Source organism: Hevea brasiliensis, chromosome 10, assembly GCF_030052815.1.
Source record: "Hevea brasiliensis isolate MT/VB/25A 57/8 chromosome 10, ASM3005281v1, whole genome shotgun sequence".
NCBI classification, from domain to species: Eukaryota; Viridiplantae; Streptophyta; class Magnoliopsida; order Malpighiales; family Euphorbiaceae; genus Hevea; species Hevea brasiliensis.
Window position 1 is genome coordinate 94,679,316 of NC_079502.1, and position 132,233 is coordinate 94,811,548.

At 33.9% G+C, this 132,233-nt stretch overlaps 9 protein-coding genes, 2 long non-coding RNA genes and 2 pseudogenes across 16 annotated transcripts; 7 read left to right on the forward strand and 6 right to left on the reverse strand.

Moving 5' to 3' along the window:
* The first annotated feature begins 32,648 nt into the window (after window positions 1-32,648).
* Window positions 32,649-35,960, forward strand: LOC110637107 (probable LRR receptor-like serine/threonine-protein kinase At4g37250). Its single transcript, XM_058154466.1, has 2 exons — window positions 32,649-34,519; window positions 35,099-35,960. Exons 1-2 carry the CDS (start codon window positions 32,896-32,898, stop codon window positions 35,782-35,784), a joined length of 2,310 nt encoding a protein of 769 aa, XP_058010449.1. The 5' UTR covers window positions 32,649-32,895; the 3' UTR covers window positions 35,785-35,960.
* Window positions 35,961-37,527: 1,567 nt separating this feature from the next.
* Window positions 37,528-40,170, forward strand: LOC110637086 (microtubule-associated protein RP/EB family member 1C). The gene is made up of 6 exons (XM_021787028.2): window positions 37,528-37,761; window positions 37,879-38,034; window positions 38,182-38,285; window positions 39,144-39,363; window positions 39,435-39,548; window positions 39,636-40,170. Exons 1-6 carry the CDS (start codon window positions 37,654-37,656, stop codon window positions 39,909-39,911), a joined length of 978 nt encoding a protein of 325 aa, XP_021642720.2. The 5' UTR covers window positions 37,528-37,653; the 3' UTR covers window positions 39,912-40,170.
* A 740-nt stretch (window positions 40,171-40,910) lies between these two features.
* On the reverse strand, window positions 40,911-42,024 carry LOC110637088 (uncharacterized). The gene is made up of 2 exons (XR_002491463.2): window positions 41,822-42,024; window positions 40,911-41,435 (listed from the first exon to the last, which is right to left on the reverse strand). It is a non-coding gene; the product is annotated as an uncharacterized LOC110637088 (long non-coding RNA).
* Window positions 42,025-42,061: 37 nt separating this feature from the next.
* LOC110637087 (ADP-ribosylation factor 1) lies at window positions 42,062-43,991 on the forward strand. Its single transcript, XM_021787029.2, has 7 exons — window positions 42,062-42,195; window positions 42,294-42,449; window positions 42,638-42,708; window positions 42,902-43,021; window positions 43,242-43,360; window positions 43,566-43,647; window positions 43,753-43,991. Exons 2-7 carry the CDS (start codon window positions 42,302-42,304, stop codon window positions 43,756-43,758), a joined length of 546 nt encoding a protein of 181 aa, XP_021642721.1. The 5' UTR covers window positions 42,062-42,195; window positions 42,294-42,301; the 3' UTR covers window positions 43,759-43,991.
* Window positions 43,992-48,933: 4,942 nt separating this feature from the next.
* On the reverse strand, window positions 48,934-50,781 carry LOC110637081 (cyclin-D3-2). The gene is made up of 4 exons (XM_021787023.2): window positions 50,101-50,781; window positions 49,794-49,995; window positions 49,519-49,649; window positions 48,934-49,402 (listed from the first exon to the last, which is right to left on the reverse strand). Exons 1-4 carry the CDS (start codon window positions 50,590-50,592, stop codon window positions 49,130-49,132), a joined length of 1,098 nt encoding a protein of 365 aa, XP_021642715.2. The 5' UTR covers window positions 50,593-50,781; the 3' UTR covers window positions 48,934-49,129.
* A 2,020-nt stretch (window positions 50,782-52,801) lies between these two features.
* On the forward strand, window positions 52,802-53,251 carry LOC110637082 (calmodulin-7-like). The gene has a single exon (XM_021787024.2). The coding sequence runs from the start codon at window positions 52,802-52,804 to the stop codon at window positions 53,249-53,251; it is 450 nt and encodes a 149-aa protein (XP_021642716.2).
* Window positions 53,252-55,164: 1,913 nt separating this feature from the next.
* Window positions 55,165-55,548, forward strand: LOC110644130 (calmodulin-2/4-like; annotated as a pseudogene).
* A 22,743-nt stretch (window positions 55,549-78,291) lies between these two features.
* LOC131183816 (uncharacterized) lies at window positions 78,292-82,220 on the reverse strand. 3 transcript variants are annotated; one of them, XR_009151829.1, is made up of 3 exons: window positions 82,189-82,220; window positions 79,156-79,313; window positions 78,292-78,707 (listed from the first exon to the last, which is right to left on the reverse strand). It is a non-coding gene; the product is annotated as an uncharacterized LOC131183816 (long non-coding RNA). The 3 variants fall into 3 exon arrangements; XR_009151827.1 differs by lacking the exon at window positions 82,189-82,220 and adding an exon at window positions 79,416-79,572; XR_009151828.1 differs by lacking the exon at window positions 82,189-82,220 and adding an exon at window positions 79,392-79,410.
* Window positions 82,221-83,752: 1,532 nt separating this feature from the next.
* On the forward strand, window positions 83,753-85,669 carry LOC110644780 (F-box protein SKIP2). Its single transcript, XM_021797724.2, has one exon. It carries the CDS (start codon window positions 83,917-83,919, stop codon window positions 85,498-85,500), a length of 1,584 nt encoding a protein of 527 aa, XP_021653416.2. The 5' UTR covers window positions 83,753-83,916; the 3' UTR covers window positions 85,501-85,669.
* LOC110644789 (phosphatidylinositol 3,4,5-trisphosphate 3-phosphatase and protein-tyrosine-phosphatase PTEN2A-like) lies at window positions 85,617-90,849 on the reverse strand (annotated as a pseudogene).
* Window positions 90,850-91,736: 887 nt separating this feature from the next.
* Window positions 91,737-95,914, forward strand: LOC110644763 (protein RER1A). Of its 4 annotated transcripts, none has more exons than XM_021797695.2 (4): window positions 91,737-92,289; window positions 93,151-93,331; window positions 93,838-93,903; window positions 93,990-94,500. In XM_021797695.2, the coding sequence occupies exons 1-3, from the start codon at window positions 91,913-91,915 to the stop codon at window positions 93,892-93,894; spliced, it is 615 nt and encodes a 204-aa protein (XP_021653387.2). In that variant the 5' UTR covers window positions 91,737-91,912; the 3' UTR covers window positions 93,895-93,903; window positions 93,990-94,500. The 4 variants fall into 4 exon arrangements, with proteins under 4 accessions (XP_021653387.2, XP_021653405.2, XP_058010450.1 ...); XM_021797713.2 differs by lacking the exon at window positions 93,990-94,500 and adding an exon at window positions 94,727-95,914 and having other exon boundaries at window positions 91,786-92,289; XM_058154467.1 differs by lacking the exon at window positions 93,990-94,500 and adding an exon at window positions 94,732-95,914 and having other exon boundaries at window positions 91,786-92,289.
* A 1,978-nt stretch (window positions 95,915-97,892) lies between these two features.
* Window positions 97,893-100,529, reverse strand: LOC110644754 (cysteine proteinase mucunain). The gene is made up of 4 exons (XM_021797683.2): window positions 99,865-100,529; window positions 98,735-98,970; window positions 98,487-98,627; window positions 97,893-98,415 (listed from the first exon to the last, which is right to left on the reverse strand). The coding sequence occupies exons 1-4, from the start codon at window positions 100,337-100,339 to the stop codon at window positions 98,146-98,148; spliced, it is 1,122 nt and encodes a 373-aa protein (XP_021653375.2). The 5' UTR covers window positions 100,340-100,529; the 3' UTR covers window positions 97,893-98,145.
* A 427-nt stretch (window positions 100,530-100,956) lies between these two features.
* Window positions 100,957-108,555, reverse strand: LOC110644745 (beta-1,4-xylosyltransferase IRX14-like). The gene is made up of 3 exons (XM_058154468.1): window positions 107,556-108,555; window positions 106,805-107,350; window positions 100,957-101,627 (listed from the first exon to the last, which is right to left on the reverse strand). Exons 1-3 carry the CDS (start codon window positions 108,287-108,289, stop codon window positions 101,399-101,401), a joined length of 1,509 nt encoding a protein of 502 aa, XP_058010451.1. The 5' UTR covers window positions 108,290-108,555; the 3' UTR covers window positions 100,957-101,398.
* Between the last annotated feature and the right edge of the window lie 23,678 nt (window positions 108,556-132,233).

Consider the following 132,233-nt stretch of genomic DNA (forward strand, 5'->3'; position numbering starts at 1 on the left):
ATTCAGTATCTATATAAAAATCTTAAACCTTAAAGTTATTAATTTACACATTTCTATCGTATCAGTCCTAATTTGAACATCGAATGATCTTCGTTAGGGCATCCCGATGGACCTCTTACCTATTATTCTCTATTGCAATACTTGCTAATCCAAAAAATGAAACCAAAGGTTTGATAATTAGCAAAAGAAGAAAACAAAATGCAGTAAGGCATCATGTAGTTGAATTGTGCAGCATTGATAAAAAGCAATTGGCAATTGGTGACAAAAAGAAATAATAATTTACCTAACACTTGAATGGAGGGGTGAGGAATTCTTGTCGCCTTAGTGCCAGTAGCAAAATCCCTTAGGGACGGCTCCTAACATGTAACGACAATTTTATCATTAGACAAGAGACCCATTTGTCTCACTCTTCCCTTAATTTACATAAGCATTTTCCTTGCAACTTGATAATCATATCTTCATAAAATAATAATAATAACAAATCCATAAGAAAATGATGTTATGAGATCATTTTGCAGACAAGTCATATCTCATTCCACTTTGTGAAACTATGGGCACGATTTTATGTCATATTTTATATCATATTTGATATAATATAATTAAAATTATAATATAATCATAATTATATTACATATTTAATTACGTTATTTAATAATATAAAAAAATTTAACATAATAAAATAATAGTTACATAATATAATTAATTATATTTAAATAATTATGATTATTCATTTTAATTTTTTTATTTATTATCAATATTAATATCACCGTTGCTACTACTATAATTATCCATAACCTGTCACCACCACCACCACTATTATTACCATTTAGTCATCGTCACCTCTACACCACTTGGCCAGTATCACCATACTAACTCATTTTACCACTGCCACCATCGTCTGATTATCATTATCACTTCCACCACCACCACCACTTATCTACTATCACCTATTATTAACACTATAAATAAATTAAATATTAAAATAAAAATTATCGTTACATTATACTATTTATTTTTTTATTTTGTAACTAAATATAAAAATATAATAATAATTATATTATAAAATATTATAATTTTAATTATATTATATAATTGATTATATTACATTATATTACGCTGTATTAAACATTACCGTATTTCATTTTATCAAAATATTTCAAATAGACAATCAAAAGTTTATAAAAACTCGCCTTGCTAGCCCAGGTTGGGGCCAAACTTGGCCACAACCTCACAGGTTTATCGAAAATGGAGGGCTCAGGCCCAAAATTATCCAAATTGGGCTGAGGTTCTAGTCTTCAAGATTTAAAAACATATCTTGATTACTATACACGTGTCAGCTATTTATGTTGTTTTGACACAAAGCTAGACTGTTATGGGAAGGCCGAAATACAGTGTAATCTTGGAGCCTTTCCCGGTGCCATAACGCCCCATGCACCGCTTCTGAGTTATTATGTGGGGAAAGAAGGCCCATGTACCCATAAGTCTATCCTCGCCCACTTGGTAAAGAAAATTTTTATTTATTTATTTAGGCATCCTTTGCAGTTGAAAGATTATATATATATATATATTTTAAAATGTTATTTTAGATACTATTAAAAAATATAATTTAACAAAAATTGTCCAATTATTTTGAGTTCTTATCATTATAATATATTAAATTTAATAAATTAATTTTTAATACCATTTAATTAACATATTTAAAATGGTATTTATTAATAGCTATGATAATAATACCAAACAAATCCTTAAATACTTGAATTAGAGATGAATTATTAAAAAATTAAATATCACATCTATTAATCAAAATAACTAAATTTAATTAATTATTTAAAATTAAATTTTCAACATTCATTTGGTTATTTTATAAACAAATTATCAAAAAATACTAAAAAAATAAACAAAAAATATTTATTTTCATAAATTGTTTAAACAATTTTAATAAAATTTAAAATTATTTTACAATATAAGAAACAATCAATTAATTTACTAATAAGAAAAATAAAATAAAATAAAATAAAAATAATTTTACTATATTTATATATGATAATTTATTTCGAATAAAATAATTTTGTAAGAAATTTGTAATAAAATAATTTTAATAGAATAAGAGATATATTTTTTGAAATAAAAATATAAAACAATTGGTTATAATTTCATAAGTCCTCTCATAAGATTTTTGGGTTTAAATTTCCTTACCAACATTTAAGAAAAAAAAAATCTTAATTGATCACATGATTCAGTGAAATCCATCAAATCACTCTTTTTTTTTTAGATCAATTTTTTATTTTATTCAATTATAAACTTAAATTGATTTAATTTCTAAATTACTAATTTAATTGACCAAAATTTAATAATAATGCCTCATAATCTAATATAAGTAAACATTTATTTTATTTTAATTCAATTGAAATTTAATGGAACATGAATTCGAAATTTTATGGTGCAAATATTATATAGGTTCCATTTGATATTGAATTCATTAGTAAAAAAGGTTTTTTTTTTTTTAAATATCATTTAGGTTTGGTTGAAAAAAAATAATTTTTAATATTTTTTAATTAATAAATTTTAAAATATATTTTTTTAAATAGAAAATTAAGAAAGTGGAGAGTCCATCTTGAATTTGTCGAACAAATGATATGCTAAAATATATACAATTTTTTAAACAGCAATTGCAATTCCAAACAAACTTATATTAGTTTCAATCAAACTCATTGGTTAGGAAATTTTGACCTTTAAAATGCTCTGAATCGTGACAGGTGGTCAATTCGATTGTTAGGGAGCTGTACTTCAAATTTAGTGGAATGTGATCGGAGGTGGAGGTGCCAGAGGAGATAATGGGTGACCCACGGTGGATAAAGGTGCTAAAGAGGGTAGCTACTTGCTAGGACTGTTTCTAGCCATTTAGAGGAAGAGGAGGCATGACAAAAGGCAGAGCAAGCATGCTTCTTGCCGTGCACCGATGATGGTATCCCTGCAATTGAGGAGATTCCAGGGGTGCAGGGCTGTCTTGTGGCCACATAACATAGCTGTTGGGGTATTTAATGGTTTTGCTACTAGGGCTGCAATGGCTGAGCTTGTGCAAGGTAAATGGAAAATCTATCATTGTCCTGCCAGATTTGTTGGGCTTATTATAAAGAGGCAGATATAAATATGATTATATATAATAAAGAATTATAATAACTAGATTGATGTATTACAGTATTAGCAAATAATTAAAGATTTGTTTATCTTTTATGTAATACTATATTCCATCAGAAATCCTCAAATCTTGGTAAGCAAAGTGTATGATCACTATCCTAGCTCCTTTGCTACCAATAAAGTTATCCAAATTTGCCAAGATTTCAGAGAATATCAATGCCAGTTGGGACTTTGGACATATTACTGTCACAATGTTTTCTTTTTTTATTCTCTGCGGGCTGGACATTTGTTCCCTGGAAGCACTGAAGAATAGATTCTCTAATATTGTGTTGCATGCATGGCATTCACATGCTGCCTCAAGAAACTTGGAAGCGCTTGATCCTATGCAGTGTATTTTTAAGGGTTTTCCAGTTATGTAATCAAGTCAGTGTCTTCTTGTTTCACGGGGTCGACTCCATTAATCAAAGCATCAAATATTTCCTGCTCTTTTTCTTGGTCTTGCACTTCACAAGCCTACGTGAGCTATCTGAAAAGATTCAAGCATCTTTTTCTTTAATGTTTGAGATAAAGTGGGGCTGGATTAGGTTTTTTTTTTTCCTCCTCCTCAAGATGTAGGATTTCATTTATATAATTTGAGTACATGTGGGAAAAAAAAACCTATAATAAAGAATATCAAACTGCTCCTGCACTTCATAAAAAAATATATCTCTTATAAAGATTTTGAGAATAAAGAAACAGATATTTTTCATCTACCTTTATAAATATAGATGCTATAGACGAGTGAGAAATACGTTGATATCCAAATAGATTAGTATAAATGTTTTTTTACTATATGCAAATTGGCATCACATAAAATCATCTTGATATTTGCTTTAAAATTATTTTGTCCTCCACATTTTAAAATATAGTCATTAAATGTATTGTTGTACCAAAATAGTTCAAGAAGGGGGTGAATTGGACTTAAACAATTTTTTAGCCATTGTTTGTAGCCTCATGAAAAATTGTGGCTTTATTCAATTAGGTGCTCCTTTATATATAGTGAAAGTGATATGTGTTTTAAGAATATGTCCCTAAATTACAATTCAAGTTTCAATCAATATTTATAGCAATTTTTGACATAACATGCATCACAAAATATTCAACTAATTTCTCAACTTACTCAATATATCTTCAAGTGTATTGTATCAACTCAATCTATTCAATCAACATTCAATATCATGCATAGAAATTAAATTACATAAAGGTAAAGAGATTAAGGTTAGAGAAGTCAAACACAATGAGTTCTATAGTGATTCGGCTTAACTAGCCTACATCTACTATCTCAAAGAACCCTCTTTGAGTCTTCTCTCCGCTATTTGGTCTTTTAAAGGCAAGAGACCAAAAGCCTTTTACACATTTTTCAACACTAAGCTTTTACCAAGGTAGCTTGAACCCTTAACAAGTGCTATCTCAAGCACTCACACTCACAAGCTTCAATAGGTGCTTGTATAACTTCTCTTAAATGCAATTTAATGTTTTAACACTCACTCTCACTCAATACAAATCAAACTATAAAGAAGAGATGAGTTGATTTGCCAATGGTAGTTCAAACACTTTAAAGCTCTTGAATGAAAGCAATAAATGAAAAATCAAGATTTGAATGCAATTGTAAGCTTTCATCAATTGTAAAATAAAGTAAAGAAAGTGTATTTATAGTCCTAAATCATTTTAAACTGTTTGAAATCTTTTTGGAACGTTATACACTCTGTTCTAGGCAAAATAGCCATTATTTTATCTTTTTATATGAAGTAGAGCAACTCTGATCATTTAGCAAACTAATGAAATTTTTAGCGACAGTAGTAAATTAGTTAGCAAACTATAATTTCAGCAAATATATTAGCAAACTAATATTTTAGTAAACAAGTTAGCAAACTAATTTACCTATCTGCCTGTTTCAAATTGTCATTTTTAAAAATCTAATTTAGACCTTAAGAAAAATATACATTTCAATAGCAATATCCAAGGTCATGATGAGAGAAAATTTTATAAAGTAATTGAAAGAAAAATTAATTTTGAGCTCCATGTAACTAAAACTTTCATCTATTCTTTTTACACAAGCCCTAAGACTCAATTCTCAACTCTATGACTTTCATATCTTTATTTCGAGTTTTAGCTTTCATAATCTTGTTCTTTTTCAACTTGGATTCATCTTTGAGATGCCTGTGAGTGCCCTTCTTCCTTAGATGCAACCTTAAAGATTCTTCATGAATAAGAGAAAAAATCTATACATCACTTAAAATTGAGTTAGATAGATTCTAGTTGAGTTTTATTATCATCAAAATCAATACTCATTTTGAGCTACACGGGGTCAACAATCTCCCCCTTTTTGATGATGATAAAACTCAATTGAATCATCAACCAAGAATAAATAAAAGTGTGCGTAAATTTATATATAACCAAGCATGTTAGTATGCGGGAATTGCTCCCTCTAAATGTATGCACACAAGTTTAAAAAATAAAAGTATTAATAGCTATACAAAACTCCCCCTGAATTTATGCTACAAAAAATATTCATAAGATATCCACAATTTCAATATGCAAAATGTTAAACTTAATGGTTTGCACACATAAGCCATAATAGTTTGCATACATACTTTTATATCATAAGCATACATCCATTTTCAAAATATAAATACACAGCCATTCTCCAAAACAAAAGCACACAAAGCACACATCCATTCTCCCCCTTTTTGTCATCATCCAAAAAGGAAACAGGAAATATTATTCCAAAAAGAACCAAATAAGCACAAACTGAAAAACAGTAAGGTAAACAGTAGCAAACTGAAAAATCATTCAACAACAGTAGTAAACATATTAGGAAACTAAAAAAGAAGATCATTTTCTAAACATTAAGTCTTTTGCTCCTTCGAGTAGCTTTGGAAGGCCTTTTCTTCTTCTTAGAGGGTTTGGCAGCAGGTGGCTGAGAAACTTGGTCAGCCAAAGAATCATGCTCCTGTGATTCATCCTCATCAGATGGGCTTTGAAGAGCAGTAGCCAGAGTCTGATATGGATTGCACACTATAGACTTAACTTTTTTCTTGCTCTTCTTAGCCTGAGAAGCTTTAGCTGCAGAAGGTTTAGGTGCAACACTCTCCTGCTGATCCTTTAGAGAATCTTCCTTCTTCTGTGTGGACTCAACTATAGGTTCTACAATTTGTTCACTCTCAAGTTCAACAGTAGGCTCAACTACAGGTTCTACAACCTATTCACTATCATGCTCAACAACAGGTTCAACTGCAGGTTTTGTAACCTGTTCACTTTCATGTTCTACAGCAGCAGTAGACTCACCAAGTCCAGTGCCTCTATACTCAACATTACCATGATCAAATGCACTACCATCATGAGAAGAAGGATTATCTGCATGTGCATCAGTCTCAACTCTGGTTGCAGAATCAGTTACCTGTGCCTGCTTAAGATCTGCAATTTGTTTCTTTAACTCCTCATTTTGAGTAAGTAAATGACTTACTTTGTAATCAACAATATCCACAAATTGTCTCAGAAGTTCAATAGACTGATTTGATGTACTGAATTTCTCATTAATAAATGTTCTTAGCCCTTGAAGTTCACTCACAATCTCACTATTGTAATATGAATCAACTTTAGCTTTAGAAGATCCACCTTTTTCAAAAAGTTTCTTTCTGCCATCAGTATCATAATGAATTTCTCTAAGCACAATTAAATCTGCCCTAGAACTCTCCTTAAAGACATTTATATCCAATTCTCTAAACAAGGCAGTTAAGAGGTGTGCATAGGGTAATTTACCAATCCCATAAGCTTTACACATATTCTTCAAAATCAGATAGGCTAAATTAATTCTCACTTTATTAAAAATATGCCACATGATGCACATATCCAAATAGCTCAAATATCCATAGCTACCAGATTTAGGATAAAATATATAATTCACCATACTGTGAATAATCTTAATGTGTTGAAAGGCTTTAGTGCTGGTGGATTTTTCACTAGTGGCAGTGTTAGCAGGAAAAACTTACTTTCAAATTTAGTCAAATTAAAACCTGGAACTCTAGCAACATCTCTATGAGCAGAGATTCTATTTCCATCATTCGGCAATTTTAAGGCTTTAGCAATCAACTCAACAGAAACCTCATAGGCCCTGTCATTTAAAGAAACCTTAAATCTGTCTTCTTCATCGACAATTTTTAAAGTTCTATAAAATTCTTGGACTAGTCTAGGATAATAAACATCAGTGCATTCACACACAGTCAACCATTCTTGAAATTCAAAGAGTTCCTTAAATTGAAAATCAACCTGATCAAAATTGTTCCATTTTATGAACTTACAGTCTAGAAGTGCTTTGTCAACAAGAGAGCCCGATGATTTTGAAGCACCCTTTTCGCGCTGAATGTCAATCCCTTCCTTTCCTCTTTTCTTTTTTGGTGCCGTCACCGCAGGTTCGACTTCTGAAGGTATCGGGAAAAATGGGTTTCGACGCAATGAGAAATGAGTGAGGAATTAGAGAGTGAGAGAGGCGCTCGAAGTAGATGGGTCGGTATAATGAAGAAAGATTTGATAAAAAAAGGGTAAGATTGGTACCGAGAACCGATAAGAAGGTGAGACAGGAGTCGAGTATGGCGAGAAAAAAGAAAAAAAAAAGTAATTGAAGGGCTGAGGTTTCGTGTAGCAGTGGATGAAAATTTGATTTTTCTTAAGTCCCGCGCTTTCCCTCTTCTAGTTTACTTTATTTGAATTTTATTTTTATTTTAATGTATATATATATATCAAAAAAAATGTAAATGAGTAAGTACATTGATTGGCGTTCAGAAAGTTTAAAGCACAAACACTTTTTGGGCTTAAAATTTAAACAGTACACGATACAACAAACTAATTTTAGGCACGCAACAATAGCATACAACTTAGTAAACTAATTTTCATGATTTCAAAAATAAGTTAGCTACTATTATATAGAGTTTTCTTAGCAAATTAATATCACAGCAAATTACTCAGACATTAGATAATATGCAAATATATTGAATCTATATGAATTGAATTTCAAGCAAATGGTTCACTCATGCTAATTTCCCTTCTAATTTTGCAAAAGGTTTTCTCATTGAGTGGTTTTGTAAAAATATCTGCAAGTTGATTTTCAGAAGCAACAAATTCAATTTTGATATCTCCATTTTGAACCTGATCTCTAATAAAATGATATCTGATCTCAATATGTTTTGTTCTTGAATGTTGGACTGGATTTTTGATCAAGTTTTATGGCACTTGTGTTGTCACACCTAATTGGAACAAGATTATATTTTAAACCAAAATCTTTCAATTGTTGTTTCATCCATAAAATTTGAGCAACACAACTACCAGCAGCTATATATTCAGCCTCAGCTGTAGACAGAGCCACTGAAGTTTGTTTCTTACTGTGTCAAGAAACTAGTGCAAAACCAAGAAATTAATAAGTACTTGAAGTACTTTTTCTATCCAATCTACTTCTAGCAAAATCTGAATCACTATAATCAACAAGATCGAATGATTCACATTTTGGATACCATAAACCAATAGAGTGTGTGCCAATGAGGTATTTGAAGATTCTTTTAACTGCACTTAGATGGGATTCTTTTAGACATGATTAAAATCTTGCACACAAGCAAACACTAAAATGTATGTCTGGTCTATATGCAATAAGATACAAAAGAGGGCCAATCATACCTCTATAAAACTTTGTATCTACTTTTTTACCTTTTTCATCATTGTCCATTTTAATTGTTGAACTCATAGGAGTGCCCATGCTCTTCAAATCTTCCATTTAAAATTTCTTCAACATATCCTTGATGTACTTTGATTGATTTATGAAGATGCCATCTTTCATTTGCTTAATTTGAAGTCCAAGGAAGAATGTGAGCTCCCCCATCATGCTCATCTCAAATTCATTATGCATAATCTTAGAAAATTTCTTGCAAAGAGATTCTTTAGTAGCACCAAAAATTATATCATCAATATATATTTGCATAATGAGCATATCATTATGATGCTTTTTAACAAAAAGTGTTGTGTTCACTTTGCCTCTTTGGAAATCATTTTGTAAAAGAAATTTACTAATCCTTTCATACCATACTCTGGGAGCTTATTTTAAACCATATAAGGCTTTAGTAAGTTTATAAACATAATTTGGATGCTCATGATTTTCAAAGCCTGGAGGTTGCGCAACATACACTTCCTCATTAACATAACCATTTAAAAATGCACTCTTGACATACATTTGATAAAGCATAAAATCTTTGTAACATGCAAAGGCACACAACATTCTAATAGCTTCAATTCTAGCAACTGGAGCAAAGGTTTCATCAAAATCAATACCTTCCTCTTGGTTATAGCCTTGAGCCACTAATCTAGTTTTGTTTCTAACAACATTGCCTTTTTCATCCATTTTGTTTCTAAAAACCCATTTAGTACCAATAATTGAATGATTTTTAGGTTTAGGAACCAAATTCCAAACTTTGTTTCTCTCAAATTGATTGAGTTCTTCTTGCATGGCAAGAATCCAACTTTCATCAATTTGAGCTTCTTCAAAACATTTAGGTTCAATTTGTGAAATAAAGGTAACATTACCAAAATATTTCCTCAATTGTGCTCTAGTCATCATCCTTTGAGATGGATCATCAATGATGTCTTCTTAGGGGTGATTTCTATGGAATCTCCATTCTTTAGGTAAATCTTCATGTTGGGGTTTATTCACTTGTAATTCTTTCAAATTTGGAATTTCTTCATTGATTTGATCATTGTTGGCATTATGGACATCTATTGTGGTATCTCCTTGAGTTTCTTCATCTTTGTCATGAATTTGTTCCATTTTTTGACTTGATTTTACATTATCTTTTCCAAACACCTACTCATTATTGTCATAAAAAGCATCTTTCCTTCTAATAGAAGGGTTAGCCTCATCAAACAAAACATGAATAGTTTCCTCAATAACTAATGTTCTTCTATTAAACACTCTATATGCTTTACTCTTTGTTGAGTACCCTAGAAAGATTCCTTCATCGGATTTAGCATTAAATTTCTTCAAGTTATCTTCTTGTTATTTAAGATATAGCACTTACATCCAAATGCTCTGAAATATGAAATATTTGGTTTTCTTCCTTTCCAAAGCTCATAGGGGGTCTTTTTCAAAATTGTTCTAATCAAAATTCTATTCAACACATAGCAACAAGTATTAATAGCTTCAACCCAAAAATACTTTGGAAAATTATTTTCATTCAACATGGTTCTAGTCATTTCTTGCAAAGTCCTATTTTCCCTTTCTACAACCCCATTTTGTTGTAGAGTTCTAGGAGCTGAAAAGTTATGGTTGATTCCATGTTTATCACAATATTTCTCAAATAAATGATTTTCAAATTCAGTTCCATGATCACTCCTTATAGATGTGATGTAAAAACCTTTTTCATTTTGAACCATTTCAATAAAAGAGGTGAATTTCTCAAAAGTTTCATCTTTATGAGCAAGGAAGAATGTCCATGTATATCTTGAATAGTCATTAATAATAACTAAAGCATATGTCTTCCCACCAAGACTAGCAGGAGACACGAGTCCAAACAAATCAAGATGAAGCAATTCTAATGGCCTGGTAGTAGAAACAATATTTTTAAATTTAAAAGATGCTCTAGTATGTTTTCCTAGTGCACATGCCCTACATTGAAATTCATTTTCATAGTTAATCTTAGGAAGACCTTTAACAAGTTCTTTCTTAGACAATTTTGAGAGTGTATGCATGCTTGCATATCCTAGTCTTCTATGCCATAAATAACTAAAATTATCAAAAGAACTAGACATACCATGATTAATTTCAAAGTTGTTCATGTCAAGCAAGTAAACATTATTAGATCTATTGGCAATGAACAATCTGTCATTATCTAAGTTATTGATTGTACAATGAGAAGAAGTGAACTTTACCTCAAAACCTTTATCACAAAGTTGGCTTACACTTAGCAAGTTGTATTTCAAACCTTCAATAAGTGACACATCTTTAATGTAAAGTTTGGTTCTAATTGTGTCATTTCCAATTATTTTTCCTTTTCCTTTATCTCCAAATTTCACATATCCTCCATCTACCATTGTGATTTTTGAAAACTTGTCCTTTTCACCAGTCATGTGTTTTTAACAACCACTATCTATATACCATTTTTCACTTTCCTTCATCCCTTTGAAACAAAACAAAAATTTAATCATTTAGCTTTAGGTACCTAAGCAACTTTGGGTCCTTGGGGGTTAATGACTTTAGGTAAGGTTCCCTTTGGCACCCATACCTTCTTTACCTTAGGGAAACCCTTCCTAAGTGCACAAGAACTAATCATATGACCTCTTTTATTGCAATAATAACATGTGACATTAGGCAAGGAGGATGTAGATGCTTTAATGAAATGATTCATGTATTTACCATAGTTCATGAAATCGTCAAAACCAATTCTATATTTTTCATTTGAAATTGTTTGGTTTCCAAGAAGTACATCTAGAGTTTCTTTTCCTTTTTGTAAATTTTGTCAAATCATTTATCAAAGATTCTATTTTGGCTTCAAGAACCTTATTTTCCTCAATGAGCTTTTCACAAGTTTCTTTTGAGTTTTTCAACTCTAAATCTAACTCTTTAAACAAAACAATTTGTCTTTTATAAAATTCATTTTCTTTATACACATTGGACATAGCAATATTTTGTGATCTCAATTATTCAATTTCTAAATTCATTTTAGTGCACTTTCTCCTATGGTTTCTATACTCATCATATACTTTAGCAAATGCAAGTTCAAGTTCCTCTAAATTAGGGGGTTCAAGTATCACTTTCTTCTTCCTTTCTTGAACTTTCGACTTTCTCTTCAAATGCCATCATACAAAGATGAGCAGTCTCTTTGTCACTTGATTCATCATTTGAAAATTCCTTACTGTTGCTCCATACAACTTTTAGAAATTTCTTGCTCTTGTCTTCTTTTCCTTTCTTCTTTTTGAGCAATGGGCATTTAGGCTTGATATGTCCTAGTTTGTGACACTCATAACATATAATTTCTACTTTTGATTCCTTGAAACATTTATCCTTGGGAGTATACTTTTTCAAGAATTTCTTGTATTTACTTCCTCCCTTCTTGAAAGCTCTTTTGAATTTCCTTGCAAGCATAGCCATTTCATCATCATCATCACTTGAAGCACTTGAGTTGTCACTTGAGTCAACTTTAAGTATAACTCATTTCTTCTTTTATTCATCCTTATTTGACTTGAGAGCAATGCTTTTCTTCTTCTTTTGCTCATTTTCAACTTCATCTTTCTTATATATCATCTCATGTACAATAAGAGATCCGATAAGCTCATCATAGGTGAATGTTTTAAAATCCTTGGTATCTTGGATAACTGTAGTCTTTGCTTTCTAAGATTTTGGAAGTGATCTACGGATTTTCTTCATAAGTTTGGCTTCCTCAAATCTTTTACCAAGTGCTTTGAGAAGATTGACAAGATTCGTAAACCTTGTACTCATATCTGCAATTGATTCACCTGGTTTCATCTCAAATAGCTCATAAAGGAGGTTTGCTTTGGATTCCTTGACGACATTCATTCCTTCATAGGTGACCTCAAGCTTATCCCAAATTTCCTTAGCAGTTTAACATTCTGAAACACGATTATATTCATTAAGGTCAAGTGAACAATGCAAAATATTAATAGCTTTAGCATTTACAGAAATTTTCTTCTAATTATTGTCATCATATTCATCTTCATTTTTAAGAACTTTAGTATTTCCTTGACCATTTTTTTAAGGAACATATGGACCATTTTTAATAATTCTCCATGCATTAATATCCACAGATTGTATGAAATTTCTTATTCTAACTTTCCAAAATGAGTAATTAGTGCCATTGAAGAGTGGTGATCTAGTAATTGAGTAGCCTTCAGCTAGTGGTGCGGGTATACCGGCAGTGTTGCTAGATGAACCAGCCATTGGGGATCACTCCAAAGTTGTGACACCTTAAGCAAGAGAGACAAGCTCTGATACCAATTTGTTGTCCCAAAATAGTCCAAGAGGAAGGAGGGGGGGGGGGGGGGGGTGAATTCGACTTAAATAATTTTTCGGCCCTTGCTTGTAGCCTCATGAAAAATTGTGGCTTTGTTCAACTAGGTGCTCCTTTATATATAGTGAAAGTGATATGTGTTTCAAGAATGTGTCCCTAAATTGCAATTCAAGCTCCAATCAATATTTCTAGCAATTTTTGACATAACATGCATCATAAAATATTCAACTAATTTCTCAACCTACTCAATATATCTTCAAGTGTATCAACTCAATCTATTCAATTAACATTCAATATCATGCATAGAAATTAAATTACACAAAAGTAAAAAAATTAAGGTTAGAGAAGTCAAACACAATGATTTTTATAGTGGTTCGGCTTAACTAGCCTACATCCACTCTCTCAACGAATCTTCTTTGAGTCTTCTCTCCACTATTTGCTCTTTTAAAGGCAAGAGACCAAAAGCCTTTTACAAATTCTTCAACACTAAGCTTTTACCAAGGTAGCTTGAACCCTTAACAAATGCTATCTCAAGTACTCACACTCACAAGCTTCAATAGGTGCTTGTACAACCTCTCTTAAATGCAATTTAATTTTCTAACACTCACTCTCACTCAATACAAATCAAACTATAAAGAAGAGATGAGTTGATTTGCCAATGGTAATTCAAACACTTTAAAGCTCTTGAATAAAAGCAATAAATGAAAAATCAAGATTGGAGTGCAATTGTAAGCTTTCATCAAGTGTAAAATGAAGTAAAGAAAGTGTATTTATAGTTCCAAATCATTTTAAATTGTTTAAAACCTTTTTAGAACGTTATACACTCTGTTTTAGGTAAAATAGCCGTTATTTTGTCTTTTTGTACGAAGTAGAACAACTCTAATCATTTAGCAAACTAATGAAATTTTTGGTGACAGTAGTAAACTAGTTAGCAAACTAATTTACCAGATACCTGTTTCAAATTGTAATCTTTAAAAATCTAATTTAGACCTTAAGAAAAATAGATATTCCAATAACAATATTCAAGGTCATGATGAGAGAAAATTTTATAAAATAATTGAAAGAAAAATTAATTTTGAGCTCAATTTGACTAAAACTCTCATCTATTTTTTTTTTACACAAGTCCTAAGACTCAATTCCTAACTCTATGACTTTCATATCTTTATTTCGAGTCTTAGGTTTTATAATCTTGTTCTTTTTCAACTTAGATTCATCTTTGAGATGCCTGTGAGTGCCCTTCCTCCTTAGATGCAACCTCAAAGATTTTTCATAAATAAGAGAAAGAATCTACACATCTGTAACACCCCAAATTTTATTATTTATGAGTATTTTTGATATTTTAATTTTATTTAAATTTTAGGAATTTTTTTGAGATTTTTCGGATTTTAAAAATCGGGTTCGATTTTCCGAAAATATAAACTTTGATGATTTTTAAAAATTAATTTAAAGACCACGTGGCAAAACTAAAAATATATTTGGAGTCTACGTATTTTTCAGTTTTACTGAAATTTTTTCGAATTTTGGACCTCGTTTTGGTCCCGGGCGAGTAAAAATTCAAAATTTTGTATTCGAATCGAGCCGAATCGAACCGGACCGGATCGGACCGGTCGAATCGAACCGGCTCCCTTTCCTTTTTCTTCTCCGCGTCGTCCCTCTCTTTTCTCTTTCTTTTCTCTCTCCTCCTCCCTGCGCTGCCGCTCCGATTTCTCGGCCAAATCCGATCCGCCACCGATTGGACCGGGTCTTGTGTCTAAAATCATCTACTCGAGAGCTTTCCATAGACACTAAGAACGCCAAATCCATCGAGCGGTTTGTCCGATTTTTGCTCGGGAAGATTTTAGCCCATTTCGACTTTTGGGCTAGATTTCTAACCGTGAATCCCACGAGGAAACCGAGGCCACCCGCTCCATTCGTCGAGAGCTTAACGACATAAATTTCGAATTTTTCAGACACCGTTTTTGGTGGGTCCCACTAACTTCGCAGATAATTTCGAGCATTAAATGAGCTTAGAAAATTCTGAAAAATTTATGTGCTAACCCCGTGTTATGGGCTTCGTAGGTATCCTCGATTCGCGGAAATTCGACGATTGACCGCAAATTTCGGGCGACGGACCGTGGCGAAAAGTCTCGAATTGGGCCGAGGTTTTGGCTAGCCCCATTGTCGAGCGTCGAGCGTCCCGAAGTCGGAATCGGCAAAGGTAAAACCGAACCTTGTTTTTACGTAATTTTCTAATGCTTAAATAGGATTAAAAATCCATAAAATATTCGTGGTAGCTTAGAAAATTACGATTCTTTTGCAATAGCTTAGTAATATTGCTAAGGACCGGCAAAGTTTTATAATTTTTAGAGCTTGTTTGGCTTTTGCAAAAATGATCAATAATAAGGATTAAATTGAAATTTTGCGTATTGTGATGGATGATTGATTTGATGGGCGGGAGGGTGTGTGATATGATTGAACTGTTGATGTATGGATTGTGAGTATAGAAGTGCGTTTTTAGCCCTTTTGCGGGTTGGGTAGGTCCTAGGTATAGGGGACTCGATTTTCTAACGACTTAGGGCGTATTGGTCTTTTCTTTGTTTGTATTGAGTCAGTTGTATTAAATAAATGTAATATGATTGTCGTGAGCCTTCTTCCTCCGCCGCCACAATTTGTCGTCAAGTCCGTGAGTAAAATATTAATTTTAATTGTAATTTCGATATTATTATATGTTCGAGATGCCCATGCATCACTTATATGCATATATTTATTTAGTTAAACTCTAGGCACGAATTATGTTGCATTCATAACTGTTAATGTGCCATGAACGTTGTTGTGGTAATTTGGAGCAGTGTGCGTGCGTGTGATGTGGTGTGGACTATGGATAGGACGGGGCAGTCACGGCTTGAGTAATTGGGACCGTTCCTTGAGGGTAGTCACGGCTTGAGTAATTGGACCCTCGATTTGGTTATTAAGTGGAAGTCCGAGCTTGAGTAATTGCACCAAAGTTGGATTTAAGAGAGCTGTATAGGGGATCAACTCCCATATGTTATGATTGATACTACAGGGTGTGTGAGTGCTCCAAATTACCTTTTTGATGTTATGATGTGAAAATGTTGTGTATGTTGCATTTCACTCTACAAAGTTGCATTAGTTTGAGATAGTTATAGAGATTATAGTTAAGATTGATATTTTACTCTCTGAGTCGACGCTCACTCCTGTTCAAAAATTTTTACAGCCACGGGAGGATATTTTGTTGCAGGTTAACTTGCCTTTTTACCTCGCAGTTGTTTATCAATATTGTGTAATTTTAATTACTCCTAGAATTTCCGCATGTGTTAGCAGAATTATTTGAAATTGGTCCGTAATATTATAATTCATGTTGGACTGTAAACTTAATATTTTAAGTCTGTTTGATGGATTGGATGAGGAGCCGAGCTCCCATTTATTATTATGTTGATGAGTATGTGGAGGGTGGTGAGCTCCCCAATGGATTGTTTATTGTGTTTACAGTCGGGTGAGTCGAAAACTCCCGTTGGAAAGTCCATTTTATGGCGGACTCTGTCGCTTGTTTTCTTGATATTGGGCCCAAATGGGCCTTAGAGTTAATGAATAGTTAAGGCTTACTACGGGCCTCGGGGCTTTAGGGCCTGTGTCCTAGTCCCATAGGTTGGGTCGTGACAAATGTGGTATCGAGCTTAGGCTCCAGTTCTAGGAAAAGTTGTCTAAAGCGTTGGGAAGAGTCTAATAGGAGTCACATGCGGAAAAATAGGGTCCATATTCGTCTTGCATTGTCGTCTTTGCTTCTAGTTTCGCTTCATATATTGTGTGTAAATATGAGTCTATAGAGTGTGCAATGTGCAATTTTGAATTTTGTGGGCTAATGTCAATTTCGAAAATGCGTTGTGCCCGACGAGGTGTCGACAGATGAGGCGCCGCCCCGGAGGCGGGTAGGAGGCCTCAAGTAGAGGAGCAGTCCTTTATGGCACAGGTCCCATGGACCCCATGGCATTCTCTGCAGAGAACCATCGACATGATGGCGCGGATATGGTCCACCCTCCACCCACCGCACCAAGAGGGGAACCTTACAACAGATCATAAATTTTAAGAAGTTGGTGCTACCTATGATGTGTCGACGATGCATATCGGTTTTGGATTCTGATAGAAGATTGATAGAATGTATGCAGCACGTCATGGGGCCCATGCCTAGGCAATGGATGAATGACTACGTGTTACCCCGGATGGAGTGTTTGACATGGGCTCGGTTGTGGAACTTTTATCAATCGGTTTGTGCGAGCTTGATCGAAGCGGTGGGCCTTTGAGGCCTTAAGACAGAATGGCAGTGCAGAGATGAATATGCTATTTCTAGAATTGAGCAGATATGCCCCTAAACTATGAAGGTGAAGAGGTTCCTAAAGGGGCTTGACAGAGGTATGCGAACGCCATGATGTCTTTTGATGTGGTGGTTGATCGAGCATTGAGATTAGTTATGTTGTAGATGACAAGAGCAAAGAAAACAGAAGCAGGTTCCTCGGTGTCCCTTCTATGGGTACTCCGGATAATGGTGGCCAGGGTAATTACAGAGGCAAGGGTAGGAGCAAGAGAAGTGGTTTGACCACGAGGATTAGATCCTCCTTGGCACCTTGTGCACAAGTGGAAGAGGACATTGTGACCTTGTTTGATGGGATCAGAGTATGCTTGTGTGGCCAACCGGTCACTTTGCTAGAGAATGCCCCATGTTGAGCCACGATGGGGTCACATGTTCCTCGATTGTATCCGGTGCTTCCAACATGGCGAGGACAAGGGGGCGTGGATTTGGAGGCGGTCGAGGTAGAAGTCGATGTCGGCCACTCGGGGTAGGGTCAAGCTCGAGTTTTCACCACGACCCACCGGGATGCTCAATCTTCAAAGTATTCTTCCGGTTTGTTCTTATGAGGCTCGTGTTTTGATAGATCCGCACTCATTTGTCTCCCTGTGTTTGCCATGAGGTTGGGTAGAAACCCTACAACCTTAGAATGCCCTTTGTGGTAGCTACCCCACTTAGTGACAACATAGATGTAGATATGGTTTTTCCGGTGGTAGTGGATGGAAAGATCCTCCCACTTGGTTCCTCTACCATGGATTTCGATGTAATCTTGGGAATGGATTGGTTGGCAACTCATTATGCCACCTTAGAATGCAGGAACAAAAAGGTATACTTCCACATACCTGGTGTGGAAGAGTTTAGCTTTGATGGTGACAGGAGCGTGGCTCCATATAATTTGGTGTCAGCAATTAGTGCGTAAAAATGTTGAGGCGTGGATGCCAAGGGTATTTGGCATTGGTGAGAGATACATCTGTAGAAGGTGTCGGCATGGAAAATGTTCTGTTGTCGGAGAATTCATGGATGTCTTCCTGAAGAGCTTCGTTGCCACGGAATAGAGTTACGCATTGATGTTATTCCGGTACAAACCCCATATCCATGCCACCTTACGAGGATGGCACTGAAAGAGTGAAGGAGCAACTACAGGAGCTCTTGGACAAGGGTTTCATACGTCCGAGCACTTCACCGTGCTCTGTCTATTTGTGAGAAAGAAGGATGGGTCATTGAGGTTGTGTATCGACTTGAACAAGGTGAAGAACAAGTATCCACTTCCTCGGATCAATGATTTGTTTGATCGGCTCAAGGAGCTAGATTCTTTTCAAGATAGACTGGTCGCTACCATCAATTGATAATCATTAATGATGACGTCTCCAAAACGGCGACAAGATATGGTCATTATGAGTTCTTGGTGATGTCTTTTGGACTCACTAATGCACCCTTCATGGACTTGATGAGCAGGTGTTCAAGCCATTTTGGACCGTTTGTCATCGTATTCATAGATGACATTCTATACTCTCGGACCGAGGAAGAACACGTGTGGCACTTGAGGATGGTGTTGCGGACTTTGAGGAGCACTATACGCCAAATTTTCGAAATGTGAATTTTGGCTAGAAAGCATCTCATTCTTGGGACACGTGGTTTCAAGTGACGGTATTCAAGTGGATCCCAAGAAAATTGATTGGCTTAGGCCTGGTGCGAAGTTTTAGGTTTAGGCGTTTTGTACAAGATTTCTCCGAATAGCGGCTCCCTAACTAAGTTGACCGGGAAGAATGTTCCATTCATTTGGACAGATTGAGATGAGTTTCGAAGCTCAAGGAGTGTCTAACCATGTTGACACTAAGTGGTAAAGGATACGCTGTCTTACGTGACGCCTCGAGTTGGCCTAGGGTGTGTTTTGATGCGTAATGGAAAGGTAGTGGCTTATGCTTCAAGGCACCAAGAGGCATGGCGAACTACCCCACCCATGATTTGGAAATGGCGGTGTAGTCTTTGCACTTAAAAGAGACACTACATGCGGTGAAGTGTGCGAGATATACACCACCACAAGAGTTTAAAGTACATCTTCCAGGATTTAAACTTGAGAGGAGATGGATGGAGCTTAGACTATGATTGCACCATCGGTACCACCACAGAAGGCCAATGTTGTGGCGGATGCCTTAAAATCTTTTAGCGCATTTTTAGAAGAAAAGACCATTGATTCAAGTACATGAGTTGATGGATCAAGGTCTAATCCTAGATCTTTCGATGAGGGGTATTGTTGGCTCACTTTTCGGTGAGGCCGGACTTGAGGGACGAGTTAGAGTTTCCCAGACCAACAATTGATGAAGATCATAGAAAGAGTAGGTGAAGGTGGTGAGTTTGGATTTGCCAATGATGGCGCCCTAGTGCAAGGTTCTAGGATATGTGTGCCCGAAGTGGACAACAACATGAATGAAATCATGCAAGAGGCACACTATACACTGTACAGGAACCACCCAGGTTCCACCAAGATGTACCAGGATGTGAAAGATAGCTACTCGTGGAATGGCATGAAGAGAGACATAGCAGACTTTGTGTCCAAGTGCTTGACTTGTCGGAAGGTGAAGTTTGAACACGAAGCCGCAAGAGCTCCCTATCCCGAATGGAAGTGGGAAATGATTACTATGGATTTTGTGACCGGTTGCCTCGTACCACGCGAGGATATGACTCGATATGGGTAATTGTAGACCGCTTGACCAAATCACTCACTTCTTAAAGACTACATACTATGCGGCTCTACATTCGAGAAATAGTCGATTGCATGGAGTTTGGCTTCCATAATATCTTCACTTCTCGGTTTTGGAGAAAGTTGCGAGGCACTTGGCACTTGAACCCTTCCACCTCGAAGGGCGATCAAACATCGGAAGACATGCTTCGCATGAGTGTCTTGGATTTTGGAGGTCGGATGAGCAATAGCTCGTGGAGTTTGCCTACAACAACGATTATCACTATAGGGTTGGCACCCTATGAGGCATTATATGGAAGAAAGTGTAGGTCTCCTCTGTGTTGGACAGAAATGGGGAAGCGAAAGTGCATGATGTAGACCTAGTGCAAGACACTTTGGTAGTTCCTTTAATCAAGAGTTATGCACGGAGGGATGTGGAGTTTGCATGTATTCTGAAGGTTTCTCCAATGAAGGAGTCATGAGATTTGGAAAGAAGGGCAAGTTGGCACCTCGGTATATCGGACCTTTTGAGGTTTTGGAGCTACCACCCAACCTTTCTCACGTTCATCCGTGTTTCACATCTCCATGCTCAGAAATACATTCCCGATCCTTCTCATGATGTGATAGAGCTAAAGAGAACTTGACATTTGAGGAGCGCCATAGTGGACTACCAAGTGAGACGAGATCCAAACAGATCCCTATGGTTAAGGTTTTGTGGAGAGTCGGAAGAGTGCACTGGGAGTCGAGCGGGACATGAGTACCATACTTGTTCAATGCATAATCATGTGTTTTATTTTGTGTAAAAATTAATTTTCGGAAGAATGTAACACCCCAAATTTTATTATTTATGAGTATTTTTGATATTTTAATTTTATTTAAATTTTAGGAATTTTTGAGATTTTTGATTTTAAAAATCGGGTTCGATTTTCAAATATAAACTTTGATGATTTTAAAAATTAATTTAAAGACCACGTGGCAAAACTAAAAATATATTTGGAGTCTACGTATTTTTCTCAGTTTTACGAATTTTTCGAATTTTTGGACCTCGTTTTGGTCCGAGTAAAAATTCAAAATTTTGTATTCGAATCGAACCGAATCGAATCGGACCGATCGAATCGAACTCCCTTTCCTTTTTCTTCTCCCAGTCGTCCCTCTCTTTTCTCTTTCTTTTCTCTCTCCTCCCCTCGCTGCTTCTCCGCCAACCGGCGATCCGCCACCGATTGGACCGGGTCTTGTGTCTAAAATCATCTACTCGTGAGAGCTTTCCATAGACACCAAGAACGCCAAATCCATCGAGCGGTTTGTCCGATTTTTGCTCGGGAAGATTTTAGCCCATTTCGACTTTTGGGCTAGATTTCTCAACCGTGAATCCCACGAGAAACCGAGGCCACCAAAGACGCTCCATTCGTCGAGAGCTTCGCAACGACATAAATTTCGAATTTTTCCGACACCGTTTTTGGTGGGTCCACGAACTTCGCAGTATAATGTCGAGCATTAAATGAGCTTAGAAAAAACTGAAAAATTTATGTGCTAACACCCGAGTTATTGTCTTCGTGTAGGTATCCTCGATTCGCGGAAATTCGACGATTGGCCCAAATTTCGGCGAACGACGTGGCCGGAAAAGTCTCCGACTGGCGAGGTTTTGGCTAGCCCCATTGTCGAGCGCGTCCCGAAGTCGGCAAAGGTAAACCGAACCTAGTTTTACGTAATTTTCTAGTGCTTAAATAGGATTAAAAATCCATAAAATATTCGTGGTAGCTTAGAAAATTACGATTCTTTTTGCAATAGCTTAGTAATATTGCTAAGGACCATGGCAAAGTTTTATAATTTTTAGAGCTTGTTTGGGCGCTTTTGCAAAAATGATCAATAATAAGGACTAAATTGAAATTTTGCGTATTGTGATGGATGATTGATTTGATGGGCCCGGGAGGGGTGTGATATTATTGAACTGTTGATGTAGGGATTGTTAGTATAGAAGTGCGTTTTTAGCCCTTTTGCAGGGTGGGTAGGTCCTAGGGATAGGGGACTCTGGATTTTAAACACGACTTAGGACGTAATTGGTCTTTTCTTTGTTTGTATTGAGTCAGATTGTATTAAATAAATGTAATATGATTGTCAGGTGAGCCGGGACAGCCTTCTTCCTCCGCCCAGCCGCCACAGTAATTTGTCGTCAAGTCTGTGAGTAAAATATTAATTTTAATTGTAATTTCGATATTATTATATGTTCAGCATGCCCATGCATCACTTATATGCATATATTTATTTAGTTAAACTCTAGGCACGAATTATGTTGCATTCATAACTGTTAATGTGCCATGAATGTTGTTGTGGTAATTTGGAGCAGTGTGCGTGCGTTGGCGTGCGTGTGATGTGGTGTGGACTATGGATAGGACGGGGCAGTCACGGCTTGAGTAATTCGCTGGGACCCGATCCTTCGAGGGGTAGTCACGGCTTGAGTAATTCGCTGGGACCCTCGATTTGGTTATTAAGTGGAAGTCCGAGCTTGAGTAATTCGCTGGCACCAGGTTGGATTTAAGAGAGCTGTATAGGGGATCAGCTCCCATATGTTATGATTGATACTACAGGGTGTGTGAGTGCTCCAAATTACCTTTTTGATGTTATGATGTGAAAATGTTGTGTATGTTGCATTTCACTCTACAGGTTGCATTAGTTTCAGATAGTTATAGAGATTATAGTTAAGATTGATATTTTACTCTCTGAGTCGAACGCTCACTCCTGTTCAAAAATTTTTACAGGCCACAGGAGGATATTTTGTTCTGGGTTAACCTGCCTTTTTACCTCGCAGGTTGTTTATCAATATTGTGTAATTTTAATTACTCCTAGAATTTCCGCATGTGTTAGCAGTAATTATTTGAAATTGGTCTGTAATATTATAATTCATGTTGGACCTGTAAACTTAATATTTTAAGTCTGTTTGATGGATTGGATGAGGGAGCTGAGCTCCCATTTATTATTATGTTGATGAGTATGTGGAGGGTGAGCTGAGCTCCCCAATGGATTGTTTATTGTGTTTACAGTGGGTGAGTCAAAACTCCCCGTTGGAAAGTCCATTTTATGGCGGACTCTGTCGCTTGTTTTCTTGATATTGGGCCCAAATGGGCCTTAGAGTTGGGTTAATGAATAGTTAAGGCTTACTACGGGCCTCGGGGGCTTTAGGCTGGCCCAGGTCCTAGTGCCGGTCCGGCCCATAGGTTGGGTCGTGACAACATCACTTAAAATTGAGTTAGATAGATTCTAGTTTAGTTTTATTATTATTAAAATCAATGCTCATTTTGAGCTACACGGGGTCAACATGCATAACAGTTTTATTATAGTTATTAATTATGGTAAATCTCATATGAATTTTATCATAATCAATAGTTAAAATCTACATGTTACACATATAACGGTTATATGGAATAATTTCTTGATAAGTTGGGTTAAGGATCTTAAAAAAAATGTAGAGATAATTCTTTTTTTAAGCTTAGAAATCCCATCAAGTGGACAAAAAAAAAGTCGATTATGAAAAGCTATCTCCAAGATAAATTTTAAGAATTGTTTCTAAACTTTAACATTATAATAAATATATTCCTTATCTTAAAAACTTAATATAAAATCTCTTGAATTTTAAAATTTGGCACATTAGAATTGGTTTAAAATTTTGTACATTAAAAATTGATTTAAAATTTTAATTCTTAATAATTGATTTATAAGTAATATATTGATATGAATAATTTAAAACAGTAAAAACGTGAATAATCTCTATTTTTATCTTTATTATAATTCTTAAAATTTATGAATAATTATTAAAATTTATCTCTATTCCCATCAAAAAGGAGAAAACTATATAAATTAATGAAAAAAATTTGTGGATTTAAAACAACTATCTTTTAACTAAAAATATAGGTAAAAACTAAAGTAAAAATAGGAGTAAAGGCCATTGTTGACCAAAGAAAACATGCAGCTGTGGTACTGAATTAGGTGACCATTATGGCAACAGGGAATGGTTCCCTGAGACAAAAGTAGAATATAATGGCCCACAAAGCACAGGAAAGATACTAATTAAGCAAGCCTTTATTATGGCCTTTTGGCCTTGGGTTTCTACTTTTATAATGCTCAATCATGCACAATGTATTAGCTTAAGGCTGTGTAATCTTTGTTTTCCCTAAAAAATAATTAGTGGGGTAGTTATTGTTTCTCAAGAAAATCTTCTTAACTATTGAAAACTAAGAGATGCTAATTATAATTTTTCAAGAATATCTTTACCTTTGGTACTATTTTGTATTTTAATACCTTAAATTTCACAGGTTTTATTTTGGTGTGTTTTATTATTCTGAGTGCATTTTATTGCAAATGTTTATTGCTTGTACATTATTATAGAAAAAATTAATTATAAAGGTAGATTTTTTATTGGATCACATAAATTGATATTTACTTTTCTTTAAAAATTATTAGATTTTATTTTTTTTTTTAATTTAAAGAAATGAAATACAAAATTATTAAAATTTTCAAAAAAATAACTAACCTTAATGATTGAATTCATAAATTCTTGCCATCATGGACTCAATTCATCGCAGACTTAAGTTACAAATATATGGGATTCATGTGTTTAACAGGTGAGTTATATCATATATTTTGTGTCTTAAATTTATGATGAATCAGATCTAAATAAGAAAAATCTAATCTAATAACATTAAATTAATGCTTCTATTTTTTAAGGACTTAACGCTTATTAGTCTTTAATATTCTTTTTAATAAAGTTAAAGTTAATTATAAATGCAACTTTAATTTAATAATAACAATAATAAATGATCTTATGAGTTAATAAAAGTGAACAATTCCAAACTAAATAAGTTTTTATATTAATAAATTTAAAAAAAAAAAGGTCTTTATACTATTATATACACATATAAATAGTAACTCATTAATTATAATTTTTAAAAATAAATAAAAATAATATCTATATATAAAATTTAAAATTTTCATATTTTATATTATAAAATAAATATTCAATCATTAAATTACTAATCTCTAATTAGTTAATTACTAATATAAAATATTATTTCACACTCTTATGAAAGGTATTACTATTAATGAGTGACAACGTTTAAAACATGATAGTAAAATTAATCAAAGTGAATAACATTCATGGTATTAAAATATACTTTCTTTTAAAAAATGCCATATCAATATAACACAATAAAATTATTTAAAATGGTTCATGAAAAAGCCAAATCACGTTTAACATAGACACTAAAATACGTTAAAATGAATCAATCTCATTTATAATATGCACGAATTCACTTGATATTAAAATATACTTTCCCTCTACAATAAGCCGTAAGAATTGGGAAAAAGTTTCATTCTTAATCTATGAAAATCTTAATCGCTATGATCAGTTAATTGAAACATTCACACTTTAAAAAAAAAAAAAACATAATATTGCATTACAAGGCCTCTTAGACAAACTTTTAACTAGGGGAGAGTATTCAGTCGGTTTGTTTCGAACAAAATCGAATACCAAAAATCGAAAAATAAAATCTTTTAAAAATGTAAACCGAACTGAACCGAACCGAACCAAATAAAAAAATAACGATTCGGTTCGGTTCTGTTGTATTAAATCAAAAATATTAGAATTTTTATTCTTTGGGCTGGGCTTATGCATCATAGGCCTTCAGGGTTATGCATCTTAAGCCTTGAGGATTATGCATTTTAGGTTGAAAAATTATTTGGCCATTTTACTATTTGGTTTAATCGATTTTAACCGATGAAAAATCAAACCAAACCAAAAATTGAACATATTAAAAGTTTCAAACCGAACCAATAGAACTAAAAAACCGAACCGATTGAATCAAAATGGCTCGATTCGATTCAATTTTTCGGGTAATACCGAAAATTGCACAGGCCTACTTTTAACCACTTCTCTGGCTTCTCATTGTACTGTAATTTAGTTTTTGGGATTTGGTTAAATTTATAATTTAATTTTTGAAATTTTAAAATTAACTAATTTAATCTCAAATATTTTAATAAATTGATAAATTAATCTCTGCCATTAAATTAAACTACCATTAATTCTAAATTGATATATATATATATAATTAAAATAATTATGTCAAATAGAAATTTTATAAAATTATAAGAGCATATTTATAAATGATTATAATATTAAAAGATTAATTTTTAAAATATATAGATGATTTTGTTATTAATTAAAATTTTTAAGGGTATTAAAGTAATTAATGTATATTTTAATAGTCTTAATTTAAAATTTTTAAGTTAATAAGATTAACAATTTAAAAATATATGAAATAAATTATTAATAAAATAAAATCTCAAAGATTAAATTATTAAAAAAATAAAACATAGAATTATATTATTTTTAAATTAAAAATAATATTAAAAAAATTTTCATATTTTTATTATATTTAATGATAACTTAATTAAAATTTTAAAATTAATTTATAAATTTATTAAAATATTAAAAATTAAATTACTTAATTTTACAGTTACAAAAATTAAATTATATATTTAATTAAATTTTATGTACCCTTTAATTTAACACAATCTACTTACTCATGTTAAATTTCATATTTGAATTTATAAAAGTCTTTCCAAGAATTGATAGGGAGAAGACAAGATTAGACAGCATTAATTAAGCCAATAAATTAGAACGATGCATTCTGCATAATTGAGCTTTACTGATTGAAGCCAGGGCCACATAAAAGGGCTAATTACTCCTTTTTTTCCTTGTGCTTGTGGGGTATATATATATATATATATATATATATATTCTACTTTTTTTTCCTCCTTAGGAAACCATTTCTTCTCATTCTCATTACTCAACAGGCAGTTAAATAAGCATCTAACCAAGACCAACGCTTTACAATCTTACATATTGAAATGGAAGTTCTACATAAAATTAAGGCGTTGTTTGGTAGAGAGTAAGTTAATTTAAGAACTTAATAAATTTAACTTATTTAGTTAGCATTTTATTTTAAAAAAAAAATCACTTTTTGTCATCTTGATTTTTTTTTTTAGAGTAATGTCTATATATCCTCACTTCAATTTTTATTTCTACTCATAAATCAAAGCTTCAACCATTTCCTATCTTTACTTTAATGAGAACTCTCTTTCTTGAGTTTGGGGGGCAATTTAGAGGATGATTTTAATGGTCCCTAATCTATTTGTTTCTAGTGTTGGCTTTAGAAGAGTGCGAATAAGTGGTGGCAGAGCACGTGCCATCAAAGCCCATGTAAAATTAAGTCTTTAGGATAAGATTCCACCATCCCTTTCTTAATGTCAAAAATGAGATCATAAAGTTAGGCCTTTTTGAGGTGCCCATCCACCAAGCAAAGGAATGGGTTCCCAACCCCACCATTAATCAAAGCAAAATTACTCATAAAAAAATCTTCATAAATGTATATGGCCCTTGTTTCTCTGTTACTATTTACTACTAAACCTCAATTATGCAGCTTCTTGTATAATTATTTTATCTTATTATTAGCTCAATCCTGTCATGTCTAATCTTGTCTGCCCCACAATTCTGTAAGTAATGGGTACCACCAAGAAAACACTTGGAAAATTTCTTCACCAAACGAATTTTTAACTGTTAATGATAATTATTATATGTCAAATTATAATTTGGCAGATGGAAAAGATTGGCAAAATCAGTAAACAGAAACATCTGAATTGCAAATTATGATTTATATCATTATTTGTTGTTTCTTTATACATTCTAAGTGAAATCCATTTTGTCCATTCTTTTTATTTTTCCCCAAAGAGAGTTCATAGAAAAGGCAGAGGTTGGTGTGCATAAACACAAAACAACTGTTTTGCCAATGAATTGGCTCAGTACTAGCATGATTTTGCCCTAAAGTTACTGATTTGTGTTCCATTTTACCTTTCAAGACAATGGACACTAATCAATTTGTCAGTTGATGAATTAGAAGTTAAATTTGTTTATTCTTTTGGCTCAAATTAAACTCGAGGCTTTGTAATTATAGAGATGACTTTAATAAAGTTCTCATTGATTGAGAGTTAAAATTTCATTGCTTACAACATTAAATCTTATTTTTTATGGCGAAATATTTGTGAACAAATTATTTTGCCACTAAAAAAGCAGTAATGATCAATCGTGGGAGGTGAAATACGGTCATAAAATCAGTAACATTTGTGGGGTACGATATAAATTCGCTGAAGAAGAGAGGAGGGGACATGATTAACTCCTCTGGGGAAGAGGGAAGAATGATTAACTCCTCTGGGGAAGAGGGAAGTAGAAAGCCGCTTCATGCAAGCAACCTCTGAAATAGAGTCTATGCCTAAAATTCCCCCCCTCTCTGCACCGTTTAGATATCATTTTGTGTTTTCAGGAACAGTATACTGTGTCTCATCCGACACATGGTGCAGAAACATGCCTGTAAATAATGGCAAAATTACAGTATGAAATTGTTACTTGTATTAAAAATGTGGGTCGTTTTTAAAGTGGTTAACAATGTTGTCAAAATTCTGATGGTTGGCTCAGCCTGTTAATCCAATTTAACCCTTCCAACATTTGCTTCTTCTGGTCATCTTACATAGACTGTTGGGCCTAATTCCCACTTCTTACCTACCTGTAATAGTTGCTGTTACCAGCTTTTGACATAAAGAAAAAAGCTAAGTCTTTATTTAGAGCTTTGTTACGACATTTTCTTTTTCTTGCTTTCACTTTCAATGCAGAAAAGATGGGGATTTTAAAAGAAGCAATAAGAAAAGGAAACAGGAGCTTTTGTTATTATAATACAGATATCAGAAAGAAAGAAAGTGAGACTTTCCTAATCCTGGCACGTTCATCGAAATAAATAGCAAATTAAACTTAGATCTTTATCAGCATTAGCATTGATTAATTAATAGTCTACGTACCTTCTTAATTGATAACATGGGGACAAGCAAAGCTGCCGGCCACAGGCCATCATAAAAAGGCCTTAAAAACAGAGAAGGAAAAAAGAATGAGAGCATGATGATAGTTTCCAGACTTGAGATCATAGTGCATTACTGTGTTCGTGGTTAGATGTCTAAAATTCTAGAATTTCATGAGTAGCTAGCTCTGCAAAATCTCTATTGACCATGCAATCTTTTTTTGCAGTTTTCTTTTCCAAATACAACACCAGGACAACAAAGAAAAGTAGGAAACAACAGGGAAGCTGAGAAGAGAACGAGAAACAAGAAACCCATATTTGCAGGGACTCAAACATGCATGGCTTGGTGCTAATAAAGCCAATGGCAAAACCACAAAACTGTACTGAAATTTCTCATTTAGATCCAAAAGATTTTGAGCCAAAAAAAACAAAGATGGACAATTTTTAATGGGATCGGATATAATTTCATGCTTTTTAATTCGGTTGCTTTAGTTATAATTTCATGCCTTTTAATGGGTTCGGATATAAGCACACAATTAAGAGGTGCGTAGCTTAAGTTATGCAAATCAATTATATAAGTGACTAATACTTATAAATTAATTAAAGCTTATAATTATTCAAAATTTTAAATAGTTACGTATTTAGTTAAAGTGTTTATAAGTGACTGTTAAATAGTTAATGTGTTCGATAAAAAATAACTGTACATTTATTATTAAAATAATTAAAAAGAATATTAAATGAAATTTATGATAAAATTTTAAAAATTAAATAAAGATAATATAGTAAAATATTTGATTAAATTAACTTATAAGCATAAGACTTATAAGCACCAAACTAAAAAAAATTAAATCTCCAACTTATTTTTTTTAGCTTTTAAGTTTAATTTATAAATTCAAAAATTATTATGAACAATCAGATCAACATATTTTTAAAATTTATAAACTGATTTGATCAGTTTATAAGTTAAAATAAATATTTTTAAATTAATAAGAAATCCAAAATAATTAGAGAGTAGATTTTTTATGTCAAGTTAATTTTCATTTTAAATAATAACTATAAAAGAAAAGAAATGTTTAAAATCATTATAAATAAATAAAAAAAACCATTCATCTTTGTATTGCCTTTTTTTAGTATGGAAATTTGAAAAGTGGATAGCTAACTTAACTGTATCAAATAAGTGATATATTTCTAATCATTAAATTAAATTAAATTAAATTATTTTAAATTATCTTTAATAATTATCAGTTGTTATTAATGGGCCAATGGAATTTCCAATCTTAATTTCCTGAAAGTGAAGTATGATCTTCTTGGTTCTTAAACCCCTACTCCACCATGAATGGACAAAATGAGGTACAAAAATTTATGGAAGTAGCTGAACTAAAACCTTTGATGCCAATTTGCCCCCATCATCACTCATCAAACTACCTTAATACAATATAACACAGCATTTAATACTTTAAAGGACCAATAAAAAAAAAAAATTAAAATTCTACTTTTTTTTTAATTTCTCTATATTAGGAGGTTCATTAATTATTTGTTGGGTCACCTTACAATATCTACCATCACTGCTGATATATATGAATGTTGTTATTATAAGTTTGATTTTACGTAAAAATAAATTTAATAATTATTAAATTAAATATTAAATTTTTATAATTTAATTTAAAAAATATGATAAAAACTATATTTTGTTTTTTTATGAAAAATAAGGTGATTTTTAGATATGTTTCTACTAATAAAATAATTTTTTTACTATTAATATTTAAAAATTTTAATAATTTAAAAGATATTTAATATGACTTATAAGTCAGTCAAATCTACTTATAAGTAAAAAGTTATAAATAAATTAGCGTTAATTTGACTTATAAATTAAAAAAATACTTAAAATAAGTGATAAATCATAAAAATATTTTATTTATAACTTATCTATTATTTCTAAGATTTTTTTTAACTAAGTAAAAGATTATATTATTTTAATAATTTTTAAAAAATTAACATTATTCTCATTTTAATAACTACAAAACTTAATTACATATCCTTTATAGTAATTTTAATAAATTAAATTATTTTTAAATACCTATTAACCAAATGTTTAAATTATTTAAAAGTTATTCTTAAATAATTTTATCAAATAATTAATTAATTATTTTAATTTAACTCATAAGTTAAAAAATATATTTTAAGTTAAAAATTAAAAGTAAATAACCAATACAAACACATTTTTATTCTATCGTATTTTATTTTTTTTAATAATTTAATCTTTTTAATATTTATAATAATTTAATCCCTTAGATTTAAGCTAACTATTCCGATATTGCAATTGATTAACATTAAATTTTAACAAAATGACTATTTCATTCACAAAAATATATTTCATGTACTAATTTATTTTTTGTAAAAAATAAAAAAATAACTTGTAATTTTATCATAACTTAAAGATTAATTTGTAAAATACTCTTAAATATTTATATCTAAATTTATGTAGATACTTTAATTAAATTTATATAATTTTAATATAATTATTAAATTTAATAATTATAAAATTTATTTTTATATAAAATTAAATTTATATCAAATTGCCTAAAAAAAAAGGTCTAAATTTAAGCGTTGGAGGAGTAAATGAATACTAAAAATAATCAACACAAACAGAGTAGTCAAATTTTAAGCGGTGGAGCAATAAATGAAAATTAAAAATCATAATAGTGAACCCAATAATGATGATGTGATGCTATGACATTAGTAGTAAGGGCCCTCTACAATAAATCTGCCCCTAATTCAACAAATTAAATTGCCATTGTTAAATATTAATTCATATTTTAAAAATATGTGCCGTTAAATAATTTGTTCATCTGTTGCTACTACATTAGCTCTTTTTTCTTTTTTTTGTTAAGTCCTTTTTATTTATTTATGCCATTAATATATTTTTAATGTATTTAAATTAAAAATTTTAAAATTTCAATAATGTAAGAGAATATATTTTATATATATATATATATATATTAAACTTCAACGAGTTAGTATAAATGATAAAAGACTTCATACTCTTACGTAAAGTCAAATATTCAATATTTTTGAAAACTCATGTTACTTGTTTTAATGAATTATTGTAGGATAAAAATGTAATTTAAAAATTTTTATTTATTATAATAAATTTTTCTTACCTAAATTTAATTCATTATGAATAGAAGATATAAATATGTATTTAATAAATAAATTTTATTATATATTTTATATTTTTAATCTATAATATATTGAATTCAATTAAGAATTTTCTTATTACAATAATTATATATAACAAAATTTAGTGTCTCTTGATAACAAAATTTTTATATAAAATACATGAGAATCACGTACTTTTATTTTAAATTTATAATAAAGTAAATTGAGATAAATATTTACCAATTCACCAAGTTTCCGGGCAAAAACAAGTTACAAAAACAGTGTAATAGTGAACAAAACAGATGTGAAAGTCAATCTAACAGAAATAGTACTTACTATTACCAATATGCAGCTCCACCTAATTATGCTATTCTTTCTGGTCCCTATTTCTTGTTTCTTAAATGTGAGCACAAGCCACAAGGAAGGTGAAGTAAGAGTAAAGAGTCTAATTTATTCCTGCAGAGTTGCCCGAAAGGGCATTTTGGTGGTGAGAAATTTTGTTTGGTGAGCTGTGTATTTTTGTATCCGCTGGTCTAGTTCCTTATTTTTTTACAACTTCCATCACATGGCTTCATGAATCTCTCTCTCTCCCCGATTGTAGTTTTTCATAGGAGAGATGTGGGATTACTCTGAGAAATCATGAATTCCCAAAGGAATAGCCTCCATATATGGTGGACGATTCTTGCACTTATTCTCTTATTTCTTGCAGTCCAATCTTTTGGGCTCAACACAGATGGTATTCTCTTGTTTTCTTTCAAGTTTTCTATTCTCAGTGACCCTTTCCGTGTTCTTCAGAGCTGGAACTACTACGATGAGACTCCGTGTTCCTGGAATGGAGTGACCTGTGGAGCTCCAGGAATAGACGCTGCCTTCTCTCGTGTCACTGGCTTGTCTCTCCCAAATGCTCAGCTTCTTGGTTCAATCCCTGCTGAACTTGGTATGGTCCAATACCTCCAAAATCTTGATCTTTCCAACAATTCTCTCAATGGGTCTTTGCCTTTTGCCCTTTTCAACGCATCCCAACTTCGGTTTCTTGACTTGTCTAATAATATGATCTCTGGCGAGTTGCCAGAGACTATAGGTTCCTTACAGAATCTTGAGTTTCTTAACCTGTCTGAAAATGCCTTGGCGGGAACCTTACCCTCTAGTCTCCCTACCCTCCATAATCTAAGTGTTGTTTCTTTGAACAACAATTACTTCTGTGGTGGTCTGCCCAGTGAATTTGGAGCCGTTCAAGTTTTAGATCTTTCTTTCAATCTCATCAATGGATCTCTGCCTCAAGATTTTGGTGGTAGCAATCTCCATTACTTGAATATCTCTTATAACAAGCTCTCTGGCCAAATTCCACCAGAATTCGCTTCACAAGTCCCGGGCAATGCCACTATCGATCTCTCATTCAATAATCTGTCCGGAGAAATTCCAGATTCTAGCGTTTTCTTGAATCAGAAAGCCACTTCTTTTATTGGGAATCCTGATATCTGTGGCAAGCCATCAAGAAACCCATGTCCAATTCTTTCTTATCCGCCATCCTCTTTTCCGAATGTATCTTCCCCTACTTCTCCAGCAATCGCTGCAATTCCAAAAGCAATACCTGCAACCACCCCACCAGGTCATGCAGCAACCGGGTCTCAAGGGCTTAGGCGAGGAACCATCATAGCGATCATAGTTGGTGACATTGCAGGGGCTGCAATTCTTGGCATGCTTTTCTTCTATGTCTACCACTTAAAGAAAAGGAAGAACATCGAAACCACGCTCAAGAAAGAAACTAACAATGCAAAGGATACTTGGTCTTCCTCCTCAGAATCAAGAGGGTTCACAAGATGGTCATGTTTACGCAAAAGAGGGGACGACGAAGAAGAATCCGATTCTACAAGTTCTGACAACGACGACGACAATCCTAGAAGTCTCGAAAATCAACGGCCACAAGAGCAGGAACAACACAAAGGAGGCACATTAGTGACGTTTGACGGCGAAAAACAGCTCGAGCTCGAAACTTTACTCAAGGCATCAGCTTATATACTGGGCGCAACTGGCTCTAGCATAATGTACAAGGCCGTTCTTGAAGATGGGACTGCACTTGCGGTTCGTAGAATAGGTGAGAGCCACTTAGAGCGGTTCAGAGACTTCGAGACCCAGGTCCGTATCATAGCCAAGTTGGTGCACCCAAATCTGGTTCGAATTCGTGGGTTCTATTGGGGGGTCGATGAGAAGCTCATTATCTATGATTTCGTCCCCAATGGCAGCCTCGCCAATGCTCGTTACTGTGAGTTCTCTTCAGCTCTACTCTTCTACGCCTCCTCCTCATTTCCTGTCGGTTTTACGTGTGCGCATGTTAGTGAATTGCTACTGTTTCTACTAACGTGAACCTGGAATTGGAGTCTTTGACGGTGGAGTAGGTGCAGGTTAAACCTTTGTTTTTAATGCATGGGATGGGATGAAGTCAACTGCCTGATGTGGGCGTATTTGTTATCGTTAGCCTAACGGTGTTCGATAGCTATATACACTACCCATAGTTCTTGAACGCATCACTTTCTCAAGAAATTGTTACGTGCATTCGGTGGATTTATATTATATTTTATAATTATATAAGATTTATTTTTCTTATTATAAAGAATATTTATTTTTTTATAAAAAAAATATTTTTTAGTATTTTCAATATTTCTAATAATCAGCCTGCTTTCTCTTACAGAAAGCAATTAGCCTTTGTTATTATTATTTTTTTAAGAAAAATTGCAATTTAATTCTTATATTATAGAAAATTAAAGAATTATTTTACTTTATTTTTTTCTCTTTTAAGTTGCTAGTAATCTACCTGCTAATTTGCGCCTGGTGCATGTTTTAGGGAAAGTAGGCTCTTCACCTTGCTATCTACCATGGGAGGTCCGGCTCAAGATTTCTAAAGGAGTAGCCCGTGGGCTGTCTTTCCTCCATGACAAGAAGCACGTGCATGGAAACTTGAAGCCCAGTAATATTCTTTTGGGTTCCGATATGGAGCCTAGGATTGGAGATTTTGGGCTTGAGAGGCTCATGACTGGTGATTCAAGCCGTAAATCAGGCGGATCAACCAGAAATTTTGGTAGCAAAAGGTCCACAGCCTCTCGGGACAGCTTCCAAGACTTCTCACTTGGGCCCAGCCCGAGCCCAAGTCCGAGTTTGATAGGAGGTTTATCGCCTTACCATGCTCCGGAGTCGCTGAGAAGCCTGAAGCCCAACCCAAAGTGGGATGTGTATTCATTTGGGGTTATGTTGCTAGAGCTACTAACTGGGAAGGTTATAGTTGTGGATGAGTTAGGCCAAGGAAACAATGGCCTGTCAGTTGACGATCATAATCGGGCAATAAGGATGGCTGACGTGGCTATTCGAGCTGATGTGGAAGGCAAAGAGGAGGCCTTGCTGGCTTGCTTCAAGTTAGGGTACAGTTGTGCTTCTCCAATCCCACAAAAGAGGCCAACAATGAAAGAGGTGCTGCAAGTCCTGGAGAAAATCCCATCTTCTTCTTCATCCTCATCATACTTGTATGGTCACTAATGAGAGAAATAATTATTAATTAATTTATAACATATTTTTTAAATATAATTAGAAAAAAAAATTAATTTGGTAGAAATATGTGTCAACAGCTTTGTTTTTATTCTTAAACTGAAGCCATCTTTAGGGTTGAAATGGTCAATCACACATAAATGGAAAGACCAAAGTTGTCTATTTTACTGTGGCTTGTAAGTAAGCTTTTGATGATGCATAGAAATGCAAATAAAAGAGGCTAATCAATAAACAATAATAATAACAATAATTATTTTCTCAAGAAATAGCAATAATTAATAATTAATAAGGTGATAGTTAAACTCCGTTTATTTAATGAAAATATAAAAATTATTTTTTACTATAATTTTTTTAATAAAATATTTTTATTATTTAATATAATATTAAAATAATAATATGTATTCATCTATTACATATATATAAATATTTTTATATTTTAATAAAATTATTAAAATCTGAAAAATGACTTACTTTTTAATAACAACCAAAACTATTATACCTGGCCATGTCTTGGTTGGAATCATTGTAGCTTAAATAACTGATAATTATAAAATTATAAAATATTCTATGTTATGTAAGAAAAAAAAAAGTAGTGCCACATATTGACAAAAAATTTAAGTATTTTTTTTTAAAATATGAATAATAAATCCATTAAAAATTTTGTTTGATGGAAAGTTGTCAATTATATTGGTCAATTGAATTTTAATAATAAATTCAAGGATAATTTATAGTTTAATCTCTATGATGAAAACTATAATTTAATTTCTTTGTTTCTTATGACAAATAAATTAATTTCTGAAATATGTTTCGATTAATAGAATGATATTTCTATTAAAATTCTTTGGTAGCGAGTTGAAATCATAATAGTTTAATCCATTATATTTTAATTTTATAACAATCTAATCTCTATAATTTTAATATTTATAATAATCTAATCATTTAAATTTAAATTAACTGCTTCAATTATGATTTATTAACAATAAATTTTAATAAAGAGACTTTTATTAATAGATATATATCTTACATACTAATTTATTTCTCACAAAATTAAAAAAAATTAAATTATAATTTTTAGTATATTTTAAAAATTAAATTAAAAAAATCCTAAAATTAAATGATATGTTAGCATATATTATTTTGTCCAAAAAAATTTTTTGTTGTGAATGAGCTATAATTAATTTATAAAAAATAAAATAAAATATACGATAAGAAACAATTGTCTTTTTCTTTTTGTTTTATTAGCTCTAATGGAATGGAAGAGATTAGGACGGTAATAATTACTCATATTAATTAAATAATTATTTTTTATTTATATATAAATAAATATTTGTATTTATATTTTAAATTTATATATATTAATTTTAAAAAAATTATATTATAATTTAATAAATATTTTATATTTAAATGTAATTAAAATTTTTAGTTAAAAAAAATATTTCACATTTAAATTTAAATTAATTTTTTTAATAAAAGATTATCTACATCCTAGTTGATGCCACTATGAAAACCAAACAATGCTGAAGTATTACTTTTGGGCTTTATAGAATTGGACCCTCGAACCTTCACTTGAGGCCTTAACCCATATGGCCATGGAACCAAACGAGCCTCACGAACCCTAGCCGCATGAAAGGGGGAGGACAACGGCTAGTCGGCTAGGTCAGCGTGTCAGACCATTTTGAATTGAGAGCCAAAAAGTGCCCGCTCTTCTCCCATTTTAAATTCTCCCTCTCTCTTTATCTCTCTCTCTCTCTCTCTCTCTCTCTCTCAATCTCTCTTCCCCACTAGGAGCGTCCTCTCTCTCTCTGGAACGCAGAGATTTAGAAGCCCACACTCATAAACGGAAAACTAGGAAAATCAGATATGGCCACGACTATCGGGATGATGGATTCGGCATATTTCGTCGGTAGATCGGAGATCCTCTCGTGGATCAACACCACTCTCCAACTCAATCTCTCCAAAGTCGAAGAGGTCTACACTTATTCCTTTCTTTACAATTCAGCTCTTTCATTCTTTTTTTTTTTGGCCCTAGTTTATCAGTTTCGGCGAAGAAATTCCTCTGACTTTTTATGGATCTATCAATTTTAGGCCTGCTCCGGTGCGGTTCACTGCCAGCTAATGGACTCTGTTCATCCAGGGATCGTGCCTATGCACAAGGTCAATTTCGATGCCAAGAACGAGTACGAAATGATCCAGAATTACAAGGTCCTTCAAGATGTCTTCAACAAACTCAAGATCACTAAGGTTTGTTGCATTTTTTGCATCTATCATTCTCGGTGCGCTTCAAATTCAATTTTAGATGCATCGATTGCTTTTACGCCGGTTGATTTTTTTTGTCATTTATTTTTTGCATCCATTTGGAATTTGTTTTTTTTTTTTTTGGGACTTTAGCACATGGAAGTGAATAAGCTTATAAAAGGAAGACCGCTTGATAATTTGGAGTTCATGCAGTGGATGAAGCATTATTGCGATTCTGTTAATGGAGGCGCTCTCAAGTAATTTTCACTCTCTTTAATTTTAATAATTGTAATTTGTAATTTTATTTAGCTTTTTTTGGTTTATTATCGTTGGCTGAAGTGCGATACAAACTACAGGGTAAGATCTATTGTTCAGTTAAGTTCATCACTAAATGGCAATATTTTGAATATAACATTCCTCGTAGGACCTCGTGTTTCTGTTGTAGTTTCTTGTTCTCTGTTAAATCAAAGCGAAGTCTTTTTCAAATTGTGTAATTTTTGTTATGTGCTGTTGATTTATTGATTAATCAATTGGAAGCTCTGTTTGCAGTTTTTGATACTAGGAATTTTAAAATGCTGAATTGTGGCTTGGCATCTCTAATCCACGTTTTATAGTTAAATTGGGAACAAAACAAGAAGCCAACATTTACCAACGCTGCTGGCAATTTCTTTTCTTTTCTTTGTCTTTTATCTTAACTTGTATGTATTTTCTTTTCACCCTAATTGTTTTTGTACTTTTCAATTTTTGTGATCCGCATAGCTTTCTCACTGTATAATTTTCAATCTTACACCTTATTTTTGATATACCTAGAAGATTTTTCCGTTCTTTTGTCTTGTTAGTAGATTCATATGAGGACACGCATAATTGCTGAGAAAATATGAGTCTATGCATAATTGCTAAGAAGTTATATAAATGCCATTAAGTTTTTTCCTGTTTGCTGCTGAAAGCTGCAGAGTGCGGTATACAGATTATATATTGACTTCATTTCTTATCTTGTATTTGCAAGGGTTATCCTGACAAATAGAATAATAGCTTGCCAAATAAGTTGCCTACTTCAGTTATACTAGCATAGTCAAAATGACTGGTTGGATTTACTTGCTTACTTTCATGGTTAGTTACAATCCATTGGAAAGAAGAGAGGCATGCAAGGGAGGAAAAGAAGCAAGCAAGAAATGTGTGGCATCTCAACCTTCAGCCAAGACTTCAACTGCTGCCCCTAAAGCACAGTCCTCCCACAATGCTCGAAGGAATGATGTGTCCTCTGTGAACTCTACAAATCAATCTGTGAAGGCCTCAAAACCACCTCCTAATCCAGTGCCTGCATATGATGAACAGGTTTGAATTACTGAAGAACTCAAAGCAATTCTTTGAGGGATGTCTAGGATCTAATACTCCTTGGTATGCAGATCACAGAATTGAAGCTGTCAGTGGACAGTCTTGAGAAGGAGAGGGACTTCTACTTTGCGAAGCTGAGAGATATCGAGATTCTTTGCCAGAGTCCTGAGATTGAAAACTCAACTGTACTCCTTCATTTTTGGAAAAATTAAACATTGTTCAATTGACTATGACAAAATGCCAACCTGTGATCCAATGTTTCTTCTCTGCAGGTTGTTGCAGCAATAAAAAGAATCTTGTACGCTGTAGATGATGATCCATCTGTTGTTGCAGAAGCTCAAGCCATGGTATCCCTTCAGCAGAAAGAAGCATTAAGTCCCATTTTTGAGGCTTCATCAGAGGAAAAGATGAATTCAGATTCTCAGAAGCGAAAAAATATTGTGAACTTTGATGTTGATTCTACGGGCATCACAGCATTGTCGCCAAGGCAAAGGCTTTCAGAATCAACTGATGTCCATTGCAGTGGGTCACCTCTTATGACTTACTGATAATGTCCAATCTGAAGATGTAGTTCTAATTACATCTGCTTTACAAACGTTTGTTCAGATACCTGCATTCTCTTCTCATATTGCATAGGTAGCAAGTGATGGACGGTTTATACTTGGCCCTAGCATAGTTTGCAAAGCTCTTTCCGGCAATGTTGTCTACTTAGAAGAAATAACATTGATATTTTGCCCTTCTGCTTGACAATATTCTTCAAATGTTGTCTATATTATTCGCATATAATGAAAACCTTGATTCCTTGAATGAATATTTTGCAGGCTATCCGGCTGTTAATATAATATGTTCAGAGTTGATTTGATTAGTAATTGCGTTAACATGTGATGTACTATGAAAATTAAACAGCCGAAAATATTTTCCTGTGGTGAAATATTCCATATCTAGGAGGAAAGAAAAAATAGTTTCTTTGTTCATGTGTTTTGGGTACTAAAATGTCAGTTTCAAATTCAATTGTTTTTCTTCTAATCCAAAAAAGAAAAGGAAAAAACAGAAAATAAATCAGTTCTCCTATCTCAAACTGGGATCTTAATACTGTCCACATGCTCAGGACCGAATACTCAGAATGTGGAGAAGCTTTGAGAGGAGTGATTAAGGCCATATGAGGGCACATTATTTTATTTCAAATTAATGCGAGATCTTAACGTAGATAAATTTGACATCTACTATTACGATATCAATAGAATTTTTCCCTTATAATTTTTTTCTTTTCATGATTCTCTGTTGTTGGATCTTTTAATTCCCAGGCATACATAATTCTTTGCGGAGAAGTTTACATGAGACAAGAATCGTCTCCTGAAGACCAAGTAATGAATGGCAAGCGCTCTTGGAAACATGAAAAAATATAGAGCTATTTCCTGTTTATACATCTACTATAAACCATTTCTATTCACTTTAAGCCCATTCAAATTGATCACCGTGACCCCCAACATGAACGCACAAGCTAGAAGGGTATAGTCCTGACAAGATTCCTCTTGCATATTAATCCATTGACAAGGATATATAATTATGTTATTTTCATACAATTTGTTACATTTTCTCTTATGCCAGGAGATAGAGACTACAAATGCACAAGGTGATGTGGAGAAAAGGGTTGAAGGTGAAACAATAGATTACCTGTCATCGGCAGGGCTAGGCCAAGGAACGTGATTCACCAGTCCCATCCCAAGGAAAATTTGAACACAAGTGGCATGTTTTGTCTAAAGCTGCAGCTTCTGTGGAATCCACCATGGAGTCTGCCAAGGATGCCATTACCAGAAAATGACAGCTGCAGAATCTGTTTGTAGCTCTCTTTATTATCACTTCTTAACTGAACATTATTGGTGTCTTGATCAATCCTCCATATCAAATTTTGTTCTGTAACTGTTACTTACTTGCCATATATATGTAAAGCCATTTGTTGGGTCTTGAATGGTTTTTCACCATCATTCTGATGCATAAGTTCCTCTTTGCCTTCTATAACTATTCGGCCATCTGAATTAAGCATCTTATCTCTTCTTACTTCAGCTCTATGCCTGATTAATTGTCACAAATGAAAAAAGCAGCAGCAAAAGTAATAAGAAGATATTACTCTTGTGCAAGTTTAATGCAGCTTGTGCCACAATTGATTTATAAATCAACTTATTCAAGAATCTAAGACCCTATCGCCCACCCAGCAAATAATTATATTATGCAATAGTTGTATGTTGATTGATTATGGTGAGACTAATGTGAAACATACATGAGTAATGGTCAGAATAAAACCATTGTACACACCGAATGATTTATCAAATCAGCAAGGGCTAAAAACAAATTAATCAAATCCCAGAAATTGACACCCATATTGCTGATGAGGGCAAGCGTCAGTGTAATAATAAGATTGCTTGACCAGGAAGTCATAAATTCAAATCATAGAAATAACCTTTTCACAATGTAAGAAGACTCTGCATCAGGACTCCAGATAACAACGAGCTGCCTTTGTATCCTCAAATTGACACAAAAGGAGTGCACTGCAAGGCCTTCTTATTCACCAATGTCAATGTGGGACCCATTTACATTCTTTTCGCTGCTCAAGCTCAACTTGGAAACTGAATCACAGCCATTCCCATCCCAATAGCCCACCAGTAGCTACAACCGAAAGCAAACAAAGTTAATTCCCTTTATTCTTCTTCTACATCCTTCAAAAGAATCCTATTCCCCTTCAACTTTATGCCTTAGATGATGTCTCTAATTGCTTATAAAATATGCAGGCTAAGATCTCTTTTTCGTAATTTCTTTCTCCTTTGTGCTTGCAAGGTGCACAATTCAACTCTTCCTTTCTTTTCCACACAGAAGTTTTATTGTAGTTTTCACTCATATAATCTGTTTTTTGATCATATCTTCAATTGAACTAGGTGTAGCAATGGGTTTGGCAATATCAAGGCTCATGAAGATGCTTTTTGCAAGGAAAGAAATGAGGATTCTGATGGTGGGTTTAGATGCAGCTGGAAAAACAACCATCCTCTACAAGTTGAAGCTTGGAGAGATTGTTACTACCATACCCACTATTGGTAATCTCCAATTACTTGCTTCTTGTCTTGCGTATCAATGGCCTTTTAACACTTCTATATCAAACAAAAGTATCATTTCATCATAATTTTTTTTTTCCAAAGTTTGGAAAATTTTCTACAGGTGATGAGAGAATTTTCAAGTTCAAATGGCTAAACTGTTTTATTGATCTGTTTTACTGATGTGTCAGGGTTCAATGTCGAAACTGTTGAATACAAAAACGTTAGCTTCACTGTCTGGGATGTTGGAGGACAGGATAAGGTACCAAGCATGATCATGAGATCATTTGGTTATATAGGTCGTACACTACTGTACTGTGGACAAGCAAAAGTATTTGCCAAAAATATGCACATGATCTCATATTTTCAATTAAAACATCAGGTTGCATGCAAGTATCATGTTCTTTTTCAGTGTGTAAAGAAAAGCTTATTCTTCCTAATTCTCTGATGCATAGATTCGACCATTATGGAGACATTACTTTCAGAACACTCAGGGCCTCATATTTGTGGTGGATAGTAATGACAGGGAAAGGATTTCAGAAGCCAGAGATGAGCTTCATCGGATGCTGAGTGAGGTATGTTACATCTTTCTAAGAACTTGACCAACACTTTGGCAATTTATTGACTTATAGAGATTTTACAAAAATCCCAGAATGATCATCCTAAAGAACCAGAAATTCAATTAGCATGTATATATGGACATGTTGGAGAAATTTTCCTATGATGAATCTACTCTAATTAGTACTTAAACTCTAGGGAGGAATCCTTTATATAATCTCCCTTTCGCTATTGCAGGACGAACTGCGCGATGCAACATTGCTTGTATTTGCCAATAAGCAAGATCTTCCAAATGCAATGACTGTTTCAGAAATCACTGATAAACTTGGTCTGCACTCACTTCGCCAGCGACGATGGTAAAATATTTTACATTCAACTAATCCATAATCCTGGATCATGGTTTAACTGTTGTAACTAAACTAAAAATCAAGTTATGTGTTGCAAATTTAAGGATCAATCTCTCAATTATCAGCACCAGACAGAACTATAATTCTCTGATTTGGTTCAGTTTGTGATACACATACTACCATGATATGTGAGATTGGAAATTGGCTGGTTTAGGTACATTCAAGCTACTTGTGCTACCTCTGGCCAAGGACTCTATGAGGGTCTTGATTGGCTGTCTAGCAATATCTCTAGCAAGGTAAGTTATTCCATATTCTATAAGCTCCATTCTCCTTGTGGAAATATGAATTCAAGAATTTTATGGAAGTATTCAATAGCTGAACAATAATTGTTTGGTTTATAGGGGTAATCCAAGAAGCCGTGGAAGCCCTCAATACAGAAAGACACCTACATAAAGAAAGACTTGAAACTTTCCTATCCTAAAAGAGAAAAGCATGCGACTATAGAACTTCACATGTTATGAATTAATTGTTGTAAGCTGCTGCTGCTGCTACTACTACTACTACTAAAGCATTCTATGTAACAAATTATGGAGATTTGATGCAGTGTGATCAATACCAATATCAATTATTATCTTCAAAATAGTATTATCTTCAAAGGGCAATAAAAAATATGAATGACTCTCATTTCAGAATAATATTATCGAAGGATTTGCATCAACTGGGACCAAAGTTATACTTTGTTCAGAACAAGAAGAAGAAATAATATTTAAACTATGGTTGTGGTGTCACAAAAATTTGTAACCTGGAATCATGCTGCTTCCATGTTTCACAAAAATTTTGCCTATTTACTATTTCTTTTATCTGATTTTCTTTTTTAGTAATATGAGAGGGAGATGGTATAGATGTGAATACCCACATTCAGATAGACTCAACATTAATGACTAAACTTATAAAATTTAACCTGAAAATTTTGCATGAACAATTCGAATTACAATCCTAATTATAGCTGAATATCCGAATCTCAAAATAGCAAAATTTTTAGGAGGATTGAGGCTATTTACTGCAGCTGGTGCATATGAAGGACATCCATTAAAGGCCAGGCTATCATCACAAATTTAATACCAGAATCTAATCTATGTACTTCGGGGTCCCAAGTTATCACAGTTGAGTTCCATTGATACAGCACTTTCCTCCATTAAACTTCTGTTGGCATGTATGCAAGCTATTTATTGTATACAGCTACCAATCATAAAAGATGTGATATAATTCTAACTAGTCCCTATTTGCAGATGATTGAATGTATTTAAAATTTGTCAAGTAATTGTGTTATGAATTTCTGGTCGGAATTTGACAGAATAAATGTCATTGGTCTCTGGTAGGTAAAGTTGTTGACAAAAATGTTTTGTGCAATTGCAAAGTCATTTTGATGACCAGTGAGCTACCTAAAATTGCTTGGACCATATAGCTCTTATTAAATAGAGCTGTGTTGGCTTGTGTTGGCAAGTCTGTGTTGGCGCTTTCCTTTGGTCTAAGCGTCCTACTTCCTGGAAAGTTCACTTCCCAGGAAGTAACTTACCCCCTTGGAGGTAAGTAAGTTACTTCCTAATTAGTGAATGAAGTGGCTTCCTTGACTTGCAGGAAAGTTAAGACAAAATACCAACCAAACAAATTTAATTTATTAACTTTCCGGACCTTGAAATTCCTGAGTTAACTTACCCCATACCAAACAACACTATTTTTTGAATGGTTTCTGCATTTGAAACCTGGAATCCAGTAGGGTATTTCCTGAGATGCACAATTCCATAACATGATAAGACTACTCAACAGTTTGGTACTAAAAAACACTGGACATGGCTAAAGAAGGGAAGGGGAAATTTTGTTCCCCAAAAGGGGCTAGCATCTTCATATGTGGCTCATGAAGGGAAATTGACCGTAAAGGGTAATTTAAAAAATAAAATACTGAAATGGGTTAGATTGTTGGATATTTACGGGAAGGGGGTGAAAAAATAGCGTTTTGACGTGAGGACGCTATTTTGAATAGCATCCCCACGATCACCAGCACACCACTGGCGTCCCAGCGAGCAGGACGCTACTATAAGTAGCGTCCCAGTCCCCTCTCCGTAGCGTCCCAGTCCCTCTCCGCCATGCACCCCATGGGGAGTGGGATGAACAAAGGACGCTAATAAAAATAGCGTCCCGTTTCACTGGAGATTCGGCTACCTGCAGACGCCACGAACAAAGATGCTAATTATATTAGCGTCCGGAGCTACAAGATGCTAATATAATTAGCATCCAGAGCAAAGGACGCTAATAAAACTAGCGTTCCGCGGGTTACAGATGCGTGCTGCAATGGGACGCTATTCGTCCCAACTTCGGATGCTAATATGAATAGTGTCCGGAGTTCGGAGTTCAGGTGCCATTTTGAATAGCGTTCCAGGCGCTGACCACTGACACCCACCCCCTCTTCATAATTTTTGGATTTGTTAGCCCATTTCAGTATTTTTTGTTTCCGATTCACCCTGGTACGGTCATTCACCCGGCTCATGAAAGCATGAATGAATCTGGATTAATACCTAACCTTAGATGTTTTTCTTGGACTGTTGTACGTCGAGAGATTAGAACAGATTTTTGTCCGCTCTTTTTTACCCTCTTTTCACATGTAAATATTTTACTTTGAATAGACTTGAGGCCACTGGCAAACATTGCAGCCAATGCCTGAAATTTCTCCCACTGGTTCTGCATCTAAGAAGAAACAAGAGAGTACTAATCTTTTGACAACTTCTACCAGAATATGTCAAAGGCAAGCTTTTCTCTAGCTGTTTTCAACGACTTTTCTTTACGGTCTTGTTCATAGTTCACCCTCATGTGTACTTTACTTACCGTATTGTTTTATCCTATACATATTTTAAGCTGGAGTGGCATTTATTTACTCATTTCTATCCTATTTTTCATATTATTTTTCCTTTTTCCAAGCATACCAATACCATCTTAACGCAGGTGAAGACGAGAATTATAAAAGAAAGATACACCCATTTTTATTTCTTACAGTGATTCACTGCTCCATGTCTTTCCCTGTAGAATCTTTAAAGAAAATTTTTTGCTCAGCGGTTGTTAAAAGATTGCAATGGCTGAACCCACTTGGGAGACATGGCAGAATCATCAAAATGAGTATGGGGTTGTAATTGTTGAGCTCTGTATACGATGCATTTAGCTCTGGGCAAATTAGTATATTCAGATTATTTTTTTACAGAAAACACTATTTCTGACTCTTGAAGCCCAAGTCACGAGGCTCATAATTGTGCATGCCTGCTAGTGGAATTGGAATGTGTTTTGCCTTAAATGCTTTCATAAAGAAATAGTCATTTTGGTAATGCTCTGCCTCTGCATTCCTACATATATTTAACATAAAATTTCAGGTCTCTTATTTTATAGATATAAATCAACTAGAGATTTATCATTTCCCACAATTGTCTTTGGATCAGAAAGGCAGAAGAAATTCTAAGAAAAACGAATAAAAATTCATTTTTATTAATGACTATCTTTTTTTTCAATCAAAACCAACCAAGAACAAGGAATGGCCAAACTCCAAAATTGCTTTTCACTGGATTGTTGCAGAATCATCAACTTATTACAGTTGCCTAAAGAAATCCAAATTATGTGTAAAATCAGCTGCCTGCCCAGCCATTTAAAATTAGGGTAACTATCACATGATTCCAGAATTATCACTGGATGGGGCCAATTCCCTTAGCTGTTGCATTGATAACACTTTCCTCTCCCTTCTCTCTCTCACGAATTATGCTCACAAGGCATTATTAGCCATGTTAATGGTCAAAATACACCCAAGTTATAAAGCAAAAAAGCAAGGGAAGAAGGCAGGACCACAGGAACAAAGAAATCCTTCACAGGGCCAAGAAGCTCACTCAAGTATACTTTCAAAATCTCCACTCTTCTCCCCCATTTCTACTTTTACAGGTTTGACCAGTTCAAAATAACAGCATGCACCTGAAAATCTTTTATTTTTCCTCAACCTTTTCTTTTCTTGCACTATTTTGTATTTTCCAATATCACTTTTTGATGCAAATAATTCTTCATACAAACTTTACCACACAACCTAAACTTATTCACCACTACGAACTAAAAGCTTAGACTACTCATCTTTACTGGGGTTGCGTGTGGTGTGAGGAATCAAAGATCCACCCATAAATCAACAATTGCTCTCTTTTTTTTTCCCCTCGAGTAATGCAGATGTTCCAAAAGCTTCCACTTTAAACACATCCTTTATTTATATAGGTAAGAACACCAAAACACAAGGCATACCTTAATACTGATGAGTGACCAGACTTGTTCATATGACAGAAAATCTAATTAGGATTCCCCCTCTATGGCATAAATTGCACTAAACTAGCCGAACTACTTGAGCTTGTATGATGCGAGTTGTGTGACTTTGAAGAATAAGTAAAAATGTTTACATTTCATGAACTTTGTCATGCAATTTCTAAACCATTCTAATGAAACAACTCAAGTAATTATGCATTAGTCCTTTTCGCCTATACATCTGGAGTGGCCGCCAAGGTTTCAATCTCAACAAGAATAATCACTCCCCCCTGATACTTTAAAAAAAACAACATAACCCAATGTATGGGTAGATAAGCACAATCTCACACTTGGACAGCTCCTTATTCAATGGCTGGAATCATTTTTGTGCATACTTTGTTTGACAGAATGCTCCTAAAACCAGAATGGAAAATACAAAAGGCCAGATGACTAGTACTAACTAATGAAAAATGCTGGATCATAGTTGCTCAAGTCATGGGTTTCACCTTATTTATACATCGCTTCGAATTCAAATTTAATTTCCTTCCATACTTCACAAGCAGCAGCTAGTTTGAACCATTTATAATTTTCAGTTAGATTCACCAAATATTTGACGTAGCAAAGCAAGCCCTGCTACATACATGAAGATTAAGTTTCAGTCCTAATACATGAAGGGTTCTTACTGATTAATCATGGGGTAAAATAGACAGAAAACATTAGAAGCGCCAGCAGATAGGGAAGAATGTAAGGTTTTGATAACAAAACACTCACTCATAAAAGAGAGGGAGGGGAGGAAGAAGAAAGTAACAAAATTTCAAAGGCAGAAGTCCATTGTCTGCCTGCAGAATTGTGGTTGTTGGTTAGTTAGGACTTTTACTTCGTGGTTTGACATTGTCGCAAGACTTCCCTAATTCTGTAATAATATTTTAGATCTTAGGGGTTTTGAATTTCCTTCCCTCTATCTCTTTGATATCAACATACAAAGAAGTCAACAAGCACTTTATATCCTTTCATCTACTCTCTCAAGTCAACACTCTGTTCTTTCAAGAAAGGAAACTAAGAATACCAGTGCTCCAACTCTTTACCCATGGATTCACTACTACATTAAACCAATGAGATTGGTAAATCAACAGCAATGACACAGTACATAAATAAAGAGGCTAGAGCAATGATTGAACTTGTAGGAACAAAGACACTAAACATGCAACTCTGGAAAAAAAAAAAAAAAAAAACAAAGCCATTTCCTCATTCCACTTCAAATAAAGAGGTCACAGAACGAATTTCTCTTTTTTTTTTTTTTTTGACTGAGAATGAATTAAGTTTCAAATTTTACGCCCGAAATACATTGATAATCGGTAAAGCACAAAAAGGTTGCGCCTCAAGAACTGCATAATACAATTAATATGCAAAACAGAGAAATGTTATAATGACATGTTTTGTAGTAGACAAAAGGACAAGTAAATATTAGTGAGGACTGCCAAGCACATCTACAGACAAACGATTTAGTGAGGGCACCCGCATCTGCTGATCCTGGGTTCTATTTCTTTTGAATCGAGACACTGGTGATGATGAGGCTGTTGACGACACAGCCCACGACTCATTTGAGCTATCGCAGCTGAAGTATGCATCAATGACTCCATTTGGACTACTGGGTGTCAATGGATACTTTCTCTTGCAGCTTTGATTCTCACTGCCTGAAAGCTCCAAAATGAGCTTGTAACACTCGTTCAATTTATCCTGTTGCAATATATCAGACAAAATGTAACGTATGGGCTATACAAATTCATACATTTTTAACGCTGGAGATCCATGATCGGATTGAAACGAAGGAAGCACGTTAAAAAGGCACGGACCTCACTGATTTTGATCACAGACATAAGCTGATGCTGGTATTCCACTTGATTACAAGGCTCCGCCTCCTTAATAACATGCAGCATAGTTGCGGTGGCCAACGTAGAAGGAAGATAACTCATGAACCTTGAATCTGAAATCAAAATACAGTATTGGAAATCAAGTTAAGGAAACAAGTTGGATGGTCTAATTAAACTTTCTGTTCTTTGTAGTCAATATTAGATAATAAATAAATTCAGAGGTGGGCAACAAAATGAATAGCTGTTCAATTGCTTACCGACAATGACAGAGAGAAGTAAACGCTCACACCTCCTAAAAAATTCCCAATGCAATTGATTCTTTAGTCCAAGCCTCCTCATAATGTGATCAAAGAAGGAAATTGGAGTCACAGGATTCATCCTCCACTGAAGAGTAGAGAGCACCAGAAGCTCCATTCTCTTTATAGTCTTGGCTTCGAAAACATACTTTGATTCCTCCACCTAGAAAAAGCACAAACACAAAATTGATAACTCGAATAAATGGTTCAGTAAACAGCCAATTACGACATTTTAACGAACACCCGGATTGCAAATTTTGCAACCTACTTGCAAGTCTAAAAGAAGAGGCACTTGGGTCTCCTCCACTTTGGCAGCCAGAGACAAACAAGCCACAGCAGCAAGTTGACCCATCCAAGGCTTGTCTCTTGGAAAATTTAAACTTGAAATGAACCTATCAAAGTAGTTCACAGCAAGAACACCAGTCAAAGCAGTGAAACCATAGTGAGCTTTTACCCTCAAAACCCAATCAATAGCCTCTTTACGAACCACCATTAAGCACCCATCAGAGACTACATTATCAAAACAAAAGTGGGTATCTTTTTCTTTGGAGATTAGAGTAAGTAGCTCATCATCTTCCCAAAACAAGTCTTGTTCAAGCAAAACACCAGAAAAAGGTGACACCTTTCTCACAACCTGATCATAAACTTCACTACAATCATCAACGCAAGCATAATCTTCCTCAATGCCCTCCTCTTCACAGTATAACCCATCAAGAACCAATGCTGAGCTGGGAAGCTGTACATTCTCCTCCAGAGCCATCTTCTTCAAGAAAAAAGAAATTAATTCGTCTTCTCATTATACCATGAAAAAAATAAAATCTCAAACTCCTTCCATATCACCATAAACCTCTCTCTCACTCTCAAGAGTGCAGTGACAGACAGAGCACAGCCAGAGAAAGAGAGAGGAGAGGGATAGAGAGAGACAACAAATGGAGTAAGCAAGTGAAGAGTTTTTATCTGAGAAGTCTTCACGCCTGTCCTTTTTTTCCCTTCTCTTTTTTTTTTTTTTTTTTAATTCCTTCTTTTCTTTTGCTTTGGTAATAAATTTTTTTCTGCTTTTAATTTTATAAATAATTCATTATTATTATTTTTAACTGACCCTTTTGGCGCCACGGAAATTACACCCGACAGCAAAGGCACTGTAACCGAGATCTTTTCCTTAGAAAATGAAATCTCTATGTGTATATATATATAATAAAATTAAACTATATATATATGTAATAATGATAATAAAATAAAATTAAAATATGTAAATAAACAACTAATTTCTACAAGCAATATGTAAATATTTATTTTTATAATAATTATGTCAATATTAATAAATTTATTTTTGAAATTAATTCATTTTTTAGCAATATATTAAGAGATATAAATTTAAAATACACCATAACAAATAAGTAAACAAATGTTGTTATTGTAAGTTTTTTAATAAATATTTGACCATACACAAGTTTCATAACAAAAATTTAATCTAAAAATTATTAAAATTTGTTGGTTTATAAACTTGAAGTCATAATAATTATACTTTATGTAGAAAGGTTTTAAAACACTAATTAAAGGTAGTTAAATTATTTTAATTGCTCTCATTGTTATGCAATTTAATTGTTATGATAAAATTTTATTATAATTTAAAAATTAATTACAATTAGATGTAAGTTTTTTGTGATAAAATATTATCATAATAAATAAATTTTATAATATATATTTTTTATAAAAATGTAGATAAATTCTGATTGGAGGTTATTAATTTCTCTTAAATAAATAAAATAAAATAATAATAATAATTTACTCGCGTTAGTAGCCATGGTGAAAAGCATTGACAATGCTTAATGGAGAGTATCATGTTTGTTTTGCACCTCTCAAACAATATTGTATTGTATTTTTAGTAGCGTATATTAAATTATGATTGATAATAAATTTTGCGTAAAAATAAATTTATAAAATAATTAACCAATGGAAACTCTAAACCAACAATAAAAATTAATGTGATACAGTTCTTAAACAGTTTTTTTTTTATTTTCTTTTGTCAGCATAAGACATTATTCTCTAATATGTAATTTTTAATTTAAAATAAAAAATTTTTTAAGAAAAAACACACATCTAATTTCATGAGTTAACAAAAGCATTTTAAACAGTCCCATAAAAAAATAAAAAAGAAGCATTTTAAAAATAGTAGAGAATTATTTCAGTTAATAAATATGAATTTTATTTTTTAACTATTAGTTGATGTAAAAAATGCATTTGTCATTTAAAAAAATAGTTTTAATTAATAAAAATTGATGTGAAAATATTCTAAACATAAAAGTATTATCAAAACTTACTGCTTTGCATAAAATTATTGAGTAATTTATAATTTAGTTTAATTTTTATTTTTATGATAAATAAATTAGTTTTTGAAATATATTTTTATTATTAAAATATTTATTTTATTAAAATTCATCATTAATAAATTGAAAACCGCTACAATTTAACTCATCACATTTTATCTTTTGAAACAATTTAGTACTTGTGGTTTTAATATTTGTAAGAATTTAATTTCTTAAATTTCGATTGATAGCTTTAATTATGTTTGACTAATAGTGAATTTTAATAGAATGAATACTTTATTAATAGAAACATATACAATAGTTTTTTTTTCATTCTTCATTTATTAAATTGGAGAATACCCAAAATTATTCTAATGATATATAAAAAAAAAAAAGTTAATCCGAAAATTTTGGTGTATTTTTGAAAAAATCAAAGAGAATGCTCACATCCAAATAATATAATCAAGATGAGGGACAGGTCTGGGATCACAAATTCTAAAATGGATATCTCTAGCATCAATGAAGATGAGTTGAATTCCTTCATTTTCTCATTAGTGTTACTCCACCTCTTTATCCATGAGCTTACAATATCCAAACATCTTCCTCTAACTTCAATTTTATTATCTTGTATCCAATTTTATTATCTTAGAAAATCAATTAGAAATGGTAGATCAACTTACAAATGATCAGATCTCCGAATTCAAGGAAGCATTCAGCTTGTTTGACAAAGATGGAGATGGTTGCATTACCAAAAAGGAGCTTGGGACTGTGATGAGATCGCTGGGACAAAACCCTACTGAGGCAGAGCTACAGGATATGATTAATGAAGTTGATGCTAATGGGAATGGAACTATTGATTTCCCTGAGTTTTTAAATCTAATGGCTAGGAAGATGAAAGATACCGACTCCGAGGAAGAGCTGAAAGAGGCCTTTAGAGTTTTTGACAATTATCATAATGGTTTTATTTCTGCTGCTGAGTTACGTCATGTTATGACAAATCTCGGCAAGAATCTTATAGATGAAGAAGTTGATGAAATGATAAGGGAAGCAGATGTTGATGGTGATGGCCAAATAAATTATGAGGAATTTGTGAAGGTCATGATAGCAAAATGATCAGTTGCTCCGTCAAAAGTAAAATGGAATGATTCTTAAAAAATTAAGAAAGTTTTTCTATTTTTCTTTTTTTTTTTTTGAGCATTTTTATCTAGTGTTGAATCAAACTCATTTGTGATCTACCTATGGTGATGGAATGTTCTCAATATGATGTTTATAATGTCATTCCAAACTCATTACCTTTGGTAATATATTTTGTTTTTCTTAGTCTCTGTGAACTTGAACTTACCTTGGAAGATTCAATGCAATATGTTAGAATTTTGAATTATTAAAAAACTTATAATTTTATTTATTTTTTCACTGGCTATAATTTTTGAGAAAATATTCATTAAAAAAAGTGATGTTTCTAGTGACGGATACAATATTTAGAGGAGCCAATGACATATATAGCATTTAAACTTAATGTCTTATGTACTACACTCACAATTTGACTCTTTTTTTATTTTTTTATTATTTAAAAAAATTTAAAAATTATAGGCTATTAATTTTTTTAATCTAGTTGAAACAATAAAAAATAATCTTTAAATTATTATAATATTGGTCTAATAATTCTTTATTTAATTGAACTAATAAAAAATATCAATTAATGACAGATATAATATTTAAATATAGGAGTCAATAATGAATGCAATACTTAAACCTAATTGTCTTGTATACCTCACAATTTAACGCAATATTTAAATATATAGGCCAATGATGAATATAATTTTTAGATCTAATTATCTTGTATACCTCACTAAAAAATTAATTTTTTATTATTTAAAAGAAAATTTAAAAAATATGGGCCAATAATATTTAAATTTAGTTGGGCTAATAAAAAATAATATTTTAAATTATTAGAATATGAGTTCACTAACTATTTTTTTAATTGATTCAATAAAAAAAATTAACTTTTAAAATTTTGTTAGATGTGAGAGATTATTAAGAATATGTTCATATTTAAACTACTTTATATTAAAAATTAAAATTTTTGGAGGGCAATAGTTTCCTTTTAGCTCTCACATGAATGCAGTATTTTAATTTAAGTGTTTTGTTTATCTTACTCACAATTTAAATGTTTCATGATTTTTTTTATTACTTAAAAGAAATTATAAATTATGCACTACTAATTTTTTGTTTTAATTGGATTAAATTAAAAATAATTTTTTTAATTATTAGAATATGAGTTAATTAATTTTTTTATTAAATTGAACTAATAAAAATTTTTAGCCTTTTAAATTTTTGTTAGATTTTTTTATTTAAATGAAAAATTTTATTAAATATATTTATATATTAAAATTTTTTTAAATTAAAAACTAAAATTTTAGATAATAGTAATTATTGCTTGCTCTAATTGAGTTTGTCGATGGACGTCTCTCTTATTCAAATGCTTTGGTAGCCTTCATCTCTCACGACATGATATATCCTACCAACCTAAGGTTTTTATAATGACTTGGTCTCCTAACTTAGGTCATGGAATTTTACATTATTTTTTAGATATCTTTGTGACTATATGTTTTAAGTATCTTTTATTGTCCTAATTAACTCCTAATCCTAATTTACATAGAAAAACTTCTTCCCACATAACTCCACATACTACCTTAAAAACATACTTTTTTTTTTCTTTCTATGCAACACAAAAATAAGTAAATTTTCTATTTTACAAATCCTTTAATTTAAAAAAAAAACTCTAATTTCAATTATTCAGATCATCCTGCACCAATATATATTATTAGAAAAAAAATTATTAATGTAAATTTAAAAAAAATATATAATAAATTATGCTTATATATATATATATATATATTTACGTAATTATAGTTTCAAACTTAAAATCTTATAGTTAAATATTTTATATCATTAAATTAAAGTTTATTATTTTATATTGAAAAATATACATTAGATAATTATGCATATCCCATGATTATTTCATCATGAATGTAATTACTGGTTGCATTACCACAAAGGAGCTTAGGATTGTATTGAGATCGCTGGGACAAAACCCTACTGAGGCAGAGCTACAGGATATAATTAATGAAATTGATGCTTATGTGAATGAAACTATTGATTTCCCTGAGTTTTTAAATCTAATGGCTAGGAAGATGAAAGATATCGACTATGAGGAAGAACTGAAAGAAGCCTTTAGAGTTTTTGACAATTATCATAATAGTTTTATTTATGCTGCTGAGTTACGTCATGTTATGACAAATCTCAGCTAAAAGCTTACAGATGAAGCTGAAATGATAAGGGAAGCAGATGTTGATGGTGATGGCCAAATAAATTATAAGGAATTTGTGAAAGTCATGATAGCAAAGTGATCAGTTGCTCCGTCAAAAGTAAAATGGAAGGATTCTTAAAAAAATTAAGAAAGTTTTTCTATTTTTCTTTTTTTTTTTGTACATTTTTATCTAGTGTTGAATCAAACTCATTTGTGATCTATCTATGATGATGAAATGTTCTCAATATGATGTTTATAATGTCATTCCAAACTCATTACCTTTGATAATATTTTTTTATTTTTCTTAGTCTCCGTGAACTTGAACTTATCTTGGAAGATTCAATGCAATATGTTAGAATTTTGAATTATTAAAAAACTTATAATTTTATTTATTTTTTCACTGGCTATAATTTTTGAGAAAATATTCACTAAAAAAAGTGATGTTTCTAGTGACGGATACAATATTTAGAGGAGCCAATGACATATATAGCATTTAAACTTAATGTCTTATGTACTACACTCACAATTTGACTCTTTTTTTATTTTTTTATTATTTAAAAAATTTAAAAATTATAGGCAATTAATTTTTTAATTTAGTTGAAACAATAAAAAATAATCTTTAGGTTATTATAATATTGGTCCAATAATTCTTTATTTAATTGAACTAATAAAAAATATCAATTAATGACAGATATAATATTTAAATATAGAAGTCAATAATAAATGCAATATTTAAACCTAATTATCTTGTATACCTCACAATTTAACGTAATATTTAAATATATAGGCCAACGATGAATATAAATTTTAGATCTAATTATCTTGTATACCTCACTAAAAAATCAATTTCTTATTATTTAAAGTAAAATTTAAAAAATATGGGCCAATAATATTTAAATTTAGTTGGGCCAAAATAAAATAATATTTTAAATTATTAGAATACGAGTTCACTAACTATTTTTTTAATTGATTCAATAAAAAAATTAACTTTTAAAATTTTGTTAAATGTGAGAGTTTATTAAGAATATATTCATATTTAAACTACTATACATTAAAAATTAAAATTTTTGGAAGGCAATGGCTTCCTTTTACGTCATGTTAGGCAATTAATTTAAGTGTTTTTTTATCTTACTCACAATTTAAATGTTTTATGATTTTCTTTATTACTTAAAAGAAATTATAAATTATGCACTACTAATTTTTTGTTTTAATTGGATTAAATTAAAAATAATTTTTTTAATTATTAGAATATGAGTTAATTAATTTTTTTATTAAATTGAACTAATAAAAATTTTTAGCCTTTTAAATTTTTGTTAGATTTTTTTATTTAAATGAAAAATTTTATTAAATATATTTATATATTAATTTTTTTTTAAATTAAAAACTAAAATTTTAAAAAATAGTAATTATTGTTTGCTTTAATTGAGTTTGTCGTCTCTCTTATTCAAATACTTTGGTGGCCTTCGTCTCTCACGACATGATATATCCTACCAACCTAAGGTTTTTATAATAATTTGGTCTCCTAACTTAGGTCATAAAATTTTACATTAGTTTTTAGATATCTTTGTGATTGTATGTTTTAAATATTTTTTATTGTCCTAATTAACTCATAATCCTGATTTATATAGAAAAATTTCTTCCTACATAACTCCACATACTACCTTAAAAACATACATTTTTTTTTTCTATGCAACACAAAAATAAGTAAATTTTCCATTTTCCAAATCCTTTAATTAAAAAAAAAAACTTTAATTTCAATTATTCAGATCATCTTGCACCAATATATATTAGTAGGGAAAAAAATTATTAATGTAAATTTAAAAAAAATTATATAATAAATTATGCTTATATATATATATATATATATATATTTTACTTAATTATAGTTTCAAACTTAAAATCTTGTAGTTAAATATTTTATATCATTAAATTAAAGTTTATTAATTTATATTGAAAAATATACATTAGATAATTATGCACATCCTATGATTATTTCATCATGAATGTAATTACTGGTGAAAATGTAGGATAATTTTTTGAAAATATTCCTAAAAATGAAAAATATGACAAGTAATATTTTTTTAATTGAAAACTTTAATTTATTTTTCACTATTTTATTTTATAAACAAATTTTTTTTAAATAAAATACAATAGTTTTTCTAAAATTAAAATTATATTATAATTTTTTTATAATTATTCAAAAAATATTTATTTACAATACTAAAAAATAATATCTTTTCATCTTTACTTTAAACAATTATTTTCTATGATACATTAACTAACATAATTCTTTTTTCACTGTAAAAAAGCTCCATCATGTACCATGGATGTTTTATATAATCTCTTTTAATTGTGTATAAAAAAATCTTATAATTTCAAATTTTACATTTCATTTTCTTTCACTTTTTTTTTCCTCACCTTAACAACTAATGAATATATTTGTGGCCCAAAATTGGACATTATTACATGCTGTGCAAATTCTCTTACAAAGTTTGTTATTAACCATGATCATTATTTCAAAATAACGACTGATCCATGCATTTAAAAAAAAATATTGCAAAAACATAACTTAAGAGTTTTTAAGAAAAACAAAGACAAAAGAAATAAGCTTAAAGAAAAATGAAAAAAATATATTAAGAATTAATTGAAAATATTACCTATTCATAGAAAAAAAAAAGAAATAGACTTATTTTAATGTGAATGAAAAATAAAAATATGAATAAGGAGATTTTTTTTTTGTTATTGTAGAAAAACAAAATAGCAAATGAAAAATTAATCAGATAGCACATTAAATGTGAATAATTAATTAATTTATGAAAGTAAAGAGTTATTTATAGCAATGATGGAAATGTCTTATATTGTCTTATATTTTTATGTGGAAATGAATGATATGTATCACATTATAGAAAAACAATTTAGTAAGATAATTAAAATAGTATTTAAAAAGTTGTGTCATTACTCATTATGATTGTGAAAATACTCTCGCTCTGTATATGTAAATGCCTATATGTGTTTTTTTCTATAATTTTTATTAATTTTATGTATCAAAATTTATTTCTCTCTATATAGCTATGTTAATAGTATATTATTTCATATCAGCCTATTACATTTAAAAACATTTTACGGTGGAATTAAATAAAGGAGGAAACTTTCACATAATTAATTTTATTAGATTATAGGTGTATTTTTTAGTGTCATCTTACTTGTATTTTGACTGTTACAAAATGTAATGAATTATATAAATGTTGTTGGTATTCAAATTTAATAAATAAAATAAAAAAACCCTTAGAATTGAAATAAAGAATTATCAACTTGTCTTATTTTACCTTTTTTAGTGTTAGCTTTAAATCATCATTCGATGGCTATCGCAGTTATATGTAGAGACCACTTAAACAAAGTTATAGGTTAGTTGTGCAAACACTTAAATATGTTCTTAACCCCTGGATAGCTGAAACTTTGGCAGTCAAAGAAGTATCAGTTGGGCTTATAACAGAGGCTTTCATTGTGTTTGGTTTGAAGGGATGATGCTCTTTGAGTTATTCAATCTGAATGGGTGTTCTCCTTCTCTGGAAATCTCTAGTTTGATTGCTGACATCTTATGGTTTTGTTGGTTTATTTTTAGAAATTCGTTTCTATTTTGTTAAACGGAATTGTAATAAAACCGCTCATAGTGTAGCCATCAAAGTAATACATGATACATCTTTCACTTATAATCAATAGATGCAAATTAATTTTGTATCAGGCTCTATGCCTTGTTAATCAATGAATCTCTCTTTCAACAAAAAAAAAATAAATTTTTTATTTATTATTATTTGTTAGGATTTATCTATTCATATAACATATTTTGCACTCCAACTATGATTGCACATGAGAAATGACATTAAACAGTCGGATGTTGCAAAATAATTTGGGTGAAATGATAATAGTGACTGTGGGCAGATAAATACAAAGGCATCAAATTTATATATAAGTGAAACAAATAATATTGTTTGAAAAAAAGAAATAAATAATAAGGACAATAAATTGTCTGTTTAAGAAATGTTTGGTTTGGTGAGAAGGAAATACAGAAATGGATTGGAGAAAGAGAAACACAAAAGGGACAACAGGCAGGAAGTACAAAAAGAACAACTCACATGGAAGAGAAATGTTAAATACACTGTAATTGTTTTTGGTTTTTGTGTTGAAAACAAACAGAGCCTAACCAAACTCTCTCGGCTTCTATCAACTTATCATAATTGCTAAGCTTTTCTGCCAGCTGAAACATACCCGTACTCCTCTTTTGCTGTCCCCTACTAATATTTATTTACTTGTTTTTCTATAATCACTTTATTTTTTTATATTTATTAATAAAACATTTTGGATCAATAATTTATTGGGCAAGCTATACATATATTACCTCAATTTAAAAATATATAATAATAAAATATATAAATTTTAATTTATAATATAAAATTTTTTAATTTTTAATTTAAATAATATAAAATTCTTTATAATTTTCAGTAACTAATTTTTATATTATTTATATTAATATGTTATTTATAAAATAAAAAAAATAATATTTTTATTAATTAATAACTTAGAATAAATAAGCTCTCAATTGTTATAAGTATTGATATATACAAATTAAATCATTAAAATTATGAGTAGAAAAATAATAATTAAATTTTTTTTGATAAGTATCAAATTAATAATGAAAATATCTATTTTTTTAATCTAACAAATGTCACATTAATAAAAATAAATTAAAAATTGATTACCAAAAGATATAAGAACTTTTAAAAATCAGAAAATTTTATATTACTTAGATTAACTCAACTCAACTAAGCCTTTATCCCAAAAATTTGGGGTCGGCCATATGGATTCGCTTTTTCCACTCTGAACGATTTTGGGTTAAATTCTCAGAAATGTTTAATACTTCTAAGTCATGTTGTACTACTCTCCTCTAAGTCAATTTAGGTCTACCTCTTTTTTTCTTTCTATCCTCTAACCTAATGTGCTCTACTTGTCTAACTGGAGCCTCCGTATGTCTACGCTTCACATGACCAAACCACCTTAATCTCCCTTCTCTCAACTTATTTTCAATTGGCACCACTCCTACCTTTCTCTAATACTTTCATTACGGACTTTATCTAGTCTAGTATGACCACTCATCCACCTTAACATTCTCATCTCTGCAACTCTTAACTTAGATGCATACGACTTTTTCAGTGCCCAACACTCACTACCATATAACATAGCCGGTCGTATGGCTATACGGTAAAATTTTCCTTTTAATTTATTGGGAATCTTACGATCACATAAAACTCCCGTGGCAGGTCTCCACTTCAACTATCCGGCTTTAATCCTATGACTAACATCCTCCTCACATCCCCCATCTATTTGAAGGACTGAGCCTAGATATTTAAAGTGATTACTTTGGAACAGTACCACTCCATTCAAACTAACTCCTTTCCTATCACCAGTTTGGCCTTCACTGAACTTGCAATGCATGTATTCTGTCTTCGTTCTACTTAACTTAAAACCCTTTGACTCTAGAGTACTTCTCCAAAGTTCTAGCTTCCTATTGACTCTTTCTCGTGTCTCATCTATCAGAATAATATCATCCGCAAACATCATGCACCAAGGAATACTCTCTTGTATATGTTTCGTCAGTTCATCTAAAACTAATGTAAAAAGGTAAAGGCTTATGGCTGATCCTTGGTGTAATCCAATTAAGATTGGAAAATCTCTTGTGTCCCCTCCCACTGTGCGCACAATAGTAGTTACTCCTTCATACATATCTTTCAATACTTGTATGTACCTAATAGATACCCTCTTTTGTTCTAAAACATTCCATAAGACCTCTCTTGGAACACTATCATAAGCCTTCTCCAAATCAATAAAAACCATGTGTAGATCTTTCTTCACATATCTATATTTCTCCATCAAGCTTCTAACGAGAAAGATCGCTTTCATAGTTGAACTACCGGGCATGAAGTCAAATTGATTGGGAGAGATAGAAGTATCATCACGTAGTCGATGCTCCACAACTCTCTCCCACAACTTCATAGTATGTCTCATGAGTTTAATTCCCTATAGTTTGAGCAACTCGCATGTCTCCTTATTTTTAAAAATAGGTACTAAAATACTCTTCCTCCATTCATCAGGCATTTTCTTTGAGTTTAGAATCTTATTAAATAATTTAGTTAACCATGCCATTCCCATATCTCCCAAATACTTCCACACTTCAATTGGTATTTCATCGGGTCCACAGGCTTTACCCACTTTCATTCTCTTAAGCGCTTCATTTACTTCTAAAGATCTAATCCTTCTAGTATAATTTACATTCTTTTCTATTGTTCTAAAATCTATATTCACACTATTTTCATTTTGAATATTATTAAAGAGATCATTAAAATAATTTCTCCATCTTTCTTTAATGTCCTCATCTTTCACCAACACTTTTCCTTCTTTATCCTTAATGCACCTAACTTGATTGAGATCTTGACATTTCCTTTCTCTACTCCTTGCTAATCTATAAATATCTTTCTCCCCTTCTTTAGTTCCAAGTTTCTCATATAACTTTTCAAAGGCCTGTGTTCTTGCTTGACTAACTGCCTTTTTTGCCTCTTTCTTTGCTATCTTGTACTGTTCATATGCCTCATTATTATCACATTTAGGTAATTTCTTATACCATTCCTTTTTCTCTTCTTGCAACGCTTTTGTACTTCCTCATTCCTCCACCATCTCTCTTTTGAGGGTGGTCCATGTCCTTTAGACTCTCCAAGTACTTTTCTAGCTACTTCTCTAATCTTTGATGCCATCTGTATCCACATATCATTGGCCTCCATATCCAGCTTCCATACTTCGGACTCGAGAAGCTCATTTTTGAACTTCACTTACTTTACTCCTTTGAACTCCCACCACTTTGTTCGAGCTACACTATTTCTTCTGACCTTACTTGAATTGTTCCTAAACTTGACATCCAAGACCACCAACCTATGTTGACTTGTTAAAGCCTCTCCTGGAATGACCTTGCAATCCTTGCATAGAGCTCTATTTGTCTTCCTGGTTAAGAGGAAGTCGATTTGACTTCTATGTTGCCCACTTTTGAAAGTAACTAAATGTGACTCTCTTTTTATAAAGTAGGTATTTGCTAGTATTAGGTCGTATGCCATAGCAAAATCCAGGATGCTTTTTCCCTCCTTATTTATTGCCGATCACAAAACCAAAACCTCCATGAACATTCTCATAACCTTGCCTATCACTTCCTATATGTTCATTCAAATCTCCACCAATGAAAACATTCTCTTCATTCGGTATGCTTTGCATTAAATCATCCATATCTTCCCAAAACCTTTGTTTACTCTCACTGTCTAGTCCTATTTGTGGGGCATAAGTACTAACTATATTTATTGTTTCTCCTTCTAGTACTAGCTTTACTAGTATAATTCTATCTCCTACTCTTTTCACAGCTACTACTGCATCTTTCAATGTTCTGTCTATGATTATACCCACTCCGTTCTTGTTTCTCTCCTTTCCGGTAAACTACAGTTTGTACCCTGAATTACCCACTTCCTTACTTTTCTCTCCTACCTATTTAGTCTCCTGAATGCAAGCAATATTCACCCTTCTCCTTTCCAAGGTATCCACAAGCTCCATTAATTTTCCTGTAAGTGATCCAACATTCCAAGTATCAACCCTAATCCTCCTCCTATCCTGCTCCTTCCTGATTGGTCTCCTTCTATGATATCTTCTATTGTTTTCTATGTCTATCTTGTGTTCTGTTCCACTATTTGTTCTACTATCTGTCCTATGGACTAACTTCTTTACCCACACCCGTCCATGATGTAGGAACCCTTGCTCACTTAACACCACACCCGGGCACAGGCATGGCGCGTCGCTTTCGGTGAACGCCCTACACCCTTGCATATTTATCACTACACCCGGGCTTCGATGTAGAGCGTCGTTAGTAGAGGACGCCCCAACGTTTATATCTTTTGAATCCATATCATAGGGTGTGAATAAATTTTTATGCTGGTTGTCACTACCGCAACCCTCCTCCTTTATCCGGGTTTGGAACTGGCTAAGTGCAAACTACTTAGGCGGAGTTATTACTTAGATTAAAAATAAAAAATTTAATATTATAAATTAAAATTTAAATAATTATTATTATTACATATATCTACTTAAAAAATAATAAATATTATAAATTAAAATTTAAATACTTTATCTTTTTAATATTCCTATAATTTGTTATTTGTACTATAAAGGCTACCCTCTCCTCGGTCCCTGTTGCCATAACTGCATAAATAACCGAGTAAATGTTTTTTTGCATTCGTCTACATTTCATCATCATTTCGTAAGTTTATAAGAATTATATATGCAGATAAAGGCTCCATTTAGTCCATAGAAATTATTTTTCTTTTTAATATTTGATATGCTCATGAAATATTATTAACATGCGGCAATATAGGTGTTATAAGTATAGAAAAGCAAGAAAAAAAATTTTAATCATTATTAATATAGCTTAATTAAGTGAATTAATTTCAATTTGCCCTTTGCAAGTCCATTCCCATTGCAATCATCACTTATAACAGCATCAACATTATAAATTTTCATCATTGTCCTTTGTGGTTACAGCGTTTAACATCATTATTGTCGTCATCTCATTTCATTTGCATGGAGTTTTCCACACCAATATTATCATCAATCTCGCAAAGGACATATATATATATATATAGAAAAATGGGGTCAACTACTTGAAAATGACTACTGAATTCGTCCTGAGATAGACCTAGCTAGTTCTTAATTATTCCTTGATATAAGATGCAGCTGCATGCATACCTTCGTTTACATTAGTTACCCCATCTAAGTGCTTCATTGCCCTTCAACTGAAATGTACAATAATTAATTATTATGACTGTTTTCTTGGCAAAAGAATAAATAATATTAGTTAATTATTATGACTGTTTTCTTGGCAAAAGAATAAATAATATTAATTAATTAATTAATTATTACTATTCTCTTTTTTACTTTTTACACAAAATGAAATATATATATTAATAAATTTTAAATAATGTGATATACCGATATAAGTAAGAGACATATAAATAAAAATAACTTATAAACTCATTATCTTAAGGGGTTTTGGTTTAAATATGATATCGAGTCAATGAGTATAGTTTTTTACGAGACTTATCAAGAAATATTCTCACCAGATACTTTTGACTACTAAGATCTCTAACATTGCTTAATTAATTAGCTCAATAAAGTGAATATGAGATGTGATATTTTTTTTCTTTATTCAATTTATGCTTAATAAATTGAGTAATAATTGATGGATTACAAAATATGAAATAATATCTCATAAATAAGGAGATTCGATCTCGGGACGTCTCCATTTCTTTCATCTTAAAGATGAAAGAAGACCAACAAAACTATACAAAAAATTTAAAATCCATTTAATATATATATGTGTGACTTAGTAATATTTAATTTTTTTTATTTAATTAAATTAAGAAAAATTACAAATATTTATATTATAATATGTGCATATATCATAACAATTACAATTTTAAATTAATTCACTCTAACTCAGTTATATTTCAAACATTTGATTACAAATTTAAAATTTTCTTATAAATTAGTAATATTTTAAAATTATTTAATTAATTAATTAAACTTTATTCATTAAAAAAAATACAAATTCTTTAACAAAATAGAATTATAAGTACAATAAATTTTGCATATCACTGTAATCATATTATATTTCTTATTTTAGCTCCCAAAAATATTATCATAAACATAGCTGAATGACAAAAGAAAAAAATTTATAACTAAGCTTAAAATTAAGATTTAAGTGTTATTGTTGTATAGGCATAGCTATGTAAAAAATAAGAAAACAAAACCAAAAAATAAAAATGTTTTCCTTTGCTTTAGTTATTACAGAGTAAATAATCACTTTTCAGATTAAAGGAAGATGCATATGTACGCAGTTTCCGTCGTTTCCAGTGTATATATGGATACGCAAGCCTAGCTAAGCCTGGACATGAATTTTAAAGAACCTGTCCTTAGAAGCTCTTCTTTCTCTCTCTGTTTCAGTAATCTTTTTATCGATGATGTTTAGTTGTCTTTCACTGTATTTCACGATAAGGGGTCTGTGTATTTCCAGCTTCAATAGACGTATTTCTTCTTTTGTTTTAAGAGAGATTCACATATATATAAAAGCTATTATTTTTGAGCCTGCAGTTGCTCCCTTGCTTTTTCTTTTGGATTGTTTACTTTGAAGGCTCAAGCTACGAGGCAGAAAGATGATGGAAGGTGAAACAAAGAGGCGAGCAGTGTTGTCCAGCGAAACCCGATTAGATTTCCACTTTCCATTACTAAAAAACACAACAAACCCCATTAAAAGCAGGTTGCTCACTGTGTACTGGTACTATTACTCTTTGTCCTTTTCTTTTGGATGAGTAGAACATGTGCCCTTTTCTAAATTCTAAGCCAACAACTAACACCAACTTCTAATTATCTCTGCTGTTACATATTATAGTAATGTGTCAATTACTCTCTTTCTCTTAATTTTAGCTTATTATATTTTCCATTGCATGGAGGAAAATAGATGCAAGGTGGCCTTCATGGCAGAGATAAAAGGTAATTCCATTAATAGAAAAGGGCTTTTTGTGCCCGATACAACAAGGCTTAACATCAAACATGTGTTAAAAAAAAAGGCTTATCCATGCTAGTACCACTCAGGTCCAACAATAAAGGACTAGGAATCCGTTTTGCCAAAACACTACTCAACGCAGCAAAGTAGCAATTCTACCATGAGCATGCAGGCCGGCGGCGGACAGAGAAGTAGAGCTACGCCAATAGCACGAGCTAGAGGAGGCTTAATTTATGGAGGAAGAAATAAAGCTGGTGAAGATCGGACAAGACCCTTTCTTCGCCAAACAAAGTCAACTCGGGCCAAGGATAGGCCCAGATAAAATGGTAATTATTAGTTACACTGATAATATTAAAAAATAATATTTTATTTTTATTAAAAAGAAATTATTTTTATTATATAGAGAATGAATTTCACATAATTATGAGAGATAATATATATATACTGTGTGTACTTAATAATTTATCTATGAAAAATACAGAATCACAGAATGAGAGGCAAATTAAATTAATGAGTTAATAAAATTTTATTTTAATTAATTAAAAAAAATATTAAACTATATACTAAAAAAAAGATATAGTAGTAGATAAAAGATATAGTAATGTATATAAAAATGTAAAAAAAATAATTTTATAAAATAATAAATTCTCACTATAATTTTTAATTTTATAATTATTTTTCATAAATTTTTATTTTTTAAAATTATTTCTTGCCTCATTATTAATACTATAAAAAAATCTTTCAATATATCACAATTAAATAATTATTCAACTCAATAATATAATTAAGTGTTCATAATTTTTATTGTAGTAAATACTCTTTAAAACTTGTAATTGTAAAAGATAATATCAACATCAATTTCACCCGCTAATAAATTAATTAATACACTAAATTTTTCATATATTACATATTAATTATTAAAATAATAAGTAAAATAATTATTAATCTGCATGTTAATTATTATTATTATTATATAACAAGCACAATAATTGTCAAAAGAATAAGAATATTTATTGAATATAATAATAATAATAATTTTAATACTTGTAATCGCCATATATAATATCAACGCCAATTTCATCAGCTACCAAACTAATCAATACATTAGATTTTTTATATAGTACATTTCGATTATTAAAACAATAAATAAAGTAATTATTAATTTAAATGCTATTATTATTATTATAATTAACAAATCAATAAGTGAATTCATTAAATATAATAATATTTTAATAAAAGAAATTATTGTAAATTAAAAAAAAAAACTGATTGGGTCAATTGACCCACAGTCTTTGCAAGGTAGATCCGCCTTTGATCACCACGATCGATTGCAGAGCACCATTGGTCTTTCCATTCTCTTATAGACCATTGTGGAATTAGTAGTGGTGGATTAAAAAAAAATTAAGAAAAAAAATTTAATGTCAATTCATTTTTTATTAGTTAAAAAAATTCATCCTCTTCTTAAAAAATTTAATATTTAAATTTATGAGAAGTTAATTTAAGTAGATATATAAATATATAAGAATAATTAAAAAAAAAAAGAGAATACTTCATTAAAAAAAATGTTCAATACTTAAATTTACATTTCTCATGTTTGGCATTAGCTCTTCGTCATCAATAATTAGCGATTAAAATATTGGTGTTTATTGTTCAACGATTTCCAGTCCCACTCAAGAAAAATCACAAATCACTGTCGTACGAGTTGATCATTCACTGGAATTGGCGTATATTTCAAAGCCCACATTGCAAAATCATGAAGAATAAATTAACAATATATAATACATATAAAGAAAACACCATGACAATGCTTTAATCTGCCATCCACTGGAGCAACGACATCTAGTTGAAATCTATACCCATCATAGCATCCATGGGTTTGACTAAGCTCAAAAGAGACACACACACACACAATGAATTATCGATGGCCGATGGGTGCCCAGCTTGACTAATCCACACCAACACTAGGCAGCAATCAGTGCAAGGTGTGGTTATTGGTCAGCTTGAATTGCGACATGGTTTGGTTTGTGGGTATTCATTGGTTTGCTTGCCGAGTTAATAAGCGCCAGAAAATGGGCTAATTTATGGTGAATATGATCACAAGCCGTGCACTTTATATTGGGACATCAATACTTTCTTGTAAACCATATGCTACATAATTAATATGCACTTGGATTGCAATTGAATAGGGAAAATTAAGGCAGTCAAGTAAGTATAATTTAATTGGTCTTCTTATGATTTTTAAGAATTGTGTGAATTCAAATCCCTTCTTTATTAATTAATATAAAATATTTTCATTTTAAACACAATTAATTTAATCATTAAATTAAATATTTATATATAAATTTATACATTTATAATATACATTTTAATTATTTCTACATAAATTTCGATTAAATAAAATCATTATCATATGAGATGTAACTTGTATTATACTACATTCTGATGTGTAATTCATATAGCCTTCCCTTTTTAAAACCAAAATATTGGAAAGGCATAAAAATAGTTATTTGGTTGGTAAGATGATGAAAATGAGGTTGTTGGGGCATCGTTGATGTTGTTATGTCGAGGCGAAGGCCCATAACTCAAGCATTTACCAGCTTGTTTGGGTCTCAGCGCAAATCTGTCTATAAACAAAGCTTTAGAAAAAAAACCTAAACAGAGGAAAGACCTTATTTATAAAAAAATTGGTGGAATTAATTAAAGTATTAGAATAAATACTAAAATAACCGTTCTGTAAGTGTGTGCAATGAAAAATAAAATAAAATAACGGGTAAATATTTTCAATTTTATGAATTTTTTTTAAATCTTACTAAACTTTAATTTCTTTTAGAAAAATTATTAAATTTTAATTTTATTTCACAAAAATTAATGTGATCGAAAATTAAACAGGTCATTGATCAATTATTTTACACATAAAATTACTTAATCAGTAATTGTTAATAGAAAAGAAGCAAAAAAAGATGAATATAGGATAATCGAATGTGTTTTATATATTTATTTAAAAAAAATTAATAAAATAAAATAATTTTATTTATAAAATAGTTAATAGATGAGTAAATTAATATTAAAATTTTTAATTTTTTATTATAATAATAATTTACTGATCAGTAAGTTAACTTTAAAATCTTTAATCTTTTATTATAAATAATTTTTATAAAATTAAATTAAAATTTTTATGAGAGAAATTAAAATTTAATAATTTTTATAAAAATATTTATAAAATTAAATGATGCATATAATAATTATCATTTAAATAACTATTCTTTAAAAAGGAGAGAATTCCTAATAAGTTGAAATTAAAGAAATGAGAAGATAAGAACGCTAAGTTCAATGGTATATGAAACTTTGAACATTTCAAAAGTTGGAAATTTCAGGCGATAGAGAAATTTTTCACTATCGTTGATATTTTCAAACGTCTTTTACCATTGCTTGAAGCAAAAGGGCTGACCTCTTCCACTCATTTTCAATTTTCACACCACCTTTTTCTAGGTTTCACATGAATCAAATAAAATTATAGATTTTCATACCATTCCATATTATTAAAATATTATTTTTATACACATCAATTAAATTACAATTTTTTCCAAGCACAAAATATATTAAATTACAATTATTCCAACTAAGTCTTCTGCTTATATATATATATATATATATATATATATATATATATATATATATATATATATATATATATATATATATATATATATATATATATATATATATGGGTGTTTGGCCAATTTGCTATGAGTCATAAGGTTTTGGTTTTGGGTGTTGAGGTCAGTGCTCTGCTAAATTCTACTAATTGTCTCCCTTCTTGCTAACTTGTTAAAGGTCAGTACTTTGCTAATTTTACTAATTGTCTCCTTTCTTGCTAATTTATGTGCAGCCAACCGACTACATTGAACTGTCACGACCCAACCTATGGGCCGGACCGGCACTAGGACCTGGGCCAGCCTAAAGCCCCCGAGGCCCGTAGTAAGCCTTAACTATTCATTTACCCAATTTTAAGGCCCATTGGGCCCAAATTCAAGAAAATAAACGGACAGAGTCCGGCCATAAAATGGACTTACCAACGGGGAGTTTTCGACTCACCCGACCTGTAAACACAATAAACAATCCATTGGGGAGCTCAGCTCACCCTCCACATACTCATCAACATAATAATAAATGGAAGCTCAGCTCCCTCATCCAATCCATCAAAATAGACTTAAAACATTAAGTTTACAGGTCCAACATGATAATAATATTACAGACCAAATTCAAATAATTACTGCTAACACATGCGGAAATTCTAGGAGTAATTAAAATTTACACAAATATCGATAAACCACCTGCGAAGTATAAAAGCGAGTTAACCTGAATAAATATCCTCCCGTGGCTGTAAAAATTTTTGAACAGGAGTGAGCGTTCGACTCAGAGAGTAAAATATCAATTTTAACCATAATCTCTATAACTACCTGTAACTAATGCACCCTGTAGAGTGAAATGCAACATCAACATCATATTCACATCATAGCATCAAAAAGGTAATTTGGAGCACTCACGCACCCTGTAGCATCAATCATAATATATTGGGAGCTGATCCCCTATACGACTCTCTTAAATCCAACTTTGGTGCCAAGAACTCAAGCCGGACTTTTGCTTAATAAACCAAATCGAGGTCCCAAATAAGAACTCAAGCCGTGACTACCCCTCGAAGGAACGGGTCCCAGCGAAGACTCAAGCCGTGACTGCCCCGTCCTATCCATAGTCCACACCACATCACACGCACGCCAACGCACGCACACTGCTCCAAATTACCACAACAACACTCATGGCACATTAACAGTTATGAATGCAACATAATTCGTGCCTAGAGTTTAACTACATAAATATATGCATATAAGTGATGCATGGGCATGCTGAACATATAATAATATCAAAATTACAATTAAAATTAATATTTTACTCACAAACTTGACGACAAATTACTGTGGCGGCTGGGCGGAGGAAGAAGGCTGTCCCGGCTCACCTGACAATTACATTACATCTATTTAATAAATTTGACTCAATACAAACAAAGAAAAAGATCAAGTACGTCCTAAGTCGTGCCGAAAATCCGGCAGAGTCTCCCCTATACCTAGGACCTACCCAACCTGCAAAAGGGCTAAAAACGCACTTCTATACTCACAATCCATACATCAGCTCAATCATATCACACAGCCCTCCCGCCCATCAAATCGATCATTCATCACAATACGCAAAATTTCAATTTTGTCCTTATTATTGATCATTTTTGCAAAAATTTCTCAAACAAGATCTAAAAATTATAAAACTTTGCCTCGGTCCTTAGCAATATTACTTAGCTATTGCAAAAAGTATGGTAAATTTCTAAGGTACGACGAATATTTTATTTATTTTTAATCCTATTTAAGCACTAGATTATTACGAAAAACAAGGTTCGGTTTACCTTTGCCGATTCCGACCGAACGCTCGACGGCGTCTGACAATGGGGGGCTAGCCAAAACCTCGGCCCAATTCGGAGACTTTTCCGGTAACGGGTTTTTCTGGCCCGAAATTTGCAGACCCGATCAACTGTCGAATTTCTGCGAATCGAGGATACCTACACGAAGCCCATAACACGGGGGTTAGTACATAAATTTTTCAGAATTTTCTAAGCTCATTTAATGCTCGAAAATACACTGCGAAGTTCCGTGGGACCCACCGAAAAACGGTGTCGAAAAAATTCAAAATTTATGTCGTTGCGAAGCTCTCGACGAATGGAGCGTGCTGGTGGCCTCGGTTTTCTCGTGGGATTCACGGTTTGAAAAATAGCCAAAAGTGAAATGGGCTAAAATCTTCCCGAGCAAAAATCGGACAATCCGCTCGATGGATTTCGGCGTTCTTGGTGTCTATGGAAAGCTCTCGCCGAGTAGATGATTTTGGACACAAGACCCGGTCCAATCGGTGGCCGGATCGGCCGGATTTGGCCGGAGAAGTCGAAGCGGCGCGCGTGCACGCAGGGGCGTTTTCACACGCAGCGTTTTCCGGCCGTCGGCGGCCGATCGGGCTGGTACGGGCGCTGTCAGCTGGCCGGGTCAAGGCGCGGGGGCGGAGAGGAGATAGAAACGAGAGAGAAAAGGGAGAGTGCCATCGCGCGCGGGAGAAGAAAAAGGAAGAAGGAAAAGGGCCGGTCCGATTCGATCGGTCCGATCCGGTCCGGTTCGATTCGGCCAGTTCGATTCGAAATACAAAATTTTAAATTTTCACTCTGCCTCGGGACCGAAAACGAGGTCCAAAAATTCCGAAAAAAATTTTATAAAACTCAGAAAAATACGTAGACTCCAAATATATTTTTAGTTTTGCCACGTGGTCTTTAAATTAATTTTTAAAAATCATCAAAGTTTATATTTTCGGAAAATCGAACCCGATTTTTAAAATCCGAAAAATCTCAGAAAAATTCCTAAAATTCAAATAAAATTAAAATACCAAAAATACTCATAAATAATAAAATTTTGGGGTGTTACATTCTTCCCCCCTTACAGAAAATTCGTCCTCGAATTTTTACACAAGGCAGAATAAAGTACATGATTATACATTGAACAGGTAAGGGTACTTGCTACGCATGTCCCGTTCTGACTCCCAGGTGCACTCTTCCACTGACTGACTCCTCCACAAAACCTTAACCATAGGGATCTGTTTTGATCTCAGCTGTCTCACTTGGTAGTCCACTATGGCTACAGGCTGCTCCTCAAATGTCAAGTTTTCTTTTAGCTCTATCACATCCGGCTGCAGTACATGAGAAGGATCGGGAATGTATTTCCTGAGCATGGAGATGTGAAACACGGGATGAACGTGAGAGAGGTTGGGTGGTAGCTCCAACCGGTAGGCAACTGCTCCTACTCTATCCGTAACCTCAAAAGGTCCAATATACCGAGGTGCCAACTTGCCCTTCTTTCCAAATCTCATGACTCCCTTCATTGGAGAAACCTTCAGGAATACATAGTCGCCCACTGCAAACTCCACATCCCTCCGTCTGGGGTCTGCATAACTCTTACTGCTCATCGAAAGCCGTCCTCGATGTTCCTGATTAAAGGAACGACCTCTGAAGTGTACTGCACTAGGTCTACATCATGCACCTTCGCTTCCCCCATTTCTGTCCAACATAGAGGAGACCTACACTTTCTTCCATATAGTGCCTCATAGGGTGCCATCCCTATGCTGGAGTGATAACTGTTGTTATAGGCAAACTCTACTAAAGCTAGCTGCTCATCCCATTGACCTCCAAAATCCAAGACACTCATGCGAAGCATGTCTTCCAGTGTTTGGATTGTCCTTTGATCGTCCCGTCTGCGAGGGTGGAAAGCCGCATCAAGTTCAATGTGTGCCAAGTGCTTCTGCAACTTTCTCCAAAATCGAGAAGTGAATCGGGGCCCTCTCGGATATTATGGAAGCCGGAACTCCATGCAATCTGACTATTTCTCGAATGTAGAGCCGGGCATACTGTGCCACAGAATATGTAGTCTTCACAGGTAAGAAGTGAGCTGATTTGGTCAAGCGGTCTACAATTACCCATATTGAATCATATCCTCGCGTGGTACGAGGCAACCCAGTCACAAAATCAATGGTGATCATTTTCCACTTCCATTTTGGGATAGGGAGCTCTTGCAGCTTCCCTGACGGTCTCTGGTGTTCAAACTTCACCTTCTGACAAGTCAAGCACTTGGACACAAAGTCTGCAATGTCTCTCTTCATGCCATTCCACCAATAGCTATCTTTCACATCATGGTACATCTTGGTGGAACCTGGGTGGACACTGTACAGTGTATAGTGTGCCTCTCGCATGATTTCATTCCTGAGGTTGTCCACATCGGGCACACATATCCTAGAACCTTGTACTAGGGCACCATCATTGGCAAATCCAAACTCACCACCTTCACCTTGCTGTACTCTTTCTATGATCTTCATCAATTGTTGGTCTCTGTGCTGGGAAACTCTAACTCTGTCCCTCAAGTCTGGCCTCACTGAAAAGTGAGCCAACAATACCCCCTCATCTGAAAGATCTAGGATTAAACCTTGATCCATCAACTCATGCACCTCTTGAATCAATGGTCTCTTCTCTACTGAAATGTGCGCCAAACTGCCATAAGATTTTCTGCTCAAAGCATCTGCTACAACATTGGCCTTCCCAGGGTGGTACTGGATGGTGCAATCATAGTCTTTCAGAAGCTCCATCCATCTCCTCTGTCTCAAGTTTAAGTCCCTCTGTTGGAAGATGTACTTTAAACTCTTGTGGTCGGTGTATACCTCGCACACTTCGCCATACAGGTAGTGTCTCCAGATTTTCAGTGCAAAGATTACAGCCGCCATTTCCAAATCATGGGTGGGGTAGTTCTGCTCATGCCTCTTCAGCTGCCTTGAAGCATCAGCCACTACCTTTCCATTCTGCATCAAAACACACCCTAGGCCAACTCTGGAGGCGTCACAATACACAGTGTATCCTTCACCACTCACAGGTAGTGTCAACACAGGGGTAGTGGTTAAACACTCCTTAAGCTTCTGGAAACTCACCTCACAGTCATCTGTCCAATTGAATGGAACATTCTTCCTGGTCAACTTAGTTAGGGGAGCCGCTATTCTGGAGAAATCTTGTACAAAACGCCTATAGTAGCCAGCTAAACCCAGAAAATTTCGCACCTCAGTGACTGTTGTAGGCCTAAGCCAATCAGTTACAGCTTCAATTTTCTTGGGATCCACTTGAATACCGTCTCTAGAAACCACGTGTCCCAAGAATGAGATGCTTTCTAGCCAAAATTCACATTTCGAAAATTTGGCGTATAGCTGGTGCTCCCTCAAAGTCTGCAACACCATCCTCAAGTGCCACACGTGTTCTTCCTCGGTCCGAGAGTACACCAAAATGTCATCTATGAATACGATGACAAAACGGTCCAAAAATGGCTTGAACACCCTGTTCATCAAGTCCATGAAGGTCTTTGGTGCATTAGTGAGTCCAAAAGACATCACCAAGAACTCATAATGACCATATCTTGTCCTGAAAGCCGTTTTGGACACGTCCTCATTCCTGATTCTCAACTGATGGTAGCCTGATCGCAGGTCTATCTTGGAAAAGAATCTAGCTCCTTGGAGCTGATCAAACAGATCATCGATCCGAGGAAGTGGATACTTGTTCTTCACTGTCACTTTGTTCAGCTGTCTGTAGTCAATGCACAACCTCAATGACCCATCCTTCTTTCTCACAAATAGAACAGGAGCACCCCAGGGTGAAGTGCTCGGACGTATGAAACCCTTGTCCAAAAGCTCCTATAGTTGCTCCTTCAGCTCTTTCAATTCTGCTGGTGCCATCCTGTAAGGTGGCATGGATATGGGGTTTGTACCCGGAATAACATCAATGCAGAACTCTATTCCCCTTTCTGGTGGCAACCCTGGAAGCTCTTCAGGGAAGACATCCATGAATTCTCTGACAACAGGAACATTTTCCATGCTGACATCTTCTACAGATGTATCTCTCACCAATGCCAAATACCCTTGGCATCCACGCCTCAACATTTTTCGAGCACTAATTGCTGACACCAAATTATACGGAGCCATGCTCCTGTCACCATCAAAGCTAAACTCTTCCACACCATGTATGTGGAAATACACCTTTTTGTTCCTGCAGTCTAAGGTGGCAAAATGAGTTGCCAACCAATCCATCCCCAGGATTACATCGAAATCCATTACTGGTAGAGGAACCAAGTCTGCTGGGAGGATCTTTCCATCCACTACCACTGGGCTACCCGGAAATACCATGTCTACATCTATGTTGTCACTAAGTGGGGTAGCTACTGACAAAGGGCACTCTAAAGTTGTAGGGTTTCTACCCAACCTCATGGCAAACACAGGGGAGACAAATGAGTGCGTAGCACCCGGATCTATCAAAACACGAGCCTCATAAGAACAGACCAGAAGAATACCTGCCACAACTGCATTTGAAGCTTGAGCATCCTGGTGGGTCAGGGTGAAAACCCGAGCTTGACCCCTACCCTGAGTGGCAGAACCCTAATACTGACTTCTACCTCCTGATCTGCCTCCAAATCCATGTCCCCTTGTCCTCGGCCTGTTGGCCATCGAATCGATCACTGCCATGTTGGAAGCGCCAGGATACAACTGTCGAGGAACATTCGCAACAGAACCCTGTGACCCCATCTGTGGCTCGCTGAACATGGGGCATTCTCTAGCAAAGTGACCCGGTTGGTCACACCTGAAGCATACTCCTGATCCCATCAAACAAGGTCCTGAATGTCCTCTTCCACACTGTGCACAAGGTGCCAAGGAGGATCTGAGCCGGACCAGGCTGCACTGAATCGTGACCACCGCCGATCCGCACTAGTTCAATCCTCGTGGTTTGTGTCTAAAACCACTTTTCTTGTTCCTACTCTTTCCTCTGTAATTACTCTGGCCACCACTATCCGGAGTACCCATGGAAGGGACACCTGAGGAACCCTCTGCTCTATTTTTCTTTGCTCTTCCGCTGTCATCTACAGCATAACTGATCTCAATCTGTCTAGCTCGGTCAACCACCACATCAAAAGACTGATCAAACATCATGGCTAGGTTTGCATATCTCCTGTCAAGCCCCTTTAGGAATCTTATCACCTTCATAGTCTCAGAGATATCTTTGTAGGGGCATATCTGCTCAATTCCGAAATTCTCAGTAGCATATTCATCTACTGCACTGCCATTCTGTCTTAAGGCCTCAAAGGCCCATCGCTTCGATCTCTGAAACTTTCTGGCACAAACCGGTTGATAAAAAGTTCCACAAACTGAGCCCATGTCAAACCCTCCATCCGGGGTAACACGTAGTCATTCATCCATTACCTAGGCATGGGCCCCATGACGTGCTGCATACACTCTATCAATCTTCTATCACCAATCAGACTGCTCTCGCCGTCATAGAATCCAAAACCGATATGCATCGTCGACACATCATAGGTACGTGCACCAACTTCTTGAAATTTATGATCTGCTTGTAAGATTCCTCTCTTGGTGCGGTGGATCTGCTTTGTGGAGGGTGGACCATATCTGCGCCATCATGTCGATGGTTCTCTGCACCACTAGAGTAGCTGCCATGGGGTCCATGGGACCTGTGCCATAAAGGATTGATCTCAGATCTTGGGTGGCTGCTCCTCTACTTGAGCGACTCTAGGCCTCCTACCCCGCCTCCTCGGGCAGCGCCTCATCCTGTCCGACACCTCGTCGGGCACATCCGTTCAGTGCGATGGCGCTCTCCGCTTCTACGCATTTTCTGAAATTCAAGACATTAGCCCACAAAATTCAAAACTGCACATTACACAACTCTATAGACTCATATTTATACATAACATATGGAGCAGAAACTAGAAGCAAAGATGACAATGCAAGACGAATGTGGACCCTATATTTCCGCATGTGACTCCTAGTAGACTCTTCCCAACACTTTAGACAACATTCCCTAAGAATCTGGAGCCTAAGCTCTGATACCACATTTGTCACGACCCAACCTATGGGCCGGACCGGAACTAGGACCTGGGCCAGCCTAAAGCCCCCGAGGCCCGTAGTAAGCCTTAACTATTCATTTACCCAATTCTAAGGCCCATTGGGCCCAAATTCAAGAAAATAAACGGACAGAGTCCGGCCATAAAATGGACTTACCAACGGGGAGTTTTCGACTCACCCGACCTGTAAACACAATAAACAATCCATTGGGGAGCTCAGCTCACCCTCCACATACTCATCAACATAATAATAAATGGGAGCTCAGCTCCCTCATCCAATCCATCAAAATAGACTTAAAACATTAAGTTTACAGGTCCAACATGATAATAATATTACAGACCAAATTCAAATAATTACTGCTAACACATGCGGAAATTCTAGGAGTAATTAAAATTTACACAAATATCGATAAACCACCTGCGAAGTATAAAAGCAGGTTAACCCAGAATAAATATCCTCCTGTGGCCTGTAAAAATTTTTGAACAGGAGTGAGCGTTCGACTCAGAGAGTAAAATATCAATTTTAACCATAATCTCTATAACTATCTGTAACTAATGCACCCTGTAGAGTGAAATGCAACATCAACATCATATTCACATCATAGCATCAAAAAGGTAATTTGGAGTACTCACGCACTCGTAGCATCAATCATAATATATTGGGAGCCGATCCCTATGACTCTCTTAAATCCAACCTGGTGCCAGCGAAGAACTCAAGCCGGACTTTCGCTTAATAAACCAAATCGAGGGTCCCAGCGAAGAACTCAAGCCGTGACTACCCCTCGAAGGAACGGGTCCCAGCGAAGAACTCAAGCCGTGACTACCCCGTCCTATCCATAGTCCACACCACATCACACGCACGCCAACGCACGCACACTGCTCCAAATTACCACAACAACACTCATGGCACATTAACAGTTATGAATGCAACATAATTCGTGCCTAGAGTTTAACTACATAAATATATGCATATAAGTGATGCATGGGCATGCTGAACATATAATAATATCGAAATTACAATTAAAATTAATATTTTACTCACAAACTTGACGACAAATTACTGTGGCGGCTGGGCGGAGGAAGAAGGCTGTCCCGGCTCACCTGACAATTACATTACATCTATTTAATAAATTTGACTCAATACAAACAAAGAAAAAGATCAAGTACGTCCTAAGTCGTGCCGAAAATCCGGCAGAGTCTCCCCTATACCTAGGACCTACCCAACCTGCAAAAGGGCTAAAAACGCACTTCTATACTCACAATCCATACATCAACAGTTCAATCATATCACACAGCCCCTCCTGGGCCCATCAAATCAGTCATTCATCACAATACGCAAAATTTCAATTTTATCCTTATTATAGATCATTTTTGCAAAAATTGCTCAAACAAGCTCTAAAAATTATAAAACTTTGCCCCGCGGTCCTTAGCAATATTACTAAGCTATTGCAAAAAGAATCGTAATTTTCTAAGCTACCACGAATATTTTATGGATTTTTAATCCTATTTAAGCACTAGAAAATTACGAAAAAACAAGGTTCGGGTTTACCTTTGCCGATTCCGACTTCGGGAACGCGCTCGGGACGTCTGACAATGGGGGGCTAGCCAAAACCTCGGCCCAATTCGGAGACTTTTCCGGTAACGGGTCTGTCTGGCCCGAAATTTGCAGACCCGATCAACTGTCGAATTTCCGCGAATCGAGGATACCTACACGAAGCCCATAACACGGGGGTTAGTACATAAATTTTTCAGAATTTTCTAAGCTCATTTAATGCTCGAAAATACACTGCGAAGTTCCGTGGGACCCACCGAAAAACGGTGTCGGAAAAATTCAAAATTTATGTCGTTGCGAAGCTCTCGACGAATGGAGCGTGCTGGTGGCCTCGGTTTTCTCGTGGGATTCACGGTTTTCGAGAAATCTAGCCCAAAAATCGAAATAGGCTAAAATCTTCCCGAGCAAAAATCGGACAATCCGCTCGATGGATTTCGGCGTTCTTGGTGTCTATGGAAAGCTCTCGCCGAGTAGATGATTTTGGACACAAGACCCGGTCCAATCGGTGGCCGGATCGGCGGTTGGCTCGAGAAGTCGAAGACGCAGGGCTGCCACGCGTTTTGCCGGCCGGCCGGTTGGCCATGCGCTACCGTCACCGCTGGTGGCCGGCCGGGGCGGAGAGGAGAGAGAAACGAGAGAGAAAAGGGAGAGTGCCATCGCGCGCGGGAGAAGAAAAAGGAAGAAGGAAAAGGGCCGGTCCGATTCGACCGGTCCGATCCGGTCCGGTTCGATTCGGCCGGTTCGATTCAAAATACAAAATTTTGAATTTTCACTCTGCCTCGGGACAGAAAATGAGGTCCAAAAATTCCGAAAAAAATTTCATAAAACTCAGAAAAATACGTAGACTCCAAATATATTTTTAGTTTTGCCACGTGGTCTTTAAATTAATTTTTAAAAATCATCAAAGTTTATATTTTCGGAAAATCGAACCCGATTTTTAAAATTCGAAAAATCTCAGAAAAATTCCTAAAATTCAAATAAAATTAAAATACCAAAAATACTCATAAATAATAAAATTTTGGGGTGTTAGAACTGAGATTGATTATTAATGATAAATTTTTAATTTTTAATACATGTTAAATAAAAAATATATTAATAAATAAATTATTATTTAAAAGAAATATATATGACTAGAGAGACTAATTAAAACATTATGAAACTCTTTCTTAATTTCAGATAGGATTGTGTAATTAATTTGTTTTGGATCAAATTAAATTAAAATAATTTAAAAAAATAATATTAATCAAATTGAATAGAATTGAATTGTCACGACCCAACCTATGGGCCGGACCGGCACTAGGACCTGGGCCAGCCTAAAGCCCCCGAGGCCCGTAGTAAGCCTAACTATTCCTTAACCCAACTCTAAGGCTCATTTGGGCCCAATTTCAAGAAAACAACAGGACAAAGTCCGGCCATAAAATGGACCTTTCAACGGGGAGTTTTTAACTCACCCGACCTGTAAACAAAATAAATACTCAATTGGGGAGCTCAGCTCACCCTCCACATACTCATATCAGCATAAAAATAAATGGGAGCTCAGCTCCCTTATCCAATCCACCAAACATGCATAGAATATTAAGTTTACAGGTCCAATTCAAATAATATTTCTATCACATGCGGAAATTCTAGAAGTTTATAAAATTACACAAACATAAATAGATGACCTGCGAGGGAGAAAAGCAAGTTAACCTCAAAAATTATCCTCCTGTGGCCTGGAAAAATATTGAACAGGAGTGAGCGTTCGACTCAGAGAGTAAAATATCAATTTTAACCATAATCTCTATAACTATATAAAACTAATGCACCCTGAAGAGTGAAATGCAACATCAACAACATTTTCACATCATAACATCAAAAAGGTAATTTGGAGCACTCACACACCCAGTAATATCAAACATACTATAAGGGAGCTGATCCCCTATACAGCTCTCTTAAATCCAACCTGGTGCCAGCGAAGAACTCAAGCCGGACTTTTGCTTAATAAACCAAATCGGGGCTCCCAGCGAAGAACTCAAGTCGTGACTACCCAGAAGGATCGGGTCCTAACGAAGAACTCAAGCCGTGACTACCCGTCCTATCCATAGTCCACACCACGTCACACGCACGCCAACGCACGCACACTGCTCCAAATTACCATAACAACATCCATGGCACTTTAACAGTTATGAATGCAACATAAATCGTGCCTAGAATTTAACTACATAATTATATGCATATAAGTGATGCATGGGCATGCTTGAACATATAATAATATCGAAATTACAATTAAAATTAATATTTTACTCATAGACTTGACATCGGTCACTGTGGCGGCTGGGGGGAGAAGAAGAAGGCTGTCTCGGCTCACCTGACAATTGCATTACAATTATTTAATGCAAATGACTCAACACAAATCAAGAAAAGACCAAATACGTCCTAAGTCGTGCCGAAAATCCGGCAGAGTCTCCCGTATACCTAGGACCTACCCAACCTGCAAAAGGGCTCAAAACACACTTCTATATTCGCAACCCATATATCCACAATTCAATCACATCACACAGCCCCTCCTGGGCCCATCAAATCAATTATCCATTACAATATGTAAAATTTTAATTTAGTCCTTATAATTGATTATTTTTGCAAAAACTGCCCAAACAAGCTCTAAAAATTCTAAAAATTTATCCCGCAGTCCCTAGCAATATTACTAGGCTATTGCAAAAAGAATCATAATTTTCTGAGCTACCACAAATATTTTATGGATTTTTAATCCTATTTAAACACTATGAAATTACGAAAAAGCAAGGTTCTGGTTTACCTTTGCTGATTTCAACTTCTGAAACGCGCTCGGGATGTCTGACAATGGTGGGGTAGCCAAAACCTCGATCCAATTCGGAGACTTTTCCAGTAACGGGTCTGTCTGACCGAAAATTCACAGACCTGGACAACTGTCGAATTTCCGCGAATTGAAGATACCTACACGAAGCCCATAACACGGGGGTTAGTACATAAATTTTTCAAAATTTTCTAAGCTCATTTAATAATCGGAAAAACACTGCGAAGTTTCGTGGGACCCACCGAAAAACGGTGTCCGAAAAATTCAAAATTTATGTCACCGTGAAGCTCTCGACGAGTGGAGCCTTCTATTACTCTCGACTTCTGTTACTCTCGGTTTTCTCATGGGGTTCACGGTTTGCGAGAAATCTAGCCCTAAAAATTGAAATGGGCTAAAAACTTCCCGGGTAAAAATCGGACAAACTGCTCGACGGATTTCAATGTTCTTGGTGTCTATGGAAAGCTCTCGACGAGTAGATGAGTTTAGACACAAGACCCGGTCCGATTGGTGGCCGGATCGGCCGGATTTCGGCCGGGAAGACGAACGGTCCCGGGCGCGCGTCGCTCCACTTCGGGAGCCGTTTTTCGGCGTTCCAGGAGGCGGCCGGTGGACTGGGATGGCTGGGGGTGGGCGCCTGCGAGCTGGGGTGGCAGGGGAGGTGGCGGCGCGGCAAGGGGAGGAGGGAGGAGAGAGAAAAAGGGAGAGAAGGGGAGGAAGGTCGAGACGCGCGGAAGAAAAGAGAAGAAGAAAAAGGAGCCGGTCCGATCCGGTCCGGTTCGATTCGGCCGGTTCGATTTAGAATACAAAATTTTAAATTTTTACTCTGGCTCGGTACAGAAAACAAGGTCTAAAATTTCTGAAAAAATTTCAGAAAACTCAAAAAAATTCGTAGAGTCCAAATATATTTTTAGTTTTGCCACGTGGTCTTTAAATTAATTTTTAAAAATCATCAAAGTTTATATTTTCGAAAAATCGAATCCGATTTTTAAAATCTGAAAAATCTCAAATAATTTCTTAAAATTTAAATAAAATTAAAATATCAATATTACTTATAAAATAATAAAATTTAAAATTTTTGGGGTGTTACATGAATTGAATGAAAATTTTTTATTCTAGTTCGATTTAATTTATTAATTTGAGCACATTTTATAAGTTTTTTTAATTTATATTTTTTTATTTTTTAAGTGTTATTATAAATTTCATAAATTATATAAAAACTTATAAAATAAAAAGTTTATAAATTAAACAAATCGAGAAATTCAATTTTTATTTTTTTTTATAAAATAATCAAACTAAATTACTTAATTTAATTTTTCCTTAACCTTATGTTATAACAACTATACCATAAATTAAAAATCTTCTACCTCATAATAATCACTTTAAATGGAGAAATTGTAATATAACTTGACTATTCTATATAAATCTATATACAAAAGTGATAAATCAATTACAAAATATTAAATAAATATTAATAAATTTTATGAAATTTAATTTATTCATATCTTAAAATTATTTTTTCTAATTATAATTTTTTCCTTATTTATCACTCTAGGAAAGATTTATCATTTCAAATATTAATATTATATTTTGTAAATATTTTTCTGCTTAAAGTTTAAACGGCAGCGATTCATTTCCTTAACGGCTTCACCTTATCACATGCAAACCCACGCCCACTAAGTATACGCGTACGTGACTGCAATCAGTGCATGGTCGGTCATGGCGATTGCAACGAGGACGCGCACCCCCATTTGACGGAGTAAGCGAATCAACATCAAACGCTGTATCTTCTTTTCTCTGTATCTTCTTTTCTCCCTCCATATCCATCTATATTTGACCCCTCCCAAACCTCCACCTCCACAGAACAAAACACACTACCAAACGCAGAAACTGATTCTTTTTTACATAGTATATAAATCACTTCAAGCGGCGCGTGTTTTCACTTTCCAATGGGCCAGTCAGCTTCCAGTTCCACCGCCAATTCTGCCATCGATTGGATTTTAACTCCGCCTATTGTTTCTTCCGAATCGCAATTGCCAGAGCTCGCTGACGATATAACTGCTGATGTTGATTATACGGAGGATATTCCTGACGAGTGTTTGGCTTACATTTTCCAATTCCTCTCTGCGGGAGACCGAAAACGATGCTCCTTGGTCTGCCGGCGGTGGTTACTCGTTGACGGCAATAGCCGCCAACGGCTTTCTCTACATGCGAAAGTGGAGATTTTTTCTTATGTTCCTTCTCTGTTCACACGGTTCGACTCGGTCACTAAACTCGCTTTGCGTTGTGATCGCAAATCCATAAGCTTAAACGATGATGCTTTTGTCATGATCTCCGTCCGTTGCCAGAATCTCGAGCGCCTTAAGCTCCGTGGCTGCCGCGAAATCACTGATAATGGTATGGCCGCATTTGCTGAAAATTGCAAAAAATTGAGAAAGCTCTCTTGCGGCTTGTGCGCTTTCGGCGCCAACGGCATAAACGCGTTGTTGGATCACTGCAAGGCGCTGGAGGAGCTCTCTATTAAGCGGCTCAGGGGAATCCATGACGGAGCCAATATGATCAGGTCCGGAGCTGCCGCTCCGTCTTTGAAATCAGTTTGCTTGAAGGAGCTAGTCAACGGTCAGTCTTTTGAAGAGCTAGTGATCGGTGCTAAAAATCTTAGAACCTTGAAAATTATTCGGTGTTTGGGTGATTGGGATAAGGTACTTCAAATTATTGGAAACGAAAACAGTTTCTTGATTGATGTTCACCTTGAAAGGATTCAAGTGAGTGATATTGGTCTTGCAGCGATTTCGAAATGTGTAAATATGGAGATTTTGCGCATCGTGAAAACCCCAGAATGTTCGGATTTAGGGCTTGTTTGTGTGGCGGAGAATTGCAAGCAACTAAGGAAGCTTCACATAGATGGATGGAGGACTAATACAATTGGAGATGTGGGTTTAATGGCCGTGGCCAAACAATGTCCAAATCTACAAGAGCTGGTTTTGATTGGTGTTAATGCGACGCATGCGAGCTTGGCAGCGATTGCTGCTAATTGCCAAAAACTGGAACGATTAGCACTGTGTGGGAGTGGAAGCATTGGTGATAATGAGATTGCTTGCATTGCAGCTAAATGCGTGGCATTGAAAAAGCTGTGTATAAAGGGATGTGCTATTTCTGACATTGCAATCCAAGCTCTTGCTTGGGGATGTCCCAATTTGGTTAAGATCAAGGTGAAGCAATGCAGGGGAGTGAGCAGTGAATTTGTGGAATGTTTGCAGCAGCAAAAAGCCTCACTACTTGTTAATATTGATGCTGCCAGTGACAATGAAGGTTTAGATGTTAGTTTGAGCGATGGTGGAGGTCAAGAAAGTGGTTTAGAGTTTCCAGTGATGGGTGGTCAAGTGGCTGTTGCTGATGGTCCATCGATTCGTAACGGGAGACCGGCATTGTTTGGAGCGAAGGTTGGGCTGCTTGCAAGTAGGAATTTAGTGGCTCGTGCAATTAGCAGATGGTCAAGCAATGAAGATGGTAGTTCAAATAACAACTTGTGAATGTTTTTGTCAGACTTACATTTTCATGGGATAATTTTCTTCCCTGTTTTTCGTCTTGTTCATTGTGAATGTGGGAAATCCTCATCAATTGCTCAATCCTGATTCTCCTCTAAACATCCTTAAAATGAATTGAAATAGAGTTCTTCAAATTCATGCCCAGATTCATCTATCTTAAAATGTGCCTCAACATTTGCTGTTTCAATAAGCAACCTATGCTTGATGGTGAGAGAGAGAGAGAGAGAGAGAGAGAGAGAGATGGTAATGTTTTTGAAAATGCTACAATTTCCCTGTTTTAACGACTTACAAATGAAAAGGAATGTTTTCACTCACTTTCATAATAATCTTCTTCATCTCCAAAACTGAAAACTGAAGCATCCGCCTTGATATCACTCACCCTGACAGAATCCAGGTTTCGAATGGCCTGAGGCAGGTTTCTGAATCCCATCAACAGTTTGCCCCTTTGAAGCATTAATATGGGCAAATTCTCAACTCCCAAGCAACATTTGCTTGGTTCCATGTGCTAAGCTCCTCATTTGCTCTGTTGTGATGTTAGATGGGCGACTAGATTGAGTGGATCCAACTCCAGAATTGGTAGCTTGCCTGCTCTTTGGACTGCTAGTTTCTTCTCCATCACTATCCGAGAATATATCATCTTCATCTCGGAGACTTATCTTTGGTTGGAATTTGTTGGAACTTTACTACTTGGCGTCGGAATATAACCTGAACTTGTAGTACCATCGGATCCTTTAGCGGCAGTATCAGCTTTAGACCTTGCTGGCATCGCAACTTCAACTTGAAACCCTGGAGAAGGCAGTTTTCTCTGCAAAGCACAGTCGAAAGGCCATCAAAAGAAAGCAGGTGAGAAAAGAGAAATCTAACTTGACTACTGTCTGATGTATCTACTGAATAAGATAAATAACAAAAAGACAGCATCATTTACCTTGTCAAAACCCATCAAGATCGGATCCATTTAGTGTTTCTCTATTATCTGTCATTGTTGTATTTAACCATCTGAAGCACGAAAAGTTGAAAGGAGACAAGAAGGGGAAAAGAGGCATCTTCAGTCTCAAGAATTATAATAGAAAGAAGGCTCCCTTAAATTTTGACAAGCAATTTCTACAAATGGCCAACTCTTTTAGCATAATGTCCTAATAGGTGTTTCAAATAGGGAGTTCACAAACCAGTAGAAATCTCCTTGACGATCATGAAAATGGATTTTGAAGTTCCCAACGAACTCCGTCAGGCCAGGCTCCCCTGGTAGAGCAAATACCACAATCCCTTTCGTTGGTGCACTAATCCAGAAATCTTCTGGCTGCAAAAGTGTATTTGGCATGCTTGGATCATAAATTTTAAATATGATTAGCACAAAGTAAGAAATTAATAAACAAAGTAATTAATTAGACCACAACAAAACAACTTGAGTAAAGATCTACCATTAAATCCTTAGTTCTGGGATGCTTTTTTGTTGAGAACAGAACCCCTCTCAATAAAGGAAAACGCATCTGTTTATACATTTGCATATTAAACACAAAAGTTGATGGAAAACGAATCAAAAAGTGATGGAAAACTGAGCAAAAAGAATGTGTAAATGCATATTCCTACCATCAAGACTTTCTAATGATAAAAATAACACAACACCGCCTATGCTGGTACTAACAAGAAGCATTCTTATCTTTCCTAGTTTTTCAAATAATTTATTGCATTCATATCTTATTCTTTTTTTTTTCTTCCTGTCAAACACTAGAATTCTCCAATTGAAACCTTAATTGCCCACATACTGTTCTATACATCCATGTAAGAGAAATTTCAGTAGTCTGAATGTTTTACCATTATCATCATTATTATTTTGAATGGAGTTTAGATCATAAATCAATCTTTGGAACTTAGTTGATATGGGAAATTCAAAGGGAGCTCTACCAACTTGAATTTTTGTGTGCATTATTGCATTGCTCTTAAGACTAGTTAACTACTTTATTCTAAATGGTCAATTCAGAAAATGATTCAGGTAAAATTATGGGACAATAGAAGTGATCAGAAACAATAACATGCTGCTAAAGCGAGTTAAAGATGTCAAAAAAGATATTTGTTGTAAATAATTAATAAGAAAATAAAACACAATTTGATTTAAGAATGAATTTGCTGAGGGGAAGTCGCGGCATACCGCTATGATTTCACATGGTAATAGAGGGCCTTATCCAATAAGGACATTTGTGAAGCCGTAATTCCCTACGCATGCACCTGTATGACTACAGCTTCAGCAACTCAGTGAAGACAACTTAATCAAGTTTGAGAGACACCAAAAATATACCTTCATTCAGGCTGATTTTCTCCATTGAAGTATGTTAATATACGTTCGAATTATTTGACATAACTCTGCAAAATGCATAAAATAATGACTTTTTATTAAAGATCAAAAGAAAAAAAAAAGGCATTTCTCAATGAGATTGACTAACAATCTGACTTGGTAGAACTAGAGCCTTCCATCCACGCATCTTTTCTGGTTGAAGCAATCAATGGCCTCGTTGGCTGTTGGAAAGAACTGTACACAGAAGGCAAAGAAAATAATAATACGATGAAGGAAAAAATTGCCTATATAACCCATATAAGAATGAAGTTCCACAAAACTACCCCCAACTCTTAATGAGATTCTGTTGAAGCCTCACCTTAAGGAACAGAAGTAGGCTACTTACCATTAAACCTGTACTGCCCATACCAGCTTTACAGTGTACTATCACGACATTTTCTATGTGCTTCTTCAACCACGAGCATGCACTTTTACAAAATGATGTTATCAGATGAAGGGGAGGACAATTATGGTCATCAAATGGGAAGCAAGCTACCTGCAGCGGGAAGACATGCTTAGAAGCTTAAATCAAATATTCCACCCAATAGAATTTTATAAATAGCAGTTCATTCTCAATAACTAAGATCTGCTCTGTATAAACTATATATTCACAGACATGTTATACAAATTGAACTAGCAATATATGGCAGACATAGTCATCATTGTTTTTGCACTATTTATTTTGGGCACAATAGATATCAATGTTTCAGTAAAACATTAAAATTAACATATGACAAATTGTACTCTTCAAGTTGTACCTCGGTACATTCAGTCATTGTCACATCCACACAACATATATTACAACTACTTTCTATTTTTCATAAGATATTATTTATAAGACAAAATGTTATTCACAACTTATTCAACACATGAACATGAAGTCAATTGTAACTAACCATGCAATTCAATAAGTAGACAAACCTTAGAAATATTGACAATGCTGAAAATTTTTCTTATTGATTTTTTTAGTAAAGTGCACTCAGCAATTGATTGACAACCAAGGGCAATGAATCCTCTATTTTTGCTAACTATTGAAGTCATCTTTCTGAGACAGCATCATCAACAAACACAAAACTCAATTTCATACACAAATATTATTCTAAGATTTAAGAGATGATTCAATTTTTTAAAAAAGCTGAACAAAATTGAAACAAATTAGTTTTCAGAAAATTAATGCATTAACAGGGGAAAAAATCGCAGGAAGAATTTATATTGCCATCATACCATGACAGGTAGAAATAAATCAGCAATTGTACAACATAAAACCCAAAATCAGTATTGAGATCAACTCAAACACTAGTCCAATGATCGTCATGAACCATACACAAATAACTTATAAAGAAGCAACTGATGCTTATTGGACCTAATGAGGAGATCTCTAAATTTTTCAGATACACTGCAATAAAAACAAGTCAAGCACTGATTTTTCCTAAACTTGATCTTGACATCAAATAAAATCAGAATAGTTTAAGGAAAACGAAAAGAAAATTACACCTTCCCCTCAAACCTCGACGCCTCATACAATCCCTCAGAACAAAGGTTGTACACTTTGTATTTTCCCTGCATAGAGGACATGTCAATATCATCAACGTAAGATCTTCAACACAAACACTTTGTATTGATATAACCTATTCATGCTTCTAGCCTATAAATTCAATATAGATTTTCATTAATTCATAAATACACATGCATAGATATTACATTGTGATGGATCTCAAAGAAATTAATCACTTCTTCCATGTGATTCCGATAGAACCCCTGCACTAGTTTTTTGAGTTCATACATTGTTTAGCTTATAAAGTGAACTTCCACAATGTGAACTAGATATATGTTTACCTCAAAGAATCCAAAAAGCCCAGAGATTAAATCACCAGTAGGGAACCCAATAGCAACTATCTTTTCGCTGATATAAGCCATATCCAAATCAAACCCTCCCTCCTATAAATTTACAAAATGGAGTTAACGACCTTTATTCCAGAAAATTTATATGCTAAAGCAAAACTTAGGATACAGAAGAAAGAGAAGTGGAGTCCTAATCTCAGATTGTAGCTGTAAACCAGTTAAATATGAACTTGCCAATAGACAGCAGCAACATGAGCAAGATACCTGGTATCTATGTTTATTTTGAGATACAACATGATGTGCCTTGACTTGCATAGCCTTCACAGCACTTCGAGATGAATCAGCCAAACCTTTAGGGAAAGATTCAATAACACCAGCTTGTTCAAATGGTGTGCTGCCTTGAGAACTCTCGTTCATTCCTGGAGTCATTGAAGAAAAATGCAATCCAAGGCCACTAGTGAAACGAGCAAATGTAGAAATGCCAAAAGTTCCAGTGTGGTAGTCTGTTGGCGGTCATGTTGGTTGTGGCAGGTTCAAACTACCCCTAGATGGTATGCCTGAAGCCGGTGATTCACCTAATGTACCATCATGCCTTGTGGCAGTGTTTGCAGAAGTCTCAGAATTGGAAGCTTTGGCAAGGGAATCACTATTAGACACTTTGTAAGGAGGTGCGATAGAAGAAGCTTAAGCAAGCAGGTTGAGATGATGAGTCAGCAGATTCAGAATCCATTCTTTTAATCGACTGTGGTGTCTAAGCACTGGTCCAGTAAGAAGCCAAGTTACAGAGCCTGTAAAATATCAAGCATGAGAGACCAGAATATGAGAAACCAGAAAGTAAGAAACTTTGATACACAAAGCTTACAACAGACCAAGTAAACGAAATTCTAAGAATACAAAATGGGAGAAAGACACAGAACGTCTCAGCGATTCTAATGGAAGCTTAATTGTGGGAGTGGGATTCAAAAAAAATAAAAAAATAAATAACAGCAACAATAATCACAATGGGCAGATGAAATGGCAAACGATTAATTCTAGCAAAAGTAAACAAATGATCAAGCACGATCATCTGACAAAATAGAAGCATTAGCAAGTGCTTTCAGACCTCTCTGGTACTAAAGTATTAAAGTTTTGAGCTTTGAGTAATCAGGCTACTGTTTTTCTTTTTTTTTTTTTAACACAAAATGCTAAATGCAAGAAACATGAGGAAAAGGGGATTCAAACATGCTAAATGCACAAAATATTCAATAGCCTGTCCATGCTTTTTAGAATGGTGGATTCAATGGGCAGTGAAACAACACGCACACAACAAAAGAAAGGATAAGATCTGATGCCAAATCTTGAACAAGTATTGAAGTCGCATTTGCGAAATATAAAGAGATTTGGGATGAAAATTTCAGCATTGGATCACTTACCAGATGCGAATCCTGAACCAGGAAAATTAAACAGCAAAATGGAAGTTAGTTCTGAGAAAAGTTGCGCCAAACATGAACTTTGGTCATCTCTCTGATCACGTCACCCGCTCTCCTCGTTCAGGGCTCAAAATGAAATAATATGAAAAAAAAAAATCCTCTAATTATAATATCCATGGGCCAGCGCCCAAAAGTCTTCCGTGTGATGTCAAAGTTTTTGGAGGACCAGCCAGTAGGAATCCTCCTTCGTTCATATTTCCTTAATCTAGTAATTTAGTGAATTGAAAAATAAAAATTTTAGAAGATTTTTATTTTTCTCTAAAAATCAAACTTTAAATAAAATTTTTATTTTTCTCTAAAAATCAAACTTTAAAAAATCTTTCACTGTTCAAATACAAATTTAAAGTTTTAAACCTTAAAAAAACCTCTCATTACTTTTAAAAGCCTCTCCCAAACCAAAGGTTAGGTGGAGATTAGTTGATTTGTGGGTCTAATTTTAATTGATTGGATTTGTTAGGCTTATTGTTATTACACAGTGTAGGATTTTTTTGATCTAGGCCCAGGTTGTATTTTCTTGTGTTTCTGTGCTTATGGGCTTTTTAACGTGAGATGTGATGTCAGACTTTAGCTCGATCTGAGCCGCCTAAGTCTGATTTAAGCCTAATACTAATATTTCAGATTAAATTGGACTGGAGTGAACAAATTCGTGAACCTTTAATTTACTCGGCCGATTTCTGACCCAATCGGACCTTGGCCATGCTTACGCTCCCCTATAAATACATTTAAGAGAACCGCTACTTATCAGCCGGGCCGACATATGGACAGTGTACAGCCCGGTGGAGCCCTCCCCGGGGACGATCTCTCCTCCCTATCTTCGTCCCCTGTCACTATCTTTTCACGGTGGACCTTCGCCGTTTCGCGGCGTTGCCAGCACCTGCTGGACAAGACGGTTCCGCATATCCTTTACCGATGGATCGCCTGTCTCTTCGTTGCTTTCATCTACGCCGTGCGCGTGTACTTCGTCCAGGGTTTTTACATCATCACCTACGGCCTCGGCATATATATGCTTAACCTCTTGATAGGGTTTCTCTCTCCGCAGATTGACCCCGAGATCCATGACGGGCCTACCCTCCCTACCCGTGGATCCGACGAGTTCCGCCCCTTCGTTCGCCGCCTTCCCGAGTTCAAGTTTTGGTACGATTAATCACTGCTGAGAGCTGATTTATTCTCTATTTGGTTGACTCGTTTTATTTATTCATTCTGTCGTTCGTTTGATGAGCAGTTTTTGGTTAATTGATATGGATTTTCTGATTATTGATAATGTGCGCGAAATTGGAGCGAAACTAATGTTATGATGGAAAATTGAATTTGATTTGTGATTTTTTTTTTGGTGGTTAGATTAAAGAATGATGAAGAACTTGATTTGTTTCATAAAATAAATAATGTGCTCCTTGAAATTTGTGTTGGAGGTGATTCTTAGAACCCAGAAAGGCAATTAGGAAAATTGATCATACAAATAAAATAATACTCCATCATGAAAACTAATAGGATAAATAGAAAATGGTTGAGAAAACAGAAGCAATCAAAAGAATTTAGAAATTTTAATATCTATATAAGCTGAATTAAGAGACCGGTGGAGATGGGCTTTCACCTGATAAAGCAAAGCAATCTGTCTCTCTCTCTTTTTTTTTTTTTTGCATTAGACACTTTTTATTACTATGTATTCTCTTATAAGGCTTCCTCTTGCATTTAATTGTTCTTTAGGATTCAAGACTTAGTTTGGGTAGGTGTGTATTTGAAATGATTGAGGATTAGGATTTATGTTTCAATTGAAAAAAATTATAAAACTTCAATATAATATCAAATTCAAATACCTTATCATTTGAATTTCACACCTATCCAAATGGGAAGCATTGTAATTTGCAATGCTGGTGGCTTTTATTTATTTATTTATTTATTTATTTATTTTACTACCATTTTCATTTTTATGTTGGAATTGTGAAATCTTTTTCTGTTTCAACTTATTTAAGTTTCTTCATTATTACTCTTGTATAGGTACTCTATTACCAAGGCTTTCTGCATTGCTTTTCTCTTGACATTCTTTGATGTCTTTGATGTACCTGTCTTTTGGCCAATACTCCTTTTCTATTGGCTGTTTCTGTTTGTTCTCACCATGAGGAGGCAGATAATGCACATGGTCAAATACAGATATGTTCCATTCTCTTCTGGTAAACAGGTATGCACAAACACTCGATACTCTTTAAACTTACCATGTACATTGTTCTTTAGCCTTTAGGACTGTGAATGGGCTGAACCAAGTTTAGCTTTGAGGAGTTCAAGCTTGGTTCTCCAAATTTTTAATAAGCTTAAGTTTGGTCAAACGATAGCTCACTTGGTGAAATCAAGCCAAGCTTGAGCTTGAGCCATTTATGTATTCAACTTTATTTTTAAAAAAAAAAAAAAGATAATTAAAAAAAAACTGCTCTTACAAAAAAAATTGCGTAGTATTTTAATAGGCACTTACATATAATGGATATCATAAATTATATCTTCCATATTTTATAAATAAACATTACATCTTCCTAGTCAATCAAAGGAGAACATTTTTCATTGAGCCAAGTTTTGGGTAGCTCTCAAATGCTTGGCTTATTTGCAACCCTAGTATTTCTATTTCCTTGTTAGTTGCATTTACAACAATGGTTCTCTGATTTAATTGTGGTCCTTTACTTACTGTCTTCAAAGCGATATGATGGAAAGAAGGTACCTTCAACTGACAGCATGAGCCTTCCCAGAGATTGAATTCCTAAGGTAGTTTGAATTTATGAGTTCTAGCTTGTTCTTTAAATTATTCTTGCACCAGTCGCCTGATCCTTATCGGCAATTTTATGTTGCAGGTGGAATGCTTGAAAACTTTGGTTGTTGTATAAGTTATTTTGCTGACTAATTTTGGTGCAATGAGTGATTATTCTTGTTCCTCAGATTCCCCAGATTTTTACTTGGCAAACTTGCCTTGGTCCTATATGAAATTTTTAGCTTTGAGAAAACAAAGTGGTCCCTAACGTTGTTCTTCTGGAGGAATACTTCTAATGGAGGGGCTACATTTCTTGAGCAAAATTGTTAATTTAATGACCTGTAGTTTATGGAGGGGAATGTCAGTCAAGCAATGCAAAAGGATTATGCTAGATTCAGTTACAAATTGTTCTTTCTTCAGTTGAAACTGCCAATTTCTTATTCTGTGAAATATGGTTTAACTGATTATAAATGCCATCGTCTGGATTGTGCGTCTGTGATGCATCCATAAGGTTTCTATATTAAAATCAGAATTGTTGTCTTCAATAATTTGAGTGATTCGCAAGTAAAGTTTGTATGAATTTGAAATCCAGTGATCTTGTTTATTTTTATTAAGAGGAGCTTCTAAGAGCATCTTCTGCGTGCACTTATTGGTCCGTGGTCTTGCAGATATAGAACTCTAACTCCTAATAGAGATTATTGGAAAATATAAGTTGGGGAGATCTTGGCCACGCTTCGTTTCACAGTATATTGTTGCTTTTTTTAAAAAAACTTTTTATATAGAAATGCTACGTTTTATTAATCATAGACGAATTCAGAATTATTAATGGCGAGTTTGTAGCTCAGTGGACGGGGACACATTTAGGGGCTAATGGAGGCTTGCTTAGGCGTTGGTGTCCTGATTCTTCTGGTGGAAGAATAATCACTGGTATGTTCTGTTTTTGGGACCAAGTGGGACGCTCGAGATTTGTTATGTACACTGGCTGTTATTAGTCATCGAATCTGCCAAAAACTCGGAAGGGGAATGAAGCTTCGAGGATTGCGAAATAATTGTGTTACAAGAAATTAGGAAGTACTTTTACTACACAAATGTGAATTCATTTGCTTTCATTATTAAAGGGCTCTACATGTAGAAATATTCTCAAGTTTTTAGGGAGAATCTCTCTCTCATTTTCATTTATGTGGCGCAGTCCTTGTTTCTTCTTTCTACCGAGTGCGTGTGGCTTCCATTGCCCTTTCGGGCAGGGGAAGTTCCTTCCCTAGCCCAATGTCAATTCCTCCTGCCCCCCTCCCCTCTCTTCCCTCTGCTAAAGGGTGGGTGTATATGTTACTTTTTAGTGGTTTTGGTTGCAGATCTGGTGCGGTACTTACGGACTCCTTTGGATCTGCTTGTGCCAGTTTGCCGTCGATGGTTGATCATGGCATTGGTTGATCTATTTTCCTTTGTTGGGTGCGTGTTTAGGCTATGGGCATGGGCTTCATCTATCGATTTGAAGGAGGTCACCCCGAGGGTAAAATGTTAGCCTCCAGACTGTGGCTTGCCGCTTTAGCTATAAAAGATTGAGAAGTCATAAGGGCTATGCCTTCCTGTTTTTCCCCATCCGTCTTTATGATTCTCGACTTCCATGGTCTAGCGCGTGCTATTGTTATGGTTCAAGGTTGTTTATTTGTTTGTTGCGTGGATCTTGGAGAGTTGTCTTGCTTAGGACTTTCTGATGTAGGCGTTTCAGCCGTGTATGCATTTGGTTGTGGTTCTTCAACATGCTGCAACCCCCTCTCGGTGAATTGAATAAGTGGCGGCACTGATCTTTCCTTATATAGGTTCTTGGGTCCGGTTGTTATATCCACTTCAACTAGATTTTCCTGTGGGCTCTGATTTTTAGTGGGCTAGAGTAGGTTCTTTGGATAGGCTTCTTGTCTTTTGGTCATGGGTTTCTTTGTATTGGGCTTTTAAGCTCCCTTTAAATGAATCCATATAGCATTTGAAAAAAGAAAAAAGCTAAAAATGTATTATTTAATATTTTGAGTATATTGAATAATCTCTATATTTATATAAAATTATTTAATATTTTGGGTATATATTGAATAATCTCTCAATTTATATAAAACAAATAAAAAAATGTTTTTACACATATTGGCGGTCAAATAATCGATAGAATATTTGAACCATATATATTGGTGCAATGTGAAATTGGGCAAACTTCTCTTGTAGGCTAAACTATATATATTGGTGTTGGGAGCATGTGTTACCGTTGCTTCAAACTCCACATTTTGTACAAGTTTCAAAATTTTAATTTAAGTATTTTGTTTGAATTTTTAAATCTTAAAATATAACTGTAAAAGTAAATATGATATATTTAAACTTGTAAGATTAATATTTCAAGTACTCCATTCCTTTCTTGATTAGGTAGAAACCATTTGATATTTTGCTTCTATAAAAAGCAATAAATCAATCTAAGAATCAGCATTTCGATAGAAAAAAAAATAAGTTTCACCGAAATCTCTCTCATTTCTTCTTTGTTTTTCTTTCTTTAAATCCAAAAATAAAAAATTAAAATGGAAAAAGGAAAAAAAGAAAAAGGGAAATTCAGTGCATCTTATTGAAATCATTTGTCTGAAAACTTAGGTGATGCAACTCCAAAGTCCAAAAAATGAGAGATGAAGAAGAAATCCTTTAACTGCATTCAAGAGCCAGGCCTGTAATAGGCATAAACTCCATAGAAGGTGACGGCTGTGTCAAAGTAGCGCAACAGCAGCAGCAACTAATAAGATGATGGCCCAGGCCTGTAACTTCATTTATATCGAAGCCTACCTCTTGACAGATTATGTTGAGAAAGTCTGCAACAGCCTCACTTCCAAGCCGATGCTCAATTGTCCCACAGTAATGGACCTGGACCTGGGGTGAGTTGATCAAACTATCCATGAAAATCACATATGAGGTAACGCCATTGCTGCAGTCCAGATGGCATTGCTCAAATGCTATCAGATCGAGGAAAAGTGATCTAGTTCCATCACGGATCAGGAGACAAGGAATCCTGAGAACCCCATTCTTCAATTTTACGTTCCAGAATCTATCAGTCTTCCTTTTCTTGGACTTGATTCCTGCCTCTTTCAGCTCTGTCACACAATGGATCAACTGTTTTCCCCGTTTATCAGCAACTCAATTGTCCTGTGACCATCTCTTGATCCAAATTCAGGGCGCTGGAGAATTCGTCAGAAAACATCCGGGCAAAGAAGGCCTAATTAATCTGCTGAGGGGTCAAAGGTAGTTGCATATCTGAGGGAAGACTCCAATTTGTGCTTTTCACTTTTTGTCAGTGGCTCATCTGTTGGCATTAATGGATCGAAGAATCCAAGTGCAAGCTTTGATGCAAGCCCTTTCTGATCAGGTTCATCAAATTGAAGTCCCAGTAACCGATCAAGTATAAAGAGTGGAAGCTGATTCTGTAGCATTATCATGTCTTTTTGAATTGAAGGGGTTCTTGAAGTTAATTCAATCATCAAACTAAGAGAACAGGAACCACGGTGATCTGCGTTATCTTATGGGTACAATTGTTGATGGTTTTGTCTATATCTAACAAGCATAAGCAATGCCTTCAATGAAGTCACATGTGACTCGCTCACCAATATAAAAAGAATACTAAAAGCTTATTAATGGCAAGTTTCTTGCACATGCACGGAGAAAGTCGGACGAAAGTTCATGCAAGCTAATAGAATTTCTTGCGTTTGGGTTTCTTGCTTCTTTTTTGTTTCTTTCTTTGGTTTAAAAGAAGCACTGTGCCCCATCTTTGACTAATTTTCATCTTGGTGTTTTCTTCTTAGGCAGCATCTCTTTCAATAGCTCATTATATTCCAACCCAAGAATTTGGGCCTTGGGGCTCCAATGAGAGCAAGGGAAATGCCCCAGCAGCTTGGACTAATTCAGGGGAACTGGAAATCTTCTTTAATTGTCCGGTATCAAATGTTGATTCATGGAAATGTATTAATAAGCATTCAAGAAATGCATATTAGAGAAACAACTGCTTTTAGTGTGCTTGATAAATTTATTTAATGGCGAAATGACATCCAGATACAACAATTTTCAGTTTTTTCAGGTGCTGTTTTGACAATGTAAAGCTATATACGACAACAACATTCCAAACAAACACAAACACCCAATTTTTCCTTATTACAGGACATAATAAATCAAGTAGCCATCATAATTCACACCTTTGTTGATCTTTCTTTGTACCCTTTTCTTGAAAGAGGCAAGAGGAAGCTTCAAGCGCTGTTGATCTTCTCAGCAGCCTCAGAAGTTTGAGAAGGGTTCTGGGCATTCTTGATGGGATAAGAGGATTCCATTGCAATTCCACATTTGCCAGCGTATGTGTCAACCACATTGCGCTGGATCCTGATATATCCATTCTCACCCCAGTCTCGGCCCCATGAATTCCTAACAATCCAGTAATCCATGCCATTTTGATCTGTTCCATATCCAACAATGACCACTCCATGGTCTAGCGCTGATCCACATTCACCACTGAACACACCCTGACAAAATTTGCTTCTTCAGCTTGAACGATTCAAAAGAACAAAAAAAAAATTATTCAGAAAGAACTTACCGACTGGTAGAACTGCAAAGGCATGCCGCTGGCTTCAATTGCAACACTGACAGGTTGATTTGCCACAGCTTTCTGCAAAGCTTTCTCATCGAAAGGAATAACATCCTCAAACCCATCAATGGTAACAGCCTTATTATTCACCTGCAACGATCCAAAACGATGAAACCCAAGAAAGAAAAAGAATCAATATTCTATTCTACCAATAATCTTTGGTCGAGTGATTCTGGAATCGTTTTAAATATGCAAACCTTGGTTGGGTCACAAGTGCCATCAACGGCAAGGTATGGATAATCTTGTTCGGTGTCAATGCCACCATTCTGGAGGATGAACTGGAAGGCGTTGTCCATGAGGCCTCCATTGCAACCTGCATCGTATGATCTGTCACAGTCTACCAATTCTTGTTCTGATAGAGAGATTAGTTCCCCTGTCACTATCTTGTTTATTCCTTCTACTGCAGCTATGGTTGAGAATGCCCAGCAGCTACCTGTACAAATAGACAAGTAATTGCGAATTTGTTAGATTTTTGTCTTGGAATATCAAATATGCCTGAATTTTATCTAATAATTTTTCTGCAAATTAGATTGTTCAATTCAACTTTCATTTTTGTTCAAATAAGTCGATCCAATTTTTTTTCTTTTTTCAGTATATATGAAATGGTTAATTATATGGGCTGGGCTTAGATGGTCCTGAATCCAGACCTATGCTAGCTCAAGTTCTACAAACTGTGTATATATGTGGGAATGGTCCATGAACAACCAGGATCTGGGCCCAAACTCAAACATTATATTATATGGATCGAGTTTGTTTAATTTTTTTTTTATTGGCTCTAACTGAGAAGTAATTATGTAGTACCATGCTATTCCACGTAGATTAATATATGAAATGATAAATTAATTAAAAAATGATACTTAAGCATAATAGATAGTTATTATTTAAAAAAAAAAGATGTCGCAAACACATGGAAAAATTTGAATATTATAGACCCACTTACACCTATTTGTATAATTTTTATTGATTTATAATTCTATGTAAGTCATCCCACATGAAATTACACGTTGTATTAAATAATTTCTCTTCATAGGAAAACGTGAGAAAAAATAAAAAAACTACCATTCTCAACTACCTTTCAGCAGAATAACTACCATTCTTAGCCAAGCAAGCCCCAGCTTCCAACTCAATTTCAATATCCCAAAACCAAAACATAAATGAATCAGGCAATGAAAGCAATCAGAAAAATTCTGAATTGTGATATTTTCGTAAATCTAGAAGGATTACTCCGTTTGTCCCACTTTTTTTTTTTTTTTAATTCTTGAATATTTAAAATATACAAAGAATTCAATTGGAAGATGAAAATGAAAAGAAAGAATTGCTTGCTTACCACAACTTCCTTGATCTTTGATAGGATTAACAGCTCCTTCCTTTCTCCAATCGACGGACTCTGGCAATTCGTCAGTGGCCTTAAAAGCATACCTACGGCTGGGGTTTTTAGACTTCATTACTCTACGCTTAGGATCACTCTTTGTGCCCAAGAACATGGCACGGTACTCTTCATTGGTAAGATCAGCAAACCTAGTCAATCCAACCTTATAGGTACGATTTTTAGAGTTGTGTTCATCGATGAACCTCAAGTTATTCTTAAAGATCTCAAACCTCTCCTCCCTCTCCCCAATCTTATTGTAAGTTTTACCATGCTTTGCAAGCCACCAGTTGTACATGTTCATGACCTCGACATCGCTTCTCCAGCTTTTAGGATGATGATCATAGTTATAGCTGATAATTGACATGTTCATGGCAGATGATAGAGTAAAGAAGAAAAGGAAGAGAAGGGTGGATAAAGAAATGGCTAGAGCCATGTTTGGTATGTGCTATAGCTAAAGAAGATATTAACTTGAAAAGATAAATGATAATGATTATGGAGAAGGTTGTGAGGATGGAGTTTATAAAGGGAGAAAAAAAATTTATCAAAGGGGGTGGGTGGTGGAATGGTAAGTCGCGGAAGTAGGAGTAAATGACGATGGATAGTTTGGCGGGTGGTTTTTGGTCACTAGAAATACAAGGCCAATCTCAAACCCGAGTCCTAAGGTAATTGTAATTCGCAAGTTTAACCAGAAAAAAGGCTGACAGGCCGTTGAGACTAAAGGTTCTCTTACCAGCTGGTCAAACTTGAATCACCAAGGTCATTGACAGCAAAATTCAAAAATTTTCCTTATTCATTACCTGAAAATTGGTGTGCTCTCCACAAGTTTTATGAACTGTCTAAACTGTCGACCTATCCTCTGAATTCTGAAAGTTTACATGTAGCTAACGAACGGCCCATGTAGCCACTCCACAACCAAGAAAAGAACTAGAGAGATTCATTTTAATATGCAATTCCTATTCATAGACACAAATTTCACTGTTTTTTGATGAAATGTTCAGATCTGTATCACTTGATTCTAGTTATGGATCAGATCAACAATTACAATACATTCAGCAACATAGTTTTGCAATGAATGATAAATTTATTACAGTGGGTTTCATTTCTATCGAATCCAACAACTGAACACAACTCTATATATATTCCTATTTAAAAAGATTTATGTATAAAATTTGGAACATTTCACGTACAAGATCATTGCATTTTCTCCTGGCAGCAGACGTGACACAGCCCTTCCATGAAACCAGAATATCAATCAACCTCAACATGTAAAAGGAAAAACAGAAAAATAAAAAAAAATATTGATGTGATAGGTGGAATTTGAACTCAAGATTAACAAATCAAATGCCCTAACTGTAATAGCTGGCTTCTCAAATGTAGCTTCCAAGCGTCAAGATCATGCTGTGTTTTTTGCTCTATCAATGAAATTCCTTGATGCTTGAAGTCATGCAGTCTCAAATTCGCTTAGCAGAATATATGTTCTCACCTAAGAGTTTCAGTTTTGCCCAGAATGTCTTGTAGAAATCTGAGTGTCCACCACTTTTGCTTCATGCTTTCTCTTACCTCTGGGCTTTGATCTGGATGATCGGGTCTTTGTTTGCTTAACAGTGTGCTCTGGGATGTTTATCACTGCCTTTTCAGTAGAAGGTAGTTCAGGAGGAACATCTGGCCATGGCGTTCGTTTTGATGGGACCGTAATTTCCAAAGGTGGGTCGATTATCCATCTGTAAGTGGCATAAAGTAGCAGAAGTAAGAATACCTGGAAAACTAATCCAGTTTCTAAAATCAATCAGAGAAGATGAAAGTCATCTGTAACAGATCAGAAAACTGAAAGCAAAATACAGTTTAAACTAAAAGCTACAATTGCAACCACTGATATCCTGGAAGCATATGGGATGAGAGAACATTCAGCCACTATGACAAAAGCATCCCACAATTACCACATGGAGCAACTAGAAGGCAAAAATATCCGGATTTTGGCAGTAGCTAAAATAACAGTTGATTTCCAGGAAAAGATGTAAAAGGGTAGACAAAGCTACAAATTAAGGACTTCTTAAATTGTAAAGTTCTCTGCTTCTTGCAACTATCATCATTCTCAAGAAATGGCATAATGGATTATGATATTGTTATTTTGATCAAAAGTTCTCCCTTATTGTTTTATTTAATACAATTAAAACCACAATACTGCCCATAGTACTCTCAGTCATCAAAAGACTTCTCCATTAACAGGAAAATACCTAGTATATGCTTTATATTAGGCTTTGGACATTGATGTGATATCAATGGTATGGCATTGACATTATTTGACTGTTATTTCAAAAGTCAACCTGTTGGGTCACTCAAAGCTGCCCAACTTGATTTCATCTTGTTGAATTATATTAGTAGAATCATTATGCTCCAAACATGTGCACTATAGTTTGAGATTTGGCTCCACCAAAGAGTGCTAAACAAAAACTAATGCATTGCATGAGAATTTTAAGTGCAATAAGGAAGGAAGTTAATGAATGTACAACAATGCCAATTATCTTCACTTTGTTTAGTAATTTTAGAAGAGCAAAAAGTTAAATGGGTGTAGACTACTTGAAAACTTTTTATCATAGCCTTTAACCCCCTGCTTTAGGAGTCAACAAAAAATGGATATTATGAGGCTATTAAATGTAAATAACATTCCATTACATCCTAAAAGAACATATCAAACAAGGTTGAACTCCATTCACAACCACCCCTCAACCTCTAACGTAATTCCATGCATAATATAACCCTTTTTGATTAACTTGCTAAAATTTCTCTTTTTGATATTTTAAGAATCAAAAAGTTTTTTTGGTTGGACAGCAAAAGACAATTTCCATTTTACTTTCCTCAGTCATGTTGAACAAAACTTATATATTTTACCGGATATGCATTGTTATTAGTTATTACCTTCACTTTATAGCAAAATAAAAATTTGTTAGAACTTAGAAGTACTATTTGGAAGGCAAAAGGTTGAACCAAACAGTGCATAACGTTGGAATTGAGCTGATCACGTTATGGAGCTTCATTTGACTCAATTTATTAGTGAACAAATGATCTAATATTTAATTCAGTTTAGCTCCATCCAAGCCCAATAAACAAGCTCCTTGCATATCACCTCCATAATTATATTTGAGATAGAAAGACATCAATGAGATAGAATACTTTATGCAAGGCCAACACATCATGGCGTTGCTTATCATCGCTCAAACCACACCAAACACAGCCCATACACATCATCAGAACTAAAATATTTTTGGAACTATGATCTATATATGCCCATACCAATGTGAAACCCACATAAAACATAAGGCCAGGTCGGTTGTTCAGCTCCTGAACATTTGTAATTGATGCGGGCCTTGGACAGAAAGGCAGAACTTTTTTTTAACTAATTTTAATTTCTAACAGTCCTAAATTATCTAGGACGCCTTGTGAAAACTTCCAGCAGTTGTAGAGATTATATTAGAATTAATTAGGAAGGCTTATACTCTATTTAGGACTTATTAATGTTTTCCTACTTTAATTGGAATTTAGTTTTCCTATTTAGTGTATATTTTCTTATTATATTTTAGTTTATCTAAAATTCCTATTTAGTAACTTTACATTCCTATTAGATTTAGGATATTAATATCTATAAATACTCTTATTTACATGTAATTTTGAGACAGATTATTATTAATAAAAATTCAGTATAGGTTTCTCTCCTTGTGTTCACTCTTGTATATGGAGTGTGTTTCTATTTTAGCTTCACGTTGCGTCACTTTACCATGGGGACAAAACGTTGCAATGATGGGAGCGATGTTCAGAGCAACAAATGGATCTCAGACTCTAGCATATCGAGAGACGCCTCAAAGAAATTGTAGATCGTCTTGGTGCTTTAGGAACTAAAATAAATAGGAATTGGGTTGACAAAAAAAGGTTAGGAGATGGTGCAACTCGTGGTGATCCTATTTATCGATCAATTTTTTGCACATAGTCAATATGTCTACTACAATGATTCAGAGGAGAAAGATGACTATGAAACAATCAAGTTCAATAGGCATCAATGGTACGGTGGTAATAAGAGAAAAAGCGTGGGTTATCTTGATATTCCTAATTTTTATGGAGATCTTAATATAGAGGAATTTTTATATTGGATTGCAAATGTGGATAGGTTCTTTGACCAGGTGGATATAGCACTGGAAAAACAAGTTCAATTGGTGGCTTGTCGGTTGAAAGGTGGTGCTTCTACTTGGTGGGAATGGCTACAATCTAAAAGGAAGTGAGAAGGAAAAGGGCCAGATCGTACATGGTTTATAATTAAGTATTTGTTAGAACAATAATTTTTGCCTTTAAATTATGAGCAGATTTTATTCCAATAAAAACTTTGCCAAGAAGAGGTCCAACCAAATCCTTTCTTGATTGTGAAACAAGAAAATGAAGGACAAAAGGAGCTTCAAGATTCAACAATGCAACTTGAAGTAGATGAGACTAAATTTGAAGAATTGGAACCTGAAACTTTAACTGAATTTCTTTTTGCTATGGTTAAAGATGAAGACTTAAAGAATGTTTTCTAGGGAACAATGAAGGTCATGCCATGGAAATTTCAATGGTGCTTGAGGAAAAACAATCCACGGATATAATTATTGAGATCGAAGAAACTCAAATCATAAAGTTGATGGAAGTTGAAGATTTATTTGACCCTTTAATTCCAATTGTTTTTTTGATTCTATTTGTCTAGGTGTTCTCACAGATACAAACAAAAACACGAAGATTCTCAATTCCGCTTTTTTCGTATCAATCTTATTGATTCCATCCTTGAAAGTTACATGATGCACATCTCCAATGAAAATTCTCATTCTCTTCTGCTTCAAATTTCGAGGGAGGATTTATTTTAAGTGGGGGAGAAGAGTGCTAGAGTTGTTATGACTGTGTTTTTGGATCATTGCAAGTTATTTCAACTCGAGGACGAGTTTTTTTTCAAGTAGGGGAGTATGATGCGAGCTTGGACAACAAGGCAGAACTTTTTTTTTTAACTAATTTTAATTTACAACAGTCCTAAATTATCTAGGACGTCTTGTGAAGACTTTTAGTAGTTGTAGAGATTATATTAGAATTAATTAGAAAGTCTCCTACTCTATTTAGGACTTATTAATGTTTTTTTACTTTACTTAGGATTTAGTTTTCCTATTTAGTTTATATTTTCTTATTGTATTTTAGTTTATCTAAAATTCCTATTTAGTAGCTTTACATTCCTATTAGGTTTAGGAGATTAATATCTATAAATATCCTTATTTACATATAAATTTGAGCTAGATTATTATTAATAAAAATTCAGCAAAGTTTTCTCTCCTTATTTTCACTCTTGTGTATAGAGTGTGTTTCTATTTGAGTTTCACGATGCGTTAATAATAAAAAACACAATGCATCAAGGAAACATGAAGAAAAGATCCACTTATCGACACCCCTAATGCCTCAGGAAAAAAGGGGGATAAAATAGTACTTGATAGCATTATCCTCTTGGTGTTTCTCAGTATAAGGTCCTCAGCGATGAATATTAGGCCTAGTGATACTTATAGTCAACAGGGTATCCTGCTCTCAGTATATTATGACCTTTCAACACTAAAAGACACCTGAACCAAATTTTTTATGATCCTGAATTCAGAAGAATCATGCGATCAGCTAGGAATAATTATTCATTCACAAGCTCAAGTAAAGCCCAATCTCCAATAAAAATAAAAGATGTAACACCTGGCATCATTACTGACAACACATCCAATTTAGGTCTATACCTCACAACATCTAGTATGCCGATAATTCACATTTTCACTCATCAATAATGTGACCTTCATTATCTATTGGGCTGCAGAGACTATATTTTCCCTCTAAATCCTAACTACCAAAATAACAAGCACAGTGTGGACAGGGCTGATTCAAGTGAATTTGGAAATAATACATATGCTTATAAAAATAGAGAGTTCCAAGATTATCAAGTAGGTGCAATATCATATCAGTGGAATACAAATTTTAAAGCATGAATAGAAAGTGAATTTTTTACAATAATCAACTAATAAATATCACATTGTTCATAAGATAGTTATCAAGAAACCACTTAACCTAAAAATTCAAACTTGTAGATGAAACCTAAGAATAGTTTTAAATTTAACATCTCTAATGAGGGCAGATTTACACCAACCAATATAATATGAAGAGTTGGACGCATAACATGCAGGTGGTTCACTAACAGAGCTATCACCGCAAGGGGAAGCTTTCAACATGTCATAACTATACCCCAAGGCCTTTTTATTGTTTGTTCTCAATTCTTTTTCTATAATGGCCCATAATGCACATTATGGCACAGGTCCAAAAATGGATTACAAGCCTATCAAAGATGTCAATGTTCAAGAAATGCCAACAACCAAAAGTGTGACTACATACATCTCAATTGATAAATGTACTCCACAATCTTCATGAACTAGTACATAAAGGACAAGTACCACTTCTCAATACAACATTAATCCTCATAATGGAATACATACAGCAGATAAGTTGCTATACAGAATTTTCAGGGTTCTTTTCTCCTCTTTTTCCGTATAACTATGTTTTAACTGCTATGACACACTATTATGACAAAAATTATCAAACTGGAGCAGTTAGAACTTAGAAGCTGTCAATTTTGTAGATTATAAACTCAAAAATAAAAAGGACCAGTATTAAGGTATTTCATTCAAAAATCTGCCTGATCTACCAGTTCTATGCTTCAACTTTCTAGAAGTCATAATTTAAAATGAAAGATAATAAACAATTAAATATGCAATGGTAAAGGGAACTAAAACTAACAATCTATATAAATAGGAACATGTGGTATTATAATAGTGGAAATACAGCAGAAAGCAAAGGATAAAAAACTTACCCTGGAGGAAATTTGCTATCACTACGAGCTTCAACACGGAGCCACCAAAGCAAAACTTGTCTCCCACAGCTTCCTAGTGGCTCCACTATAGAAGTGTCCTTCAACAGAGATAGAGGACTTTCTATATCCTCACCAACAGAATCTAAATCCTTTATCCAGTCAGGTTTATCTTCAGCTCCCTTCCAAAGCAACCTTGAATTCACCACAAACCCAGCCCATTCCAGCTTCTGAGGCAGCACAGTTGCCCTATCATCGATGTAGATTGCATTCTTCCCCTTGTAGGGTAGAGAATTAAAGGTGTGCCAACCAGCCAACTTGTTAGATGCATTACAAGCAGGACCTTGAATGGGCATTGACGGTCTCTTCTCAACCTCCTCAACTGTAGCCAATGATGACTCATCGGCACCACCTGAATGAGCAAGAATCCCAATGGAAACAGCACCAAACCACTTCACATTTTGGATCTCGTCAAATAGGTCCATACTATGCATATTACTATCATCAGCAAACATCACTATCCCATCTAGCTTCTGCTCTCTCACAACTCTGCTCCACCATAGAATCAAATCTAACCTTATCAACACACAATCTAGTAATGACAAGACCAACAAATATAGTCTTACATTGAATTTCCACTACTTTTCAAAATTCGCTGACTCAAAATTGACTGTAACCTTACTTTGAAATCCAAATAGTAAAGACTGCGAAATCTACGGCTAAAATTGAGGAAGCAAACAAGAAAGAAGTGTACCTCAAAGCACGAAGCCGCATTTTAGCCTCCAATTTATGCCGTCGCTCCCAAGAATTCGGCATTCTCTGGTTGAATTCGACATGAATAGTCTTAACTCCCGATTTGGCGATAATCGAAGCGGTTTCATTACTGACTCCACCAGCCTCAACCACGATCCAAACGACGTCATATGGGACTAGCATCAGCGAGTGCATAACACCGGTCAAATGCAGCATCTGGAAAGTCCGTACATAAGTCGGAGTAACCGCAATAACAGTCCTAGGGCTCTTCACTCCAAACTGAATCCTCTGCTCTCTCTGAACTCTCTCAATTATCTGGTGAGCTCTCATAACTTCGGTCGGGTTAGGATGGGGCCAAGGCCGGATCCGGATCCCATGGCGGCCAACGATCACTCTAGAGCTGAGGGTTTTGTTAAGTGCAGGCAGTTCGGGGTTAACAACCGGATTGGAAGGGACATTAAGAGAATTGGCGAGGTCAGCAGTGGAGGTGAGCTGACGGAAGGGCGTGCTGTAGAGATTAGAGGTAGAGGTGGAGAAAAGAAACAAAAAAACTAAACGAGAGAAACGGAAACCAAGGACAAGACTAATAAGGCAGCAAACACCGTGAAGAAGGAGCCAAAAGATAGCTGCCGGAGATTTAATCGCACTTTCAGCAGACGAATCTAACGGTGCTGATCCTCTGAAGCTGGTGCTCCGGCGATTCATGTAGCTCTGCTGCAGAGCCGAGAGCTTCATTTGGTTATCCTCCTCTTGCTCTCTAAGCTAGCTCCAGAGAGATAGAAAGAGAGAAGAGAGAAAGGTGAAGAGTAAGAGGTGAGGAAGAAGAGGGTATTTGTTGAGTTAGTTTGAAGTCTTGGTGGGGTTGGTTTGTTAAGGCGTAAAATTAATCAGAAGGATTTCTTTGAATTCACGAATCAATCGCTTTGCATGTTATTGTCATTGTTGCTGCTCTCTCTCACTCTCTCTCTCCCTCTACTGTCATTACAGGCACAGACCAAAGAGCGAAGAAAATGACACAGAGGAAGGTTTAGGACATCTTAAAATAAATCCTTAATTTATTTTTTAATCAAATATTCGAACATTTATTATTTTTTAATACGTATTAATATGTGACAGAATTTAATATATAATTTTTTTATAATATTATTATATAATTAATATATAAAAAAATTTAACATGTAATATTTTCTTATTATATATAACAAATTAATAATAAACACTTTCATCTTTAAATTTTTACCATTTTAAATTTTTTTATCAATAAATTTTTATTATTATTAAAATTTATATTTTAAAAAAAATAAAGACCAAATCATCATTCATCCCTACTCTACTCTTTGACAACCGTTCATTTTATTTATAATAACTCATATCTAAATGAACACGAAATGATAATGTTATAATATATATATATATATATATATATATATATATTATGACAAGATGGTTTGAACTTTGAAGTAAAAAAAAAAATGGAAATTAAGCATTGTATGTTTAGTAGGTGACAGAAAACAAGTTTCCAGCATTAACAAATAAAAAATAGTGTTAGTTACCATTTGAGGAATAATTGGCATTGTATAATTAAAAGCAAATAATTAGGAGAAATTAAACGGAGATTATACCATTGATTAAACGAATGGCATATTTGAAATTGTGCTTTAAATGTATTTTTTCAAATATTATTATTTTAAATATTAAAAAAAGTAATTTAAAAAATTATTTAAATTGTTTAAACTTTTAATTAATATATTAAATAAGTAGTTTTTTCAATAATAGCTTCACCTAATCATGTCTATTATCCTATACAATGATTTAATTTTGGGATAACAATTAAAAAAATTATGTACTTTTAAAATTTTTTTAATTTTACCTTATATTATAAAAATTACTAACAAGATACTAAAGTTTTTAATATTATCAATTCCACCCAATCATTAAGAAAAATGTTATTTCAATAGCAAAAACATCATGTAAATGCCGTATAAAAATATAACTTTAATAATATATAGTAGTTTTTATGTTAGTATACTGAAATAATATGTTTTCACTCAAAAATATATGTTACCAATTTTTTCAAGTATCTTAATTCTATATTTTTATTTCGTCTGTTAATATTGAAGAACGATTTATGTGCAACTTGTCCAAAATATATTAATATAAAGTAGTTATATTGAATAAAACATATTTTTTCCTTTTATTTAAAAAGATATATTTTTTTTCTATATTGACTGTAATTAGGTCATACTTACATGGTGCCTTATATAATGTCTTTTTTAATGACTTACAATTTCTTTAATAATGAGATAGAATTGGTAAGAGTTACAATATTCAAGGTTTAATTGGTAATTTCTATAATAGTAGATAGAATTGTAAAAATTTAAAAAGTGTATATATATATATATTTTTTTGCATTATCCATTTAATTTTCTCAATTATTTGATTCATTTCGGTTTTTGTTTTTTCAATTTCTTGTCTATTAAGTTATATTTTTAAAGTAAAAAAATAATAGAAAATGAAATAATATATTAAAATTGTCTTTTCGCCTACAATTTCTTATAAAAATGACAACGGATATGGTATCTATAAAAATCTCTTAACTCGAATCTAATTAATATTCTCAAAACCCGAATCCATCTCAAATTTGATTAAAATTTATTATCAATTATCCAAATTAGTCTCATATTTTATTATTATTACTTGAAAAATACCTAAATCTATTTAATTTTATAAATTTTAATTAATAATTTACATAAAAAAATTCATTTTTTAGTAATAATTTATATTTTAATAATTTCATAAAATATTTAAATAATATTTTATTTAAAATAAAATATATAAAAGTTTATCAATATTATTATTAAAAACTTATATTTGTATTTAATTAAATATATATGTAAGCAGGTTGGGTAGCGAATACCCAACATGTAAAATCCGATATCGTTACAAACTTATAAAGGGTGTCATTTTTTAAATCCAAACCCATTCTAAACCCGATTATATACTATCTAAATTCATCTTATTAAAATTCAATTAGGTTGAATGCCCACAAAAATTAAACCTATTACTATCACTAGTTTGTTAGAAAATTGTAAATTGGCACATTCACTTTTTATTTAAAGTAATTCATAATTTATAAATTAATTTAAAATTGTTTAAACATAGTAATTTAATAATTAATTCATAAATCAAAATAATCTCATCTAAATTTAAATATATCGGACCCGTTTGCCAGTCTACATGCAAGGTCACCAACTTTATTCTAACGTTGTAATGTGCTGTCTTTGGCCAATTGGCACATAGGTGCACCCTAAAGGGTGAAGTTGTGAACAAAGCCAAAAGATTATGTAATAAATAAATATTTTGCTGTCACCATTGGTGTCAACTTTAGCCTTATGAGATTTCGAGTTCGATAAATACAAGTTAGAAAAAAAAAATAAATAATCTGTCGTTTGTGGTATTAATTTAGAGATGTTCAGACTCCATCAAGGGCTGGTTCAGAAATAGAATCAAATCAATTTAGATCGAACCAAAATTAATCAAATCTATTTTTAATTCAAACCGTAAATGAATTAAGTTGAAATTGAGCCAAACAATATTAAACTGAATAGTTTTCATTAAAAAAAAACTTCAACCATTTGATTTTAACCTAAATCGAATCAAAATCAAATTGAAATTAAAATCTAAATTGAAATTATGAGAGTTCACAGTTTTGATTCTAATTTATCCTTTTAGGTAAATTTATTGATTTTTTATAATTAAATTTTTTAAAGAGTTTATGTATAAATTTCTTTATTTTAATATAATTTTTAAATAAAAAATTAAAATAAATATTCACTTTCTCACCTCCAATGACGTCAGTATTGCATGGAGATTACAAATGAAAACATCAAAATCACAAAACGTAAAGAGAAAATGAATTGAAGGAGCAACATTAACAGCAAATTAAAAGTCCACATTAATCTCCTGTTGCTTAAATCATCTAGAAAATGCTAAGACAATAAAACACCATAACTGGAATCCCATCAATTAATTTTTGCATATTTGGTCCAATTAGGAGTGTCCCTAATTCTCAAGGATTAAGCTAAAAACAACAAATTAATTAAGGCCTTTTCTGGGTCCAAACTCCTATTAAGCATGTGGAGTGTGAAGGAGAGAAAGGGTTTGGTGGGTGGTAAGGTGATTAGTTTTATATCACCTAAATTAGTTAGTTTTCTTCATTGTGTGGCAATCTGCACCTGTCTTTCTGCTGCTCTTAAATCAAACCTAAAATTGTAGCTTTTTAGTAGGGAGATTGAAAGAATGAGGATTCGAATGTGAGTAAATCTGTCAAGTGAGTGATATGTTTTCAATCACTAAATCAAGTTAACTTAGACAAAATTGCTAATTAATTACTCTAAATCTCTTCTTGATTTGATGTTTAGTCTTGTTAATTACCCATAAAACTATCTTTATTTAAGGGGTTAAGCAGAATGGGGTTGTTAATGTTTCTCATTCTTAATGGTTGTTGGTATTTTTTATGGGTGAAACACCAAGGTTTTGGACAAAAATATAAAATGGACAACATAAGATTTTAGGGTTGGATTTTCATTTGTTTATTTGACATGTTTGACATAATGATCATTTAAATAAATGCATTGCAATAGGGATTAAATTTTCTATAGACTGACCTCTTATATAATATAAAAAGAAACAGTTGTTGTTATGTTAACATCCTAAGTGTTGCAAAGTTGTAAAGATTAAAAAAATAATAATAATAGAAAAGAGAGGGAAGCACCGCCTCCTTGTTGAAATGGTTCCATTTTGCTATTTATTTTTACCCTTTCATAGTGTGACAAAGCAAAGAGATTCTTACGTGTATTCGATATATATGTACCATATCTCATAATTATATAAGATTCACTTTACATATTATAAAAAGAGTCTAAATTTTTATAAGAGATGAAGTATTATTTTTGTGTACACTAGAATATTCTATAATCTTCTCACAAAGCAATTCTTTTAGAAAAATACCATAAAAGTGTTATTAAAATAAAGATGGTGTTTATATTTTAAAAAATATTAAAATAATATAATATTTATTTAATTAAATAATAATTTTAAAATAAATAAATAAATTATAAATAATATATCTTTATTTATGACTTTAAATAATTTTTTTAATTTATAAATTAAATTAAACATTAATTTATTAGAACTTTCTATATAGATCAAATTTTCCACATAAATCAAATAAAATACTCTCCTTGTTCTGTTCAACCGGTTGGCAACGTCTATATTTGAGGGTTGGGTTTCAGAAATATTTTCCAAAACGGCGTCATTACAGTTACAGCAATTTAAGCCCAATCGACATAGATGAATTGAGCCAAGTCCACTTCTCTTTTCTTGGGCCTATCCCTGCCAAAAGTGGAGAAGAAGAAATCGAATAATTTAAGCCCTATTGACATAGAAAAAGCAAATAAATTTTATTTTTAAGATATAAATTTTAGCTATGAAAAAATGGAAATTAACTTAATTGAATTTTTTAGAAAATATATTACTTTTAACCAAAAGTCAATTTTTGTGCAAACTATTTTGATATGTTACACCAATAAAATACTATTTAAAATAATATATTAATAACCATTACATAAATTAAAAAAATAAATTTATTTACACCACAATTTAATTTTATTTAATGTGACATAGTTTATAGTTTAAGCTGGTAAAAAATCAACAATTAGTGCATATTAATTATTTGAAGCTAAATCAATTAAATAATTATCTATATAAGTGGATATTATTTATTGAATAGTTACAAATATTAAAAATCTAAAAATATCTACCGGAGATGATGGATATGACAGTGAGATAGTGGAGTAGTGGTGCAAGTGAGTAATTATGGTATTAGTGGATGGCTTTTGGTGGCTTTGGGTGGTTGTGGGTAGCGGAATGTAGCGAGAAAAATAGGTAAGTAGCGGATGGTTTTTCAATAGTAAAACTTGGTCACTAAGCGGCTCTCTCTATAAATAGACATGCTGGGCTCTAAGTAATTTTTTCTGTAAATATTTTAATTCCTGTAATGAAGATCTTTAATTACCAATGCAATTTACAATTTCATGTTCATATTTCAGTTTCTGCAAATCAATCTTTTAGTTTTTCAGCAAGATAATTGTCACGACCCAACCTATGGGCCTAAAGCCCCCGAGGCCCGTAGTAAGCCTAACTGTTCATTAACCCAACTCTAAGGCCCATTGGGCCCAAATTCAAGAAAACAAGCGGACACAACGGACAGAGTCAAATGGACTTTCCAACGGGAGTTTTCGACTCACCCGACTAAACACAATATATAGTCAATTGGGAGCTCACCCTCCACATACTAATCAACATAATAATAAATTTGATCTCAGCTCCATCATCCAATCCATCAAACATGCATAGCATATTAAGTTTACTGGTCCCAAATTTATAATTTTTTTTACAGTCCCAAATCAAATAACATTTCTAAAACATGCGGAAATTCTAAGATTTAACAAGTTTATACAAGCGGTAATAATTGACTGCGAGGAGAAAAGCGAGTTAACCAAAATAAAATCCTCCAAAATATTGAATAGGAGTGAGCGTTAGAGTAAAATATCAATTTTAACCATAATCTCTATAACTATCTAGAACTAATGCACCTGTAGAGTGAAATGCAACATCAACAACATTTTCACATCATAACATCAAAAGGTAATTTGGAGCACTCACACACCTGTAGTATCAATCATAACATATCTCTTAAATCCAACATGGTGCATTACTCAAGCTCGGACTTCCACTTAATAACCAAATCGAGGTCCCAATAATTACTCAAGCCGTGACTACCCCTCGAAGGAGCGGTCCATAATTACTCAAGCCGTGACTACCGTCCTATCCATAGTCCACACCACATCACACGCACGCCAACGCACGCTGCTCCAAATTACCACAACAACATCCATGATACATCAACGCTATGAATGCAACATAAATCGTGCCTAGAGTTTAACTACATAAATATATGCATATAAGTGATGCATGGGCATCTTGAACATATAATAATATCGAAATTATAATTAAAATTAATATTTTACTCACGGACTTGACGACAAATTACCGTGGGCGGGGCGGAGGAAGAAGGGACAATCATATTACATTTATTTAATACAATCGACTCAATACAAATAAAGAAAAGACCAATTACGTCCTAAGTCGTAAATCCGTCTCCCTATACCTAGGACCTACCCAACTAAAGGGCTAAAAACGCACTTCTATACTCACAATCCATACATCAACAGTTCAATCATATCACACAGCCCTCCCGCCCATCAAATCAATCATCCATCACAATACGCAAAATTTCAATTTAGTCCTTATTATTGATCATTTTTGCAAAAACCAAACAAGCTCTAAAAATTATAAAACTTTGCCCCGGTCCTTAGCAATATTACTAAGCTATTGCAAAAGAATCGTAATTTTCTAAGCTACCACGAATATTTTATGGATTTTTAATCCTATTTAAGCACTAGAAAATTACGTAAAAACTAGGTTGGGTTTACCTTTGCCGATTCCGACTTCTGGGGCGCGACAATGGGGGCTAGCCAAAACCTCGGGAGACTTTTAATTTGCGAATTTCCGCGAATCGAGGATACCTACATGAAGCCCATAACACGGGGTTAGCACATAAATTTTTCAGAATTTTCTAAGCTCATTTAATGCTCGAAATTACACCGCGGTTTCCGTGGACCCACCGGAAAAAAAAAATTCGAAATTTATGTCGTTGCTCTCGATGAATGGAGCGTGCTGGTGGCCTCGGTTTCCTCGTGGGATTCACGATTTTGAAATCTAGCCCAAAAGTCGAAATGGGCTAAAATCTTCCCGAGCAAAAATCGGACAAACCGCTCGATGGATTTGGCGTTCTTGGTGTCTATGGAAAGCTCTCGAGTAGATGATTTTAGACACAAGACCCGTCCAATCGGTGGCGGATCGGGAGGAGAGAGAAAAGAAAGAGAAAAGAGAGGGACGACGCGGGAGAAGAAAAAGGAAAGGGGGGAGCCGGTTCGATCGGATGTCCGTGATCCGTCCGATTCGATTCGAAATACAAAATTTTGAATTTTTAAACGAGGTCCAAAAATTCAAAAATTAAACTCGAGAAAAATACGTAGACTCCAAATATATTTTTAGTTTTGCCACGTGGTCTTTAAATTAATTTTTAAAAATCATCAAAGTTTATATTTTGGAAAAATCGAACCCGATTTTAAAATCAAAATCTCAAAAATTCCTAAAATTTAAATAAAATTAAAATATCAAAAATACTCATAAATAATAAAATTTGGGGTGTTACATTCTTAAAATTCGTCCTCAATTTTTACACAAATAAAACACATGATTATGCATTGAACAAGTAAGGGTACTTGCTACGCATGTCCCGCTCGACTCTGTGCACTCTTCCACTCCACAAAACCTTAACCATAGGGATCTGTTTTGATCTTAGCCGCCTTACTTGGTAGTCCACTATGGCTACAAGTTGCTCCTCAAATGTCAAATTTTCTTTTAGCTCTATCACATCCTACGAGCACATGAGAAGGATCGGAATGTATTTCTGAGCATGGAGATGTGAAACACGGGATGAACGTGAGAAAGGTTGGGTGGTAGCTCAAACCGCTCCAACTCTATCAAGAACCTCAAAAGGTCCGATATACCGAGGTGCCAACTTGCCCTTCTTTCCGAATCTCATGACTCCCTTCATTGGAGATACCTTCAGAATACATACAAACTCCACATCCCTCCGTCATAACTCTTCGATTAAAGGAACTACCTCAAGTGTACTGCACTAGGTCTACATCATGCACCCTTGCTTCCCCATTTATGTCCAACAGGAGACCTACACTTTCTTCCATATAGCGCCTCATAGGGTGCCAACCCTATCTTTGAGTGATAATCGTTGTTGTAGGCAAACTCCACGAGCTAGCTCATCCCATGACCTCCAAAATCCAAGACACTCATGCGAAGCATGTCTTCCGATGTTTGGATCGTCCTTTCGTGGAAGGGTTCAATGCCAAGTGCCTCCTGCAACTTTCTCCAAAACCGAGAAGTGGCCCTCATATTATGGGCGGAACTCCATGCAATCGACTATTTCTCGAATGTAGAGCCGCATCGTATGTAGTCTTCTGAGTAAGAAGTGAGTGATTTGGTCAAGCGGTCTACAATTACCCATATCGAGTCATATCCTCGCGTGGTACGAGGCAACCCAAAATCCATAGTAATCATTTCCCACTTCCATTCGGATAGGGAGCTCTTGCAGCTTCCCGACGGTCTCTGGTGTTCAAACTTCACCTTCGATAAGTCAAGCACTTGGACACAAAGTCCTCATGTCTCTCTTCATGCCATTCCACCAAGAGCTATCTTTCACATCATGGTACATCTTGGTGGAACACAGGTGGATGTATAGTGTGCCTCTTGCATGATTTCATTCTGAGGTTGTCCACATCGGGCACACATATCCTAGAACCTTGCACTAGGGCGCCATCATTGGCAAATCCAAACTCACCACCTTCACCTTGTACTCTTTCTATGATCTTCATCAATTGTTGGTCTGAAACTCTAACTCTGTCCCTCAAGTCCGGCCTCACCGAAAAGTGAGCCAACAATACCCCTCATCTGAAAGATTTAGGATTAGACCTTGATCCATCAACTCATGTACTTCTGAATCAATGGTCTTTTCTCAAATGTGCGCCAAACCGCGAAGATTTTACGCTCTCCAAGGCATCTGCCACAACATTGGCCTTGTGGTACCGATGGTGCAATCATAGTCTTTCGAAGCTCCATCCATCTCCTCTGTCTCAAGTTTAAATCCTCTGTTGGAAGATATACTTTAAACTCTTGTGGTCGGTGTATATCTCGCACACTTCACCGCATGTAGTGTCTCCAGTTTTAAGTGCAAAGACTACACCGCCATTTCCAAATCATGGGTGGGGTAGTTCTGCTCATGCCTCTTCACCGCCTTGAAGCATAAGCCACTACCTTTCCATTGCATCAAAACACACCCTAGGCCAACTGGCGTGTATCCTTCACCACTCACGGTAGTGTCAACACAGGGCGAGGTTAGACACTCCTTGAGCTTCGGAAACTCACCTCACGATCTGTCCAAATGAATGGAACATTCTTCTTGGTCAACTTAGTTAGGAGCCGCTATCTGGAGAAATCTTGCACAAAACGCTAAACCAGAAAACTTCGCACCTCGATGTTGTAGGCCTAAGCCAATCGATTCTGACTTCAATTTTCTTGGGATCCACTTGAATACCGTCACTTGAAACCACGTGTCCCAAGAATGAGATGCTTTCTAGCCAAAATTCACATTTCAAAATTTGGAGTATAGTGGTGCTCCTCAAAGTCTGCAACACCATCCTCAAGTGCCACGTGTTCTTCCTCGGTCCGAGAGTATGCGAATGTCATCTATGAATACGATGACAAAGCGGTCCAAAAATGGCTTGAACACCTGTTCATCAAGTCCATGAAGGGTGCATTAGTGAGTCCAAAAGACATCACCAAGAACTCATAATGACCATATCTTGTCCAGCCGTTTTGGACACGTCCTCATTCCCGATTCTCAATTGATGGTAGCGCAGTCTATCTTGGAAAAGAATCTAGCTCCTTGGGTGATCAAACAAATCATCGATCAGGAAGTGGATACTTGTTCTTCACGTCACCTTGTTCGTCGATACACAACCTCAATGACCCATCCTTCTTTCTCACAAATAAAGCAGAGCACCCGGTGAAGTGCTCGGACGTATAAAACCATTGTCCAACGTTGCTCCTTGACTCTTTCAATTCTGGTGCCATCAGGTGGCATCGATATGGGGTTTGTAACAACATCGATGCAAAACTCTATTTCCCTTCCCGTGGCAACCTGGAAGCTCCTCTGGGAAGACATCCATAAATTCTCTGACAACAGGAATATTTTCCATGCTGACACCTTCTACAGATGTATCTCTCACCAATGCCAAATACCCTTGACATCCACGCCTCAACATTTTTCTAGCACAAATTGTCGACCCCAAGTTATATGGAGCCACGCTCCTATCACCATCAAAGCTAAACTCTGCCACACGGTATGTGGAAGTATACCTTTGTTCCTCGGTCCTAAGGTGGCATAATGAGTTGCCAACCCCATCCCGAGATTACATCGAAATCCATTCTTGGTAGAGGAACCAAGTCTGTGGGAGGATCTTTCCATCCACTACCACCGGGCTACCGAAATACCATGTCTACATCTATGTTGTCACTAAGTGGGGTAGCTACAAAGGGCACTCTAAAGTTGTAGGGTTTCTACCCAACCTCATGGCAAACACGGAGACAAATGAGTGCGTAGCACCGGATCTATCAAAACACGAGCCTCATAAGAAGAATACCATTTGAAGCTTGAGCATCTGGTGGGTCGTGAAAACCCGAGCTTGACCCCTATCTGAGTGGCGTAACCTTGATTGACTTCTACCTCCCGATCCGCCTCCAAATCCACGTCCCCCTTGTCCTCGGCCTGCCATGTTGGAAGCACCCGAATACAAGAACATTCGCAGAACCTGTGACCCCATCCGTGGCTCAACATGGGGCATTCTCTAGCAAAGTGACCGGTTGGCCACACAAGCATACTCATCCCATCAAACAACGTCAATGTCCTCTTCCACAGCACAAGGTGCCAAGGAGGATCTGAACTGCACTCAACTACTTGCACTTCGAATCATATCGGATCCGCATCCTCGTGGTGAACCACTTCTCTTGCTCCTACCCTTTCCTCTGTAATTACCCCGCCACCACCGTCCGAGTACCCATGGAAGGGACACCGAGAACCCTGCTCTGTTTTTCTTTGCTCTTCCGTCATCCACATAGCTAATCTCAATCCTCGATCAACCACCACATCAAAAGCGATCCGACATCATGGCTTCGCATACCTCTGTCAAGCCCCTTTAGGAACCTCTTCACCTTCATAGTTTCGGGCATATCTGCTCAATTCGAAAGCATATTCATCTGCCATTCTCTTAAGGCCTCAAAGGCCCACAACTGCTTTACGGCACAAACCGATTGATGAAAAGTTCCACAACCGAGCCCATGTCAAACCCTCCATCCGGTAACACGTAGTCATTCATCCATTGTCTAGGCATGGGCCCCATGACATCACACACTCTATCAATCTTCTATCACCAATCAGAGTTCTATTCTGCTGTGCTGCGAGAATCCACCGATATGCATCGTCTAACACATCATAAGAACCGTGCACCAACTTCTTAAAATTTATGATCTGCTTGTAAGGTTCCTCTTGGTGCGGTGGTGGAGGGTGGACCATATCGCGCCATCATATCGATGGTTCTCTGCCAGACCCGCTACGCCATGGGGTCCATGGGACCTTGCCATAAAGGATCGATCTGGGTGGCTGCTCCTCTACTTGAGCAACTAGGCCTCCTACCCCGCCTCCTCGGGCAAGCGCCTCATCTGTCTGCCGACACCTCGTCAGCACATCCGGTCTCGTGCAAGGCGCGCTCCTCTACGCATTTTCCGAAATTCAGCATTAGCCCACAAAATTCAAAAGCGCACATTGCACACTCTATAGACTCATATTTATACACAATATATGAAGCGAAACTAGAAGCAAAGACGACAATGCAAGACGAATATGGACCCTATTTTTCCGCATGTGACTCTATTAGACTTTTCCCAACACTTTAGACAACATTCCCTAAGAATGGAGCCTAAGCTCGATACCACATTTGTCACGACCCAACCTATGGGCGGACCACACTAGGACACACACTGACCCTAAAGCCCCGAGGCGTAGTAAGCCTAACTGCTCATTAACCCAACTCTAAGGCCCATTGGGCCCAAATTCAGAAAACAAGCGGACAGTCCCCATAAAATGGACTTTCCAACGGGAGTTTTCGACTCACCCGATAAACACAATATATAGTCAATTGGGAGCTCGGCTCACCCTCCACATACTCATCAACATAATAATAAATGGGAGCTCGGCTCCTCATCCAATCCATCAAACATGCATAGCATATTAAGTTTCTGAGTCCCAAAATAATAATTTAGTTTACAGACCAAATCAAATAACATTTCTAACACATGCGGAAATTCTAAGATTTAACAAGTTTATACAAAATAATTGACTGCGAGGAGAAAAGCGAGTTAACCAAAATAAAATCCTCAAAATATTGAGCAGAGTGAGCGTTAGGCTCGGAGTAAAATATCAATTTTAACCATAATCTCTATAACTATCTAGAACTAATGCACGAGTGAAATGCAACATCAACAACATTTTCACATCATAACATCAAAAGGTAATTTGGAGCACTCACACCTGTAGTATCAATCATAACATATGGGAGCCGATCCTATATCTCTCTTAAATCCAACTGCCAGAATTACTCAAGCTCGGACTTCCACTTAATAACCAAATCGAGGGTCCCATTACTCAAGCCGTGATCGCCTCGAAGGTCCGTCCAATTACTCAAGCCGTGACTACCGTCCTATCCATAGTCCACACCACATCACACGCACGCCAACGCACGCTGCTCCAAATTACCACAACAACATCCATGGTACATCAACGATTATGAATGCAACATAAATCGTGCCTAGAGTTTAACTACATAAATATATGCATATAAGTGATGCATGGGCATGCCGAACATATAATAATATCGAAATTATAATTAAAATTAATATTTTACTCACAGACTTGACGATAAATTCGGAGGAAGAAGGCTATCGGCTCACGACAATCATATTACATTTATTTAATACAATCGACTCAATACAAATAAAGAAAAAGACCAATTACGTCCTAAGTCAAATCCTACAGTCTCCCCTATACCTAGGACCTACCCAACTGCAAAAGGGCTAAAAATGCACTTCTATACTCACAATCCATACATCAACAGTTCAATCATATCACACAGGCCCATCAAATCAATCATCCATCACAATACGCAAAATTTCAATTTAGTCCTTATTATTGATCATTTTTGCAAAAACGCCCAAACAAGCTCTAAAAATTATAAAACTTTGCCCCATGTCCTTAGCAATATTACTAAGCTATTGCAAAAGAATCGTAATTTTCTAAGCTACCACGAATATTTTATGGATTTTTAATCCTATTTAAGCACTAGAAAATTACGCAAAAACTAGGTTCGGGTTTACCTTTGCCGATTCCGACTTCGGGGACGCGCTCGGGACGTTTGACAATGGGGGGCTAGCCAAAACCTCGGCCCAATTCGGAGACTTTTCCGGTCACGGTCCAAATTTGCCGAATCGAGGATACCTACGAAGCCCATAACACGGGTTAGCACATAAATTTTTCGAATTTTCTAAGCTCATTTAATGCTCGAAATTACACCTGCGAAGTTGTGGGACCCACCAAAAATGGTGTCGGAAAAATTAAATTTATGTCGTTGCGGCTCTCGACGAATGGAGCGTGCTGGTGGCCTCGGTTTCTCGTGGGATTCACGGTTTAGAAATCTAGCCCAAAAGTCGAAATGGGCTAAAATCTTCCCGAGCAAAAATCGGACAAACCGCTAGATGGATTTCGGCGTTCTTGGTGTCTATGGAAAGCTCTCGCCGAGTAGATGATTTTAGACACAAGACCCGGTCCAATCTGTGGCGGATCGGCGGAGCGGCAGCAGGGAGGAGGAGAGAGAAAAGAAAGAGAAAAGAGAGGGACGAGGGAGAAGAAAAAGGAAAGGGAGCCGGTTCGATTCGAACGGTCCGATCCTCGATTCGTTCGATTCGAATACAAAATTTTGAATTTTTACTAACGAGGTCCAAAAATTCCGAAAAAAATTCCGTAAAGCTCAGAAAAATACGTAGACTCCAAATATATTTTTAGTTTTGCCACGTGGTCTTTAAATTAATTTTTAAAAATCATCAAAGTTTATATTTTCGGAAAAATCGAACCCGATTTTTAAAATCCGAAAAATCTCAAAAAAATTCCTAAAATTTAAATAAAATTAAAATATCAAAAATACTCATAAATAATAAAATTTGGGGTGTTACAATAATTTACAATTTTTTATAAATGTTTACATTTTCATACAAATCAATCTTTCAATTTCTTAAATCTCTCATTTATATTTTTTGCACAGATTTATATTTTCTTAACAAGTAATTTACTCTTTCAATCAAGCACAAATTTTACATTTTTTGTATAGATTTATTTTTTGAAACAATTAATAATAAACATTCTTTACTTTTCAAACACAACGTCTACTCTTTCATGCACAAGTAATTTTTTAATTTTTTTAACAGTCAAATCCAGTTCTCAAATTATTCAAGTTGATTAAATAAAGATCTTGACGAAACACATCTTAATGGAGTCAATAGATGATGCAGCGTGTAGCGTAGAAAATAATAGGCATACAATCAAACCCTTAAAAATAAATAATATTTAATTCAAAATCTTAAAATAAACAAGACTTAATCCAAAGTTTAAGAATAAATAAAGCAAAGACAGCTCTATGAAGAAGAAAAATTTATTAAATAATTATGAAAACTTATACATAATGAAAATATAATGGGTATTTATATAATTTTAAATAAGAATGAATTAAAGAGTTTTAATTTGAATAAAAAAATATATTTAAAAACCTCAATTAAACAGAAGTAACAGTTTAGAGTTCTAAATAAAGTAAAAAATATAAATAAAACTTATCTAATAAAATAAATAATCTCATTTGAATTACAAATTCTCATGAAAACAAAAAAACATAGGACTTTAGATCTAGTCTTGATTTGTACACCGCGTCAAGTAATCCAAAGAAAAATTCAGTCATTTATTTCCTGTCAATGGCTTCGATTAAAAGTCAGATCGGTGTAAATATACTTACAAATGGAATCATATGCGTATCTGACACGCTCACAATCTAACTTTCAAATGCAACAAAGATTATATCCACTTTTGACGTGTGTAAATTAAGTAAAATCAATTTCATATAAAAACAATATTCCATTGAAGTTACATTGACTTCATTTTCAACTTAAACAATTCAAAAGGCTAAATTAATTGATTTTAAGAACAATTTGTTAGGATATATAAAGGTGAATATAAATAGATGAATTACAATATTAATTTAATTAATATTTTTATACATAAAATAATTTAACTATTTACATTAAATTAAAAATAAATTAATACATAATTTACTTAGTATTACCTTCCAATTTATTACACTTCTCCCATGTTACAAAGTACAACCCCCAATTGAATTAAAAATTAATTTTTTTATCAAAATCATAATTTTGTGAGCAAATTAAGCTCAATTAGTGATTGAATTTGCAACATTTGTCAAATCAAGGAAAACTTAACTCTATTAGCTAAACCTATAATTTATTATTTTTTGTTATTTAAATATAATCCATCATTAATTCAAAACATCACATATTTATCTAATTTATAATATTAAATAAAAAAATCTTACCAAATACATCAGAATGACAGACATGAAACATAGTTGTCCTGTAATAAAATGTGACTGCATATTAACTTGTCTTCGGATACGACAAAGACCAGAACCCCTTGGCTCAACAACTTTGAAAATGTTTACTATATTATACGCTAATCATTGACCATAACAAAGCTTTAGTGTTCCACTTCTAACATGAGTGAAGAAATTAGATGATCGATCATGTTAGATTTGTTTGTCTCCAAAGACTATATTAAAATCAAAATTAATTAATTAATTCCTAAAGCTCTCAAATTTTTTAATTATTCCAATTGCAAATATTATAGTTAATGCATTAATATGACAATATATTCAACTTAATTTTTAATAAACAGTCGGTGAATATAATACTCACTTCTAATCACAATCGTTAAACAATCATTAGTAGCTAACAATCATGAGAGACACGAATTCATTTTTATATGGTTAGATCATTAATTTTAGTTTACAAAACTCACATCACAATAAAATTTAATTAGTCATTTTAATATATAAAATAATTTAATTTTTATATAAGTTCATATTAAAAATAATTAATACATAATTTATTGAATACTCTCTTCAAATTTAACATAGTATTAGATTCGGACTGTTGGTTTAATTTCTCGTAATGCTATGTAATTAAATCTGTATTGAGTTAAATATTAACTGATTATCAAGTGACAATTATGTGGTTGCAATGTTGGGATTATATATTCTACGTTGAGAAAATAGAAAAAAAAAAGGTGAATATAATTGAAAGAATTGCAATATTAAATTAATTAGTAATTTTGATGTATAAAATAACTTTAAAATAAATAATACATAATTTATTCAATATTCACTCTAAATTTAATAGATATAAATAATAAAATATATTTAAATGAACAAATGCTTTAATATATTTTTTAGGAAAAAGATTGAGAGATTAAATGGATCCACATTAAATGTGAAACAATAGGGATAATAAAGACATTTCATGTATAAAAATTAAGTTATTTTACTAAAATATTATTTAGACTGTTTTTATAGAAAAATGTAGAGATTTAAAATTTAAATTTTAAATTATATCTGTTGTATTTATTATAGTTATAAATTTCAATACAAATTAAAAGTTTCATTTACTTTCTCTCTCTCATCTTTTCTTTAATCAATGATTTTCTTTTTTTTTTAACTAGGTTTACACATTTAGAAAAATAAAGTTATTTATGTAAATTAAAAAAAAGTAAAAATAAATAATATATTTTTATATATTTTATTTTTATGTGTAAATTAATATTAAAAGAGTACTATATATATTACTTTATTATAATTAAATAAATGATCAATCTTAATTTAAATTGATTAAATTAACTTAATTAAACTAATAATATAAATCGATTAAATTGATTCGATTAATGTATATATAATAATAATTAATTAATTAATATTATAATTTCAAATGAATTCAATTGACTTAATTAAAAAAATATTTCATATAAATAAATTATATATTTTTACTCGATTGAATCAATTAAATGATTAATTCACTAAAATATATGATCAATGTAACATGTCACATATTTAATTGATTCAGTTTACTGAAATATATATTCAATTGAATCATGTAAATGATAATTGTTATAGTTGATTTAAATATACATGAATAATATGACATAATGTGACATGTCGCATACTCAATTGATTCAATTAACTAAAATATATATTAAATTGAATCATTAAATAATAATCGTCACAATTAACTCAAAATATGTATGGCCAATTGATTCAATTAATTCAATTGACTCAAAATATATATGGTCATTGACATAATGTGACATGTTATATATCAATTGATTCAATTTACTCAATTAATGGCTAATAATAATCATCACAATTGACTCAAAATTTATATGGTCAGTTGATTCATGGTCAATTAACATAATGTGACATGTTACATAATAATTGATTCAATTTACTCAATTAAGGGTTCAATTGACCAAAATATATGATCAATGTAACATGTTACATACTCAATTAATTTAATTAATTAAATATATAATCAATGTGATATGTCACATTATATATAATCAATGTACTATGTCACATACTCAATTGATTCAATTAATTAAAATATATATTTCATTGAATCATTTAAATGATAACTATCACAATTAACCTAAAATATATATGATTAAAGTGACATTGTACATAAGCAGTTGATTCAATATACTTAATTAAATGTTCAATTGACAAAAGTATATGATCAATGTGATATGTCATATGTTCAAAATGATTTAATTGATTTAAATACATATTCAATTGAATCAATTAAATGATAATTGTTATAATTGACTCAAATATATATGATCAATGTGATATTATACGTAATCAATTTATTCAATTAACTTAATTAAAAGCTCAATTAGCTAAAATAAATAATTGAAGTGATATGTTATATACTCAAATTGATTCAATTGATTTAAATATATATTCAATTGAATCAGTTAAATGGTAATTTTCGTAATTGGCTCAAATATATATAATCAATGTGACATGTCACATACTCAAATTGATTCAATTGACTTAAATATATATTCAATTAAATTATAATTTTGCAATTGACTCAAACGTATATAATTAGTATGACATTACATATAATCAATTTGATTTAATTGACTCAATTAACTAAAATATATTATTAATGTGGCATATAATATACTCAAAATAATTCAGTTGACTCCAATAGATACATTCAATTGAATCAACTGAATTATAATTTCGCAATTGACTTAAATATATATGATTAATGTGACATTGCACATAATCAATTGATTCAATTGACTCAATTAAAAGCTTGATCGACTAAAATATATAATCAATATGACATGTCAAATACTCAAATTAATTCAGCTAACTCAAATATATATTAAATTGAATCAATTAAATTAGAATTTTTGCAATTGATACAATCAATGTGACATGTCATATAGGGCTGAGCAGAATTCGGTTCAATCGATTCAGTTTTAAAATTCAATCGGTTCGGTTCGGTTTTACATTATAAAAATTTCGGTTATTTCGGTTTAGTTCGGTTTTGAAGAGAAAAAAATATGTTAAACCGAACCGAACCAATAGTAATTTATATAGTCAAATCGAACTAAATCGAACCGAATTGATTTTTGAATTGATTTATTTGTATGAAAAATTTATGAATTATATTTAATTATATATATATTTATTAATTATTTAATTTCATTGATTAATGGTTGTTAGGTTCAAACCAAAGTTAAAATTAGATCAAATAACTTGAAAATCAAGTCTAAATTAAAAAATAATAAAAATTCAAACTGATCGATTTAAATCGAACCGAACCGAAATAGAGCAGTTCAGTTCGATTCGATTTTTCACCCATTTCGGTTTGTTTCGATTTCTAAAATTTACAGTTCGGTTGTAATAATTTAATTATGTTCGATTTGGTTCGGTTCGAACCGAATGCTCACCCCTAATGTCATATGCTCAATTTATTTTATAGATTAAAACATATAATGAATTAAATTCATATAGATTCATCCTATTTGCTCAAACCAAACAAGCATATTAATTTATCTATCATTATTTAATTCAATTCGTATCATAGATCAAATTTAAATTAATTTTAAATTGAATAATAATTAATTAATTTAATTTAAATTAAAATCATTTTTGTTTAAAATCAAATAATTAAATATAATTAAAGTCAGAAATTAAAATTAAAAGTGAGATGAATAATTTGATTTAATTAAAATTAATCCTAGCATTAATCGGCCATTTTTTTTTAACTAAACTAGCCAGATTAAAGGGCAGAAAATTTGGCATGTTGTACCTTACACGTTTTATGTAATATACATGGATTTTATCAATTAGTACAGAGTTGAAGAAAAAATAAAAAAGCCTCCAAACGATAAATATTGGCTAAAAAAAATTATTTCATCACAAATATTTACTAAAGGAAAAAGTACATATGGATTGTACTCTTTAAAGCTTTAATAAAGTAAAATTAAAATAAATTTTCAAAATTAAAATTTAAATATTAAACTCCGCCTAAGTAGTTTGCGCTTAGTCGATCCCAAGCCCGGATAAAGGAGGAGGGTTGCGGTAGGTGACAACCAGCGTAAAAATTTTGTCACACCTTATGATATGGATTCAAATGATATAAACGTTGGGGCGTCCTCTACTTACGACGCGCTACATCGAAGCCCGGGTGTAGTGAGAAATATGCAAGGATATGGGGCGTTCACCGAAAGCTACGCGCAATGCCGGCGCCCGGGTGTGGTGTTAAGTGAGCAAGGGTTCCCACATCATGGACCGGTGTGGGTAAAGAAGTTAGTCCATATGACAGGTAGTAGAACACATTGTGAAACAGAACACAAGATAGACATAGAAAACAATAGAAGATATCATAGAAAGAGACCAATTAGGAAGGAACAGGATAGGAGGAGGATCAGTGTTGGTACTTGGAATGTTGGATCACTTATAGGAAAATTAATGGAGCTTGTGGATACCTTAGAAAGGAGAATGGTGAATATTGCTTGCATTCAGGAGATTAAATGGATAGGATAGAAAAGCAAGGAAGTGGGTAATTCATGGTACAAACTATGGTTTACCGGAAAGGAGAAAAATAAGAACGGAGTGGGCATAATCATAGACAAGATATTGAAAGATGCTGTAATAGCTGTTGAAAGAGTAGGAGATAAAATTATACTAGTAAAGCTAGTACTAGAAGGAGAAACAATAAATGTAGTTAATGCTTATGCCCTACAAATAGGACTAGATAGTAAGAGTAAATAAAGGTTTTAGGAAGATATGGATAATTTAATACAAAGCATACCGAATGAAGAGAATATTTTCATTGGTGGAGATTTGAATGGACATGTAGGAAGTAATAGGCAAGGTTATGAGAATGTTCATGGAGGTTTTAGTTTTGGCAGTCGAAATGAGGAGGGAAAAAGCATCATGGATTTTGTTATGGCATACAACCTAATACTAGCAAATACCTATTTTATAAAAAGAGAGTCACATTTAGTGACTTTCAAAAGTGGGCAACATAGAAGCTAAATCGACTTCCTCTTAACCAGGACGACAAACAGAGCTCTATGCAAGGATTATAAGGTCATTCAATGTGAGTATCGGTTAGTGGTCTTGGATATCAAGTTTAGGAACAATTCAAGTAAGGTCAGAAGAAATAGTGTAGCTCGAACAAAGTGGTGGGAGTTCGAAAGAGTAAAGCAAGTGAAGTTCAAAAATGAGCTTATCGAGTCCGAAGCATGAAAGCTGGATATGGAGGCCAATGATATGTGGATACAGATGGCATCAAAGATTAGATAAGTAGCTAGAAATAGGAGTGGCCACGGTTCAGGAACCGCCGGTTACGGTTCCTGAACCGTCGGTTTAGGTTCAATGAAATCATGAACCTGAATCAAATCGCCATGGGACGGTTTGGAAGACAGTTCCTGAATCGTCGGATTTGGTTTGAGCTCCGGTTTAAAACGGTTTGAAGGGCGATTCGAAAAAGAACGGTTCAAGACAGTTTGGAGGATGGTTTGGAAGTGGTTTAGGAATAGTTTAAGGGTAGCTTAGACAAAAAAATTAGAGAAAATTTTTATTAATTCAAAATATAAGTTATATTTGTAAAAATATTTTAATTTTTCTTAGAAATCTTTCAATCAAAATAAAATAAGAAAAAAAAAGAAAATAATTTATCTTTAAGAATAATTTAATAAATAAAGACTTGAACCTAATTAAAAAACTAGAGATGAAATTAATTTTTTTTAAAGAAATTAGCAAAAAGTGTATGAACTTAATTTTACCTAAATATCCCTTTAGGATTTAGAGGAATAAAAATTTCTAGTTCTATTACTTGCCTTTTTTAAAAAATTATATAATAATTGATAATTAAAAAATATAAAAGAGAAAAAAAATTAAAATAGAGGGTATTGGAAATTTTATTGAGGATTTAAAGTAATAACAAAGTAATTGAGATAGTATTGAAAATTTCAGTAAGTATATAAAATAATAAAGTAGTAAAATTGAGAGAGTATTGGAAATTAAAATGAGTGTAGAAAATAAATATTTAGAGAATTTGAGAAAAATTAAAAAAATATTAAGAATTGAAGAAAATGCATAGAATAATTGTGTAGAGAATTAATGATATATATAAATGAATTAGGAGTGAGGTAATATATTTATTGAATTTTTTTATATTTAAATAGCCAGTTTAATCTGATTTGAAATCGTCGGTTCAATCCGGTTCGGAACCGCTGGCTCACGGTTCTTAAAAAATATGAACCTGAACCAAACTGCAGAAGGACGGTTTCGGTTCGGTTCGAAGTCTGTTCCGATTTTGATCGATTTTGGTCCGATTTTGGCCGAATCGGTTCCGGTTCAAAATCGGACCGTGGCCACCCCTAGCTAGAAAAGTACTTTGAGAGTCTAAAGGACATGGACCACCCTCAAAAGAGAGATGGTGGTGGAATGAGAAAGTACAAAAGGCAGTAAAGAGATAAAGAGAATGGTATAAGAAATTACCTAAATATGATAATAATGAGGCATATGAACAATACAATATAACAAAGAAAGACATAAAAAAGGCAGTTAGTCAAGCAAGAGCACATGCCTTTAAAAAGTTATATGAGAAACTTGGAACTAAAGAAGGGGAGAAAGATATTTATAGATTAGTAAGGGGAGAGAAAGGAAATGTCAAGATCTTGTCACGACCCAACCTATGGGCCGGACCGGCACTAGGACCTGGGCTGGCATAAAACCCCCGAGGCCCGTAGTAAGCCTTACTATTCTCAAATCCATAACTAAGGCCCAAAAACTTAGGTCCAACATGTAAATACAATTAAATAAAATATTTTTATTCGGGTCAACCCAACCCGATAGCCATCAAAAACTGAAATAAGGGGAGCCTCGCTCAACCCTGTTACCTCATTTACAAACTGTTTAAATACCATACAAATCTTCATTTATTAGTCTCAAAATTTTAAATTAACACAGTCTCTAACAAGGTCCACACTATTACTAACACATGCGGAGTTTTAGATTTTTAATTTAGAAAAGATAGTAAAATAATTAAATAATCGACATTAAACCTGCGAGGAAGAAAACAGATTGCTCTGTAAAATAACTCCTCCTGTGGCCTGGAAAAATATTGAACAGGAGTGAGCGTTCGACTCAGAGAGTAAAATATCAATTTTAACCATAATCTCTATAACTATCTAAAACTAATGCACCCTGTAGAGTGAAATGCAACATCAGCAATAAGTTCACATCATAACATCAAAAAGGTAATTTGGAGCACTCACACACCCAGTAATATCAATCATAATATATGGGAGCTGATCCCTATCTGACTCTCTTAAATCCAACTGGTGCAAGAACTCGAGCCGGACTTTCGCTTAATAAACCAAATCGGGGTCCCAGCGAAGAACTCAAGCCGTGACTACCCCCGAAGGATCGGGTCCCAGCGAAGATCTCAAGCCGTGACTACCCGTCCTATCCATAGCCAACACCACATCACACGCACGCCAACGCACGCACACTGCTCCAAATTATCATAACAACATACATGGCACTTTAACAGTTGTGAATGCAACATAAAACGTGCCTAGAGTTTAACCACATAGATATATGCATATAGGTGATTCATGGGCATGTTTGAACATATAATAATATGAAAATTACAATTAAAATTAATATTTTACTCACAGTATACCGATGATTATTGTGGCTGCTGGATGCAGAAAAATAGCTGATCTTGATCACCTAATAATTAAATTATAAATTTATTAGTACTAAGTTAGAATAAAGCTCTAAAGAGGCAACAGACAGCCTAATTTATGCCGAAAATCTGACAAAGTTTCCCCTATACCTGGGACCTACCCAACCTGCAAAAAGGCTCAAATAACACTTCTAGATTCTCAATTTTCCACAATCACATCTCATCAATATCACATAGCCCCTCATGGGCCCTCCAAACCAGATAATACTCAAAATCTTAAAAATTAAGTTTTAGTCCCTATAATTGACATTTTACAAAAATCCACTCAGACAAGCTCTAAAAATTCTAAGATTTTGCCCCGCGGTCCCTAATAATATTATAAGACTATTGCAAAATAAATTATAATTTTCTAATCACCCATGAATATTTTATTCAAGAATTTTACTCGATTCCATAAGTTTCCAACATCTAA

Excerpts from the sequence above, each read along its gene's own strand:
- LOC110637107 (XM_058154466.1), top strand. The coding sequence starts at position 32,896 with ATGAATTCCCAAAGGAATAGCCTCCATATATGGTGGACGATTCTTGCA. Across the intron at positions 34,520-35,098 it reads CCTCGCCAATGCTCGTTACT|GGAAAGTAGGCTCTTCACCT; the intron begins GTGAGTTCTCTT and ends TGCATGTTTTAG.
- LOC110637086 (XM_021787028.2), top strand. The coding sequence starts at position 37,654 with ATGGCCACGACTATCGGGATGATGGATTCGGCATATTTCGTCGGTAGA. Across the intron at positions 37,762-37,878 it reads ATCTCTCCAAAGTCGAAGAG|GCCTGCTCCGGTGCGGTTCA; the intron begins GTCTACACTTAT and ends TATCAATTTTAG. Across the intron at positions 39,364-39,434 it reads TGCCTGCATATGATGAACAG|ATCACAGAATTGAAGCTGTC; the intron begins GTTTGAATTACT and ends CTTGGTATGCAG.
- LOC110637087 (XM_021787029.2), top strand. The coding sequence starts at position 42,302 with ATGGGTTTGGCAATATCAAGGCTCATGAAGATGCTTTTTGCAAGGAAA. Across the intron at positions 42,450-42,637 it reads TACTACCATACCCACTATTG|GGTTCAATGTCGAAACTGTT; the intron begins GTAATCTCCAAT and ends CTGATGTGTCAG. Across the intron at positions 43,022-43,241 it reads TTCATCGGATGCTGAGTGAG|GACGAACTGCGCGATGCAAC; the intron begins GTATGTTACATC and ends TCGCTATTGCAG.
- LOC110637081 (XM_021787023.2), bottom strand. The coding sequence starts at position 50,592 with ATGGCTCTGGAGGAGAATGTACAGCTTCCCAGCTCAGCATTGGTTCTT. Across the intron at positions 49,996-50,100 it reads CTCTTCTTTTAGACTTGCAA|GTGGAGGAATCAAAGTATGT; the intron begins GTAGGTTGCAAA and ends TGCTTTTTCTAG. Across the intron at positions 49,650-49,793 it reads ACTTCTCTCTGTCATTGTCG|ATTCAAGGTTCATGAGTTAT; the intron begins GTAAGCAATTGA and ends TTTTGATTTCAG.
- LOC110637082 (XM_021787024.2), top strand. The coding sequence starts at position 52,802 with ATGGTAGATCAACTTACAAATGATCAGATCTCCGAATTCAAGGAAGCA.
- LOC110644780 (XM_021797724.2), top strand. The coding sequence starts at position 83,917 with ATGGGCCAGTCAGCTTCCAGTTCCACCGCCAATTCTGCCATCGATTGG.
- LOC110644763 (XM_021797695.2), top strand. The coding sequence starts at position 91,913 with ATGGACAGTGTACAGCCCGGTGGAGCCCTCCCCGGGGACGATCTCTCC. Across the intron at positions 92,290-93,150 it reads CTTCCCGAGTTCAAGTTTTG|GTACTCTATTACCAAGGCTT; the intron begins GTACGATTAATC and ends ACTCTTGTATAG. Across the intron at positions 93,332-93,837 it reads CATTCTCTTCTGGTAAACAG|CGATATGATGGAAAGAAGGT; the intron begins GTATGCACAAAC and ends CTGTCTTCAAAG.
- LOC110644754 (XM_021797683.2), bottom strand. The coding sequence starts at position 100,339 with ATGGCTCTAGCCATTTCTTTATCCACCCTTCTCTTCCTTTTCTTCTTT. Across the intron at positions 98,628-98,734 it reads GCACTTGTGACCCAACCAAG|GTGAATAATAAGGCTGTTAC; the intron begins GTTTGCATATTT and ends GGATCGTTGCAG. Across the intron at positions 98,416-98,486 it reads CTTTGCAGTTCTACCAGTCG|GGTGTGTTCAGTGGTGAATG; the intron begins GTAAGTTCTTTC and ends AAATTTTGTCAG.
- LOC110644745 (XM_058154468.1), bottom strand. The coding sequence starts at position 108,289 with ATGAAGCTCTCGGCTCTGCAGCAGAGCTACATGAATCGCCGGAGCACC. Across the intron at positions 107,351-107,555 it reads ATGCGGCTTCGTGCTTTGAG|AGTTGTGAGAGAGCAGAAGC; the intron begins GTACACTTCTTT and ends ATGGTGGAGCAG. Across the intron at positions 101,628-106,804 it reads GATAGCAAATTTCCTCCAGG|ATGGATAATCGACCCACCTT; the intron begins GTAAGTTTTTTA and ends TGCCACTTACAG.